Genomic DNA, 141,402 nt, shown 5'->3' with positions numbered 1-141,402 from the left:
CTTGTTCAGATTTTGCACTGTAGAAGATATGGTCATCCTCACCGATTCTGCGTTTTTGGTTTTATCGTATCTTTAATAACGTTGATGCCACAGATTTGCGTCCTTTGTGGGGGCGGAAGTGGGCGGGGCGAAGTTTTGAAATATTTTTGTAGCAGTGACATATCACAGAAGTCTGGATCCAAAACATCGTTGCTCTAGCTCTTATAGTCTTTGAGCACTAGGCGCTGAAGGGGACGGACGGACGGACGGACGGACGGACAGACGGACAGACAGACAGGGCTCAATCGACTCGGCTATTGATGCTGATCAGTCTCTGAGATTTTTGAATATCCCCAGATTTTCGTCCTTTGCGGGGGCGGAAGGGGGTGTGGCGAAATTTTGAAACAAACTTGTCTCGGTCCGATATATTAGGAGTGTGGATACCAAATTTGGTTGCTCTGGCTCTTATAGGTTCTGAGATCCTTGAACTCATATTTTGCAATTGGCTAAACCGACCATGAAACCTGTGTGTTAGAGAGAGACAGAGCGAGAAAGAATGAAATTGTTTTCTTGATTCTGGCTATAATAATTACACGATCTGGTTGAGATTTTACACTCTAGAAGATATGGTCATCTTCTACGATTCTGCGTTTTTGGTTTTATCGTATCTTTAAAAATGTGGATGCCACAGATTTTCGTTTTGAAATATTTTTGTAGCAGTGACATATCACAGAAGTCTGGATCCAAAACATCGTTGCTCTAGCTCTTATAGTCTTTGAGCACTAGGCGCTGAAGGGGACGGACAGACGGACGGACGGACAGACGGACAGACGGACAGACAGACAGACAGACAGGGCTCAATCGACTCGGCTATTGATGCTGATCCAGAATATATATACTTTATGGGGTCGGAAACGATTCCTTCTGGACGTTACACACATCCACTTTTACCACAAATCTAATATACCCCAATACTCATTTTGAGTATCGGGTATAACAACATGGTCCCAGCAAGAACGGACTATCAAGTTCCAATGGAGCACACGGAGACTCCATTCAGCATAATCATCCCTCATAGAGACGATTGGCTCGAGGGACTCCCTGGCCCAGATGGGACCATAAGCATTTTCACGGATGGCTCAAAACTGGACGGCAGGGTTGGAGGAGGAATCTACTCTGAACAACTTAACATAAGGCAATCTTTCAGGCTTCCGGATCACTGTAGCGTCTTCCAAGCGGAAGTTATAGCAATCAGGGAGGCTCTGTACTGCCTTCACACGGTTACCACCACGGCAACCAATCTAAACATCTACAGCGACAGCCAAGCTGCGATCAGATCACTTAACGCGATCTCCTCGAACTAGGCTACTGTGGCGAAGTGCCGAAGATCTCTTCACGAGATGGCTCAGCAATTTGCTATCAGCCTTATATGGGTCCCGGGCCACCGAGATATCGAGGGCAACTGCATAGCGGACGAGCTGGCCAGATCTGGCACTACAACCCCCCTTCTCCAAGATAAGGAGGATATTTGTATGCCTATGGCCACCTGCAATCTCATCATAAAGGAGCAGTACACGCGACTGATAGACAACAAGTGGCAAATAGGGCCACGTTGTCGCACAGCTCGGCAAACATGGCCGACCATAGATAAGAAGCGCACCTCAGAGCTCTGCAAACTAGGCAGGGAAAGGTGCAGCGCAGTCATACGTTCCCTCACAGGACACTGGCTAGTAGGCACCCACGCAAACAGGCTGGGTGCCCCATACATTGATTTCTGCCGCAGCTGCAGAGACGAGGACGAGGAGGAAACAGTGGAACACCTGTTCTGTTCCTGTCCAGCTCTCAGCAGAAGGAGACTGCATCACTTGGGCTCTGCCTTTCTGAACGACATCTCGGAGATGTCCACGCTATGTCCCAGAAAGATCGTCAACTTTATAAGGGCATCTGAATGGGACAACTGTTGACATGAAGTCTCATCTGCAGGGAGGGAATGATCCCAAGCGGTATCACAACGGGCCGAAACCGGCCTAAGTGTGCTGGGCGAGCGAGCTTGGCGGCCGTCTCTACCTAACCTAACCTATTATCACATTATTACTATTATTATCACACTTATTACAAGAGCTGTGAATGCAGCTTCTGCTTCATCGGACCAAATGAACTGGCGTTTCTGCTTCAGGGCGTCCGTCCGAGGCGCCGCAATAGCCGCAAAATTCTTTATAAATTTGTGGTACCATCCCGTCATACCCAAGAATCGACGCAACAGTTTCACCGACTTCGGAGCAGGATATTCCTTAATGGCCTCTATTTTGTCCAAGTCCATGCCTATAATACCGTGAGCCACTACATGCCCCAGATAGCGGACCTCAGGCACACAGAACTTGCTCTTCTGTATATTAATTGTAAGCCCCGCTTCAGACAGCTTCTCTGCTAATACTTTTAACACACTCAGATGCCTTTCAAAGGTGTCTGACACTATGAGCAGGTCATTCAAGTATATAAACACTTCGTTTCGAAGATTGGCTGGAATAATGCGGTCCATAAGTTTGGACATAGTAGACGGCGCATTGGTAAGCCCAAAAGGCATAACTTTGAACTGGTAAAGCGGCCGTCCAGGCACTGTGAATGCTGTTTTATCCCTAGAACCTTCTTCTAGCGGTATTTGCCAGTAGGCATCTTTCAGGTCGAGGCTAGTTATGTATTCTGCCTTTGGTAACCGGCTTAAGATCCCATCTATGAGCGGCATGGGATACGCGTCCTTCTGAGTCACCTCGTTCACCTTGCGGCTGTCTATACAAAGACGAACCTTCTCCGGCTTCCGGACGAGTACTACCGGACAAGACCACGCACTGTTGGATTCTTCGATGACCCCTAGCGCTAACATGCGATCCAACTCCTCATACATTAAATTCTCGATAGCTGGGGACACTGCATAGTGTCGTTGTTTTGTGGGCTTTGCCTCACCTACATCTATTACATGGGACAACAACGTGGTTTTTCCTAAACCATTATCCGCGAAAGACGGAAGACACTGAATGGTTCTATTCAGTTGTTCTCGTTGCACCTCCGATAAAGGACGTTGGTTTTCTGTCTTCCACACCTCATCGCAATGGTTCACCGTGTCATTAGCACTTCCTTGTGGATACAAATCGGCTGGCAATAGGCCAAATTCGGTCCAAAAGTTAATGCCCAGATACAGAGGCTGCGTTAGGGTTGGAACGATGTATAGGGTAACAGACCTGGTAACACCTTTATAGCCCACTTCCGCTTTAAGCTTCCCAACCACTCTCTGAGACTGCCCACCCGCTGTCCGAACTGTGGATGCCATGGGCTTAAATTGAAATTGGCTTTCAAGCAGCTCGCTGGCCAAATCTCCACCAATGCAACTAATAGATGCCCCTGTATCCATTAATCCAACAAGCTTTCTGTCTTTTTGGCACGACGGCTTGTAAGTGTCAGGCTGGCTACACCCATAGCAAAAAACGAGGGGGAACGTTGTGAGTTGCTGCGGACATCGCAACTCTACAGTTATACCCGATACTAAGTCAATATGGCTCTCCTCCGGCAGACGCCGCTAATATTAAACGACACGACAAAGAATGCGTGCGAGAGAGACAGAAAATCAGTCTGAGCGTGACGTCGGGCGCTGCGTAGCCACTGCAAATTGATTTCTTGCTTTTGGCTACAAAAATTATCCTATCTGATCCTGATTCAGCAATTTGATAGATATGGTCATTATCTATGATTCTGCGTTTTTAGTTTTCTCGAATGTGCAAAATTGTGGATGCAACAGATTTTCGTCCTTTGTGGGGGCGGAAGGGTGTGGGGCGAAATTCTGAGATATACGTTTTATAGTGAGATCTAACAGAAGTGTGGATACAAAATTTGGTTACTCTAGCCATAATAGTCTCTGAGATTTGTGGATGCCCCAGATTTTCGTCCTTTGCGGGGGCGGAAGGGGTGTGGCGAAATTTGGACACGAAACGGTCAAGGTCCGATATCACAGGAGTGTGGATACCAAATTTGGTTGCTCTAGCTTTTGTAGTCTCTGAGATCTAGGCGCTAATGTTTTACTCTAAGCAAAGCCGCCTACGGACAGACGGACAGAGTTGCGGTGTCCGCAGCAACTCACAACGTTCCCCCTCGTTTTTATACCCGATACTCAAAATGAGTATTGGGGTATATTAGATTTGTGGTAAAAGTGGATGTGTGTAACGTCCAGAAGGAATCAGCATCAATAGCCGAGTCGATTGAGCCATGTCTGTCTGTCCGTCTGTCCGTCCGTCCGTCTGTCCGTCTGTCCGTCCCCTTCAGCGCCTAGTGCTCAAAGACTATAAGAGCTAGAGCAACGATGTTTTGTATCCAGACTTCTGTGATATGTCACTGCTACAAAAATATTTCAAAACTTCGCCCCGCCCACTTCCGCCCCCACAAAGGACGAAAATCTGTGGCATCCACATTTTTAAAGATACGATAAAGCCAAAAACGCAGAATCGTAGAGGATGACTATATGTTCTAGAGTGTAAAATCTCAACCAGGTCGTATAATTATTATAGCCAGAATGAAGAAAACCATTTCATTCTTTCTCGCTCTGTCTCTCTCTAACACACAGGTTTCATGGTCGGCTTTGCCAATTGCAAAATATGAGTTCAAGGATCTCAGAACCTATAAGAGCCAGAGCAACCAAATTTGGTATCCACACTCCTGTGATATCGGACCTTGACCGTTTCGTGTCCAAATTTCGCCACACCCCCTTCCGCCCCCGCAAAGGACGAAAATCTGGGGCATCCACAAATCTCAGAGACTATTAAGGCTAGAGTAACCAAATTTGGTATCCGCACTTCTGTTAGATCTCACTATAAAACGTGTATCTCAGAATTTCGCCCCACCCATTTCCGCCCCCACAAAGGACGAAAATCTGTTGCATCCACAATATTGCAGATTCGAGAAAACTAAAAACGCAGAATCATAGATAATGACCATATCTATCAGACTGCTGAATCTGGATCAGATCGGAACATTTGTATACCCAAAAGGAACAAATCAATTTGCACTGGCTACGCAGCGCCCGACGTCACGCTCAGACGGATTTTCTGTCTCTCTCGCACGCACTCTTTGTCGTGTCGTTTAATATTAGCGGCGTCTGCCGGAGGAGAGCCATACTGACTAAGTATCGGGTATAACTGTAGAGTTGCGGTGTCCGCAGCAAATCACAACGTTCCCCCTCGTTTTCTTTATACTTGGACTGGACAAAAATAGCACGTCTGTCTTCGCCAACAGTTTTCCTTCCAAGAGACCGAGGCTAGATCTGCACAGTCTGAGACCCCCAGTACAGCGTTAAAATTGAGAATCCTCCATTTTCGAATTGACGCCGTATTTATTTTACAAGTTTCAACCCAAAAAACAGAAAAAAACCCCTCTCCTTCGTTTAACTTTTGAATTGAATTGAGGCAAAGTTGAGTAACATAGGGAGACCAATATCCCTTCTTGGTACTTTTCTAAATGTTCCCTTTTGTGGATACCAGTATTTATACCTTTTTTTATACGTTACTCTTTCAAACCACTTCAATGTGTCATGTTCATTCAAAAAAGTCTGCTTAATGTTTATGTGTGGCTGAGTCTGTCTTATCATCGATTCATTGAGTCCTCTGGCCTGACTCCGCTCTGCCCAAACTTCCGTAGATATGTTTTATAAAGAAGGCTTATCTCAAGCTGTGTACTGTTAAAGCATTTGTGTGTTCTCGATCTCATTGTAACCCGCCTTCATGTATTTGCACGTTACCAAATCAAGAGCGAGGCAAACCCCAGGGACTAATAGCACCGACTGCACCTTCTATGTCTCGTTTCAGACCATGCCCAATGGTTTGGATGACCAGGAGAAGCTGCTCCCCGAGGCCGTCGGGGCAGCCCGCAAGCAGGCCTTCCAGATGAACCACTTCCTGGACAAGGAGCGCATGCTGGATTCGCTCAAGTGTGCGAGCACCATGCTGAGTGAGCTACGCACCTCCCTGCTGTCCCCGAAAAGCTATTACGAGCTATGTGAGTACTCAATATCATGACGTATGAAAGTTTCTTTATTGTAATGCTTGTTTCCTTCCCAGACATGGCCGTCACCAATGAGCTGAACCATCTGGAATTGTACCTGAGCGAAAAGAGCGACAAAAAGACGGATCTGTACGAGCTGGTGCAGTACTCGCACACCATAGTGCCCCGACTGTATTTGCTGATCACAGTGGGCATTGTGGGCAAAAAACGACTCGACGCTCAAGCGCAGCATACTCAAGGATCTGGTGGAGATGTGTCGCGGAGTGCAGCATCCCTTGAGGGGGATTTTCCTTCGCAACTATTTGCTGCAGTGCACCCGCAACATTCTGCCCGATGTGATGGTCGCAGAAAACGAGCACGAGGTCAATGTCTACGATGCCATTGACTTTGTGCTGACAAACTTTGCAGAGATGAACAAGCTGTGGGTGCGCATGCAGCACCAGGGACACTCCAGCGAGAAGACTAGGCGGGAGAAAGAGCGCGAGGAGCTCAAAATACTGGTGGGCACAAACCTAGTGCGCCTCTCGCAGCTGGAGTCGGCCACCCTGGAGACGTACCAGCGGCTCGTTCTACCCGGAATCTTGGAGCAGGTTGTTAGCTGTCGGGATGCCATTGCCCAGGAGTATCTCATGGAGTGCATCATCCAAGTGTTTCCCGATGAGTTCCATCTGCAGACACTGGACCCATTTCTAAAGTCCTGCGCCCAGCTGGAAACGGGTGTGAACGTAAAGAATATTATTATATCGTTGATTGAGCGTCTACATTGCCTACAACCAGAGGAGTGGCAAGGTAATATCCTATATCGATGCTATGCCCCAAAATCTATCATTTACTAACATTTATTATGCTGTAGACCAGCGGCAATGGCATCGATGCCATCATTCCCGCTGAAGTGGAACTCTTTGAGGTCTTTAGCATTCAGGTGGCCAACATTGTGCAGATGCGCCATGACATGCCACTGGAGGACACCATTTCGCTGCAGGTGGCTCTGCTGAGTTTGGCCCAGAAAGTGTATCTGGATCGCATCGACTACGTGGACAAGGTGCTGGGCACAACCGCACAAATACTGCAACGAATGAACATGAACAAGTAAGGGATCCTCGAGCTGATAAGAAATGTAAAGACCCTGAACTAAACTTGTACACTTTTGCAGCATTTCGCACCTTTTGTCCGTGAACCAGGAACTGTCTCGCCTGCTACGCCTCTGCATTGACTTCTACAATAATGCCCTGACCATCATCCAGTTGCACAACTTTTGTCCACTGCTCGAAAAGTTCGACTACACTTCACGCAAATCGCTGGCGCCGTATCTGGTAATGAACATTCTAGAGAACGAGACTCAGGTGCCGACGGCCGATCAGGCGGACAGCCTCTTGACCATTATCACGCCGCTGTTCAAAGATGATGATGCGCATAAGGACATTTTGGCGGTAGCTGGAGCCAGCAGCACAGATGCCGAAGAGTTTGCGGAAAAGCAAGGAGTCGTAGCGCGGAAAGTAGATCTCGCTATGCGTTGTAATTTCACCTTTAATTAATGGTCCGTTCTTGCTTCAGCTTCATTCACCTGATGCGCTCTGATGAGCCGGACATGCAATACAAAATGCTGCAAACAGCTCGAAAGCATCTGGGGAATGGGGGCGGCCAGCGGCTGAAGCATGTTCTGCCTCCGCTCGTATTTGCTGCCTACCAGCTGGCCTTCAAATACAAGGCGATCGCCGAACAGGATGAGAACTGGGACAAAAAGTGCCAGAAGATCGTGCAGTACTGCCTCAGCACAATCAGCGCCCTGGCCAAGGCCGATCTGGCCGATCTGGCGCTCTGGCTCTCTGCAAGGGGCTCTGGTCATTGGAGAGATCCGCTACACGAACCACGAGACTGTAGCCTACGAGTTCATGACGCAGGCATTCTCCCTCTACGAAGATGAAATATCCGATTCGAAGGCTCAGCTGGCTGCCATAACACTCATCATGTCCACGTTCGAGCAGATGTCCTGCTTCGGTGAGGAGAACGCCGAACCCCTCCGTACGAATTGTGCTCTGGCGGCGTCCAAGCTGCTGAAAAAGCCGGATCAGTGCCGCGGTGTGGTGGCCTGTGCAGCACTCTTCTGGAGCGGAAAGTATGATACTTTTTGATGTCCCTTTAGTTGGTATTATAGCTAAACTGTCATGTTGCATCGGTAAGCAAAACGGCGAGGAGATGCGGGACGAGAAGCGCACTCTGGACTGCCTGAAGAAGGGCGCTCGCATTGCCTCGCAGTGCCTGGACACGGGAGTGCAGGTGCAGCTGTATGTAGAACTGCTGAATCACTATCTCTTCTACTTTGAGCGCGGCAATTCACTCATCACCGTAGCCATGCTGAATCAGGTGATTAGTGCGCACTCGGAAAAGCAAAACCCCAGGGGTCTAATGTAAATGTTTCCTTGCAGTAAATTGCAAAGGTGAATGAGGAGCTGCCCAACCTGGAGCCCAGCGAGGAAACCAAGCAGATCGAGAGCCACTACAAGAACACGCTGGCGCACGTGCGCAGTCGCATGGAGTCCAGCGATGCTGCTCTCGAGGTCTCCTTCGCAGGCATCACCCTAAACTAGCCCACCCGACCCGCATGCATCAAGGAGCAGGGAGCAAGCAGAAGAGCGTTCGAGCAGGCCTTTTTTTGTACCAGATGCAAATAGAATACTATCTCCGGAAGCGTATCCAAATTGAAAGTGTGAGAAATTAATTGAATTATTCCATGGCTAGGAAAGTTGTGGGCCTTCGACTTTTGTTTGAGTCAATTTAATTTCTGTTTTAATCGTATGTGCAAAGTGAAAACATTCTTGATTATTCTCCCGATTTATTCAGTGCGTTAGCATTAGTAAATAACCCCCCAGAGATTTTTGTTCTATTCTATTCAACCCCGAACAAAAATGTGAAAATATTGTTAAACAAAGCAGAAAGAAAGTGAAAAGGTTATACAAGACACATACGATGACCGAATTGGTCCATGATACGTATAAATATGTATTACAAAATAAAGATAAGATCAAAATGTTCTCGGCGGGAGTGTAGATTTGTGGATCTGTGCAGATGTGAAATCGTCGAGATGGAATCAAAACTCCGCGGCGGTAAACATGTAAAGTAATTCGTTTATTAAAAATATATAAGCTGAACGAACATGTTCCATCGGGTCCTCGATCAGTTAACTTAGTTTCCATTTACAATACATGATGGGCGTGCTCGAATTCTACAGACTCTCTCTCGCTGATGCAATTCGTCCGTCAATCACATGCGCTGCTTTGGGGCAGGGGTACGTTCTTGTTGTTGTGGCAGTATCAGGGGATGGAGCGGTGGTGTTGACTGGTTAATGTGGCAGTTTCGTGTTGCATATGGATGCCCCTTACCTATCTTCGAGTCCTGTTTAGTGGGTGAGGGAACAAGTGGTTAGGGCTGGGGCTAGGTCTTGGGCGGTGGCTGGGCAGTTAACTTGTGCGTTCGCGCATCTTAAAGCTAATCATTTTAGTAACTAGGTTCTAGCATAAACTTTACAAATACAGAAGCGCCTAATTCACTTTGGGTGCCATAGCAATGGGAAATTTTTGAAGCATGAGATAAATTTGTTTTCGTTTCTGCATAGCTCGAGATTACTCGGGGTACATGTGTGCGTGCTCGACCAGAGGGTCCAGTCCGGACTCCGGAGGTGGCGTCTATGCCGACTTCACGTTGTAGTAGTTGTAGACGTAAGGCCAGGAGGCCAACACGTAGTCCTCGATGCCGCACTCGTTCGAGCCGCGCAGGATACGGAAGTATCCCCGCTCCCCCCACCAGGGACCCCAGGAGTTGGCAGCGATCTGGTCAACGAAATTAAGTCAGTCGTAAAGAAGCTGTGTAGATGGACACTCACCCAATACTTGTCGCCGTTGTGCTCCTCACCCCAACCGACCAGCTTGACCGAGTGGAATCCGGTGGGAGCGCCTCGGTTGGCCGCCGTCTGGCGATAGACTCCGCTCGAGTATGAGAAGAAGTCCCTGTACACGCGCATGGTGGCCTGTACGGGGCCAGAGTGGTAGATCTCCGCCATGATGTCAGACTCTTTGTTCAGGGTGTAGGCGGAGCACACCGTGTAGAAGCTGTCCCGATCCACGTTAGACGAGGGCCGGCAGCCGTTGGCCTTTAGAGAGCGACTGTTGTGGCGGATCTTGCAGGTGTCGCGGTGCTGGGTGTACGGATAGCAGCTCTCGTCAACGACTCCTTTCTTGTGCAGATAGCGCCAGGCGGCGTCCAGGTGACCGCCCTCGCAGCCTTGCTGACGGCACGTGCAGGAGATGATGTTCTGTGCCGACAGTTGGACAGCTTCCTTGCCCTTACTTTGAATGGCGAAGCGATCGCTGGCCACCGAGGTGGTGGACAGAACCCACGAGGAGCCGCACCAGCCCTGGTCGGGTACCTCCGAGATGTAGCTGGACCACTTTTCCACTGCATTGAAAGCGGCGGGCAGGCCCGCGGTGGGATTGGTCAGCCTGCTCATGGCCTTGACGCGGTATGTGGGCTCCTTGGTGCCCAGGCGCAGGCGCAGACCCTCGCTGTACTTGTGGCCCCACCACTCGTCGTACTTGCGGGCGGACCAGCCCAGGTGGTAGATCGTGTTAATGCTGTGGATGATCGACTCGTCGGTCAGGCAGAGCTCCTGGTCGCAGTGCACCCGACCGCCGTCAAGGCAACGGCACTCGTTGCAGTTGTCCCACGTGCTGTTGTATTTGCTGAAATAGGCGCCGTTGTGCAGGCAGGTGACCAAGGGATCCGCCTCGCCAAAGCAGAAGGAGCGGTAGTCAGGGCAGCAGTCAACGGCGTCGTCCCGGTCGCAGAACTCATCACAGTAGCACAGGGTGGCTGTGAAAAGGGGAACATTCAGCTGGATGGCTAGGAGATGGAAGGGAAGGGATCAGATGAGCCACTTACTCGAGATGGGCAGCGAGCAGCCGTCGGCCCGATCCTTGCAGCAAGTATTGCGCACGCCGCAGTAGGGACCCGGATAGTCCAGCTTTAGTGTGTGGTCAAAGGCGTGGGCCAGGTCCAGCAGCAGGGGCAGCAGGGCCAGCAGGCCCACCACCTGGGCGCACTTGACAGTCATGTCTGAGTCCTGCACGGGAAGACGTGGGGCAGTCGACTTTCGCAGCTGAAATGGAGCGAATGGCACAGGGAACACCGTCAGTATATCTTATCGGGCAATTTGCATATTTACAATCTACATATGCATGTATGTAAGAAGGAGTGGGCCAGCTGGTCTATTGAGGGGCAGCGGGGATAAGCAACAGCAGTAATAACAGCAGCAGAGGAACAGCTGATTAGCAGCAACAGCAGTAGTAACAGCAGTAGTAACAGCAGCAGATCAACAGCGGACAGAGAAGAAGAGGAATCGAGCGAAGCAGTGAAAAGGAGAGAACAGCAGCATACGGACGCGACTCAAGCAGCAGCAGAAAATCAGCAGAAATAAGCCGTAACATTAAGAACTTTTGTAAGCACACATACCAGGCCACCGCGATAATAATACGAATAAACAATACTCTAAATAATATCTTACATTTGGGGGCTCAACCAGTCGCGTACTGCCTGTGTAAAGTGGAAAAAATCAAAAATTGTGTGTCCCATGTCTCAGAAGCCGGCAGCAGCGCACTCTGGACTGCCTGAAGAAGGGCGCTCGCATTGCCTCGCAGAGCCTGGACACGGGAGTGCAGGTGCAGCTGTATGTAGAACTGCTGAATCACTATCTCTTCTACTTTGAGCGCGGCAATTCACTCATCTCCGTAGCCATGCTGAATCAGGTGATTAGTGCGCATGTTTCCTTGCAGTTAATTGCAAAGGTGAATGAGGAGCTGCCCAACCTGGAGCCCAGCGAGGAAACCAAGCAGATCGAGAGCCACTACAAGAACACGCTGGCGCACGTGCGCAGTCGCATGGAGTCCAGCGATGCTGCTCTCGAGGTCTCCTTCGCAGGCATCACCCTAAACTAGCCCACCCGACCCGCATGCATCAAGGAGCAGGGAGCAAGCAGAAGAGCGTTCGAGCAGGCCTTTTTTTTGTACCAGATGCAAATAGAATACTATCTCCGGAAGCGTATCCAAATTGAAAGTGTGAGAAATTAATTGAATTATTCCATGGCTAGGAAAGTTGTGGGCCTTCGACTTTTGTTTGTGGCAATTTAATTTCTGTTTTAATCGTAAGTGCAAATTGAAAACATTCTTGATTATTCTCCTGATTTATTCAGTGCGTTAGCATTACTAAATAACCCCACAGAGATTTTTGTTCTATTCTATTCAACCCCGAACAAAAATGTGAAAATATTGTTAAACAAAGCAGAAAGAAAGTGAAAAGGTTATACAAGACACATACGATGACCGAATTGGTCCATGATACGTATAAATATGTATTACAAAATAAAGATAAGATCAAAATGTTCTCGGCGGGAGTGTAGATTTGTGGATCTGTGCAGATGTGAAATCGTCGAGATGGAATCAAAACTCCGCGGCGGTAAATATGTAAAGTAATTCGTTTATTAAAAATATATAAGCTGAACGAACATGTTCCATCGGGTCCTCGATCAGTTAACTTAGTTTCCATTTACAATACATGATGGGCGTGCTCGAATTCTACAGACTCTCTCTCGCTGATGCAATTCGTCCGTCAATCACATGCGCTGCTTTGGGGCAGGGGTACGTTCTTGTTGTTGTGGCAGTATCAGGGGATGGAGCGGTGGTGTTGACTGGTTAATGTGGCAGTTTCGTGTTGCATATGGATGCCCCTTACCTATCTTCGAGTCCTGTTTAGTGGGTGAGGGAACAAGTGGTTAGGGCTGGGGCTAGGTCTTGGGCGGTGGCTGGGCAGTTAACTTGTGCGTTCGCGCATCTTAAAGCTAATCATTTTAGTAACTAGGTTCTAGCATCAACTTTACAAATACAGAAGCGCCTAATTCACTTTGAGTGCCATAGCAATGGAAAATTTTTGTAGCATGAGATAAATTTGTTTTCGTTTCTGCATAGCTCGAGATTACTCGGGGTACATGTGTGCGTGCTCGACCAGAGGGTCCGGTCCGGACTCCGGAGGTGGCGTCTATGCCGACTTCACGTTGTAGTAGTTGTAGACGTAAGGCCAGGAGGCCAACACGTAGTCCTCGATGCCGCACTCGTTCGAGCCGCGCAGGATGCGGAAGTATCCCTGCTCACCCCACCAGGGACCCCAGGAGTTGGCAGCGATCTGGTCAACGAAATTATGTCAGTCGTAAAGAAGCTGTGAAGGATCATGTGTAGATGGACACTCACCCAATACTTGTCGCCGTTGTGCTCCTCACCCCAACCGACCAGCTTGACCGAGTGGAATCCGGTGGGAGCGCCTCGGTTGGCCGCCGTCTGGCGATAGACTCCGCTCGAGTATGAGAAGAAGTCCCTGTACACGCGCATGGTGGCCTGTACGGGGCCAGAGTGGTAGATCTCCGCCATGATGTCAGACTCTTTGTTCAGGGTGTAGGCGGAGCCCACCGTGTAGAAGCTGTCCCGATCCACGTTAGACGAGGGCCGGCAGCCGTTGGCCTTTAGAGAGCGACTGTTGTGGCGGATCTTGCAGGTGTCGCGGTGCTGGGTGTACGGATAGCAGCTCTCGTCAACGACTCCTTTCTTGTGCAGATAGCGCCAGGCGGCGTCCAGGTGACCGCCCTCGCAGCCTTGCTGACGGCACGTGCAGGAGATGATGTTCTGTGCCGACAGTTGGACAGCTTCCTTGCCCTTACTTTGAATGGCGAAGCGATGGCTGGCCACCGAGGTGGTGGACAGAACCCACGAGGAGCCGCACCAGCCCTGGTCGGGTACCTCCGAGATGTAGCTGGACCACTTTTCCACTGCATTGAAAGCGGCGGGCAGGCCCGCGGTGGGATTGGTCAGCCTGCTCATGGCCTTGACGCGGTATGTGGGCTCCTTGGTGCCCAGGCGCAGGCGCAGACCCTCGCTGTACTTGTGGCCCCACCACTCGTCGTACTTGCGGGCGGACCGGCCCAGGTGGTAGATCGTGTTAATGCTGTGGATGATCGACTCGTCGGTCAGGCAGAGCTCCTGGTCGCAGTGCACCCGACCGCCGTCAAGGCAACGGCACTCGTTGCAGTTGTCCCACGTGCTGTTGTATTTGCTGAAATAGGCGCCGTTGTGCAGGCAGGTGACCAAGGGATCCGCCTCGCCAAAGCAGAAGGAGCGGTAGTCAGGGCAGCAGTCAACGGCGTCGTCCCGGTCGCAGAACTCATCACAGTAGCACAGGGTGGCTGTGAAAAGGGGAACATTCAGCTGGATGGCTAGGAGATGGAAGGGAAGGGATCAGATGAGCCACTTACTCGAGATGGGCAGCGAGCAGCCGTCGGCCCGATCCTTGCAGCAAGTATTGCGCACGCCGCAGTAGGGACCCGGATAGTCCAGCTTTAGTGTGTGGTCAAAGGCGTGGGCCAGGTCCAGCAGCAGGGGCAGCAGGGCCAGCAGGCCCACCACCTGGGCGCACTTGACAGTCATGTCTGAGTCCTGCACGGGAAGACGTGGGGCAGTCGACTTTCGCAGCTGAAATGGAGCGAATGGCACAGGGAACACCGTCAGTATATCTTATCGGGCAATTTGCATATTTACAATCTACATATGCATGTATGTAAGAAGGAGTGGGCCAGCTGGTCTATTGAGGGGGCAGCGGGGATAAGCAACAGCAGTAATAACAGCAGCAGAGGAACAGCTGATTAGCAGCAACAGCAGTAGTAACAGCAGTAGTAACAGCAGCAGATCAACAGCGGACAGAGAAGAAGAGGAATCGAGCGAAGCAGTGAAAAGGAGAGAACAGCAGCATACGGACGCGACTCAAGCAGCAGCAGAAAATCAGCAGAAATAAGCCGTAACATTAAGAACTTTTGTAAGCACACATACCAGGCCACCGCGATAATAATACGAATAAACAATACTCTAAATAATATCTTACATTTGGGGGCTCAACCAGTCGCGTACTGCCTGTGTAAAGTGGAACAAATCAAAAATTGTGTGTCCCATGTCTCAGAAGCCGGCAGCAGACGAAGCGAGAAGGAAAAGCAAAAATTCGGTGCAAGAAAAATATGTCGGTACAGCAGTGGTTTATTAACTTCGAGCTAAACGCTGAAGCATACGGACTAAATGACAAACAAAAATACGTGCAAGCCCGAGCAAAAATGACAGGTACAGCCGCTCTTTTTCTCGAGTCCACAGCAGTGTATGAGTACGGCCAATTGCGTCACCAACTTTTACAGGAGGTCGAGTGTGAGCGTTTATGCAGTGCGCAAATTCACAATCAATTGTCTATGCGAATGAAGATTGCCGGCGAAAGTTTTCACGAATATATACTACAGATGAAACGCATTGCTGCACGTGGGACAACAGACACGGAGTCGGTGATTCGATATATCGTCGACGGACTGAATTTAAAAAAGGATTATAAGTACACCTTGTATGGATGAAGAAGTACGAAATCTACGAAAGAGCGCTCGCGGTTGATGGGGGTTTGGCCCCGAAACAAAAAGACTCACAGCCGTTCGGAAAGAAGTCCAATTTCACCAAATATGAAAGGAAGCAACACTGCTACAATTGTGGATCCCAGGAGCAACTACGCAAGGATTGCCGAGCTGCATTAAAGTGTTTCCGCTGCAATCAGACTGGACACATGTCTAAGGATTGCCCGAGTGCTGCTGCCGTAAACGTTGCATACGAGGAAAAACGCCTGAAGTCTCAAAAAATTAACGACGTGCAAGTCAAGGGGCTCATAGACACCGGTGCAGATGTTTCCCTATTAAAGATGTCAGTGTTCGGCAAAATGAGTGGTGTCCATCTGCAAGCCAGTTCGTCGGAATGCGACTGGCACACAAATTCCTTGTGGTGGCCGATCATGCCGTCGGATGCGAATTGTTGCTTGGACACGACTTTAAATCCAAGTTCACAGTGACATCAACGCCAGGAGGATATAAGTTTTCTCCCCTGCCGGGGGAAGAAACTGAGGACACCAAACAGATAAGTATTTACAACGTGGTCGAAGAAAATACTGACATAAACCTTCCATCGCAGTTCAGAGATGCCGTCCAATCAATGATTCAGGACTTTACTGAAAAGAAGCAGACTGCAGTGTGCCCGATCATGCTGAAGATCGTACCGGACGAGAAAATAGCGCCGTTTCGACATTTGCCAAGTCGAGTGGCCATCAGCGAAGCCGACGTTGTCAAGCAGTAGATCGATGAATGGGCCAACGCTGGGATAATACGACGCTCATCATCAAATTTCGCCAGTCGGACTGTAATTGTCAAGAAAAAGGATGGGAGCAGCCGGGTCTGCGTGCACTATCGTCAGTTGAACAAGATGGTCTTGAAAGATTGCTTTCCCGTTCCAATCGTTGAAGAGGTGCTGGAAAAACTGGAAAATGCTAAGGTGTTCACCATCATGGACTTAGAAAATGGGTTTTTCCACGTTCCTGTGGAAGAAGCTCTTGCCCGGATTCTTGGTGATCAACTGCGTGGCGATATCCGTACAGGTGGCCGGATCGTTCAAGCCCTCGCCATAGGTAATGATGTCCGTGTCGGCTTCGAAGAAGCGATTTGTGCTGTGGGCATAGGCGCCCGAGGGACTGGCATGGGTCAGGGTGGTGGTGGTCACAATGCCGCTGCCCTTTCCGGTGCCTGGGCCCAGGCGGCAATGGAGCTAATCTGATTGGCTGGATCCTCGCTGCCGCTGCAGTTGTTAAAGTTAACGGCTGAGGTGATGCCCAAAGCCACGATATTGGTCTTGACTCCGCATAAGTAAGCGGTGGCCGTGCAGGCGGAGTCCGGAACCTGTGCTTTGGAGCAGTACGTCTACGAGAAGGAAGATTACCTCAGTAAGAAAATTCCACCTCACTAAGTTTCCAAGTTCTCACCCTGCTTAAGCCGGAGTGGGGGAACTTCTCAAAGCTGAGGGAGTCCTCCTCGCCGGGATTACCCTTGAGTTGACCCTTGTGAATACGAGCAGCAGCCATGCCGTCGCCCAGGAACATGATCACATTCTTGGCCTTGCGTTTGTCTACCTGCGGCAGCTCCAGACGTTTGGCAATCTCTTCGTGGGCGAGGTCGTACCAGAACTGAGCGTTCTTCTCATCCTCCGGTCCGGTCTTGCCCTTGGCCAGGCCATTTGGATCCATGAAGGACTCTCGGGTTTTCCCAGCGTTTGATGCACTGCCCAACAGCTGCTCCTGGTTGTGGATCTCGGGTACTGCAACGGAGATTCGTCTTCAGCTCTTGCCCCACTCTGACACCTCCTTTACTTACTGTCTATGAAGAGTGCCCAGGACGTGGCCACTAGGCCACTCAGCACCAGCAGGACTTTGATGAATCTTTTCATTCTAGGCAGGTGATGGCTATCGCTTCGACAAAGTAATTGGACTATACATGTTGTGTGCCAGCAGACCTATATATTCGGGCAGACAGCCAGGTCTCTTCCTTATCGGGTCTGCCATATCTTCATCACATAATCCAAAAATCTGCAGATCTCAAGCAAATTTCCCTTTTATGAGACGGTCTTTTCTTAATTCTTGTAGACTTGTAGATAAATGAGCTAAATTCGGGTCGTGTCGCTCGGCATTCAAATATTAATAAGGGGGGCCCGTACCACAGAACACAAGGTGAGTTACCACAGGTGGTAAAGAAATTTTCACGCATACATTACTATGACAATTATACCCATCTCAAGTCTAATCAAAGAGCTATGTATGAGAAACAACGATGTACTCGTTCATCTCGAAGGATCCCTCATCTTTAGAACGAAAAATTTGATCCTTAGCTATCCATGCAGTATGTATCTATTAACACCCAAATGAAAAAAAAGCGAAGAATCATAGATCGGACCATTCTTATAGTCAGAATGAAATTCAACTGTAGTGGCTTTGTTACTCCCAGCCACGCTCTTAATCATTCGTTCTCTCTCTCTCACACGCACTCTTCATTGTGCAGCGTGCGCGCGTTGGCGGAGGGGAGCGAGATATCAATACAAGATATAACACAAACTGACTGAGTATCGGTTGATTTTGTAGAGCCACGACACTTGACGCAACGTTCCCGCTCGTTTTCTAAACTTTTTAAAATCCGAAAAAAAAACGAAGTCCAAGCCATCAGTGTTATGCCTGTGTTACTCTGCACCACTGGCTGTTATTTAATATTATTTAATGACTTATATCGGGCTGGAACACTCGACATGCTGAATCTAGGTTTTTTCCTTTCAACTATCGAAGCTTCCCATCCTCACCGTTTGAATAAAAAGTGTAATATTTGCTTATTGAATGCTCATTTTTTTGTAAGTATTTATTTTTAAGTGTTTGATTCCTTATGTAGTCTTGTCGCAGAGCTTCTGTCCATTGCCAATGCAGGATGCATATGTCATGAGATGTGGAATTGTGCTCTGTTGCATCACACCGGTAAAGAGATGGCTCTGAGGACCGGAGGCCCAGATACCGACATCCTCGCCAGAGTGAACGCCCTGATCCTTAGGAATGTAGCTGGGGGTTATCGAGTCAACGTCTCCCAAATACCGTCTAGAGGTATACGCTGACCGTTCTCATCCAGATATTGGTTGGGACCAGCGGCATAGTTCAGCACAGCACTCCATTGATATCTGTGTCATGTCGGTTGATACTGGGCATGTCGTTGCCGCGTCCTGGATAGCCGGCAATGATCACCGCGAGTCGATGATCAGAGGTTACCACAATAAGGGTATATTCTATGTAGGTGAAGTCGCGGACCAGCTGAATTGCCTTTTCGAACTCCAGGGCCTCGTCTAGCGCATAGCCTGCCTGGGTATAGTGATTGCCGTAGTCAATGAGTCTGCCTGCAAGAAAGAAGAATATGAGTCTCTCCTCTCGGTTACTAGAGGTACTGTCTCGATCTCTCACCTTCGATAAAGGCAAAGTAGCCATTCTCATTCTGGCTCAACTTCTTGATAGTCACTTCGGTGAGCTCGGACAAAGTGGGTTGATATGTCTCATCGGCGTCGATACGGAACTTCATCAGCTCGGACTGGAACAGGCCGATGATATCTCCTACCGCCGAGACGTTGACACTCAACAGCTGCTTGCGATTGCTCACCAGGACACCACCCTTGTGCTGACTCTGCCACTTGGAGAGGAGATTCACGCCATCCGAGCGTTCGCCGGCCTTGCCGTGGCTATCCTGAATGGTTTTGGGCAGGAACTTGCCCATGCCGCCGCCGAACATGATGTCGAAGTTCTTGCCGGGAGTCTGGGTTACCAGTTGGGTGACCATGTCGATGCAGGAGCTGGCATCCACTCCATAGCTGGTCACGTCCGTATCGCACTCCCACATGCGGTTAGCGGTCTTGGCGTAGGCGCCCGAGGGACTGGCATGCGTCAGGGTGGTGGTGGTAACAATGCCTGTGGCCTTGCTAGCGTTCTGAGCCCACTCCGCAATGGAGGTGAGGCGGTTAGCTGGATGCTGACTCGCTGTGCAGTTGTTAAAGTTTACGACGGCGCTGACTCCGATGTTGATGATATTGGTCTGATATTGGTTGATATTGGAATCGGGCACTTGGGCATTGGAGCAGTAGGTCTAAAGTGTGTTCTGTTAAAGCTGTGAGCGATGTGGACAGAACCTGGTACTCACCCGACTGAGCCCCGTATGTGGGAACTTCTCGAAGCTCAGCGACGACTCTTCGCCGGTCTTGCCCTGGCGCTGACCCTTCAGGATCCTTGCCGTCTCCCAGGAACATGATCACATTCTTGGCCATTTTCGTGTCGACTTTCGGCAGCGCAAGGCGCTTGTTGATCTCCTCATTGGCCAGGTCGTACCAGAACTGCAGATTCATCTCCTCCGGGGGCGTGTACTTGTCTTCGGCCACGTCTGTGGAGAATCTGGCCTTGTGCGCGATCTGCCCTGAGAGTTCATACACTTTGTGGACTTCTTGGACCTCACCTTGGACTTGGACTGCCCCAGACAGGGCCAGAACAGCAAGGACCATCTGTATTCGCTGGATGCGCATCTTCCAAGTGTGATTTGGATCGTGAAATGTGGACAACTAACGTGATAGCTAGCTAATGGCACGATTTTATATAGTCTTCCTGGCTCGTAAGGGAGAGATTACCTATGTACTCTACTGGGGACAATGCAAGCCTAAATTTAAATTTTATTTCCATCTTTATGAGTGCAATATTATCTCTGTTGGCCAGCTCTATCTTTATGTACATCACCCGTTTCTCTCATGATGTCTTCCAAGTTGGGGAAGGGCGGATTATTGCTTGTCCCTACGGAAGAACTTGTATTCTTACAGGGGAGTGGTTTCAGTTCACCCCAAAGGGTCTTCAAATTCTTGTAGCCCTCTTGTGTACCCCAAAGTGTGCAAAATGTGACCTATAACGAATTGCAGATGACCACTATCATTCACTCCCCAAAATGCTGATTTCATATGTGCAAACACCTCCGAGTCAGTGTTATCTTCTGAATCGCGTCTGTCACGTTTGGAGTCATAAAAGCTAATGCTGGCTGGACTGCCGCCTCGGAGAACGCATGCTCCGGATATGTAGGGAACGTGTGGTGACTTATCAGTGGAATTTTTGCATTTTCATGAATAGCACAAGCAATTTGCAAAATGCGATCTCGTGGTGTTGTAGTTTAGATAAGTCTATCGAAAAAGTTTTTATTTAATCACGTCTGAACTATCACCAATCTCAGCAAAGTACACTCAGAGCAGAATAAGGTGAAAAGCCTACCTACTCGTATTATCAAAATTAGTAAATCAATGGCAGATATCCTCCTATGCTTAGTTACAATAAAGTGAACAAATTTTGAAGTGAAAACAACATCGAAAACATTGAATCTAGTATTCTCAACTATTCCTATTGTAGTTTTCTAATTATATCCATATGCTATACTGAGAAGATATTTTCTGCTCTGTTTACTTTTGACATTGTTTTTTTAGTATAGTGGCAAATTTTTTGTTCAAGACCCTCTAAATTACTGATCCCAGAGCAATGTTTAAGCGAAGCTGCACCCTCCTAGCCGAAATACCAAAGCAGCAGGTGCTCCAGTGGCTGGGCTCCATTGAGACCGTACTCTTTGGGACAGACGGAGTACTGTGGAACTTTGGCGACCCCATTCAAGGATCTGAGGAAACCTTCAATGCCACTAGGAACAAGGGGAAGCGCTGCTTCGCAGAAGGCCATGTGTCTCGGTCTCAAAGTGGGGGAACAGGAAATTCTCAGCTCAGCGGCGTGCATATCCAACTATCTGGTGGTCAAAAAGTTCAAAAAGAAAGTTCTAGTCGTGGGCGAGACAGGAATCCAAGAAGAGCTCCAGAAGGCTGGCATCCAATCCGTTACCATGGATCAGCAGGCAGAAGAACGTAAGATGGGGCAGTTTGCCCGGAATTTAGTAGTCGATCCGGATGTGGGAGCTGTGGTGGACGGCAGAGACAAGAGCTTCAACGTGTCCAAGATCGTGGTGGCCTGCACCTATCTGCTCAACCCCAAGGTTATGTTTCTGGGGACTTGCATGGATACCATCTACCCGGTGTGCGAAAAGCGTGTGACTGTGGGTGCCGCGGCTATGGTGGCTGTCATTGAAAAGTGCAGCAACCGGAAGCCCCTGATCATGGGCAAGCCCAATCCTCAAATGGTGTATAAGCTGAGGCAGTCCGGAGCCCTCAAGCCGGAGAAGACCCTCGTCATTGGGGATCGGTAAGTGATGCAATTTGAGTGATTGATTGATTTTAATAATTCTGTTATTTTCTCTGTAAGATTAAGTTCGGATATCATCTTTGCCAATAACTGCGGGTTCAAATCACTTTTAGTGGGCTCGGGAGCGGGCTCTCTCGAGGAAGCGCAGGAACTGAAAATGGAAGGCAATGAGAAAAAACTGATGATGGTTCCCGACACGTTTTTGCCCAGCTTGGGTCATTTAATGGAGTATCTGTGTGAAGATGAGAAAATTAAAGAAACTGATGAGGGTAAAGCGGAAAAGAAGCGTGTCGACAATAAAGGGAACGAAGCTTAAGTCGCATAATGCGATTCCCCAAATTTTAAATTTTCCCGGGTAAATCAAACAGCTGTTTGGTCGCAGCCAACCTTTTACAACACTTGCTAAAGTAAATATCGATGTATCGATAGATAGAAATAATATAAATATACTGTCGTCAGCCACGCAGCCCTTGGGTTTATTTTCAATAAAATTCTACGAAATTAAGCAGATGAGCACGATTTAACTTCTATCCGTTAATTTGAATATTAAAGTGTGGATCAGCTGTTCGCGAGAGGTTCTTATTGCCTCAAAATCCAGCAGGCGATAACAGGTATACTTAGTCGATAGCTGCAGTGGCAGTGCTGCAAAACGCTTGGATCGAATCGAAAGAAGAAGGAAACAAAGAAACAAAAAATGTTCTCCGAAAAAGCTGTGTTTTAATCGAAAAACAAAAACAACGCTGTCGCTCCGTTTATGCCTGTGTGTGTGCGACGTGTGTTCTATTAATATAAAAATGAATTTAAACTGCAACTAAGACACCTTGAATGCAACGGTGCAGCGAGCACTGCATATGCGAGAGTGTGTCAGTGAGGGCCAGTGTGTCTGCGCGTGTGTGTGTATACATGTGGATAAACGAAAATAAAACTTCCCGTGCCGTGCCTTGTATTGCTCTTCTCTACGTTCTGGTTGCCACCCCGCAAAGCTTGGTCCGAGAATTGCATCGTAACACCAAATCTTCCACTTCCACCACCGCCTATAGCGGTGGCAGCGGCAGCACCAATAACTACCCTCTAGTACCAGGCCACTAGTTCCGCACTGGTGCCGCACTAGCTACCATTCTCACCTCCCTGGTTCCAGATCGATTACCCGCAATGTATTTCAGCGGAGAATTTAACACATGCATGTCCTAGGGCGGAACCACTCCCGCTCGATTACCCTTCGATTACCCGTAGCTAGTTGCTCAGGAGTTACCGAACTAGTTACCAGTAGAAAGCCAGCAACTAGTTCCCCACTCGACTACCCTTCGATTACTTGTAGCTAGCTCTGACCTAGTTACCAGTAACTAGTTCCGAACTGACTATTGGTAGTAGTCAATCTGGCAGTCTGGAATAATACAAAAATAAAAACACAATGTCTTTCATTATAACGAATAATTTTTAATTATATGATGTTTAGCCTACTCCTGGTTTTTGGCAAGACACTTCTTCTTAAACACCCTTTTCTTCATCCTTTGCATTGCCTTCCGCACAGTGTTTTCGGGGGGCTCATCGCCAGGCGGAATACATTCTGTAATTAATATTTGTTTTAATTTATATGAAAAATTTTTAAATTTCTAGAAGTGTAAATGGTATTTTACCTAGCAAAGCTGCAAAAAATTCTTTGTGGGTCCTAAGGGCCTTCTTCCCTTGGACCCCATCGACGTTATAGGCTAGAACAATTTCCTCACTCAAAATAAAGTTTAAGCCGCTCAAAACGCCAGCTGGCTGGAGAATCGATTTCATTGCTGTTATCTGTTATCTTTCCTGCACAACGCTAACTTTGCAATGTTAGCTTCCCTTTCACTCTTACGGAGTCTACGCAAATGCCTTTTGCTCATCATTTTATTTGAAATATATAATATATATTTGCACGTACCTGTTTATATTAATTTAATTTATTTATTAATTCTTTTCCACTTTTTTAATAAATGTTTACACAAAAGACTCTTCCAGCGATTAGATGTTGTACAGAAGTGAACAAAATCAACGCATAAAGCAAACGAGGAAAACAAATGCATTTTGTTTGTGTAAATTCTTGTCTCTTTCATTCCACGAGCGCAACTACAGTAAAATATCACGATTAACTTACCATTTCGGTGCTTATTGCATGTCGTGGCTCTGTAAAAACTAGCTGAGTGGGCACTGTAACTCCACGGAATTGCGGTTATTTGCCGCCTTCAAAAACAAACCGAAGGCGGCTTCGTTTTTCGGTTCTTTTTCGACTGGTCCGCGTTCGCTTCCCGCGTAACTAGTTGCAGAACTAGTACATTGTAACGCTCGTAGACCTGGTCCGCGTTCGCTTCCCGCGTAACTAGTTGCGTAGCTAGTTGCGCGGTAAACAGCGCAGAACTAGTTCGAGAGGGGTCAATTGACCCCTTTGGTTCTACAGGGTACTAACACCACCCTTTACAACTGTTACAAAAGAAACCCCGCAACCCCCGTTAAAAACAGCCTTGTAATCTCTCGCATACAGGCAGAACGTAAGTCACACACACAGACGCAATTCCATCTAGCCCCTGGGATGGACATGGACTCGGACATGGAAATGGAATTGGAATCGGACAACGATGGCGAGTACGAAGATGACTATGATTATTACAATACAGGTGAGTCGCACGTCCTTCACTCCTCGTCTAAACCCTCCTCCCTTCATGACAATAATCTGCAATCGATTTAACTGAAGCTGAATCAATGTACAATATATGCGTATAATGTATCTGCAGATACACATGTGTTCAAAAATCGGTGTGTGTGTGTGTCTGTGTGTGTGTGTGTGTGTATGTGCTGTTGTGCGGCTAAGTGGCTATGCGGGTTGGTTATTCACCTTTTTGGGAAGGCCTAGGCCTAAGAATTTGCATTTAACCTTCTCAGTGCTGGTGGGCCAGCACTTGACATTCGCCTTCGCCAGGTCCGCACCCAGCCCCATAGCCACCACTGCACAACCACTATCCTAATGTTCGTTTCGTTACGTTCCGCTTGGCTCTGCGGCCATGAAGTCGAAATTATGAAATTGAACTTGAAACGAATACTCGTACACACTGGCGAACGTACAAACGGTCGTACGTAAGTAGTTCGATTGCCCTTGCCCCCCTCTGAGGTTTGTTGTTGGCTTCATTATTGCCCAGTCTTCCTCTTGCGCTCTTCTTGTAGGCGCCAGGTTTAGACTCTCTTTCTCTCTCTCTGCCTAAGTCTGTCTCACACACACACTCGCAGCAAGCACTCGAACTCTCAGGTGCGTGCTCAAGTACATTGTTGCATTCTGCTTTGTGCCTCCCTTCCGGCGACTCCGGTCTCTTCTATGCTTTTTGACCTGTCTCCTGCGGCAGTGGCTTGCGTCGTGGTTACGATCTGGCAAAATTTGATAAGCCTCACCGGCATTCGTAGTTTTTCAAGTTTTATTTTAAATAAACTAAGATCATACTCCAAATGAAGACAATTGGTCAAATTGCCAGTTGAATCGTCCCACCGTAGAATGTAGGGTGTTCTCAGGGCAATGTCATCTGTTATTCCATTCACATCCCTGTACATTTTTGTACATTTAAGGGTTGATATCACTAGATACCCCAGGGGGAAGGTTAGGTTAGGTTAAGGCGGTAGCCGGGAGGGGGGGGCTAAGAGCCTCCCGCCCCCAAGCTCACTTGGACCTATAAAAGGTCCGTTGTGTTGCCGCATGGGCATGTGCCCCTTCGCGTTGCCCGAACCGTGAGAGCATACTACTGCAGGTTAAGGGCAGTCCCATCCGGTGGCTTGGATGTATTTGGACAAGGTCCCTGGTTTGATTACGGACAGGTCCGAAATGTCCGTGAGGAAAGCGGCCCCGAGAATTCGAAGACGACGATTTCCAAGGGCTGGGCAGTGGCAGAAGAAGTGGGGGACCGATTCCTCCTCCTCCTCGTCGCGACAACTCCTGCAGAAGTCGTTATGAGGGATTGACGACTGTCAATCTAGAGGCGTGAGTGCCGATCTGCCAGTGTCCCGTAATGGCTCTAGTAACTGCAGAGCACTGTGCTCTGCTGAGTTTATACAGCTCTGCTGAGCGCTTCTTCGATCGATATGGCCATATCAATCTTGAGACTTTACAGGAAACGGTTTGCTGCCATCTCCTATTGGCATTTTGCTCGAACAATTCGTGCGTTAGGAGCCTGCACGTAGCCAAGGGCATCGCTACTTGCTCCCTCTCCGGTAGGAGAGGAATCGTAGTACCCTGCCTGGCTAGCTCGTCGGCGGCGTCATTCCCCTCGATGTCCCTGTGGCCGGGGACCCATATAAGGAAGAGATCTAACTGCTCTGCGATCTCGTGCAGAGACCTGCGGCAGTCATTTACAGTCGCTGAGTTCGACGATATTGAGCCTAGAGCTTTGATAGCTGCTTGGCTGTCCGAGAAGACGCACACTAAGTGCGTATCTAGAAGTAATTTGGAGACGATCGAAATGGCCTCCTTGATGGCTTCAACCTCCGCTTGGAACACACTACAGTGATCCGGGAGCCTGAAGCAATGACTGATGTTAAGCTCGCTGCAGTAGACTCCGCCTCCCACGCGGCCGTCTAGCTTTGAGCCATCAGTGTAGAAGTGGACCGCATTTGCAGGTCCTGGTTCGCCCATCTCCCAGTCCTCCCTAGATGGGATTGATACCTGGAAGGGCGTCGAGAGGTGATCACTGGGGATACAGTAATCTGTCCTCTCTAGTAATAGCGGGAGTCTCATCAGGATTCCCGAGTGCCCAACCGCGGATGCTTTCCACAGTCTGGCTTCTCTCATTCTGAGGGCGGAAAGTGTTGCCACCTTCTTTCCCATGAGATCCACAGGGAGGAGGTCCAGCACAGTATCCAGGGCTTCCCCTGGAGTAGTGCGTAGCCCGCCAGTTATGCATAGCTCTGCCATGCGTTGAACTCTGCTGAGTTTATTGAGGCATGTCCTTCTGTCCAAGGCTGGCCACCATACCACCACTCCATAGAGCATGATTGGTCGTATGATGGCGGTGTAGAGCCACCGAACTATATAAGGGGTTATTCCCCATTTTAGTCCGATGGCTTTCCTGCAAGTATAGAGGGCCACTGTGGCCTTCTTTACTCTATCCTCTATGCTCAATTTCCAATCGAGCTTTCTATCGAGGATTAGGCCAAGATACTTGGCGTTGTTGCTGAAGACTAGCGTTTCCCCACATAGTCTTGGGGGAATCAGTACCGGAACTTTGTACTTCCTAGTGAAAAGCACCAGTTCCGTTTTAGACGGGTTGACGCCTAACCCGCATTTGTCTGCCCATTTCGACATTTTCGTGAGAGTACTTGTCATGCACTCACACAATGTCTGCGGAAATTTTCCGGAGAATGCTATGGCAACATCGTCCGCGTACGCCACCACACGGCAGCCACCCCCCTCTATCTCCCGCAGCAGTGTGTTCACTGCCACGTTCCATAGGAGGGGCGAGAGGACTCCGCCCTGCGGTGTGCCTCTGCTGACAAATCTGGTACACGTTGACGTCCCCAGTGATGCCTCAACCGTCCTGCATTGTGTACAACGCCCAGATCCGTCAGTGCGCCCGTGATGGCGGTCGGAAGGATGTTGTTAAAGGCGCCTTCTATGTCGAGGAAGGCTACTAGGGTGTACTCCTTAAAATTAAGGGATGCTTCGATGATCGATGTGATCGAGTGTAGGGCCGTTTCGGTGGATCTTCCCTTCCGATAGGCATGCTGGGAGTCTGAGATCAGACTGGACGGAATGCACGCCGTTAGATGCAGCCCCAGGAGCCGCTCCATCGCCTTTAGAAGAAAAGACGATAGACTTATGGGTCTGAAATCCTTTGGGGCAGTGTGCGAGGGCTTGCCTGCCTTGGGTATGAATACGACTTTGGTCTGAAGCCAGGTGTCAGGAATGCACCCGTGGAGAAGATTCCCTCGTAAATTATTTTGAGCCAGTTAATGGCTTTATGTCCCGCGTGAATCAGTTGGGCAGGGAAAATGCCGTCTGGCCCCGCGGACTTGTAGGGTTTAAAGCTTCTGATCGCCCAGGAAATGTTCTCCTGGCTTAGCAGTCCCAAGATGGCATTTGAGGCGACAGAAGGAGGCGCGAGGTAGTTGGGTCTGTTTTCATCGCAGCCAGGGAAGTGGGTATTTAGGAGAAGATTTAGCGACTCCTCGCTGGACGTAGTCCACGACTGGTCGGTGTTCTTCAAGTAGCCCAGGGTGGGTGTTGTCTTCGAGAGAACTCTGCGCAAGCGTGAGGCTTCTGAGTTACTCTCGATTTCGCTGCAGAACTTACGCCAGGAGGTGCGTTTGGCTTTTCTAAGTTCTTTGTTGTAGGTTGACAGACTGGCCTTGTATTCGGCCCAGTTTTGCTCAACGTTTTCAGCCTTAGCTTTATTGAAGAGTCTCCGGGAGGCTTTCCGGAGTTCACCCAGTTTCGGATTCCACCATTCAGGGTTCTTCCGGCCTCTGTTCTTGCCAGAGGGGCATGCTTTGTCGAGCGCCTTATTGCAGGCGTCGGTAAAGATCTTAAGAAGACGAGTCGTGGCCTCCGTGGAGAACTCCTCCTCAGATGGGGGCTCAGGGAGAACACGACAGAGGTAATCAGAGTACCGAGTCCAGTTTGTCCGCCTGATGTTTCGGAATCGGACTGGCTTCGGTACTGAGAAGGAGAAGACAGTTTCCACGTACCTGTGGTCCGAGAAGGAGTGCTCTTCCAGGACCCTCCAGGATACAATGTTACGCTGTATCTCATGAGAGGCAAGCGTGAGGTCCAGGACCTCCTTGCGGTTTTTAATGATAAAGGTGGGATCACTACCCCGGTTTAGTAAGACCATCTGAGTGGTCAGTAAGTAACTGAAAAGGTACTCACCCCTTTCGTTTGTGTCAGTGCTTCCCCACTGACAGTGATGTGCATTGGCATCGCACCCCACAATTAGGCCGATGTCCTTGGCCGAGCAGTCTGCGATTAGAGCCCGGAGAGGCGCGTGTGGAGAGGGGTCTGGTTGTTCATGCCCCATGTATGCGGAGCAGATCCTCAGTGAGCGCTCCTGGCCTTCGAGGCTCACTGCGGTGTGGTCTTCATTGCTGAAATTTGGAAGCAAAAATAGGTGCAACTCTCTTTTTGCAAGAATGCAGGTACGAATTTTACCTGCGGTTTCAGCTACATATAGCTTGTAGTCAGAAGTCCTCAGACCGGAGACCCTGTTTCCGAGGATCCAGGGCTCCTGAATGAGGACTATGTCGGCTCCACCCTTGGCCAGGTGGAGCAGTAGAGCAGCGCATGCTGCCTTACAATGGTGGAGGTTTATCTGCAGGAGCGTCAACGACATTCCTGAGGCTCGCCTCCACCATTGTTACTTCTAGATCGCTGTCAGGGGACTCCGGCTCCTCCCCGACAACGATGTGGCTGAGACCTCTGGCTAGGTCGCTCTCGTCGAACGCGTAGTCGTCCAAGATATCGTCCGACATCATGGACGCCGCATCCGACGCCGGGTTGTCTTCCTCGCACGAGGCCCCCTCTTTTGGGATCTCCGGCAGCTCCGGGTCTGGCTCGACCTCCGCTTGCCTGCCCTTGCGATCGGACTTGTAAGTGGATATGGTGACCTTCTTGTAGCCATAATCCACTACACCGTCCGACTTTGCGAGGAGATCAATGGATTCCTCATTTAGGACGAGGATAATCTGGCGCCTCTGCCCTTGGATATCCTCCACCTTTGCCACCTTCCAATCGGCTGTAGGAAGGTGGGGGTTGCAGACCTGCAGTAACCTGAGGATCTTCTCAGGCTCTGCAGGCTTAGCCGAGACCCACGCTCTGGCTCTCGGGCGACTAGGGACATCTTCCCACTTCACGGCCTCCAGTTTCGCCCCTGGATAGACCTCTTTTAGGGCCGCCACCGCCTTCATGTAAAGAGCCGCAGAGCGAGCGTCTTGGCAGGCGATGGCTTTCACCTTGCCTTGATGCCACCCTGCGTCCTCACACTTTGGCGGTGGTCCGCCGTTCTCCTCCAGTTCCAGTAGGAACCGGTCCTGGAGCTCGTTCTCCACCAGGTGCCACTTATCGCGAGGGACATGGCCGTCCTCGGCGCCCCTGTCCAGGACACCGATCAGGGTCCTGCCCCTCGCCACCTCAGCGAACGACCGGTTCGTGAGGTGGGTCTTCACCCGCTTGGCTTGCTGGGCTTGGCCTGGCTGATTTGCGGGGTCCTCCGCTGAGCGTTGCCGCTTGTTGGCGGCCTTGGCTGCGCCCTTTCCGGCTTTGGCTGGCTGGAACAGTGGAAGGATTGAGCAGGCCCACAGCCTCTGCTCCTTTCCTTCGGCTGACGCCTTGAAGTTCGGGTCTTCGTTGGACAGGATGAAAGCCGCTCGTCTCCTGTCCTGGTACGACGGCTTTCCACCCCGTGGTGCAGAGACGCTGCCCGCCGGGGCTCCCATGGGTTCTTCGGTCCCGGTGCGCTTACCAGCCGCGATTACGCTCTGCTTGGCAGCCGCCCCGGTATCCGCTTCGCCCTTGGAGCCACCCGACTTGGAAGGACCCGATTGGCTTTTCGGGCCCCCCTCGCTGCGGCTGCTGCCTGAAGACGGTGGACCGACTCAGTCTCCTTCCCCGTCTTCTTTGGACCCGGGTTCCCAGGCGCTGGTGCAGAGGGATTGGCTTGTCCCTCCGGTACTTTAAGAGGAGTACCGAGCTCCTTTGCGGTGTTTTTATTTGGTATTTTTGATATGTTTGGCATTTTTGTTCCCACGAGTAGGCGGGAAGAGGTTGGTCACCCGAGGCATAGCCCGCTTGCCCCGGGAAGCCTGATTTAAACTGGAGGTCGGCAGGTATCCAGAGTGCGCATATTAGCGACCGGGCACCCCCCCGGCCATGCATCCCTCGGCATATAACAGTGTCACCTTGGATTGGGGTAATTTCACTGAGAGTTTTCTTCTCTCCGCCCGACTACCATTCGCCAGCATCCTAGCAGAGACATGACCGTGCTAGGACCTGTTTCCAGCCGCCCTCACGGGGAGAGTATAGTCGCACTTCCACCGGTGTGCACAGGTACGGCGGGTGACGGTTCGCTCGCAACCCTCTGTGTCCTAGGGGGGGTGTGAGACGCAGACCGCACCGGGTATTACTAACCGGAGCGGCTGCGCCTCAGTTCCGAGTTCACAGTTGTGCGAGCCGACCCGTCATCCGTTTGTCCCCCTGTAGCACCCGATGGCTGACGGCTGACCCCAGGGGGAAAACAAAAACTGATTTACTAACCAATCTCCCTCCCCTTTGCAGGCGAAGACTGTGATGTGGAGCGCTTGGACCCGAATCGAGCCGATCCCGAGTATTTTGAGTACGAGTGCCTGACCGTGGAGGATATTGAGAAGCTGCTCAACGAGCGGGTGGAGAAGCTGAACACGATACTGCAGATAACGCCCTCGCTGGCCAAGGTGCTGCTGCTGGAGCACCAGTGGGACAATCTGGTGGTGGTGGAGAAGTACCGACAAGATGCGAACGCCCTGCTGGTGACGGCGCGCATCAAGCCGCCCACTGTGGTGACTGATGCCGCCTCAACCAGTGCGGCGGCGGCTGAGGCCAGTGCCCAGCTTGTGAAGCTGGGCAGCAGCGGGTACAAGACGTCCTCGTCGGTGGTCAGTATTGCCAACTCGAATGTCCCCCAATACCGGAGTCAGATGTGTCTCGTATGCGCCAGCTCGCAGTTGGGTGACAAGTTCTACAGCCTGGCATGTGACCACTCTTTCTGTAAGGACTGCTGGACCACTTTTTCGAGACGCAGATATTCCAGGGCATTTCCACGCAAATTGGCTGCATGGCCCAGAAGTGTAATGTGCGGGTGCCAGAGGACCTGGTCCTGACCTTGGTTAATCGGCCCGTCATGAGGGACAAGTATCAGCAGTTCGCGTTCAAGGACTATGTCAAATCTCTTCCAGAGTTCAGGTTTTGCCCGGGACCCAACAGCCAGATCATTGTGCAATCATCGGAGATCTCCGCCAAACGTGCCATCTGCAAGGAGTGCCACACGGGCTTCTGCTTCAAGTGTGGGATGGACTATCATGCGCCAACAGACTGCCAGGTCATCAAGAAGTGGCTGACCAAGTGCGCTGACGACAGCGAGACGGCCAACTACATTAGTGCCCACACCAAAGACTGCCCCAAGTGTCACATCTGCATCGAGAAGAACGGCGGCTGCAATCACATGCAGTGCTTCAACTGCAAGCACGACTTCTGCTGGATGTGCCTGGGGGATTGGAAGTCGCACGGATCCGAGTACTACGAGTGTTCGCGCTACAAGGACAACCCCAATATTGCCAACGAATCGGTGCACGTGCAGGCCCGGGAGGCCCTCAAGAAGTACCTCCACTATTACGAGCGCTGGGAGAACCACTCCAAGTCGATGAAGCTCGAGCAGCAGACGATCGACCGGCTGCGCCAGCGCATCAACTCCAAGGTGATGAACGGCAGCGGCACCTGGATCGACTGGCAGTATCTGTTCAATGCAGCGGCACTGCTGGCCAAGTGCCGATACACACTACAGTACACTTACCCGTATGCATACTATATGGAGGGCAGCTCCCGGAAGAATCTCTTCGAATACCAGCAGGTAAGTGTTTGCAAGCCATTTCCAGAAGCTTAAAATTCTACTACTGATTTGATTTGTGTTTCAGGCGCAACTGGAGGCTGAAATCGAGAACCTGTCCTGGAAAATAGAGCGCGCTGAGACAACGGACCTGGGTGATCTCGAGAACCAAATGGATATTGCTGAGAAGCGTCGCACCACCCTACTCAAAGACTTCTTTCCCGTGGATGCAAAAACGGCATAGGCGGAACCAAACGCTTCCAAAACCACCAGAAGCTTGTCCAGTTTAGCACAACCCGAACTACATTTGATCCACTTGGCAAGCCACACGACAGTATAAGAGACGCTTATTTAATTATAATAATACACAAATACATTATATACATACATCCATATATTCATATAGCGGTAGCAAAACGATGTGTAGCAAATTTTTTAACTAATTGAATATTCACGTGCATATAGACTAAAGGACTTAGCATAGAACATAGTCGACTACTTGAAGTATAAATATTATTGTTGTGACATTCGAAATCACTCAAAACGATCGATCGGTGTAACTGCAATACGATAGTAGCCATAGCTATTTCAGTAAATATAACTAAAACAATAGAAAGAAAAAAGAAACGAAAAACAAAACCAGGCTCATTTTTGTGGCCGTGTTCCAACAGTTTTCCAAAAACTATCCCAAGCGACCCTATAATATGCATAAACAATTCTAAATATGTAGCATAACAAGTCAAGCAATTCTCTCTCAGACACGACACGCATAGAGAAAAGACCTCAACTCAATCGGTTAGATTTCTAAGTTTTAAATATCGTATTAACAAATTGGCCGAACGGCATCAACAATATCAAAGTATTTGTAATCGGTAACTCGTAAATCTTAACTAGCCACAGCACATCCATCGAATCGAATGCAAAAAGTCTTCAAACTAAAAAAGATGTATGCAAAACGAAAGTTTGATACTCGAACAAATGAGGTACTTTCACGTTCGTTTCTTTTATATTCTGTGCTCGATTAACGTATTAAGCTCAATTATAAATTAAAGTCTAGGATTACGCTATGTATTTATGCTTGTGCGACTGAATTTGAATTAAATTTACACTAGATATATCATATATCATATCATATAAATCGATTTAGTACAAGTGCTATACGGTTCTGCTTGTAGCAAGAGCTTTGCACTAAAAGCTGATAGACAGCTTTTATTAGCGAGTCTTTTGTCCGAAAAAGCTTTATCTCAAAAGACATCTCAGCTTTTATTTGCATTCTCATTCAAGCTTTAATTATTTTCACTTGACTTTCACTCAAGAGTTTGGTTATTTCGCTCAAGTTTATTTCAGTTAAACGAATTCATTAGCTTCATTCCATTCAATTTTTTTTGTGCCACATGTAATATTCCGTGCTAGCCCCCAAAATTAAGTTAATGTTGTACACCTTGTTGACCGCCAGTCGTTTTAACGTTCGGACCATGTCTTTAAAAGACCGCTCTCCCAGTTGAGATTCCACCCAGGTGCCGGCCTTTATACGCCTGGCTCTGGCACTGGGCATCTCCTTGGGAAACATGCCGACAAAGAACGCTGAGATCAAGAGGATTGCGGTCAGTAGAATCCATCCCAACCACCATGCCCCTAGCCAGCGAGGATCCTTATTGGTAATCAGCGGCTCCTTGAAAGGATCAATGTATAGGCGAAGACACACCGGGGCTAAAGAGTATCCGATGGCCGGTCCTAGCATTCGCAGGAAAGCCGACCAACCTGTCAAAAGCAGCAGCAGATTTATAATTGCGTATTGGCTTCCATTGGTTCACCTTCTGAGCACTTACTTATCATAGCTGGGGTCTTCGACTTCTTAGAGTTGTCATCCATGTAGGACAGGCCCAAAGTATAGAACAAGGTGCATCCAATGCCACAGACAAACTGCGCCAAAAAGAACAGAATGAATCTGATCTCTCAGCTTTATTTTACGTGGCGGTTCCTCAGGGAGGGATTTCAACCACGGCGTCTAATGTTTATTTGCAGCTTAGCCTCGATTAGTGCGATATATATACATATATCACGCCATCACGCACCACCGCTACATACGCAGGAACCTGGTACTATGCGCCAGTTAGCGCCCGTAAAGAGAAGCTATAGCTATGTACATAGCGACTCTTCCGGTACCAATTGAAAGTATCCTGGTCGGGCATACAATCCCCCTTGGTGTGGGGCGAGGTGTATCTAACACGTCTTCCGATCTATGGGTCTCGGCACCCGGTTGAGAGCGCAACTCCACGAGGAGCCTAGCGGCTCTCCCCGCGTAACGTTTGGGTATCAACCACAGCCACCACGATACTCCCACTAGGGGGCCGACCTCAATGTGCAGCCTTGGAACTGCACAACCCGTGGTACCGATCTTAAGGACTCAGCTCGATCCTCCCTTTTAGCCCCGACCGGCCTGGATAGGGAATCCACCCAGCCCGTGCGCCGCTTGCGCGTTCAGCAGCTGCTGTCGCCTGGAGAACGCCAGTCCGGCGAACCCGTCGAGAGTCCGCATTCTCTCCTGAGAAGCCGTCACATCGGAGAAGGTCCAGTCGCCATCCGTGTACTGCACTCCAAGTCCATCGAGGTCTCGCAAGTCTGCATAAAGGGGACAAGCACATAGGAAGTGCTGCCAATCCTCGCGTTCTGCGCCGCATAGACATGCTGGCGTGTCGCTAAGGCTTCTTCCATGCAAAAATGCATTGAGCGATCCGTTGCCCGTCAGCAGGAACCCAGCGCGCAGCGTGAAGCCAAACCTTCGTTCGCTGTAAACGAAGCCTGCGTTCGGGATGAAGCGGTGCGTCACCCGACCTGGGGAGTCACCATCATCCCATCTGCGTTGCCACTCGCACAACAGGCCTTCGTCTAGTCGCGCCATCTTCTGCTTCCAGCTAAGATTTGCCAAATCTTCGCCGTACAGCCAATCGCTCTCCTCCAGCGGGTAGTCACGCTTTAGTTTGAAGCTGATTGCCAGGCGTCTGGCAACCAGATCAAACGGGGGGGCTCCAGCTAGTACTTGCAGCGCCATGGTGGACACTGTTCGGCATACCGGTAGGCATCCAATCAGGATGATCCTTTGGCACGCAAGCAGATGCCTCCTGGCAACCACTTGCGTCGTCGTCACGACAGACCAAACCGAGGCACCAAATAGTGCGCAGGGCACCATGAGTCCGGCATATATTGTTCGCTTTGCGCGGGGACTGAGTCCCCAGTCAACCCGCAGTACGCGCGACAATGCCCCTACGACTCCGGTCAGCTTATCACGCAAGCCCGTGATGTGCGGGAGAAAACTCAACCGCTCGCCGACCGTGATGCCCAGGTACCGATACTTGCGCTTATATGGCAGGCTTGCTCCAGCAAACCGTACCACTGGCGGCCGTCTAAGTATGCCTTTGAGCAGCATGATCGCCGTCTTGCTAGTTGAAACGGCAACGCCGACTTCAACTCCCCAAGCGCCTACGATGGACATTAACTCACCTCCTTTTTGTTCGAGCTCTGATCGGGCATTCCCTTCGATGAGGAGGAGCAAGTCGTCAGCATACGCGCTGAGCGCACCAAGGGGCTCTAAGCGCTGGAGCAACACGTCCATTAAGATGTTCCATATAAATGGACCACTTATGGACCCCTGCGGGCAACCTCGTGTCACCGGAACAGTGGCTACTCCATGCCTACTGACGATGCTCGCACTCCGGCCGGAGAAGAAACTTCGCCACAAGCTTGCTTCTCGGCATCCCAGCTCAAGGAGGCGGCGTAGTGCAGCATTCCACTCGACGTTGTCGAAGGCTCCCTTGAAGTCCACGAAGACTCCGAGCACGTATTTCGACCGGCTGGCCGAAACAGTACTCACGACGTGTTTCCAAGCATCCTCCACACAACGTCCTTGGCGAAAGCCAAATTGCCATCTGCAGCCATCCGGAATGGTGTCCTTCAGACGATTCACCATGATGCCCTCAAGCACTTTGCCCAGCACTGGCAACAGACAGATACCCCGATATGAGGTTGGATCGGTCCGGTCCTTATCGGGTCCCTTCAAAAGTGGAACCACCCTAGGATGCTTCCATTCCGTTGGGAAATACCCTGTCTCCAGGCAGCGGGAATACATCGCTGTCATGTGCTGAGGGATGGCACGCCACAATGCCTTGCAAATGGCACCTGTGATGCCGTCCATGCCGGGAGAGCGTCTGCTCTTCAACCTGGCGACGCATGCATCAACCTCGAAAGCTTCGAGGGCCGGTGGAGCCTCGATCGGGATGGCAATGTGTGCATTCGACTCCGCAACAGGAAAGAAGTTGCGAAGGAGCACACCCGCACAGTCGTGCCATGTTGCGACCAGCCTACCATCCGTTCGAAGGCATCCAATCTCCGTGCTCTTTTTGCGGCCTCGGCAAATCCTGTAGACGTGCCCCCATGGATCATCTCTGTTCTCTCCCACGAAGCGTCGCCAGTTGTCTTCCTTCGATCTCAGGATGAGCTTCTTGTACTGCGCTGAGGAGATCCTCAACGCGAGCACAAGTTCCTCTGCTGCGTCGGTCTCGTGCCGACGAGCGTCCTGGAGCCTTCGCCTCAGTCTCCTGACCTCTCGGCGTTTGGAGTGTAGTTCGGCAGTCCACCAAACTACTTTTCTCGCGGCTCTCGGTGTGCTGCGTCCCAGCACTCTGTCGCACACACTGTGCACTACAGAGCGCAGTGCAGACACTTGGTTGTCCAACGGCGATTCGGCGGTGTCTTCCGGTAATTCGGCTGTCTCCCTTACCACTTCCTCCTCGAACAATCGCCAGCGCGCATTGGAAAGCTTCCAGGACGGCACAGGAGCAATGGGCTCAACTGCGTCGTTCGGGTCAGTCGTCACCACAACATGGATCATGTTGTGATCGCTGGTGTCCCATTCCTTCACTTCCCAATCGTATGTGGCCCACATAGTCGCAGCTTGGTTGACGATTGTCACATCGATGTCGCTTTGGCCTCTACGGTTATCGAATGTAAATACCCGACTGGCTTCATTGAGCACGCCGGCTCTCATCTCGGTTATCCACTCAGACAGCAGCTCACCCCGTGCATAGTTAGCTTGCCCCCGGTTGTGTCCGGAGAGCTTGCTAAACCACGCTGGGGATACTGCGTTCGCGTCGAGCCCAAAGATGACAGGAGTGCGGCTGCCCAGCAGCAGCACCGCATCTAAGTACCTGAGGTACGGCGCCAAGTCGGTGTCGAATTGGCAGTACACGGAGCATAGGAAGATTGAGCCGAATCTTCCCGTAACTCTGACGCATACTCCAAAATCCGTGGTAAGGGTCTCCATTGGCATGCAGATGGCGTCCGGTTCGTCGACGATGATAGCAGCTTTTCCTCGGCGGTCCTGGAATACTCGCATTCCAGAAGGAAGGCCGGTAATCCGCCCTGCTCCATCGACGTACGGCTCCTGGACCAGTGCGAACTGACGGCCAGAGCTGCGCATGATGGCTCCGAGTTCCATCACAGCCGCTCGGCCACGGCCACAATTAGCTTGGATGAAGCTAAACATTAATGTCTAGCTTGCACCCTCGCCAGTACCGCTGCGTAGATCGGGCACGCCGCTGACAGCATGGAATGTGCTGCAGGGTACCCCTTGAAGCGGCAGTTGCGGCAGTCCACGGGGTTGGGACACCGTGCAACGTTGTGGCCGTTCTGTCCACACCGGTGGCACACGTTCTCCTTAAGGCGACATTGCGACACCTTGTGGTCAAAGCCTGCACATCTGTGGCAGGCGTATGTTCGGACCAAGGAGCGGCAGCGGCATCTGAACCACTTTATGTACACGCATTCGTGCAACGCCTCCTGTGCCTTCGTGTCGACCTCTAGCGTCACGTTGATCGTGGCGCCGTCGGTGACCGACCAGGGTTTACTGCCCAGGTGAACCGACTTTTTAAATTCCGCGGCGGTCATGGTCTCCTCCAGGTTCTTCGCGAAGAGCTCCTCCATGAACTCTTCAGGTGTGATCGACGTGTCCACGTCATACACCACGACCTGAGGCTTGGTCTCCGGCCTCTTCTTGACCACCAGTCCTGCTTCGGCGAATTTGCTGCTGGCCACTACCTTCCTCAGTTCGCTCACTGAAGGGGTGCGAATAATCGCTCCTCCGCTCTTCAGCTCGCGAACCTCGTGAACGCGGACTCCAAGTGCCGGTACCACGGTCTTCTTTACACGCTCCACAAGCTCCTTGCTGGTCTCCTCCGGGTTCTTGCTCCTTATTAGAGCAGACCAGGTATCCCTAGGCCTTGGGATCGGTGCAGCGACGGCGCTCGGTGCGGGCAGGCCTGGGAAGGCTGTCGCATACGCAGCGGTTGTGACGGCGGTGGTGCCCGTGTGGGCAGCAGCAGCGGGTCTCGGTGGAGGCGGCATCCTTGCCCTCTCCTCCAGGCGCACCTTTTCTCCAGCCAGGGCCATGACCAACTCGTCGTACCGGTTGGTAGCGACGAGGATTCCTATGGAAGCCTCTGTCGGCATCAGCCCCTTCAGCACAGCCTCGTTCACCGCCATCCTGATCGCAGACATTTCCGCAATGATGGCCGAGTAGCCTGCCGCGACAATGCCAGTTGCCGGGCATGTGGCAGCGGCAGCGGTGGTGGCAGCGGTGGCAGCAGCGGTGGTGGCAGCGATGGTAGCAGCGGCGGCAGAGGTACTGGCAGCGGTGGTGGCAGCGGCAGCGGCGGCGCCAGAGGTGCCTGGAGCCTCCTCAAAGGGGAGCGATGGTGGCGGCGATCTCTCGGCAGGGATCGGCAGCTCTCCGGCTATCCCAATCCCAAGCCCGATCTTTTTGGCTCCCTTTTTGGCGGCTGAGGACTTCGGCCGACCCCGCCTGCGGGCGGGAACGCTCGACGACGAGCTCGCCCCTACACTAGCCAGGCTAGTGTCGCTGGCGCCAAAAAGAACAGCATAATAGGCATGAAGTCGCTGGGTTCCTGGTCCTCCTCACAACTGGGCTTCTCCTTCTGGCAAAGGGCTTCATCTCGCTTAGTGCCATTAAGAGTATGATCGATGGATTCCCCATACTCTCGTGTCAGCTTCAGGGCATCCTCGCCTGGTCCATAGATAAGCTGCGGGCAGAGCATGAGAAGGCAGAAAATCGCCAAAATAATAAGACCTGCATCCCATATCCGAAATCTTTGGTTAATAAAACTCTTTCCATTAAAGGATAAGGAATCATTTACCAAAACCAATCCAACGCGGTCGATGTCCTCGGCCGGCGTAGTAGGCCAGGAAGGCCGAGCAAAAAACTGTGCTTATATCATTTCCCTCCGAAATGATTCCGGTTATCTTAGTGGGTATTTTGTAACGCTTTTCCAGAGTGGTGAGTGTTCCGTTAAAGTACGAGAAGGCTATTGCTAGAAAGCAGCCAGCAATCCCGTAGAAAACCATGTATAGATTCTCACTAGCAAATCTGGTTCAGAGAATTAGTCGTAAGTGGGCCAAAACATTAGACATTTTAAGAGTGGAGGAGCACGAGTACCTTTGCAGGGTGGGACCTTTGAACCTCCAGAAACCACACGTAGTATCCGAATTTTCTTCCTGCTTCTCAGGCCCCCTTCTGTCTTTTAGGAACTCTGAGGTTTCGGTCTCTTCGCTGGCCATTTTGATCGCTCTCGTCGAACTAATCTTTTTCACTGAACCACAATTCAGACGCAGAGTGCCTGTGCGATTAAAAGATTCCAGATAGCAAAATTATAGTAGACAGCTTAAGTGGTAATAAAATTTTTGTTGGTCAGAATTTTACAATATACAATACGCTTGTCAACAACAAGTTTTTCCTCTCCTCAAACAGACTATAACAGACTATCAGTTGGCAGCTCTCATTCTAGCTAAAGACTGTAAAATTACTTAGATGTAACAAGGCGCAGACAAAAACGGTTCTGTGGTGGGTATCAACATAGAACGCCAAGATTGATATTGTTTGACTTCTGTCATACTCTTTTCAATTTTTACCGTATCATGACAAGAGTTTATATTCTTTGTTCTAGCCCGGTCGCGCTCTCTTTATTTTTATTGTTGTCTTAGCCAAAACTTACGGCGCTAACCTTATCGTACGGCTTATCGTACACCTGTTTGGATTCGAAAGCATCGGACCTTCCTCAAGTTAACATAGCTCCGTCTGCTGGAACAGTCGCTGCTGCAAATATTGAGGCTACTACAAATGTTGATAATTTTATCATTTATACAAAAGCAGGGCATCCGACAATAAGTAGTAAATGGAATTCGTGAATGTGTTCCACTGGGATGTTACATCCGACAATAACTAGTAAATGTAAACTTTTCGTTTAATTGGAGATGCAGAAGATTGTTCTTTCGCTGGCATATCTGTACATGTACATATGTGGGATTCTTATGGGAATTCTTTGACATCGTGTATACCCTTCTCACCATGTGAACTATTTGATTATAATTATACCCGATACTCAAAATGAGTATTGGGGTATATTAGATTTGTGGTAAAAGTGGATGTGTGTAACGTCCAGAAGGAATCGGTTCCGACCCCATAAAGTATATATATTCTTGATCAGCATCAATAGCCGAGTCGATTGAGCCCTGTCTGTCTGTCCGTCTGTCCGTCCGTCCGTCCGTCCGTCCGTCCCCTTCAGCACCTAGTTCTCAAAGACTATAAGAGCTAGAGCAACGATGTTTTGGATCCAGACTTCTGTGATATGTCACTGCTACAAAAATATTTTAAAACTTCGCCCCGCCCACTTCCGCCCCCGCAAAGGACGAAAATCTGGGGCATCCACAAATCTCAGAGACTATTAAGGCTAGAGTAACCAAATTTGGTATCCGCACTTCTGTTAGATCTCACTATAAAACGTATATCTCAGAATTTCGCCCCACCCCCTTCCGCCCCCACAAAAGACGAAAATCTGTTGCATCCACAATATTGCACATTCGAGAAAACTAAAAACGCAGAATCATAGATAATGACCATATCTATCAGATTGCTGAATCTGGATCAGATCGGATCATTTTTGTAGCCAAAAGCAAGAAATCAATTTTCAGTGGCTACGCAGCGCCCGACGTCACGCTCAGACTGATTTTCTGTCTCTCTCGCACGCACTCTTTGTCGTGTGGTTCAATATTAGCGGCGTCTGCCGCACGAGAGCCATACTGACTTAGTATCGGGTATAACTGTAGAGTTGCGGTGTCCGCAGCAACTCACAACGTTCCACCTCGTTTTAAAATAGGGACATTAGGGGAAATTGCAACATTTGGAAAGCAACTTTATTCCGTATATCACATGATATCACAGGACTCCTATAGTCTTTTGAGTTCCGGTTGTAATAAATAAACGTTAGAGGATATTAATTCCTACTTACATAGTTTCAGTTATTCTCATACTCACCATTAATTGAGTTGAATTTTAAAGAAATCATGGATCACCAGTTAAAATACGCTTTATTATTATTATACAGGGCTCTTTGGAGAAATCACACATTGATATAGACACCAAAAATATTCACTCATACAGCTTTTTCTTAAGAGTATTGTAAACTTAAACCTAGATCTCTGTATTCTTCTCGTTGTTGGCCTCCTCCTCGTGCTGGACAATCTGCATTTCGACCTCCTTGACCTCCTCGTCAAAGATTTTCAGGTCCTTGGCATAATACCAGACTCCCAGATCAAACACAGAACCGATGCCAATGAACACAGCAGCGGTAAAGTTCAGTGTGTACATGTAAAGACCATAGAATATTAGCCAGTTCAAGGGATTCCATTGCTTGAATGGAGGCTGAGTATCCTCATCTCATGGACAGCGGATCGTAAAGCCAGCAGTTGCCCTTGTTTGTGCAGGTCTTGCCCCAAACCAAGCACACGCGATCGAAGACCCAGCCAAAAAAGATGGGGCTGGGAATGAAGGCCAGCATCGAGCACATGGTCATACCGAGGCCCATGGCAGCCGTCTTATCCTTCTCGGGCACACAGCGCACGGATACCAGGAAATTTGATGCTCTGCCACTGGCTGCAATGAATTTTAGGCAACACATCACCGCCAGGAACGACACGAATTGCGTCCAGCAGTTGACGGGACAGGATCCGGGCATAGCTTGTCCGCTTGCCAGACTCTGAATGGGAGAGAACATTATTTAAACGCGCTTTTGAGACATCCATAAAAAGGTAGCTACCTCCAAATGGGAGAGACTCGAGGTGTCCAGTGTGGCATTCTCAAGGCTAAGGTCGAGGCTTGTAATCCGATTGAACTGAGCGGTGGAGTTGCCCCATTCATCACCAGGAATGCAGGAGCTATCGTAAAATATCTGTAAGGGTTGAACAGGTCTAATTTAGCTCGGTGCAAGAATGCATCCTCCACTTACCTTTCTGCCATCAGAGTTGATGTGTTGACCCTTGCAGCCTGCGTGACAGGCGGAGATGTATGTCATGTTATTCTCCCCGCAAACGGGCGAGTACTGAAAGTAGTCGCAGGAACAGGCCGAGTTCCAGGTGGATGCGTTGCCGCTAAGCGCACTGTCGTGGATGTTGAAAATCACTGAGCTCTCATTGCCGGGACATCCGATGAAGGCGTAGGCCAGGATGCCTGCCATCGTGAGAAAGCCACATATCACGTTCCAGGCAGCCATATAGCGGGCCCTGGGCTTATAGCGGGAGATGATAAAGCCAGAGAGCAGAACCCCAACGGCTGAGAATGCCAGGACCACGGTGCCAGTAACCATTGAGGATGTGGCCGCCGACTGCCTGTACTGAACCTCGATGTACTTCGGGGTGAAAATCCAGTACGGGGTGTAACCGACCAAGTAGAAGATGGTCGACAGTGTGTTGCACATGTACGTCTTCTTGGTGGTCAGGCGCCTGAAGGTCTTCAGCATGTCCTTGAACGAGGCTTTCGGCTCGACGGCGGACATCTGGTCTAATTCGGCGGTCAGTCTCTCCTTCTCCGAGGAATCCTTATTCTTCAGCGACAGTCTCTCCTTCTCGCGCCTCCGATTCTCCTCAACCTTGCGACGGGCCAACGCTCGCGGCATCTCCTGGGGAAACATCGACAGAAAAACTCCAGAGAAGGCAAGCAAGCCGCCCATGACCAGCCAGCCCAGCCACCAGGCTCCCTGCCAGCGAGGATCCTTGTTGTTGATCACCGGATGCAACTGGGGGGCGATGTACAGCCGCAGACAGAAGGAGGCCAGGGCATAGCCGATGGCGGGACCCAGCATGCGCAGGAAATACGAGAGACCTTGGGAGGAATTGAAAAATATTAATGATAGCCGAGAATTCATAAATGGTAAGGAGAAATATCCACAAATCAACATATATTTTATAAAAAATCTCATCGATCTACTTAGGATTGAGATTCTCTAGTTAATTATATAGACAGAAAGTCTTCCCAGTTGATCCCGAAAATTTAAGAAACAGATTTTTATTCAGCAGTCTAACGGTCATCCAGAACTACCAAGTAATTCGCACCACACCCCCGCGAAGTATTTTCCCCACTTATCTGAGAGCACACAATATATTATGGCAGGTGAGATACTGAGATACTGAGCTGATTACCGACTTGGCCTGCCTGAGGTTTTTATGGACTGGTGTCGACTCGGCTTAAACCGGTTTTTTGCTGTACTTACTCAGCAGCGCCGGAGTTTTGGACTTCTTCGTGTTGTCGTCCATGTAGGAGACACCGAGGGTATAGTACAGGGAACCGCCGATACCGGATATGAACTGGGCCACAAAGAGCAGCAGTTGGGGGGCAAAGTTTCCCTCGCCACCCTCGCACTCGGGGCCGCCGCCATTCAGGCGACAGAGCGTCTTCGAGCGCTGCTCCTCGATGGCCTCCATAGTTGCGTTCTCATCGGGCATGCCTCCGAACTCCGATGTAAGGGCCAGGGCGTCCTCGCCGGGGCCGTACAGGAAGTGTGGTGTGGTGGTCAGCACGCAGAACAGGACAATGGTGAGGAGACCTGGGGGAGTAGCCGATTGCTGTAATGGAATCGATAGAAATCGGAATGCTGCTCTTACCGAATCCTATCCAGCGAGGCCGATGTCCCTTGCCCGCATAGTATGCTAGGACGGATACCAGGGTCTGGCTGATGTCATTGCCCACCGAAATGATGCCGGTGTTCTTCGAGGGGATCTTGAAGCGCTTTTCGATGGTGGTGATCGTGCCATTGAAGTAGGCGTACGTCATTGAGAAGACGCACCCTACGATGCCGTAGAGGAGCACATACGCTGTCTGATTGGCAAATCTGATAAAAAAAGAGTATGAGCAGGGAATACCCCAAGGTGTGTACATAGATCCACCCACCGCTGATAGAACTGTCCCTTGAATATCCAGAAACCGCAGGTCACACTCTTCTCCAGCGGCGTCTCGTTCAGCAGTCGGTTGATCTCCTCGGTCATGACGCGGTCCTGCTCCGATTTCTGTTTCTTCTTCTTGGTTTTGGACGGCTTAGGAGTCGTCCTGGCCTCTTCGTCCTCGCCAACAGGCACTTTGACCTTGCTGTGATTCGTGCCGTTGTCCAGGAGCCTGGCCTCCACATCAGCCTCATCGTTCGCCCGGTCGCGTGGTGAATCTGTCGAGTTGCTCTCCAGCTCTTGCTCCTCCTCCTCCGGCTCGGCACTGTGGGGATTCTCGCCCTGCACCATCGTAATTAAATGGCTTTCGCTCGGCTGAGTCTTCACTGGGTCTCGATCTCGATTCCGATCTTGCTTGGCACATGGGCCGCTTCCGGTACTGCTTCTGGATACTGACACACACACTCATGCACACGTGCGCGCTGATCTTAACTGGATCTTCAGGCGGCTGGATCCGTGCGAATCCCACTCTCTGCTCAAAAAGCTGACGTCGTTTATCTCTTCTCCCGTAGCTGTCTATCACCAGATCTCGGAAGATGCCGCCGCTATGCCGCGTACAATATTGTCGAATAAAATATTATCTCAAACCGAGCTATCACTGCTCCATGGCTCTAGTCTTGGATAATTTTCGAGACATGAGCGCATCCACCGTCCTCCCCTTTCATTGCTGCTGCTCTGCTGGTGCTGGTGCTGGTGCTGCGGCTGCTGCGCCTGCTTCTGTTGATGCCTGAAAAATTTACAATTTGTTTGCGAGTTTCGTATTAAAAGTATAAAATAGATTGCCAAAGTCTGGAATAAGATCCGGATGAGACGGCGGGATTTTCAGTCACAGCGGGCGGGCGGCTGTGTACCCACTCCGTAGGAGAGCGCATTGATGAACACGTCAATCCTCTGCGCCACGCCTCTGGGGGAAAAGCCCAACCCCTGGAAGAGAGCTGGACAAACATTAGAGGTCGTTGATACTATTTTCGTATAATCATTGCTTAAAACTGCCTATGCTATCAATGGTAATGGCTTGTTATACCCGATACTCAAAATGAGTATTGGGGTATATTAGATTTGTGGTAAAAGTGGATGTGTGTAACGTCCAGAAGGAATCGTTTCCGACCCCATAAAGTATATATATTCTTGATCAGCATCAATAGCCGAGTCGATTGAGCCCTGTCTGTCTGTCCGTCTGTCCGTCCGTCCGTCCGTCCGTCCATCCGTCCGTCCGTCCGTCCGTCCCCTTCAGCGCCTAGTGCTCAAAGACTATAAGAGCTAGAGCAACGATGTTTTGGATCCAGACTTCTGTGATATGTCACTGCTAAAAAAATATTTCAAAACTTCGCCCCGCCCACTTCCGCCCCCACAAAGGACGAAAATCTGTGGCATCCACATTTTTAAAGATACGATAAAACCAAAAACGCAGAATCGGTGAGGATGACCATATCTTCTACAGTGCAAAATCTGAACCAGATCGTATAATGATTATAGCCAGAATCAAGAAAACAATTTCATTCTTTCTCGCTCTGTCTCTCTCTAACACACAGGTTTCATGGTCGGTTTTGTCAATTGCAAAATATGAGTTCAAGGATCTCAGAACCTATAAGAGCCAGAGCAACCAAATTTGGTATCCACACTCCTGTGATATCGGACCTTGACCGTTTTGTGTCCAAATTTCGCCACACCCCCTTCCGCCCCCGCAAAGGACGAAAATCTGGGGCATCCACAAATCTCAGAGACTATTAAGGCTAGAGTAACCAAATTTGGTATCCGCACTTCTGTTAGATCTCACTATAAAACGTATATCTCAGAATTTTGCCCCACCCCCTTCCGCCCCCACAAAAGACGAAAATCTGTTGCATCCACAATATTGCACATTCGAGAAAACTAAAAACGCAGAATCATAGATAATGACCATATCTATCAGATTGCTGAATCTGGATCAGATCGGATCATTTTTGTAGCCAAAAGCAAGAAATCAATTTTCAGTGGCTTTTTTTTTTTTTTTTTTTTCATGTGGAAAATTTGTATTTTATTGTAAACAAGTTTACTGCTACCTTTCGTGGCAACTTAATCTAGTTTTACATTTAAGGGGAAAAACAATTGATCACAGGAGATACATACTTAAACTTAATGTTACATATATGGAGTAGGTACATACATTATTTAGAATATTTACAAAAAGTTAATGAGATGTTATAGGAGGGATCTAGTAGGGAGATCCAGTGGATGACTCCTTTTGAGTCTTCTTTTCCTTGGCGGGTTAATTAGACGTCTGGCTAGCGCATTAGGGTGACCACCAAGTCGTTGCAAGTACCTTGCTGCATGTAATTGTATAACATCGCCCACTTTGGGAACCTTTAGGTCCCTCTCGATGTCGCTGTTTCGTATGTACCATGGAGCATTGCATATTCGTCGTAGAATTTTTGACTGAGCAACTCTAATTTTATTTAAGTTGGTTTTTGACGCGATGCCGTAAACTTGAAGTGCGTATTTCCATATGGGGCTGAGGATGGACTTGTATATCGTGACTTTGCTGTACAGCGATAGCTTATTTCTTGGTGCAAGTAGCCACGCCATCTTTCCCGCTTTCGCCATCACAGACTGTCGAACCATGGTAGTATGGGTTTTGAAATTTAGTGACCTGTCGAGTACAACACCCAGGTATTTGTACGAGCTCTTGTGCGTAAGTGTGGAGCCCAGCATATTAATGCCTCCGCAAGAAAGTGTTCTCGTAGCAAAAGTAACATTAGCACATTTGCTGCTGTTGATGCCTATGTTCCATTTCTGAGCCCAGACCTCAAAGCTGCTCACATATTGTTGCAGAGCTTCCGTAGCTAGATTTATGCTTGGACTTCTGGTCAGCACTGCAGTGTCATCCGCGTAGGTTGCTATCAACACATCGTCCTCGTCCAACCCAGTTATTACCCTTGAGGAAGGCATATCGGCTGTATATAGGGTATATAACGTTGGTCCAAGAACGCTGCCTTGTGGGACGCCTGCACAGATTGGGCGCTTCGATGATTTTGATCCATTTACAACAACTCTAAAACTTCTGTCCATTAGAAAGCTACTCACCAGCTGGAATAGCTGCGGCGGCAATATGTTTCTCAGCTTAAAGAGGAGGCCATCATGCCACACCCTGTCAAACGCTTGTTGAATGTCCATAAACACAGCTACCGAATACATTTTTTGCTCCATTGCATCAAGCGCGAAGTTGACCACTCGATGAAGTTGTTCTGGCGTGCCGTGACCTTGTCTAAATCCAAACTGCCACTTTGGAATTTTCAGTGGCTACGCAGCGCCCGACGTCACGCTCAGACTGATTTTCTGTCTCTCTCGCACGCACTCTTTGTCGTGTGGTTCAATATTAGCGGCGTCTGCCGCAGGAGAGCCACACTGACTTAGTATCGGGTATAACTGTAGAGTTGCGGTGTCCGCAGCAACTCACAACGTTCCACCTCGTTATCACTCTGGCAATGACAAAATAGTTAGTTTATATACATACATGTATATGTATATGTATACGAGTTGTTAATCCAGTTCGCAGAAGTAAATCCCGCCTTATTTTGTTCATTATTTTCGTTCTATTCTCGTCTTGGGTTTTCTTCATGCCATTCGATGGAATGAGAATGCGTAGAGAGAATGGGTCGCAGCCCCCGACTCAATCTCAACATGAGTTCTATTATTTAATATGTGGCGACTCTGAGCGATAGTGTGTGTGTGTGTGTGTGTATGTGGTGTGTGAGGCTTATGTGCCGCCACAATTCACTTAGCATATTTAAATTTATGCGCAGCTTATCACTTGAACTTTATCTTGATTGTGCCGTTCTTGATAAATATTTAAATGGGTATCTTGTTCGATTCTTTACACGGGCTTTAGCTACGGTTTTTCCGCCATTTCCTCGAAATATTTTCGGCAAAGCTTGGGATTAATTTTCACTTGAATCACTTACTATAGTAATATATATGTATTTATATACTTTTGATTGGTTTTATTTTACTCGTGGTTTCGGATCACACGTACGACTGTTCCAGAGACGAACCCAACGCAAACAAGATCGTAAACGAACTAAACTAATCTAAATGTGGCACGTTGTGAGTGCTCGGCCAGTTACTCACTCATCTCAGGAAGATGATCACTCTCATTCTCATTGCCATCCCCATCCGCATCCCCTGCCTATTCCTATTCCCATACCCATGCTCATTCTCATCTGTATTTCCCTCTAGACTCTCGTCTTGGCTTCGAGCGGCTTCTGGGAGCCGAACCTTCACTCAGAAAACTCGGCTCTGGCTCGGGCTTCTGCTTTTCTCTCTTTGTGTTTGTGACTGTGTCACTGACACCAATTCCCAGTCCGAGTAGCTAAGGTAGTTAGTATATATCAATGAGCTAATGAGATGCTCTATTAAATTGGGTACTCACGAAGCGCCAGATGAATGAACGTGAATCTCTAGAAGAGCATGTTCTACAGTAGTCACAGAGGACTCTTTGATTCATTCGGCTTAAAGACAGAATTTTTCAGAGAAAAGTGTTTGTGGTGTTCCATTGAAACCCCCTAATCAATGAGGAAGCTTTCACTGAACAGTTTCCAATTTGTGGCTAGAATATGTCGAATGGGTATTATAGATTCACTCCCAAGGGTGCTCTGCCTCCCTTTGGGGCCTGCGGTTATCAATCAGCCCCCTCTGTCTGTCGTATCAGTTTTCGTAAAAAAGCTTTGCTCTCACCCCGAGATCGTAAACGATAAGCTCTCCAGCACCACATATGTATGTATTATGATTGCGCCAAAGCTGTCTCTTCTCTACCAAATTGAATTCAAATTGCAATTATAAGCGACCACATATGTACTGCCAGCAGGGAGCAGAGAGTACGAGTACAAATACAAGCACTAGTACGCACAGTCGAGCCATTGAGCTAACAAATAATCCCGAGACATCTCCGCGGAATATGCATATGGACGAGTTCTCGTGTGACATCATATGTTCTGTCAGGGCAATAAAAATCAAAGACCTCATTTCATGATATCAATTGAGCGGCAATAAAATGGAAGCCCAAGCATGTTTATTATTATTATTTTTTATTATTATTTTCCATTTTCCCAACACCAGCTGCAAAAAGGAATACCAGGGGCAAATGTGACCGCGGCACTTGGAGAGATTTCCATATACCATACAGCATGCAGCATGATACACCACAAGGGCTCAGTATAAATAACAGCAAATAAGAGCCGGAGACCCAGAGACACAATGTGGCATCTTCATCTTTGGTTTTCTTGTTGTTGTTGTTGTGGCCATGGCCGTGGCCTGCGCCTGCACACCCTCGTCCGTAAGTATGCTGCGGGGAAAAGCACTTGGAAAATCGCACACTCTGTGCTGCTCCTTCTTTATGTCGGTGGCACGCGTTCGTTATTTCGGTTTGCGATTTTATTTCCGGTCAAAACGTATGCAAATGATGCGCGTTCGTTCTTCTCCATTTCCTTCCCCTTATCGCTGTGGTACACCAGTCCACAAGTGGAAAATGAGGAAGCCGCAAGCGTTGACAATAAATAATAACTTCGCTCTTGTTCTTGTTCTTTGGGCAAATCAAGTGAGTCGCCATGAATTATAGACGATTGCAAAACTTGCTTATCGGCTGAACAGGCAACAGGATATGAAATGAAGGAGTCTCTATCTGAATCGGAGTCGTAGTCGTAGTCTGCAACTCTGCAACTCTGCTGGCTCTTAACTAAACTGAAAGATGAATGCTGAGACGGCTTACCAACGCCACAGCGAGCACATTCACAGGCAGAGTCGCGTCGAAGTTGTAACTTCCGCCGCACAGAGTGTCGAAGGGGGCAGGAGAGACGTGCCAACTAAACCGCTTAAGCACTCAATTTGCGCGTGAAAAGGAACTTGAACACAACCCACAGATGCACACAGACAATAGCACAGAGAGAAACAGATTCAGGGCTACACATGCGTTTGTGGGCAACCGCATAGGCCCAAGGCCTCAGCTTTGCCCTCCTCTGCCCTGCCATGCCAGTAACCGCGGCACATGTCAGCACTTTGTTGTGATTTCCGTTTCCGCAGTCGATACATCCTCGGCACCCCATCCACCCCATTCACCCCATCTACCCTTTTACCCCCTTCATGTGATTGTGAATGTTTGCGAGTGCGTGAGTGTTTATTGATATTGTTGTCTTCCTTGCATTCACACATAGCATAACGGCATTTAACATACGTTTCAGTATCGCTACCGTCCATACCCTTACAGAGAGAAAGGATTGGTGTATTTGGGATTTGGTGTTTTCTTCCCATTTCAATATAACCTTTGCTCCAATTTCGCCATGAAAATTCCTGAAAATCACAACTTCCCTCACAATAACTGCAGGGGTTCGAAAAGTCTGATAATATTTGAATATCTCGCCACTTTTATGGAACAATTATTTATAATTTTTCTATATTTTATCGAAGCCTATATTCAATTTCGAGTAACAAACATATGATCTACAATTTCGTAAATCTATAAATGAATTCTATAAGGTAGAGATAAGGGCGTCTGGACTTCGTTGAACTGCCCGTAAGAGAATCCTTTGTTGTGTTCGTTTTAACCCTTGATAGCAGTAAATGTATTTATTTGCGACTTGCCCTTTGACACCGCAATCCCCTCACACATAACCCCTGCGCTGGCAAGGTTGCGTGTGTGTCAAATTAGGGTTAAATGATTCTGCCTCCCTTCCCCATCAAATCACATCTCGGCTCACACCCCTCGCAGCCTGTGTTCTTAGCTAATTTTTCGTTTTTCCTGAACATTTTTTGTGTCTTGATTTTGTTGCGGAACACTTTTTGGCAGCTTAGGAGTTTTGAATGCTATGCCCGAGTGCTTCTGGCCTTAAGTAGGTCTTAAGTCTTCATTTGTCTACTCCGGCTTCTGCTCCCCTGCCACTCTGCTCCCTCCTGCTCCTCCTCCCCCTCCCTTTTGGCTGTCCTAAGAGTAAGCGCTTAATATGCCGACCGCATGAAAAACCCACAATTTTCCAGTCCAATTTTTGCTGTCAATTTAAGTTGTAATTAACAGACCGACGACTCGCCGAACATCGTCCTTCCCTGCAAATATTGGGTGAAAAGATCCAAAAAAAAAAACAAAGGACGAAAAGAATATGGAGAGTCCTGTGGAGCACAGCACATGGCATGCAGCTCACGTGCGCTCATTACGCATTTGATAAATTTAGCATGAACCGAAGGGAGGGTAGGCTGTGGGTGGACACAAGGTGTACTCTCGTTGTGGCCCGCACCCACCCCCACAAGGAAAAACTCTCCAGCAAATGTCAAAATAGACAATGCACAGATTACCTGAATTACTCCGGTAACGGCAGGCAGGATGAAGCTCAGATGGAGGAATCCATTCACTTTCGGCACATAATTAATCAAAAAACGAGGTGGAACGTTGTGAGTTGCTGCGGACACCGCAACTCTACAGTTATACCCGATACTAAGTCAGTGTGGCTCTCCTGCGGCAGACGCCGCTAATATTGAACCACACGACAAAGAGTGCGTGCGAGAGAGACAGAAAATCAGTCTGAGCGTGACGTCGGGCGCTGCGTAGCCACTGAAAATTGATTTCTTGCTTTTGGCTACAAAAATGATCCGATCTGATCCAGATTCAGCAATCTGATAGATATGGTCATTATCTATGATTCTGCGTTTTTAGTTTTCTCGAATGTGCAATATTGTGGATGCAACAGATTTTCGTCTTTTGTGGGGGCGGAAGGGGGTGGGGCGAAATTCTGAGATATACGTTTTATAGTGAGATCTAACAGAAGTGCGGATACCAAATTTGGTTACTCTAGCCTTAATAGTCTCTGAGATTTGTGGATGCCCCAGATTTTCGTCCTTTGCGGGGGCGGAAGGGGGTGTGGCGAAATTTGGACACGAAACGGTCAAGGTCCGATATCACAGGAGTGTGGATACCAAATTTGGTTGCTCTGGCTCTTATAGGTTCTGAGATCCTTGAACTCATATTTTGAAATTGACAAAACCGACCATGAAACCTGTGTGTTAGAGAGAGACAGAGCGAGAAAGAATGAAATTGTTTTCTTGATTCTGGCTATAATCATTATACGATCTGGTTCAGATTTTGCACTGTAGAAGATATGGTCATCCTCACCGATTTTTAGTTTTATCGTATCTTTAAAACTGTGGATGCCACAGATTTTCGTCCTTTGTGGGGGCGGAAGTGGGCGGGGCGAAGTTTTTTTAGCAGTGACATATCACAGAAGTCTGGATCCAAAACATCGTTGCTCTAGCTCTTATAGTCTTTGAGCACTAGGCGCTGAATGGGACGGACGGACGGACGGACAGACGGACAGACAGACAGGGCTCAATCGACTCGGCTATTGATGCTGATCAAGAATATATATACTTTATGGGGTCGGAAACGATTCCTTCTGGACGTTACACACATCCACTTTTACCACAAATCTAATATACCCCAATACTCATTTTGAGTATCGGGTATAATAAAAGGCCCGAAGGCTGTTCGGGCACTGGCAGCTCCGGATTTGGGCCATTAAATGGGCCGGGCGGCCACTGGGCGTGCATAATGAGCTCGACTGGCAAAAGGATTAAGGGCCGAGGACGAGGACTGGTGGACGATTGGCCCAACATTTTTAATGTTCTCCTTATGCGCTGCGGGTCGCCGCTCTTGGCTGTCCATTTGCCGTTCGCTTTGTTCCCTCAGCCTCAGTCTCGTCCTCTGTCCTACTCCTTCGGAGGCTTTCCACTCTCTCCCATCAACCATTCAAAATTTTTAATTCCTCTGCTTTTTATATTTTGATTCCTTTTTTCCGCCGTGGTTGCTGTTGCATCTTACGGCACTTCACCGAAGCCGCTCTGAAAAATAAGCTTAGAAATGGAAAACAAACCACTGCTCCTTCCAAACCACTTCATTTCTTTGTCCATACCCACATTCATACTAAACGTGCATATTCTCTCTGTCTCTATATTTTTTCCGACTTTAATTCTTGCCTTTTTCCACTTGCTCAATTAGAGAGTAGACCCTTCGTTCCCTTCCGTCGCTTCGTAGTTCCGTCGCAGTGGATGTGAAATCGCCGTTTCCCTTCTCAGGATACCGGGCTTAACCAAGTAAAAATACCCATTTTTCTGCTTTTTCCGAGCCAAGACCCGTGACTTCTTAAGTATGCTAAGCCCTCAGCTTAATCTGGCTCTGGGGTTAGACCTCTTTCGATCACGTTTTGTCCTCCTTTTTAATTGTGTTTACTATAATATATCTGACGTTTTCACCTCTTTTTTTTGGCGGAGAATTGTTTCCAAGGAAATAACAAATCTTGAGATATATCTCTTGAAATTGCTGCTAAGAAAAAGTCTGTTGAATATGTTGTTTTTTCATAGAAATCTCTTTATTTTCGGCACTTAATTTCCCACAGTACAATACTAATATTCTAAAATAACAAGCAACAAAAAAAACAATTTCAGGAATTTCATTTTTCAGCGATTATTTTTGTAAACATTTCCCAACCCAACCAAAACACCCCACTGAAAATATCCTGAATTCCACAATCTGTGTCCAATGACGAAACCCAAGGACGGGCGAGGTCGCTATCATCAACAAACATATCAGCTTCCATGAGCTTCCAGTCACAACCAACCCCTCGCTGGTCTCAAATATGAATTTATTTTCCATGCTTTTCATCCCATTTCTCTTGTGTTGTTTCTGGGCTCTTTTCTTCGTATTTTAAGTCCTTGTAAAGTGACCCTTTTAATTTTTCTTTCGCTTCGTCGCATTGTTGCCACTTAATGTATCTGTATCCCTGCACCCACTCCCACTCACACTCCCGCCGCGTTTTTCCGGCATTTCCCTCGCTTCTCCGCCCTTTGTCATAATGTTAATATATTCATGGGTCGCATTTTTTGCGGTTTGACACGCTTGTTCTGTTCCGATTCCACGATATGATCTGCGGCTTTTGGAGTGGTCGGTTGGTCTTTGTCTGATTGAATGGCTTAATGTGTCTCCAGGAAAGTTCAGTTTTCCATTTCCCATTTGACGTTTGCCGCTCTGCATCCAACTTTCTTAATTGCATTCATTTGTGCAGAAAATATCTTTGGCATCGAGTATCCTTTGCTGCTAGCTTCTTTTATTTTGCATCGATGAAACTTGTGAGAACTTTGCTTCTTAATTTCATTAAAATGTTGCTACCAAATGATGATTGGAGCCTGGAACCGACTCAAGGAGGGTTGAGAGAATTGCCAGCCACGGGGATATATAGAAGACATTTGTTCAGGCCAGCAGCAGATGAGTGCCGCGCACTGTGCCAACTTCGTGCGCTACGGTCCCAACTCGCTCTCGCGCGCTCGGAGGGGCGCTCGGGAGATTTTACGACCCACGATCCACCCGGCGCTCAAGCCATCATGGAGCATAGATCGTAAGGCCTAGTTTAGTGACGTTTCAACCCCCGTTTCAAACGCACGATCTACCGCGCGACCCCCAAAATAAATACTACACATTTACCACAAAGCACCACGGCATTTTCTTTTCTTGCGACGGCTACAGGAGGTTTCACTTCATCATCCATATCGTCGTTGGAGACTTGAGCTTCGTCCGCCCCCTACAAACACATTAAACGTTTTTTAATTAAGTGGTCCACGGTCCCGCTGTCCTTCCACTGTTATTATTGTTTTGGGCCAGGATAATGATTGTTTCTTGGACGAGGACGAGGACCAAGAGCAGTGGCAGTGGCAGTGGCAGTGGAAAGACCAACGATGCGTTTCTTTTTCGATTTGTAATTCCCGCAGAAAAAGGGTAAAAATTGTAAATGGAAATGCCGACTCCGCGGACGGGTGTCAGTGGCGGGGCTTATTGGATTAGAGGAATACTCCGGCGGCTGTCTCTGTTTCTGAGGATGGTCCATTGGCGCCCAAAAGTCTGGGGCATCAGCCGAAGGAAACCGAATAATTTTAATGACGGGATTTTACACAACTTGGGATTCATTCTCCATCCCTTGCCAGCTTAGGTGATTCCCAATTTCGTTTTATTAAAGAAGCAACAAAAAATAACAAAAATTTCAAAAATTTCAAAGACGCGATTATCGTTGTTCGTGCTTTCCACAAATTTCATGGTCTCTCCTCCCCGACTCCTCTCAGGCGACCCAAAGTTATTGAATATTCCGTTTTGTGTTTGTTTAATTACGAACTTTTTTCCGTTGACAAATGCATTTCAATGTCTCCTTTGTGTTTGCCTGTTTTTTTTTTTCTTTTTTTCATTTTTTAATCTGTTTATTTAATTTTTGTGCAAGTTTCGCTTTGATGTTTAAACTTTTCTTTATAATTTCCACGCAGTCCGCGTTTTTTTCTTACTATTTATCCAAGAATTCTTATCGTGTGACAAGAAAAATAAGCCTGCTTTCTGTTTAATTAGCATTTCCCTGGCGAGTGCTTCTAATTCTCTGCTGATTGATGGGAAAAATGGCACTTATTGGTCCTAATGAAGACAGAAAGGAATCAGTGGCACGTTTTAGTTAATTTATTTGCCCCAAAAAAATGCGCACATCATATCCTTTGCTTTTGCAGGACTTCTGTCTAATTTCAATTAAGATCAAATGTAACCGAGTGTGAAATAAACAAGAAATCACTTAATACCAACAATTACATAAACAATTGAGTCAGACTACGTCTTAACCAAAACTTTAAGCCGGGAGAAGGGTCGATTCCGCTGGTGGCACAAACAAAACGAGTATCAAAAGGGGGCAGCTTCTTTCATGAGGTCAAACAGGAAAGGATGACTCAGGAGGCTTCTTCCGGGGGTCGAAAAAAGGAAAACAGTTGCAGAGCTCACAAGCGGTACTGATAAGCTACTTGAATTCTGCAGATTTCCCCTCCTCGAGTGCTTAAAATATTTATAAAAATATGAAAAAAGCTTCCATAAGGAAGCGTCTGCCCTGCCCTGACCGTCTGGCTGTCTGTCCCGCCGCTCTCCGCAATAAGCTGATATGCCGCAGCCCAACTAGGCGTATGCGTGATATGTGTATTGTCGTCCACAACTATAAGTGGAGTGCTTACTTGCTCTGCCTCCTTCCCGCCCCCTTTTTTGTGTGCCTCGCCCGATAAAGTCAACACAATGATAAATCGTTGCAAGGGACCGGTCCGTCCAGTGTCATATGTATGTGTGTGTGCATAATCGAATTTTTATTGATACAAGCAGCTTACGTTGAAAGGATGTCATGCCCCTTCCTCTTTCCGACTCGAATACAAAAATAAGTCGATACTTGGTCAAATAAAAAATATATACTAATACGCATTTGTATCAATTGATGTCCGGGGACGGTGCCCTTATCAAATTACCTTATGAATATGTTTAAAAGAAGAAAACCTCCATAATTGCCCATAGCTTGTGCTCCACAGAGCCTAAGCTGACTTCTCACAAAAAGGGTGGAGGGGGTTGCAAAAAGTGGGTTCGAATGGATCGCAAATTGCGTATGCTTCGATAGTGACTCACTTACTCGAACACTCCTTTTTCCACAACCCGGCTGTAACTCAATTAGAACAAAGGCAAGCGCCATCGACTTCAGGCTAAAGGCGACGGCAAAAATTGTTGATAATTCATTTTTCCCCACTGGTTCTCGGCAACCCTTTGATTGACTGCCCCTGCCCCGCCTCAGTGACAGTCAGAGCCTCAGTCTCTCAGTCTTAGTGCCAGAGCATCTTGATAAGATTAATCAAATTTTCATAAAGTTTCCCCACGTATCGGATGGCACGGCGCAAAGTAGCAATATGCTTGGCGCGTAAAAGGGATTTATGCGTAATTGTGTAAGAAAGGCGTAAGAAGAGCGCTCTTGCTAGGAAGAGATTCGAGGTGGAGGTGCGGTACCTTTCAGCGCGACAATCGAGTTGACAGGGCTAAGAAGTCTTTCATCCATCCCTCCCTCTTCAATGAAACTTCTTTTGTTGCATACTTTTAGGCAGCGCACTTAATTAGCCAAAGCAAACTGAATAAAAGACCGTGCTGTGTGAATGTTGGTGTGGAGTAGCGGAGAGCACGGATGGGGAGACCACAGAATAAATCTTTGCACAAAACCCCATGTATGCTTGTAGTTTTGCTTCTTTCCTTGAATGTTTTACATTTAAAATTCTAAGACGTCTGAAAGCTTCTTTACCGTGGAGCCCCCAAAGCAAATGGTGGCAAGCCACACGCAGGCAAGTACACACACACACACACGGGGAAACTTTCGTCGAATCCGGCACAGAACCCGGCGACCCACTGTGAGCAGCCAGCCAGGGATGAGGTGGAATCCCCGCAAAACAAATATAAAATGTAAAACTAAATTTTGCACGTTGCAGAAGAAGAACATGTGCCACAAAACTCCACCGCCCCCGTAAGCAGGTGAAACCCAAACAAAGTCGTACGTTGAGAAGGTTCAATGCAGGGAGCGGAAACAGTTTCCTTTACTTTACCTCAACCCGCTTATGGGGAGGGCATAAATACACACATGAAATGCGTTGCCAGGACCCCATACCCATTCCCCATCCCAGAACGAGCTATTAGCTGGCAGACTGTGAGAGAAATAAGGACTTAACAATCTTGACAACTACTTTCCGGTTGACATTCCATTTCCACGTAGATAAATGGAAGCAAACTGGAAATTCTCAAAAAATCATTGGCGGAAAGCAGGGAGCACCTGAAATGGGTTTGGCATCCAGCGACAATTATTTGATGCTTCTGGGTTCTGTTTTTATTTCAGATGCTGTTTCATCACTTTTCATTGTGTTTATAATTCAAGAGGGGGTTGGAACGAGGTTTCAGCACAGCTCGTATTCGTAAAGCCAAACACAATTGCCATCAACACGCGGGACACGAAGCGGAAGCCAAGTTGAAGCCGGCACCAAAATGCATTTCCCGGCCCCACGCCCACGCCCACAGCCACTGAAACGGCAGCCAAGAGATAGTTAACTCGATATCGGGTAGAGCCCACAGCAGAGGAGGAGCCCCAGCGGCATCAGCAGCAGTAGTGGCAGGAGCAGTTTCGTTTCCGTCCGAAAGCAGGAATTTACTTGACATTTTCATTAGTGCGGCACAGCCACAAAACAATTTGCCAGACTGCCAGCAATAGAGTGGAGAAAGAAAGAGAGCGACAGTGAGAAAAAGAGAGAAGCGAATTGGGGAGCTGGCAGCCTCACTCCCACTCTTGGCTGCTTCTTGGCTGTAGCTTGGGCCAGAAATAAAAATACGAATAGCTAACAAGCAGGCAAGGATTGGTGCCAGAGCTGCACTCATGAATGGAACAGTGGAAACAGGCTACAAGGAGTTCGAGAGCCCTCGACGCACAGTTTTACTTTGCCTTCAAGTTGTACCTTGAAGTCGTGCATAGTTTGTTCAACCATGTATGGATTGAGATAGTGATTTGAAAGAAACAGGAGACTGTAGTCTTACCTTTAAAAAACGAAAATCAGTGAAGATACTTCTTCCATTTTAATCAGAAGTTTCTTGTAATGTCTTCTTGTCATGATCTGGTTCCACTGTACCTATATGCTGCGGCCAAGCAATTGCTTGCCATTCGGTAGAGTCCCCACCCCCATCCGAGGTCTGACGAGGCCACGGCTCACACACATAAACCACATTTGGAATGGCTTAGTTCATGGGGTTTGGTAGCACAACGAAAACATTCCCGGCCCACGTCGACAGTTGTCACAGAGCTCTGGTGTGGGGGGCTGCTCTTATGGGGTGGTTCAGGGGCTGAGCGGACGGCACTGGATGGATGGTGAGTCCGATTTTGCACGGTTGCTCCTTCTTCTGCCGCCTGATGTTTGTCCTTTGCTGCTGTGTCGCTCTCCTTGTCGCTACCCTGTCCCTGTCGCTGTCCTAGTCTCTGTCTCTGTCTCCGGCTGTGCATGTGCCTAATGTTGTGGGAAATTGCATTAATTATTCTATTAGCAGCGTAATTCGTTCTTAATTGCATGATAAACTTTATTGCCTTTTAGGGGGATTGTGTGTATGCGCTATAAGGAGAGATATTTCTCTCATACTCAGAGGATTCCCATTCGATGAGATTTAAGGGGCGTAAGTGGACATTTATTTCACTCAAGTGGACATCTGAAATGGAAAGGATAAGAGTCTTCCTCTTAATTTCTAAGAGAGACAGAGCTTTAATTCCTATTCTGCTAAATATCTTAGGTGGAGTAGATCGAGGTACAGTCCGGAGCTGAGAGCCTTACAGTGGCGGCAAGAGAAAACAGCTGCGAAGGCGCTCTCGGGCTGGATGGTAGGTCTCTTTTGATTGAGATCTGTCCCACCGACTGCCCCTGAAAGTCATTGGGTGCCCCGCACCGCCTCTGATTAGCTGCGATTTTGAGCAGTAAACAGGCAAGCACTTGAGCTGAGGACAATCAGAAATCTGACTGAGAAATCTATCTTTGGGTTGTTCAGTCGAGTTATCTAAGCGAAATCCAATTAAGCTTTATCGCCTCAAATTACTCAGCGGGGAACAGCTGAACACAATAGCTGGGCAAACAGAATCGTTCCTAAGTCAATATTAATCAAATCGCAAAAGCCGAACAAAGCAAACGCAATGAACCTATCGATCTTGGACGGCTGGAGACGTAGGTGGACGTAGATGGCTAGGTGCCGTTGGGGATAGTTCCTCTAGTCCTACTTGAGGCACTGAGGTCGCTGTAAGCGATTTCTTGCGAGATAAGCCCATGGAAAAGTGCACTCGAATCGAAATCAAACGAACTGGGGGAGGAGAAATAAATTTGTTTGTCTGATTCTCGATTTTGTCGGGAGTTTTTTCTGCCCGAGTCCGAGCCCGTGTTTGTTTAGGCCCAAAGAAAACCCCGCCGCGGACACGAGCCAGCTCTCAGTTTTTAACCAGTATTTACCACCCACAGCCCGCACAAAATGTTGAGCGCTGCTTTCATCTCTTCATAGACACTCCTCCTTCTACTCCTTCCACTATTGGTACTGGAACGCTCTCTGGATGCAATTAATTTAATTATGTGGTCATATGACCACAAGCGGGACACCCCCTCTTCGGTCAAGCGACCCCGTGTGCATCATCATAGAGTTGCTTTTAGTGGGAAATGCTGAAAATGTGATAATTGAGTTGTCCACTCTAAACTTTAACCACATTTTCTGCTGGTCCACTGATGGAACTGATCAATCTAGAAAATTGCGGCCAACTCTTAAGCCCCAAACTGTTGTTGTGGGGCTGGGGTTGGGGTTTGGGCAACGCTCTAGTATAACACATAGAAAACGAGGGGGAACGTTGTGAGTTGCAGCGGACACCGCAACTCTACAGTTATACCCGATACTTAGTCAGTATGGCTCTCCTTCGGCAGACGCCGCTAATATTAAACGACACGACAAGGAGTGCGTGCGAGAGAGACAGAAAATCAGTCTGAGCGTGACGTCGGGCGCTGCGTAACAACTGCAAATTGATTTGTTCCTATTGGCTATAAAAATGATCTGATCTGATCCAGATTCAGCAATCTGATAGATATGGTCATTATCTATGATTCTGCGTTTTTAGTTTTCTCGAATGTGCAATATTGTGGATGCAACAGATTTTCGTGTTTTGTGTGGGCGGAAGGGGGTGAGGCGAAATTTTGAGATATACGTTTTATAGTGAGATCTAACAGCAGTGCGGATACCAAATTTGGTTACTCTAGCGTTAATAGTCTCTGAGATTTGTGAATATTCCCAGATTTTCGTCCATTGCGTGGGTGGAAAGGGGTGTGGAGATAATGTTTTTTATCCCCAATCGGCCGACTAATTATTTCGAATTAAATAAAACTCGGCGCAGAAATAAAATTACGATATGTTCTTTAATGCGTGACATCCAAATTGCAAGTGTGGCTTGCCTGCCCTTTACATTGCCGCTCCGATCGCTAAGCGCAGCTTCGCTCGGCCGACGTCGGTAGGCAGACGCAAAGCGTAGATGGCGAAGAGCGAGCTGGCAGAGAGCGTTTAGCAGGGCAAGCAAGCGCAAAGCTTTAACAAAAAAATGAGTGACATAGACATAAGTAACAAACAAAATAAGCGGCTGAGGGCCAAGAATTAGGTGCTATTTGGCAAGCAGCTAATCGGCTGGGTTCTGCTCCGAACATTCACCCCCCGTTGGAAGGCAAAGGCTTTCAACAGATCCATCCTGAAGGGGCAAAACCGCTATTTTTCCAACGGCCCTCTTGAAGATGCTTGCTTGGGCGCAGCTGGCGGCTACGCTGGGATGATCCTCGAACGCAGCAATCGGCGCTTCTTTACGAAGGCGGCTTGTCGTGATTACGTCTTGATCATCGGGAACGTCTGTAATTGCATAGAATGGCAGGAAATTTGGCAATGTAGAAATTGTTGAAAGTTGAATTTCATTTAGCGTGGATATGTGGTTTTTAATATATGGAAAAGTTCGCGCTGCAGTTCCTGATTCTCCGATCGCAGTTTTTCCACTTGCACCTGGCACTCGAGCAGCTGCTTCCTGCATTGCTGCTCTAAGTTTTGGTACTCCAGCGTTGTGGGTCGAAAATCGTCAATAGAGATGCACGAGGAATTTTCAAAAGCGGCTAAAGCTGCACGCTTATTCTCCGAGCTATCAATGCTTCCTGATACTATCCAACCAAGTTTTGTCTCCTGCAATGTTGGCAATTGGGCTGATGTCGAATCTGTCCGACGCACATTAAATCGAAGAACAAACCAGAACCTATCAACAGATCGATACGTTGGGGCTTGGAGAAATTAGGATCAGCTAGTTTTAGATTATTCGGCATTGGCCAATCCTTTGCGTCTACGCCGAAGTTAGGCTGCATTTCCGTAATTGAGTTGGTGACAATTGCAGCGAAGGAAGCTCGATAGCTTGTGTCCTGGGATTGTACAACTATATGTACAGACTTGCTCGAAGGTAGAATGGAATCTCCGATTCCAGAGATGTGAACATAAGACGAGCGATGATCCAACTGCAACTGATCAGCAAGTCTAGATGTTACAAAGTTTGCCTGTGATGCAGAATCCAAAATGGCACGACATGGGATAAGTGCTCCATAACGATCTGTTACATCGACGAGGGCAGTAGGTAGCAACACGTTCTGGCTAGGCTGAGATTTCTGGATCGAGGGGGGAGGGCTAGAACACCCGCTTGCTAGAAGCACAGTCGCGGCCTCTTGCTGGATCGATTCCTCGGCCGGTGAAGAGGAAGATGAAGCACCAGTTCCCGATGGAATGTGGAGTAGCGTGTGATGTTTGGCCTGGCAATGCCTGCAAAGTCCTGACCTGCACCTCTGCAATTCATGGCCTTTGTTGAGGCAGTTCAAACACAAGCGGCTCTTCTTTGCTTCTTTGTATCCTTCAAACGCAGAGAGATTCAGGAATTCCTGACATCTAGATATGTAATGCTCGGAGGAATTGCAATGGTTACATATGGGGTTAGGATGGTCGTTACTGGAGGTGATAAGGGTGACAGGTTTGTCTTCTCCCACCTGTTGACTAGGACTTGTTGCCATGGCTGATCCCAAATTCTCCAGCATCCGACATCTCGCTTCCAAAAATGAGGCCATGCTTGACCACCGAGGCAATCCTAACGTCGGCAAGTTCTCTTCCCATTTCTCCTTTGTTTTGTGGTCCAGTTTCGTGCCTATGATGAAGATCAGCAACCCATCCGAAATCTCCTGCGAGGTCGCCAAGGTCTGAAGTGCACGCAAGTGCGAATTGATTTTGTCGCTAAGCGCGCGCAAGCCGATAGCTGAGCCCTTCTCCACCCCTTGCAGCCCGAAAATAGCCTTGACCTGTGCCCGAAAATGTAACAGTTTATTATCGAATCGCAACATTAGCAAATTCAACGCCTTGTCGTAATTCTCCTCAGAAAGTTCCAAGGAACGAATCGTATCCAGCGCAGCACCATCTAGACATCCACGAAGATATTGGAATTTTTCGATGATTGGTATAAGATGGTCTTTGTGCACCATTGTCGAGAACATCGAGTGGAATTCTGGCCAATCCATGTTCCCCACGAATCGCGGAAGCTGCAACTCGGGCATTCGAGAACGGCCTATACTATTATAGGTGAACAACGACGAATTCCCCTCGAGAGTATGCCGAGCCGTTGAATTGGCAACATTTACCGTGCGAGCAGCCATCAACTCCCGCGACAGCCTGGACCTAACCTTCACATAAACATTCGAAAAGTCCAGTCGGGCATCATGGGCTAACTGCAGGAAATCCAGCCTTTCAAGGCTCGTTTGAGCGGCATCGAAAGCCGCATTCATTCGCTCGATTTGCTCTAAGCGAGCTTGAAGTTCTGCCTCATCTAACTCGGCAAGCTCTTCCTTGGTGAGAAAGCGATCCATGGCCTTTAGTTGGCGCGCGATGGACTCGGCCTTGTGCTTGTAGAAATCTACATCACTCGACATTGCTGCGTTCGCGACATTGGTAGGCTCAGGTGCTGCCATGTTGAGGTTTTAAAAGAGTCACTCAGCACGACCAAAAAAGACACCCTGTATACGTATAAAAGTGGGAACCGCAAGCAAAGGGATTACAGCTAATGCCTTTAGCTGTGCGGCTGTGCGAGCTGTCCGATTCCGCTTTGTACTCCGCTTGTGTGTATTAGTGAGTTCGCTGCACTGCCTACCGCACTGCACTGACCGAATTGTAGCGACAGAGAAATTAATAGCCAGCAATGCGTGTATGTAGGTGTATGTAAGTGTGTTTTAGCACCGAATTGTGCTTAACCGCCGAAAATTTGCTAGGGCTAACGAATGTCGATCGCGAATGATTATTAATTGACACTGCAACTTAGAGATCACGTCGGGGTCACCAAATTTTATGTGGAGATAATGTTTTTTATCCCCAATCGGCCGACTAATTATTTCGAATTAAATAAAACTCGGCGTAGAAATAAAATTACGAAATGTTCTTTAATGCGTGACATCCAAATTGCAAGTGTGGCTTGCCTGCCCTTTACATTGACGCACCGATCGCTAAGCGCAGCTTCGCTCGGCCGACGTCGGTAGGCAGACGCAAAGCGGAGATGGCGAAGAGCGAGCTGGCAGAGAGCGTTTAGCAGGGCAAGCAAGCGCAAAGCTTTAACTAACAAATGAGTGACATAGACATAAGTAACAAACAAAATAAGCGGCTGAGGGCCAAGAATTAGGTGCTATTTGGCAAGCAGCTAATCGGCTGGGTTCTGCTCCGAACAGGGGGTGTGGCGAAATTTTGAAATAAAATCGTCTCGGTTTGATATATTAGGAGTATGGATAACAAATTTGGTTGCTCTACCTTTAATAGTCTCTGAGATCTAGGCGCTAATGTTTTACTCTAAGCAAAGCCGGCTGTACTAGGTGTGTGTTGGAGAGAGACAGGGCGAGAAAAAATGAAATTGTTGTCTTGATGCTGGCTCTAATAATAATACGATCCAATTCAGATTTTGCACTCTAGAAGATATAGTCATCTTCTACGATTCTGCGTTTTTAGTTTTCTCGTATCGTCGAAATTGTGGATGCCACAGATTTTCGCCCTTTGTGGGGGCGGAAGTGGGCTGGGCAAAGTTTTGAAATATTCTTGTAGCAGTGACATATCACAGAAGTCTGGATCCAAAACATCGTTGCTCTCGCTCTTATAGTCTTTGAGCACTAGGCGCTGAAGGGGACGGACAGACGGACGGACGGACAGACGGACAAACGGACAGACAGACATGGCTCAATCGACTCGGCTATTAATGCTGATCAAGAATATATATACTTTATGGGGTCGGAAACGATTCCTTTTGGACGTTACACACATCCACTTTTACCACAAATCTAATATACCCCAATACTCATTTTGAGTATCGGGTCTAACAAACCATTACTGAAATGAGCAAATATAGAAAACAAATCGCGCAAGGTCCCCAGTGGGAGTGGGAGTTGGAGTTGTAGGTGGAGTGGGTTTGGCATTCTGTACTGTACTGTACAGACAAACCGACCGACAAGCTCGAGACTTCAATGGCAGGGCAAACAAAGTCAAGTGCTGCCCGTGGCAACTGAAGTGCGGTCCGTCAGGGGAGAGGATTGGTGTGGAGGGGAGGAGAGGCAAAGTAGAGGTCAGGTAGTCTGCAGATGCATTTGTTTGGTCAACAGAGAGTCGACATCTCGACTGACTTTTGGCTAAGTCGAAAGGCCAATATTTGTGCTGGAGATAAGCGGTGGCAGCTATCAAGTATCTAAGTATCTTTTTAATTAGGGATTTGTCCGAGTGGTGTGGTGGGGTGCGGGGCGTGACAATGTCAACCATCGAATGACAATCGGCAAACAACAGCGGCCGATCCCGATTGCGCATCGATCTATCGATCGCGATAAGCACACACACACATACACGACACGTCGTCAAACATTGTTCAGCGGCATCCACAAAGGAGCGGAGCCGCAATCTGGTTCCGCCGTGTCGTGAGGACACTCCGAAGACTCCATTTTGGTCTGTGATCTCGAATTCATTGTCAAGCGCTAGACGAGAAGCCACCAAAGTCGAGCTCCTTATCGCCAAGCGAAATTTACAAATAGATATCGTGTTTTATGGGAACTTTGAAGATGCCGATCCAACGGTAACCGCAATCAGTTGCACATCCGATTCACCCATCGAATTTATCTATTGATTCGACTCGACTTGATTTCTATTGAGAGGGGTTGGATGTCTGTCTCACTCTCACTGCTGGCATCTCTTCTGGCTCTGTCTTTGGCTCTGCCTCTGGCTCTAGCTCTGGTTTGTGTTGTGTTCTGTCTTACTATCTTGGTATCAGTTAAATCAATTAAGGCTTTCAAGTGGAAGTTTCGCCGATCGCAGCACGCTTACCCGTGTCAGTTGTCACCACCGTCACCACCCACTAACTTGTCCCTCTCCCATTCCCTGTCCATCCCCCCCCCCCATGCTTTCAATTATTTCGAGTGCTTAATGTGGTTATTCCATTTAATCATGAGGTGCGACTGGGACTGGGCTGGGACCCAAACCGGAACATTGTTTAGCTAATGTCTCATATTTTCTATTTCTCCAAGTAATTGGAGTGGGTTCCTTGGCGGTCATGTCGGAGATCGGGGTGGGATGATAACGAAATTGATTCGATTTTTGTACTAGCCTGATGACTGATGTCATCTTAATCGGAAATTTGCCTGTTTTTATACCCGATACTCAAAATGAGTATTGGGGTATATTAGATTTGTGGTAAAAGTGGATGTGTGTAACGTCCAGAAGGAATCGTTTCCGACCCCATAAAGTATATATATTCTTGATCAGCATCAATAGCCGAGTCGATTGAGCCCTGTCTGTCTGTCCGTCTGTCCGTCCGTTCGTCCGTCCGTCCGTCCGTCCGTCTGTCCGTCCGTCCGTCCGTCCGTCCGTCCGTCCCCTTCAGCGCCTAGTGCTCAAAGACTATAAGATCTAGAGCAACGATGTTTTGGATCCCGACTTCTGTGATATGTCACTGCTACAAAAATATTTCAAAACTTCGCCCCGCCCACTTCCGCCCCCACAAAGGACGAAAATCTGTGGCATCCACATTTTTAAAGATACGATAAAACCAAAAACGCAGAATCGGTGAGGATGACCATATCTTCTACAGTGCAAAATCTGAACCAGATCTTATAATGATTATAGCCAGAATCAAGAAAACAATTTCATTCTTTCTCGCTCTGTCTCTCTCTAACACACAGGTTTCATGGTCGGTTTTGTCCATTGCAAAATATGAGTTCAAGGATCTCAGAACCTATAAGAGCCAGAGCAACCAAATTTGGTATCCACACTCCTGTGATATCGGACCTTGACCGTTTCGTGTCCAAATTTCGCCACACCCCCTTCCGCCCCCGCAAAGGACGAAAATCTGGGGCATCCACAAATCTCAGAGACTATTAAAGCTAGAGTAACCAAATTTGGTATCCGCACTTCTGTTAGATCTCACTATAAAACGTATATCTCAGAATTTCCACAAAAGACGAAAATCTGTTGCATCCACACTATTGCACATTCGAGAAAACTAAAAATCCAGAATCATAGATAATGACCATATCTATCAGATTGCTGAATCTGGATCAGATCGGATAATTTTTGTAGCCAAAAGGAACAAATCAATTTGCACTGGCTACGCAGCGCCCGACGTCACGCTCAGACTGATTTTCTGTCTCTCTCGCACGCACTCTTTGTCGTGTGGTTCAATATTAGCGGCGTCTGCCGCAGGAGAGCCATACTGACTTAGTATCGGGTATAACTGTAGAGTTGCTGTGTCCGTAGCAACGTACACTTAATTTTCTACTCCGCTATTAAATCCTCCTTTGCGGTTCAGTCGAGTAAATAAAAGTCTCGAGACTCGAGCACATAATCGGGTATATAGAGAGCACATATCTGCACATAGATATATAGTATGAAGGTATATGAATTTTTATGTAGAGGGAAAAAATAAAGGAAAACCCTAAATTGACGCAAGCGCACTTGCAGCTGGCTCTGACTGAGCTCCAATGGCACCGCCAGGCAGTGGTTATCCCTCCCGCACTCCGGCGTCTTTCGGCCCCACCCAGACACACCCGGAGAACGCCGACACTTGAGCCTGGGCGAATGGCAGCACTTGAGAGCTCCATGTAAAGACACGCACACACGTCCTGGCCAGGATAATACCCAAGCTTCCCTAAGCAGACAATCGAATTGGTTGGCCAACAGCGCCAGGCTCCGGCTCTATATACAGGCGCTACTGTCGGAGTCCTCTGCCCCCCGCTCTCTTTTGAGTGTATCCTTGATTGGGTTGATAAGCCAGCAGCGGAACAACGACCACCCTCCCTGCAGGGATGGACCATCACCCGAAAAGAAAGAAAGAAAGAACGAAAACCGAACCAGAGCGGAAATGTCAAGTTGATGCTCTTGCCGGAAGTGCTCAGTGCTCAGTGCTGGGAGATAGAGAAGACAATGCCAACGCCAGCGAGACAGGGACGGTGTATCCTTCTCGGCATTACTCGACATTACACGGGCAGGACATGGCTGCGTTATGCGTTTAATCAACAATAAAATCAGAAATCAAAAACTTAATGAATGTCCTTTTGTCATTATGCCGACAATGATACCAAAAGGGGGTTGGGCCATGCGAGGACTCGGGACCCCGTCTGATGCTGATGCTGATGATGATGATGCTTCGCCCTGAGATGATGGCTCGACCATTATGGCATCCGTGTCCGTGTCCGTGTCGTGTCCGCGTCAGTGTCCGCGTCAGTGTCCGGGATGATGACGACGATGATGGTGATGGGGCAATGACAGCAACGAGCGCTCTTAGCGCTGCTGATGGCCGCCACATTCAGTAATAACTGTAATAGGGGACCCACGCCAACTCTGCCCCTATTTTCACCAGACCCAGACCCTCCCCAGACTCCCCAGGAGCTTCCATAGGGTTCGTCCGTCCAACGGTTCATGTTGAAACACTTTCCCAACAGTGCGTCCTCGTAAAAATGAAAAATTTTAACTTTTCATGGCGCCCGACAAGCGCTAAAGTGGAGCATTATAATAATTATTGATTTTTAGGAACGGGAGGCGACTGCCCCTACCCAGCCATCAGTGTCTCTCCCTCGACACACACAAATACACACGCACGCCCAGACCCATACATACACACAAGCAGACCATGTAGAATACGTCTTTTTTGGCTGGATGATGTCGCGTTTTCTCTTATATAAATATTTTGCCGCAGCATGCCCACAGGATCTGTTGAGGGGGGGATGCGGGGTGTGAGTTGATGAGAAGTTGGCTAACAGTAAATATAACTTTTATATGTGTCTAAAATGGAAAAATAGGAAAGATGGTAGAGTGGAGCTGCTCAGCACACAATTTGAAATGATGCATTCGGTTACCAAAAAAAGATGTCACCGAACCGGAAATTCGAAAACCTTTTGGGAACAGTAAAAAACCAAGGTAGTCGGGGAAATGGTAGTGTTCCACATGCTGACTAATATTTGAAGGTACTGGAACAGGATCCATCTACATCCACAGGATCTCATAAGTTCTTGGAATAAGAGAGATCTCTTTAAACGAGTTATAATTCCCTGATAATTATCAATTATAATTTTATATTGTTCTAGTCAATTCGAGATGAGTATTGTGTGATGTTGACATTAACCTGACGAAAATTAGCTATCATAATCGATCTACGACTACGTCACAAGAGCCTGTCCCCCAAGAAAATGTCTTGTTTCCTAATCAGAATTCAAAATTAATTCTTCTGTATTCTTATATGAATTGTTGTGTTTTAAAAAGAATTTGACAGGCAACTTCTTTGTTCGGATTTGTAACGATAATTCGCTAGGTGTTTTCGAAATCTCAAAGGAATAAGACAGGTATGTATTCCCAATCCTTCGTGGTATTCATTATTCTTTATTTAATGTGCTCCTATAATTTGGACTATCAACCTGACTTATGTATGCCCTGTCCTGGAATTAATTGTGTTTCTCTATGTGGCACATAAAAGGATACTTCATCTGCCCCTGTTCTTTTGTGTGTGTGTGTGTGTGTATATGTGTGTTTCTATCTAAAATGCTAAGAGCAGCAAAAGATTTTGAGAACCGAATTTTGCCAAAGCCCCACAAATAACGTCCACGTCGACTGCCCGCCTTGCTTTGAGTGGGAAGGATGGATGAGTAGGTGTGTGCGGGGGAAAAGTCCCACCAGTGGGTGGGAGGGGGTGACGGTAAAACCGCAAGCAGAGCAAACGGGCGAAAAGAATACAAGAAAAAGATGAAGTCTCGGGCGAAGGCGAAGTCTGAAGCAAAGGGAAAGGCAAAGCGCTTCACCAATCAGCGAGCGCCGGGGGCGGAGTCTCGCCCGAACTGGTTTGGCGGCGCTTTTTATGTTGATTTCGTGTTTTTCCTCTTTTTTCGTATTATTTGGTTTGGTTTGGCGCTTTTCGTTTGCGTTTACACTTGCTCATCTCTCTTTGCTCTAATTTTTATACCCGATACTCAAAATGAGTATTGGGGTATATTAGATTTGTGGTAAAAGTGGATGTGTGTAACGTCCAGAAGGAATCGTTTCCGACCCCATAAAGTATATATATCCTTGATCAGCATCAATAGCCGAGTCGATTGAGCCCCGTCTGTCTGTCTGTCTGTCCGTCTGTCCGTCCGTCCGTCTGTCCGTCTGTCCGTCCCTATTAGCGCCTAGTGCTCAAAGACTATAAGAGCTATTGCAACGATGTTTCGGATCCAGACTTCTGTGATATGTCACTGCTACAAAAATATTTCAAAACTTCGCCCCGCCCATTTCCGCCCCCACAAAGGACGAAAATCTGTGGCATCCACAATTTGAAAGATACGAGAAAACCAAGAAACGCAGAATCGTAGAGAATGACCATATCTTTTAGACTGCAGAATTTGAATAAGATCGTATTATTATTATAGCCAGCATCAAGAAAACAATTTCATTTTTTCTCGCCCTGTCTCTCTCTAACACACACGTAGCATAGCTGGCTTTGCTTAGAGTAAAACATTAGCGCCAGATCTCAGAGACTATAAAAGCTAGAGCAACCAAATTTGGTATCCACACTCCTTATATATCGGACCGAGACGAGTTTGTTTCAAAATTTCGCCACACCCCCTTCCGCCCCCGCAAAGAATGAAAATCTGGGGATATTCACAAATCTCAGAGACTATTAAGGCTAGAGTAACCAAATTTGGTATCCGCACTCCTGTTAGATCTCACTATAAAACGTATATCTCAAAATTTCGCCCCACCCTCTTCCGCTCCCACAAAGGACGAAAATCTGTTGCATCCACAATATTGAGGATACGAGAAAACTAAAAACCCAGAATCATAGATAAGGATCATATCTATCAGATTGCTGAATCTGATTGTGAGTTGCTGCGGACACCGCAACTCTACGGTTATACCCGATACTAAGTCAGTAAGGCTCTTCTCCGGCAGACGCCGCTAACATTAAACGACACGACAAAGAGTGCGTGCGAGAGAGACAGAAAATCAGTCTGAGCGTGACGTCGGGCGCTGCGTAGCCACTGCAAATTGATTTGTTCCTATTGGCTATAAAAATGATCTGATCTGATCCAGATTCAGCAATCTGATAGATATGGTCATTATCTATGATTCTGCGTTTTTAGTTTTCTCGAATGTGCAATATTGTGGATGCAACAGATTTTCGTCTTTTGTGGGGGCGGGAGGGGGGGGGGGGAAATTTTTAGATACACGTTTTATAGTAAAATCTAACAGAAGTGCGGATACCAAATTTGGTTACTCTAGCCTTAATAGTCTCTGAGATTTGTGAATATCCCCAGATTTTCATTCTTTGCGGGGGCGGAAGGGGGTGTGGCGAAATTTTGAAACAAACTCGTCTCGGTCCGATATATAAGGAGTGTGGATACCAAATTTGGTTGCTCTAGCTTTTATAGTCTCTGAGATCTGGCGCTAATGTTTTACTCTAAGCAAAGCCAGCTATGCTACGTGTGTGTTAGAGAGAGACAGGGCGAGAAAAAATGAAATTGTTTTCTTGATGCTGGCTCTAATAATAATACGATCTTATTCAAATTCTGCAGTCTAAAAGATATGGTCATTCTCTACGATTCTGCGTTTCTTGGTTTTCTCGTATCTTTCAAATTGTGGATGCCACAGATTTTCGTTCTTTGTGGGGGCGGAAGTGGGCGGGGCGAAGTTTTGAAATATTTTTGTAGTAGTGACATATCACAGAAGTCTGGATCCAAAACATCGCTGCTCTAGCTCTTATAGTCTTTGAGCACTAGGCGCTAATAGGGACGGACAGACGGACAGACGGACGGACGGACAGACGGACAGACGGACAGACAGACATGGCTCAATCGACTCGGCTATTGATGCTGATCAAGAATATATATACTTTATGGGGTCGGAAACGATTCCTTCTGGACGTTACACACATCCACTTTTACCACAAATCTAATATACCCCAATACTCATTTTGAGTATCGGGTATAAAAATATCGTTCTCCTTCTCGAGCGATAATCTGAACCAATATCGGGATATTGCAGAACATTCACATTTATGCCTCTTTATTTCCCCATTTAGGAATACATACAGATGGAATAGCGCTACGAGAATGCTTATGATGTACTCCATAGCACCATGTAACGAGTATATACTCGTTGGGTCCTCCAGAACCTAATTACATCTAGCTGAAACTCCACCCTGAAGAGGGAGAGGGAAATAGGAAGGGAATAGTCCTGTGGACCCGTCCGGTCCTATGTACCATTTACTCGTGTCCTTCCTAAGACGCGGTTGGCTAAATCCTGGCGCCTGTCGGCTGTCGCACACCTAATCACATGTAATGCGCGCGCATTATCTGCGCTCTTATCTCCGGCCTTCCGGGGGTCCATACGGGTCTGGGGGACACTGGTTCCGTTCCGGGCTGCACTTCGTGCACGAGCCGAAAACGAAGGCTGTCGTCGCCATTCACGGAGGTGCTAAATGCCGAGTGGGTGTTGCTACTGTCGGCCCCTTTTCTACCCCCACCGCACACCATTCATCTGCCCAGAAGCAACCGATTTACTCTTTCATCCCGTCGAAGGCTGCGGAGACCCGAACGTATTGCCGCTCTGCTCGCACCTGCTTAGCTCACGCCCACGCCCACTCTACACAGTGTATCCCTTCCTATGCTTGATGCTTGTTGATGCTTCTGTGAGTGTGTGTGTGCGCGCGTTTATGTGTGTGCTACGAGTAATTCCACCCGAATTTGCAGCAAATCCATTGCGTTTCGCCACAGCACAGCGCACAAAAAATAAAAGAAAACGCGCAGCCGAACGATGCTTCTGCTGGATTGGGAGTGGGAGGGGGTGTGGCTGAGGTGTGTATGGGGCTGCCTTGGGGGGTTGGGCGAAGGCTCTCCAATTGGTGCAAAAACATGTTACATCTTTGCTAATGCTTCCCCAGATTCTACTACTATTTCTCACTTGAAATTAACTAGCGATACACGCAGGCACACAGATACTCGTACAACGGAGAGAGCGTGGCTTCCAGCCAAGAGCAACGCTCTCACCTTTGTAACTGTGTGTGTGTCGGCGTTGTATCGTTCGTGACTCACACACACGAAGGCGGGCGGCATTGAAATTGGGGATGAGAACGTACTGTATGGGGAGCCGAAGGCAGCCGGCGCCGCTGCCAACTGCAAATGCGAAAGAATGCCGTCAGTTGCCCGCCAACTTGAGCTGTGAGAGGACGAGCCGCTCAGATACAAAAGTACAACGATACACAGACACGCCTGCAGAGTCGATGGTCGATCGGCCAGGGATTGAGAGCCATTATCCCACAACGAACTCGAGAACTGTTATCGATTCGCGGGAGCCGGCATTTGACACGCTGCGCTGCCTATCCTGACAGTAGGCCCATCTAGGCTCAGTTCCCGATTTTATGGCTACGGATATAATACGGCTGCACTAATGATGTCGCGTCAAGAGCCACTGCAACAACAACAGCAACACCCAGAGCCAGAACTACAGCTAACAAGAACTGCATCAGTGGAAGCCGCGCAGCCTTGTGGAAGTCGTCATCGAATCCGTTCCAGCCAAGTTGCAAGTTCGAGGCGCGCGTTTACCTGACCGCCCGTGTTTCAGTGTGTGTGTGTGTGTGTGTGTGTGTGTGTTTTTTTTTTTTTTTTTTCCATGGATACGCCACGGCGGTTGAGAATCTCTAAGAGACGCGACCGGCCCGTACCAGTCAACGAACTGGACTACCCCTTCGGGGCTTCCCAGCTAAACTCACCACCACGCACAGCTGCACACCTCATTCCCCGCGGGATCACCGCAAAGTATTACTTCGCGGGGATGGGTTGCCTACGTTAGGCACTCTCCTCTACGCGTCGCTCCCTTTCGCATCTTCTCAGATCGCTCTGGATGGCTATTAGGGTGTTGCTAACGCGCTGCCAGTTCTCGTCGGACTCCGTCATGAACGCCATTAGCTCCTCTGGTCGTGGGAAATACTCTGCACTTGAGCGGTACCTCGTGCAGTGGTAGATCACATGCTCCGGATCCTCGCTCTCATTCGAACACTCAGGACACTCGGGAGTATCCTCGTGTTTGAACCTATGTAGATACTTCCTGTATCCTCCGTGACCCGTCAGGAATTGGGTGAGGTGGTAGTCCATCTCTCCGCTTCTCCGCCCTATCCATGACTCAATGTCCGGGATTAGTCTATGGGTCCACCGTCCATTTGTGGCCGTGTCCCATCTTGCCTGCCATTTTTCTATCGACGCCCGCCTTTCCGACGCACGGATGGTCTCTAGCGATGCATTAGTTCGCATCCCTGCGCGCGCTTCATATACATGCGTCATCTCGAGCGCTAGTATATCCACCGGTATCATGGCCGCGAGGACCAGGGCTGCGTTATCCGACACCGTCCTATATCCAGACACTACTCGAAGAGCGCAGAGCCGAAATGGCACTGACATCTTTCTTCTTAGACTCATGTTGCCGGATAGGGTTGAAGACCACACCGGCGCAGCGTACAGTAGGATCGAGGCCACTACTCTCGCCAGGAGTATCCGACGACCTGCCTGTACTCCACCTTCTTCCGACTCGTGATGAGTACAGCCTCCGTTTTGTGGCCAGCCAGGTCAAATCCCGCGTTTTCCATCCAGTTGGATACGATCCGGATTGCCTCGTTGGCCGTCTTCTCGACATCTCGGAGCTCTTTGGCTACCACGACCAGGGCGAGATCGTCAGCGAAACCGACAAGCGTGCATCCCTGCGGGAGCTGGAGTCTCAGGACGTCGTCGTACATTATGTTCCACAGTAGAGGTCCTAAGACTGATCCCTGTGGAACTCCGGCTGTCACCCTGTAGAGCTTTGGTCCCTCCTCCGTCTCGTACCGCAGTACCCTACCCGACAGGTAGCTGGCTATTATCCGAAGCAGGTAGGTGGGAATTCCAATTCTCCCGAGCGCCTCGTTTATCCGAGACCAGTTCGCTGAGTTAAACGCGTTACGGATATCCAGGGTCACCACCGCGCAGTACTCCTTTGTGCCAAATCTCCATCTTATTCCCTCGATCGCTCTGGATGCAATGTCGGTGACTGCCTTGATGGCGTCGACCGTTGATTTGGCCTTCCGGAATGTGTGTGTGTGTGTGTGTGTGTGTGCCTGTGTCTAATTTGCCTCTCCGCCAACGCCAACGCCAGCGTCACCGTCACCCCGCTGAAAAAATCTCCGGGCAGTAATCGAATTTGGAATCGGTATTAAAATCGGACCATACCTTTACCTTAGCTCGTTATCGCGCTTCAATTTAAAATTTACAATTTACAATTACAATCAACCACTAACGAATCGCAATAGAATCAGAGTTCCCCATTCGAACCGTTCAATTAATGCCAAAGCGAGCCTGCTGCATCTGGCAATAAAAGAGAGAAAAGAAAACCCCACGAGCCAATTAGAACTTTGAACCGCCCGTACGATGGACTTCCAGAGCGCCATGGAGACTTTTGCCGAGGCCTGGGTGGCAGCCAATGCCGGACAGCAGGTGAGTTTGTGTTCCATCCCGATGCAACACTATCTGATCTGATCTGAACGAAGGGAAATGTCCGTTCAGGAGACGGGGATTACTAATAGTAATCGCTATCGTAAATAGATTTTGTCATCGTCATCTTCTTCGCATTGCCGTCGGCACTTCACGCCTATTAGGAGGCACTTAGTCAGCCATAGAGTCGGTCCGATCTTGCGCCCGACTGCCTTCGGAAAGGGGTTCCGCTCTGGCTGAATCAGTTCAAAGCAAACATATGGCCAAATGGTAGTGATAACGTCTGTAGATATGTGCTCGTTTTGCTATTTCTGCAGATTAAGATAATCCTTATCGGCTGAGATTTTCGAGATCGGTGCTGCTTATCATGCAACACGCAACACTTTCGCTATGCCGTTGCTCTTCTTGGTTTACTCCATTATATTTATATTTTCCGTTCTGTTCTGTTCTGTTCGTGTCCGCTCTGTTCTGTTCTGTTCTGTTCTGTTTTGGTTTGTTTGTCGACTAATTGCATTGTAAAGCCGATCCCCCAGTAAAACGGAACTGCTCATCCGACTCCCTTTGGCTCCCAGCTCCAGCTACGAAAGTGGGTTGAGTTCTCAGGTAGGGGGGCTTTTGCCAAGCAGATAAGATAATCCCGACGGTAACTTTGACAAATGCTGGTAATTTCGGCATAAGACGATGACGCCGCAATACCAAACTTAGATATCGATGGGGATGAGTTAGGGGTAGTACACCGAGTGAGTACACCGAGTTTTATCGTGGCTCGGGTCTCGAGCGCCCCGTCACCAAGTCGCTGTCAGTGATATCGCAATTAATCCAAATAAGTGCGATAAAATTGATTATGAACATGCTGGCGTGATTAGTCCCACCCTCAGTGCAGGGGTTGTGGGGGATCACTCATACACATGTCACACACTCGCACACACACCAGATATCTTTGAATCTGTGTATCTCTGTGCTCCGGACTCCGTTTATTAGCAGACATAATTGATTATGTTGTGTGAGTGTAATTATTATATTTATCTGGGGCTCTGTGTTCCGATTCTGACTTCTGCCTTGGTCTCAGCCCAGCACAGCACAGAACAGCACAGCCGCTGTCAAACTCGTTGATATGTATCTGTACAATATCGGATGAAAACAGGGTGACTAATCCATGAATTTGTGTTCTTTATTTCTATCTGATTTCCAAATGAGATTTGCCCCCTCAGTGTTGTAAATTAAACAAATCCCAATCGCCAGAGTCATCCAGTGGCGCGGGGCTGGACGGGACCTATCGTCATTGTCTTCTTGCCCGAATCATGACACAAAAATTATTGTACTGCCCAAATCGAAGAGCTTTCAGAAATAAACAGCACAAAGCCGCAGTCACTCCTATATGGGGCCGTATACCCTAGCCAAAACGTAATACCCGGTCCGGCCTCTAATCAGAACGCTGCCATTTACACAGGAGGATAAAGATTAAAAATATAACCTCGATACGCCTTCAGCTAAATTCGGAAAAGCACATTCGGGAGCAATATACGGGTCCCTTAGGGGTGATCGCTGATTAAAGGGCTTTTATTTCCAGAAAAAGAGGAACTAAACTATCAATAATCGTTTTGGGGAACCGAGAGAAATATTTTGCGTTCTCTAAGACTTAAGATTTAGTTGGAAAGTTGGTTGAAATTGGTTCGGAATCCATTGGGCATATGCTCGGGAATTCGCGTCTTTGACTCACTCCGATTCTCCTCATCTTCTGCTTGGCTTTTGGCTGGTTCCTTTTTTTGACAGTTTTATGTGTCGACGCATATGCTTAGTGAATGGGATTAAGATAAGATCCTCCTCCGGACGGGCCAGATAGTAAACCAGTATGGCCAGAATGGGTATAAATAAATGGGAATTCTTTCTTAAAGTATAACAAATCATTTTCAATACCAAATCCGCACGAGTTTAAGTATGTGTGTGTGTGTGTGTGTGTGTGTGTGAGTGCGAGTGTGTGTCACATTTTGGTGATTTCTTTTGCTTTGCAAACTAATTATTAAACATTTAGTTTTATTGTTGTGATAATTTTTTTTGGGTTTTTTGTTTTGAGGGGAAAATATTGAAGCCCACGAATAGATAATGCCGTGCGGGGTCGCTGTCGCTTTCTCTTCATACACGGTTAGATCACCCCGCAGCTGCTTCCTCTTCCATTCCCGCCAGATAGGAAGTCTTATAAATTATAAATGGTTCGACTTTGTCTAATCTGTGAGTGCTGGAAGGCTGAAACTCAGATAATGGAATATTTATTAATTGAAATCTTATTTGGTTTGTGCTTTCTGCTCAATGGGCCCGATCATCTAATAGTCATTTCCTCCACTCCCCCTTCCCTTCGCATCCCAGCCATTCACTTCATCTGTCTCGTCTCGTCTCCAGCCAAGACTAATGATAATCGGTTTTAATCTGGCCGTGCAACGAATTCGGATTCTTATTCCGATTCCCGAAGCCCAATGCATTCTACTCTTCTACTCCGCACTCCTGCGGCTCTCTTCCCACGTTTTCGGTTTCGTTAAATTCCGGTAGTCAAATGTCCATTAAATGCTGCTCATAAATGTCCAAGCTGTTTGTCATCTTTGTTGTTGCTGGAGCACGGGCACGCCTTCTGTTGGTTCTCCCTCTCTCTCTACCCTATGCGACGTTGATCTCTTTAGCGTTTCTTCCTCTTGATTGTAACACATTTTTAGCATTTCATTCTACTCTTTCTCAACTCATCTCTTCCCCCCTTTAACAACCGCTAACCACCTCTAACCCCGATCTCACCATTCGACAGTTGAGCGGCTTTTTACCGACCGATTATGCGCCTTCGCGGAGTTTGCATACAAACGATATATGTATATATATAAAGGGGGTTTATTAATTATTCAAAGCCGATTGGATTATAACAATTTATAATGATTATTAACATAAGAAGCTGAAGCTGAAGCTGGACCTGGCCCCTGATTCCGATTCCGATTCTGATCCCCATTCAGATTCTGCGTCAGCTTCTGTTGCGGATTCTGAGCTCCAATCAAACTGAGAGCGTTCGCCGGAACGGGAAATAAGCGTATGAAAAGCATCCCCAGCCCAGATACTCGTATCAGAGACAACGAAAACGCTTTAAGCTAATTACAAGCTGTCAGGTTGTCGGTTGAAGTTCTCTATTTCTGTTTCTATTGCTATTTCTTCATTACTTTTTGGCACTTGCAGCGGCCTTAAATCAATTCTCTCTAATTTTCCGTGTTCGGTTTTCGGTTCATGTTCATGTTTCGGGTTCTCTATTCCCCAATTTCAAAGGGGCCGCTCTCCGGCTCTCCTGCTGCCCAGATAATCAACAAAACGTGTTCGACTTGTTGAGTTTTTCTTTCTGCACTTATCATAAAACACCTTTCGGGCTGTCTTGATGTTGTGGTTCTTGTTTTTGTAGTGGTTCCCTGGCTAATGACACCTTGATAAAACGATTTGTAAGACATTGCGATAAAAGCGGTTCAGGCTTTGTAGCTTAAGGCGAGCCAAACGCTGATAAAGCGTACACCGCAACTCTACAGTTATACCCGATACTAAGTCAGTATGGCTATCCTGCGGCAGACGCCGCTAATCTTAAACGACACGACAAAGAGTGCGTGCGAGAGAGACAGAAAATCAGTCTGAGCGTGACGTCGGGCGCTGCGTAGCCACTGCAAATTGATTTGTTCCTATTGGCTATAAAAATGATCTGATCTGATCCAGATTCAGCAATCTGATAGATATAGTCATTATCTATGATTCTGCGTTTTTAGTTTTCTCGAATGTGCAATATTGTGGATGCAACAGATTTTCGTCCTTTGTGGAGGCGGAAGGGGGTGGGGCGAAATTCTGAGATATACGTTTTATAGTGAGATCTAACAGAAGTGCGGATACCAAATTTGGTTACTCTAGCCTTAATAGTCTCTGAGATTTGTGGATGCCCCAGATTTTCGTCCTTTGCGGGGGCGGAAGGGGGTGTGGCGAAATTTGGACACAAAACGGTCAAGGTCCGATATCACAGGAGGGTGGATACCAAATTTGGTTGCTCTGGATCTTATAGGTTCTGAGATCCTTGAACTCATATTTTGCAATTGGCAAAACCGACCATGAAACCTGTGTGTTAGAGAGAGACAGAGCGAGAAAGAATGAAATTGTTTTCTTGATTCTGGCTATAATAATTATACTATCTAATTGAGATTTTACACTCTAGAACATATAGTCATCCTCTACGATTCTGCGTTTTTGGTTTTATCGTATCTTTAAAAATGTGGATGGCACAGATTTTCGTCCTTTGTGGGCGGAAGTGGGCGGGGCAAAAATTTGAAATATTTTTGTAGCAGTGACATAACGCAGATGTCTGGATCCATAACATCGTTGCTCTAGCTCTTATAGTCTTTGAGCACTAGTCGCTGAAGTGGACGGACGGACGGACGGACGGACGGACGGACGGACGGACGGACAGACGGACAGACAGGGCTCAATCGACTCGGCTATTGATGCTGATCAAGAATATGTATACTTTATGGGGTCGGAAACGATTCCTTCTGGACGTTACACACATCCACTTTTACCACAAATCTAATATACCCCAATACTCATTTTGAGTATCGGGTATAAAAAAAACAGAAAGAGTACAGCACGACATAGCCAAAATGGAAAAGTTCGAGGGAGTGATAATAGCCAGTTTGGGAAATTAACTTGTAGGAGAAAATGGAGTGAATATAGAGTCTGAAATTCCCTTCCATGTCTCCAGATATTTGTTTGGCAATTTATCATTCAGCTTAATCCGAATGCGCAGACCCTGACAAAACACGGAAAAACCATCGAATTTTATACAATTTACGCATCTCCGAGAGCACCTCCCAGCGCTTCCACCCCCATTGTCACCTTTCTCATTCTTAATTAGTGGATTTAGCTTGTTCCATATAGACACTGGACGAGTTTCTTTCCCCTCTGCAACTATTTATACATGTGGCAGGCAGGCGGCAAATCTTGATTCACATAAATATCCGAATGTTTTGAAAATTATGACAAGTGGAAATGAAATGAATATCATGCGGGATATACAAATGTTATACATATACAGCTGCGCCGAAAAAAATAGCACCAGTGGAATAATGTGTCTATATTGACAGATTTTGCTTAAGCAATGGTTCTAATGAACGTTATTAAGACTAATATATAAACTTTAAGGTATAATTTATCGTATCCCAGAGCACTGGTATGATTTGCAAACTCCAATTAAGAATACTTGAAAAGAAAAGGATTATATCAGAAATTTGGGCACCAACAAAAATAGCACCAATTTACAAAGAAATCAAAAAACTATAAAATACAAAGAAACTTTTCACATTTTTTTGTAAAATATGTTACTTTAGTTGTATTTAAAGGTTGGCATTTTGTTTTTAAACCTTTGGTAGCAACAACAGCAGCTCAACATATTGGCATTAAAGCTCACCTAATTTTCGCATCTTTTCCTTGGGATATTGATCCACGAACCATGCAGGATACTCCAAAGATCATTATTGTTCTTTGGTTCCGCATTAGCAATATATATTTTAACTTGACCCAAAATATTAGCAATGGGGCTTAGGTCTGTAGACTGAACAGGCCGATCTATTGTACTAAGTGAATTGTGCTCGAACCACTTTCGAGCTTTCTTTCTAGTTCGTTTTGGGTAATTTTCCTGCTGGAAGACACAAAACAACTCTATTTCGTATTCTGCATAAAGCAGAATCCCTGTTTCTTTGATATTGACACAGACATGTTGATCCATAATTGGGTTGTGCCATGTATTGGATCGCCTACTTAGTACGAAAATCATGCCCATACGATCTTGCTTGCTTTTCAATGTCTAATGAATTTACATGTGAGTCAGGGGGTTGTATTCTGCATTCAGTAGTCGTTTCACACAAGAACAGGACCCTTTTACACCAAAAAATAAATTTTGTCTTTAGTCGGACCACAGGATGTTTCTCCATTTTCTTTGGCCCAACTTTAGTGCTATTTTGCATACCAAACTTTTTTTGCCCTATGCCTTCCCGTGAGAAGTGGAATTTTCCTCGGACTACGAGTACCCATTTTACGTTTTTGTAAACAAGATCTAACTTTCCTGGTACTTGACGATTTTTTAGGATCCTTGCTTTAGCTCTGTGGCCGACTGAAATGGGTCCTCCTTGCTCTCACGAACCAGTAGTTTTAGCAGAAATGTGGATATCGCGGCCTTTCTTCCACGTGTTTCTTGTTGGAAACATATTTCAAAGCATTGCTAATCATTTCTTTTGAACAACCGACAATTTGCCACACCTTAGCATAGTTCCTGCCTTCTGAAATGAAAGTTTTGATCCTTTGGCTTTTTCCTTCACTTTAGTGTATCACAATCACCTAAAGCCACCGATTTTTAATTCAGTCAAGAACTTAAAATATGAAGAAGCTCAGAAAAGTAGAAGCTCTTACATAAAACAGTTACTGGCTATTTTTGTTGGTGCTCCATTTCGCTCCTCTTTCGCAAAATTGCCTAAAGTTATAAGAATCGTTAGAATTGAGAGAGTAAGCACACTTTTCTTAGAGAGGAGACATATAAAGCTACATTATATTACAGTAAAGTCCAGCAAATGTTGGACAGTGGTCTTGTTTTGAAGAAATAAAGACGATCGTCCCTACTGGTGCTATTTTTTTCGGCGCCACTGTATATACTTATGTACATATATGTACGTTTTTATGCCATATGAACGCATGTATATATAGTATAGATGTGAGTTTTGGCTGCTTATAAACTTTGGTTCTGATTGCCGCGCCGATCACGATGACATTGTGGGGCTTACACGAAGGTATTTTTGGTGTTGAAGATTTATTATTTATCACTAATACGCCCCGTTGAAAATCATAAGCTGCAGAAGCAGAGGCTGAAGCAGAAAAGCAGCAGCAAAGACCAAGTAGCCAACAGACAAGCCAGAGGCAACGATTTCTACAAGTCACAGCCACAATCGGCTCAGACAAGCAAGTCCCAGCATACATATTTATTTCAAGCCGAGTCAGAGCCAGCAAAATGTCGGTAACCTCGTCTTATTTAAAGTATTAACTGCTAACTAATGTGCGACACATTATAAAAGAGACCCACGGTGGTAGAGTGGCAGAGAGGGAGCCGGGCGGAGAGATGGAGCATATCAATATCGCTGGCAAGCCAAACAGGTGATCGCTATCACAGCACAGTGAGTAAGCGGCGATCAGGCCGGTCATCGACAAAAGGGATTATATTTCCTAAGCAGGCCCAACGAAATGTGACCAGAGCTGGACCTGGTGCTGGAGGTGGAGCTGGTGAAGCCTCTGGAAGCGTACTCAATGCGGCGATCGTTGCTTGCTGCTCGCTGCTCGCCCGACGATCGCTGAGCTGCTTAACTAAATCCGGCTTAAGATCCAACACACGAAATTAATGTCGCTGGAAAACACAGAAAAAGTCACACATTAACAGCGGACGACGACGACGACGACGCCGATCGCCGCTGATCTGATGCCCAGGAAGTGGCGATCACCCAGCAGCGATCTCTCTCTCTTTCTTTCTTACCCTCTCGTTCTGCTACTAATGGGGAGAGGAAATGCTCAGCACTTCTTCTCCGTCTTCGTATCGGTGTGTGTGTGTTTGTGTGTGTGTGGACATCTTACAGAGGATTAGTTTGAATTTGCAGCAGAAAGTGGAATACGGGAAAATAAGCTACTTGCACATTCCCCCCTCTAAGCCACTCAGACGATCAGCTACTACGATCACTCCCCGCTCCACTGTCAATAACTAAATTGCTTCAAATTACCGACGATTTATTGGCGATCGACGGTCCACCGCTTTTCGCTACTGTGAATCAGCTAATCCACTTATCTGTCCCGTCTCTAGACTAGCCCTCTCTCTCAGACCCGTTCTGACTCTGGCTCTCCATTCCTCTCTCTCTCTCTCTCTGAAATCGCACCTCTGGTTCCATGAGGCTTCAATATGAGTATATTCATAATTTTAATCAGAACCGTAAACGAGGCACACAATTAAGTCGCCAGAAAGACGATAAATCGATCATTAACCAATTTTAATCTATACAAGGGGTGACCAGCCGCCTTTTATCCAAATCTGTTCAATAGCCGACCCCCATCACCATACCTTCTCCGTGTACATATGCACATGTGTGTACATGTACGTACATACATATATCTAAATGTGTAAATTACTGTTTGCCTTTTTATCAGAAACCTTTCGACATGATTATGGACTGGACAGACTGGAAACCCAAAGAATTACTATCCATTTAGGTTCCTAAGTTTATATCAAATGCCCCGACACTGTCGGCGGGTTAATCTAATCGCATGGGTCTCTGGGAATTATGCGCCAGTTTCGGTATCGATTTGACCGCTCCGCTCCGAAGATAACCACCAGCGGCAGGTCCAAGAACGAAATGTGCCAGAAATCGAGCCGTGGCATTCGATAAATTTACAGTGCTATCTTAATGAAGCGCCCCCGATTCAGGGACTGGGAGTGCGTCTCCGAGCAAACAGAACCTGATTGATTGGACACACAATTAACACAATCATATTATATTCTGATTTCGATTCTGAATCCCAATCCAAGTCCTATGTCCGTACGATTTCAGAAGAAGAACTTCGCATAGGGGTAGGGTAAATATCCCTCGTCCCCCAGAGATTTGTGTGGCTGACAAAGTGTTGACCAAACGTCAAATCCCCGTAGCTCATCAGCGACATTCGTGGATATGTGGGTTGAGTGCTTGACAATAACCCTAGTTACTAACACTGAAAAGGCAAATCAATTCCTGTACAAATGGAAAGCTTTACCAGGTGACCCTCACTCCTACACCGATGCCACCTATGCCTGGGTCATCGGTTGCATGTCAGACGACGATAGCCGCTTATCGGTGTCATCGTATTTTGTTCGTGGTGGTGGTCCCCACACGGCAAATGTAACCTGGCTTGGCTAAACTTTGCGTGTTAGCTAAACCTAATCCAATGCTGTCCAAAACTGCAGAGGGGCTGCTGGGGGCTTTGGCGGGTGCCAACGGTTTAGTTATGACACGCCATGTGGGCGGGGTAATGTGATGTGAATGTTAGCTAATCTGCATGTGGAGCAATCACAGAAAACACTAATTGGAAAGAGTCGGCGGGAGTCGATAGTCCCCTTCCCCCAGCAGGAAGTTGTCAACGGTCTCGGTCTCCCAGTCATTCCATCATTCACTCAATCGTTCATTCATTTATGCCCCAACCATTCAATTATTCGTTCATTCTGTCACCTTACCCGAAGAGACTCGTACAGATCATGGAAATACGCTTATGTCGGATTATCCCATAATTTATGTTTTCTGCTCCCCTGTAGAACCAAAGGGGTCAATGGACCCCTCTCGAACTAGTTCTGCGCTGTTTACCGCGCAACTAGCTACGCAACTAGTTACGCGGGAAGCGAACGCGGACCAGGTCTGCGTCGACTACAATGTACTAGTTCTGCAACTAGTTACGCGGGAAGCGAACGCGGACCAGTCGAAAAAGAACCGAAAAACGAAGCCGCCTTCGGTTTGTTTTTGAAGGCGGCAAATAACCGCAATTCCGTGGAGTTACAGTGCCCACTCTGCTAGTTTTTACCGAGCCACGACATGCAATAAGCACCGAAATGGTAAGTTAATCGTGATATTTTACTGTAGTTGCGCTCGTGGAATGAAAGAGACAAGAATTTACACAAACAAAATGCATTTGTTTTCCTCGTTTGCTTTATGCGTTGATTTTGTTCACTTCTGTACAACATCTAATCGCTGAAAGAGTCTTTTGTGTAAACATTTATTAAAAAAGTGGAAAAGAATTAATAAATAAATTAAATTAATATAAACAGGTACGTGCAAATATATATTATATATTTCAAATAAAATGATGAGCAAAAGGCATTTGCGTAGACTCCGTAAGAGTGAAAGGGAAGCTAACATTGCAAAGTTAGCGTTGTGCAGGAAAGATAACAGATAACAGCAATGAAATCGATTCTCCAGCCAGCTGGCGTTTTGAGCGGCTTAAACTTTATTTTGAGTGAGGAAATTGTTCTAGCCTATAACGTCGATGGGGTCCAAGGGAAGAAGGCCCTTAGGACCCACAAAGAATTTTTTGCAGCTTTGCTAGGTAAAATACCATTTACACTTCTAGAAATTTAAAAATTTTTCATATAAATTAAAACAAATATTAATTACAGAATGCATTCCGCCTGGCGATGAGCCCCCCGAAAACACTGTGCGGAAGGCAATGCAAAGGATGAAGAAAAGGGTGTTTAAGAAGAAGTGTCTTGCCAAAAACCAGGAGTAGGCTAAACATCATATAATTAAAAATTATTCGTTATAATGAAAGACATTGTGTTTTTATTTTTGTATTATTCCAGACTGCCGGATTGACTACTACCAATAGTCAGTTCGGAACTAGTTACTGGTAACTAGGTCAGAGCTAGCTACAGGTAATCGAAGGGTAGTCGAGTGGGGAACTAGTTGCTGGCTTTCTACTGGTAACTAGTTCGGTAGCTCCTGAGTAACTAGCTACGGGTAATCGAAGGGTAATCGAGCGGGAGTGGTTCCGCCCTAGGACATGCATGTGTTAAATTCTCCGCTGAAATACATTGCGGGTAATCGATCTGGAACCAGGGAGGGGAGAATGGTAGCTAGTGCGGCACCAGTGCGGATCTAGTTGCCTGGTACTAGAGGGTCATTACACATACATACACATACATACACATACATACAAAGACAGAGAGAGAGAGAGATCGATATGAAGAGAAAAGGAGGCCAATGACAATGAGAGAAGAGGAAGCGCTCACGGCAGGGAATAGGGAACAGGGACCAGTGAACAGGGAACCGGGAACAGGGGCAGATGACAAAACAGAAATTGTGTCATTCGATTGCAGGATCGGGAGGCACAAGAAGAATGATGAAGAAAAAGGAAGATACATGTGGAGGGGCGAAAGAGGCAGGGCAGCAGCAACCGGAAGCGTAATCGAGCTAAACGAACGCCGTCGGGGAAGTGATCAAATGTGCGTGTGTCCGTTTGGGTGTTTGTGTGTGGGTTAACCCATTGTGCCAAAGAAGAAAACAGAAAAAAAATGAGCGGGAAGCGCTAAGGAAAAACGCTATGAGGAAACTCACCCAGAGACGGACCCCGAGACAGGGCCAGGGCCAGAAAGAGTAAAAAAACCTTTCTGGCCCTGGCCAAATGGCCAAAGGCCAGGAATGAGGGGAGAACTGGAACCGGAAAAAAACGGCTAGAAGACACAGAGACAACCACCAAAGGTCCCCCCACGTGCAATTAATAAAATACGTTAAGGGAGAGGGGAGCTGTTAGAGAAAGAGAGATAGCCAGATATGGCCAGAGAGATAGAGGGAGATACGAGTACGTGTACATGTACACATGTCCTAGACAAGCCAGCAGGTCTACGTCGAAGTCGGAACAGCTGAAATGCTGATAAGAGATGCAAAAGATATGTATCTATGGGATGGGTGTACCCATTACTCGAAGAAACATAAAGTAATTTTAAAGATCTTTGAAGTTGAACAGATGGCTAAGATAGTTTTCACCCGCTTACCACCATCAGGGATGGGAATATTGAAACGACGGCCACTTTTGCTGCTTACTTAATTTCCCCGAAACACTCAAATGGCTCTCCTACCGAGCATTTCCTGTTCGAGCGGTGATTTTTTGGGGCTGCAAAAACGGTTTCTGCTTAAAAATAAAGACATATTCCGATGTTTAGAGAAGAAACCGAATCCGAGTGTCGCCAAAAATGTTCTACCGTGAGTCGCGAGAATTAGGGCTTCGGGCGTGGGGCGTGGGGCGCGTGGTGGGATTTGGTGGTGTGTGCGGGCCTGTTGAGGCGTGGTCCTCGAGAGCAAAGCCCATAAACTTACATAGTTGGGCCTGTTTAAAATGCGCTTAAAAGTTGCAACATGTGTCGCGGAGAGACAATTAGGCAATAAAATTAATTCACACCAAAAAAAGCATTAAATGCGACGCCAGACACGGTGCAGCAAGGTGCCATTTTCCACTTTCCACTTGCCGCCTGCCACTTGCTACTTGCTACTTGCCACATGCCATGTGGAGTGGTGCCACTCGGCCTGGTCATGCAACATATTCGCACGCGTAACTAGGAAATTGCAACTCCAAGCTCCAAGCAATAGGCCAACCCCTATTCCTCCTGTCCCCTCCCGTGCTAGCACATTTGGCGCGTGTTCACTGACAGTGCCCCATAGCCCATCCCCATACCCGCCCTCTCTCTTTAATTGCCTCTTTTTCGTTCGTATGTTCTATGAATCGGAGTTGGGTGGCACACGGATAGGGGACACTGGCATTTGTCTACAAATAATTAAGCCAATCAAATGGGACAAAAGTGTTGGCCTCGCCTGAAAACTGTCAGCAAATGCATAAAACCATTATTCGCAATTCCAAGAGCGAACGGCGAAAAGAAAACAGCAGGGAAATAAACAGGGAAATCCACTTCCCATGCGCCCTTCCAGAGGCGAGGCTGTGCGTTTACGAGTTCAGGAAGTTTGACGCCAGCCGCAAAAAACGATGGAAAGAATACACTGGAGAAACTCTTAGAGAACCGCACCTGAATGGGACACTAGCTCTGGCTCCACTTTCCTTTACACCTACTGTCCTTCGGAGAGCCCCGTAACAATAACCGATTAATAGGACCATTCATCCATTGGACAGAACGACTGACGGGGTTGCAGCTTCGATGGGGCCCAGGGCCACAGCACGTGCTGGATGTAAGGGCCAGAACACAGTTGGAACACGTCGAAAACGGCTTCCTGGCTTCCTGTCAGACCTCGGGTTTCACTTTCAGTAGGAGCAAGACTGCGACTGCCTGTAAGAAGTAGGCCAGGACACTGCTGTCCTCCTGCTGTTTGCAGCACGAACGAGGGTGCTGCGAGGCCACATCCGATGTGTATGCTCTGATATGATAATCTCGAAATCGAGAGCTCGCACCTCATTTGTGCCACAGAAGCAGCAGCCGCAGCCGCAGCCGTACCGGAGAGGTCTTGCTCTTAGGCTCTTCCCCCATTGAATGCCAGAGTGCTTCCTGTCGCTCGGGCAATAAAAACGGGAATACTCGTCTCGTACTTCCAAGGTGAAGCTTGGCATGTGTGTGTCCTGTCCCTGTTTCTGCCCCTGTCTAATCGTTCTCCGTGAGCCATAGAGGGGGATGTACGTCATTTGGTCTCTTATCATTAACGACTTTTGTTTTTTTATTCCCTTGTCTTTTTCTTGCGATCTGTCTGGTCGCCGCCTCATGCTCTTCTGTCTGGCACATTCAGCCCCTCATGCCATGGCCAAAAGCGAAAACAATGGAACGGCTTGTTCGGGGGAGTGGAGTGGGAGCTGGCGGAGGAAGCGACCTATCACAACTAGAGCAAACATTTTAATTGGTCCCTCATTTGGGGTGCGGGATGAGAGAGAGATGGGATCCATGTTCTTTGTGCAGGTACATCCCTGATCTAATCAAGCTTCGTTAAGGCTAACGGTGAAAGCTCATTGCCTCCCTCTCTCTCTCCTCCCACACTAGTCACTTTTAATCTCCACCTCTCCTCCATTAGACCTTTGAAGTTGTCGTCGTGTTCACATGTCCTGTTCGTTCCTCTCTATCTCTCATTTCACATCCTGTTTAGAAAACATTTTGTTTTGTCTGATGTATACTTTTTCTGTTTTTTTCCCTGTTTCTTTTTTTCTGTCTGTTTTGGTCAAAGCCACACAAATTAAGTTAACTTCCTGTCTGTCTATGGCAAATAGCAAATTAATAAGAGCGTCCGGTCAATTTGGCTTGCGGTTTTCTCCCGCTTTTCCCTTTCGCTCGTTCGCTTTCGTTTTGTTTTATGGCCGATTGTCCTGCTGTGGGTGTGACCCTGACTCTGACTCCTGCTTCGACTCGGACTCTGACTCCTTACTGCCGACTCCTGTCTCCTGACTCCTGACTCCTGTCTCGACTCTGAATCGGAATCGGACTCGCCGTCAGCTGGCTGCCTCCTTAGCCAGAGCTCTACGCTCCTTGGCGCCTGCCCTTGACACACATACTTGGCCCAGGAAGGAACCGCATCTCATCCTCTTCTTTTCCACTTGAATACTCCTCTGTGGCGGCCTCAGCTGTCCCGGCTGCTCCTCCACCCCCGATGCAGTTACATTGGGAATGCAGTTTCGCACTGCTCTCCTCTGCAATTTTTATCTAAGTAGGGCTCTCGGCTATCTCCTTTGCCGTTACCCAGACACAGTCGCAGGCCCAGTTGCAGACCGCTTCCTGTTCTTCCTTCCTTCTCTTACAATACCCCTCGGGCTGGGCTAAGGTGAGTTCTGGGTCCCTAGTTCCGTGGTTCCCTCGTTCCCGAGTCCTGTTTTCTACTGCACTTGCGCTCAGCTAAATGTCAAAGCAAACTCCTCCGACTCCGACGCAACTGCACTTACAGAAAGGACTCGCGGGTTCGGGTTTAGGTTCAGGTCCTGCTCGGCTGCCTATCCCGCACAGCTGTTCAAATGTTGTGCAATTGAAAATAAAATCTATAGGATGGAGGGATCCTTTTCCTGTGTTTTTTAAGCTTTGTTTCGCAGGATTAGAGCATCTGACGCGGCGGATCAGTCGAAGGAGTCAAGTCATTTGGAATGGCTTTCGTGTGTGGGTTACAAACGGAAATCTTGCGTCCAACTCGTTTCACTTTGTGATCTTTAAATCCATTTCCATTCTTAGGTGTCTAACGAATCATCTTCTATCCCATCTGTTTTCCTTTAAAGCATGTCCTACCATAAAAATGTATTGTATTTAATTTCGTTATATCTCTTTGCATCGCATCCAACTGTAATCGATTTAATCTGCAGACTATTGTCAGTATGCTTTCCATTCCATATCATTTTCGTCTTCCTTATATCCCAATGCTGTTTCCCTGATAATCCCAATTAAAACTCAATATCATACATATGTATGTATATAGTCCCTACCCATAGCATTTGTGGTACACATATTCTCTGGGAATCTAAAACCCGTAGAACTTTTATCAATTTAAAGCAAAGCAGACATCATTTACATATTTATTTAACGCCGTAGCCATTCCATGGCCCCGGATAAGGCTGCAGGGATGTGCATATCCACTCCCGCAGTTGCCCCTTCCCCAGTTACGCTGCGGGGATATTTCTCACATTTTTAGCTTAATTGCATTTGGCTGGCCGCACGTTTCGTCCAATGTTGCTGCGGTCGGAGAGGCAATTGTTTATCTTACGCTCGTCTGCGTCTCACGTGCAACACAACATGGAAACAACGGCAGCAAGTGGCAACAGCAACTGGTATTTTCATAGCTGTCTTTGCTAATAGACACATGCACAGACAGACGCAGACCCACAGACAGAGACAGAGAGAGAGCCCGAGAATCGCCGACGGACGTGAAGTGCATTTTGCAGCTTGCAACATTGCTGGAAAGTCAAACAAGTCAATTATGATTGCTGGCGTGTCTTATTAATTACGTCTATCAAGCGATAGGTAGCATTTAGTTCGGCATTTAGCCGGGGCATGGACAGGGAAAGGGGCAGGGAAAGGGGCAGGTGTAGGCAGGGGCAGGGATAAAAAGCTACGGGAAGGAGCTGTTCAATGTTTAATTGTGCAGTCTATGGAAGAGCTGGGCTAGGGAGCTGTAGGGAGAAGGAAACCATCGATGACATTGGCTTAAGATCCATGCATCTATATATCTGTATATCTGTGTGTAAGCCGAGAGATCGCCACTGAACAATCTAACTGATTGCTTACAAATGAATCTCAATTAGAATTAATTCAAAACATGAACCGGGTATTATTTACCCATTTGACACTCACGCATACACCCAATCGTCACACAGTGAGTGTTAGAAGTACACAGATATGAGTGCCAGCACACCACATATTGACACACATCAGAGAAAGATGTGGTGGAGGCGGCGGAGGAGGTGGAGCTGGAGTGTAGTGGAGTGGAGGCGGGATGGAATGGATCATCAAAGAGAGAGTTTCTTGAAGCAGATGGTTGGAACTCGGGATGCTTGGTAGCTGTGGCTGCTGCTCCATATCAACGGCATTAATTAATTTGGTATTCGTGATTCTACTTAACATCGATTCACCCCGACAGATTAGTGAGCGAAGCGAACGAAATGTTGAACTTTGCTTTCGAGAAATTCCTCCGATCCGAGCGATGGAGGAGCTGGAGCTGGAGCCCCTCCCTGTAGGGGTTGTGACGCAAATTGTCCAGTGGCTGTGCGATTATTTACATCTATGTATGATACAGATACGAGTATTTCAGTTAATTGAGCGCATAACTCGCACATCTCTAGAGCGGGGCCCAGTAGGAGCTCTTCTTTCGGACTCGGTTTCGGTTTTGGGGGCGCCTACGGGCTTAATTGGTGCGATTGAATTAAAATCGTTTGCTGTCACTTGATGGGATGGCAGGCCAGGAGCCGCACAAAGGATCATGTGAAACAGTTAGCAGGCAGCCAGAGGCAGGTCACACATGGACGAGTTTTCCAGCCGGGCCAGAGTAGTGGTTCTGCTGCAATCGAGGAAATTATACCGCACCGACATGTTGAACTTATAATTTTAATTTGGCATTCGGTATTCGGCACTCGGCACTCAGCACTTGAGGCTTGACGTTCGACGTTCGATGCTTGGCATTGGCAAGGGCACCTACATATGCCAGGATGTCGTTGACAAACGGCAGGGAAGTCCCATGCGGGGTTGTCACTGCAGTCACCGCTTTCCTCTACCTATCCCTCGGGGTTGCCAACTCGGAAGAATGCCCGCTGTCAGCTGTGACTCTCCCAGAGGTAAACGGTGAAATAATCAATGGTCAAGGGCTGGGGTACAAGACACACAAGACTTCACAAGACACGACTGTCAGCGCAGGTGCTTAAGTCACATATACACTATTTTTTCGGGTATTTGAATACAAAACTTGAAGAATTATAGAATAAAGATATATATCTCCTATCCCCTCCTAACTTTCCTAACATTTTTCTACTATATCTCCATACCACATCCACCTCCCACTCTCCTTGGCCTGCCCTCCTGGCCCGTGATGGATCGCTTTAAGTGGACATCAAGTGTTAAGTTAATAATTTGCCAGGTTTTCTCATCGGGGGGAAAATACTTCTTCATGCTGGTAATTGAAAGAATGGAAAATGTCAACACACTTGGCGGCCACGAGAGAGCTTTATTAATTTTTGTATTTAAAACATTTCAAGCACTCGACACCTTATCGTCTCCTCTGGCTCCGTTCTGTAGTCCGCAGACTCGCAGCCGTAGCACCAGTAGCAATGATCTCAAATTGATGACGAACGAGTAGAAATAATGAGGACGTTGCAGGGGGCCCGGAATGGGAGTGCAGGGACGAGCGATGAGCAAGGAACGCGCGCATAATCAAGGCTCGGCGACAAGACATGGCCGACCTGGTCCTCGACATCGACATCGACAACGCCATCGACAGGGACATGGACATGGGCATGGGCATGCCATTGCCAATTGGCGATTTGCCTGCTTTTGCGACGACCGCTGCTGGTTCTCCCCTTTATGATTATTGTTATTATTGAGTGTATGCCTCTGCAATTCAGGGCAAAGTCATCATTAATGCGTTGAGGCGATGCGATGCGACGGGATGCGAGGCGACTCAACTGGAGTCGAGTCGAGTGCAGCAGGCATTACCGAAAAAACCATCCACCACCACCACCATCAGAAGCTGGAGCAGTCAAATAAAATGAAATGAAATATAATTAAATGTCGCTGATGCTCATGAGCATGCCCCCAGTCCAAGTCCATTTCGCCCCACCCTTTTCCGCCCCCACAAAGGACGAAAATCTGTTGCATCCTCAATATTGCACATTCGAGAAAACTAAAAACGCAGAATCATAGATAATGACCATATCTATCAGATTGCTGAATCTGGATCAGATCAGATCATTTTTATAGCCAAAAGGAACAAATCAATTTGCACTGGCTACGCAGCCCCCGACGTCACGCTCAGACTGATTTTCTGTCTCTCTCGCACGCACTCCTTGTCGTGTCGTTTAATATTAGCGGCGTCTGCCGGAGGAGAGCCATACTGACTTAGTATCGAGTATAACTGTAGAGTTGCGGTGTACGCAGCAACTCACAACGTTCCCCCTCGTTTTTAATTATTTTGCACGTTGCAGCGATGTTCGCCATCGTTTGAGTTTCAGTCGGAGTTGGAGTTTGAGATGTAGTTGGCCATGTCTCTGTCTCTTTCCGAGACCAGTCCTTGTTGGCTTGTCAGGTTTTGCCTTTCGTCACTTCGATATTGAAACACTTAATCACAATTTCGTTAAGGATACAAGGCATGCATGGCACAGGCACAGGAGACAGGAGACAGAAGACAGTAATGGCAAAAGTCAAGAATATTCCAAAAATCTCATACAAATTACGAAGAGCAAATGCGAAGCAGACATATACAGAGACAGACACAAAGAAACACGAAAATGATATTTCTACGCGCCGAATTCCAAATGATCGCAAACCCCTCTCCATACGGCGGGGTACGATACACCAGTGCCCAGTGACATCACTGGGGAATTTGACGAACACGGAGACTAGAGACCAGAGACCGGAGACGATGTGATGACGATGACGCTGACGATGATCGCCTCCCGCTGACGATGATAATTAATTACAGGGGCCGGGTCCAGCCCTGTTGAAAGACCATAAAAACGCTGCCAAACACCAATCATACGTTAAGAAAAAAAAACCCCAGCATTGGCCAATGGAAATGGTAATGTCTTTGCGGGAGCTGCGACCAGGTCGAGGCTGGCTTCTCCCGATAAGCAAAAAAGAAGAAAAATCTCGAACAAGACAGAGACAACTCGGAAATAATCCCAGACAGAGTGGAATGTCAATGCCGGTCTGGTCTGCTGTGCTCTGGTCTGGTCGGGGCTCTTGGTTACTCTGCTCTCTGTCCGTGAAGCGATTAAGATCGCATGCCAAAGATCGCTGCTCAACTGATCAACACTTAAAGAATGTTTTAGGGCACACAAACTGACAGAGAACATGACAGAGAACAAGGCCTGTCTGTGACAGGCGACTGTAGGAGATCACATTGTGGAACCAAGAGAAGACGCGATTAGCTTATCCTTTGCTGTGCCATGCCCCAAGACAAGCCTCAGGATCTGGGCTAACACTGATTTGATTCTCACCGATCCAATCCGTTCGACGATCCGTCTGGCAGTTGATCAGTCATTCCCATCACGCAGCACTCGCGAGGCAAAAACAATTAATGCCTGCGACTGGAATCAAATGATATTTTACCAAGGACAAGACAGCGCCATGGTGCCAGGCGCAAGAACGATTTATAGCCCAAATGGAATGTGCCATACATCAGCCTCAGCAAAAGCCAAAGGATCACAGATACTCCGTCGCACAAAAACAATTTGAGCAGGCAGGAGGACAGGAGGAGCACAGAAGGAGCACTAACAGAGGCAGTAGCTGCTGTCGATCATTAAAACACATTAAAAATCCAGTAGCCCCGAAAGTCCCGAAAGAAACTGCCAGTTTTTGGTCGGCCAGTCGCTTTTGGGGCCCAAACTAATTTCATATTTTTCATGCAATTGATGAAATTCCATCGAGCCCCCAAAAAGAGCCTTTCTGGGCTCTGCAGCGGCTGTGGCAGTGGCAGTGGCAGTGGCTGCTGTGTGCATCTGTATCTGTGTCGCAATCAGAATCTCAGTCTGTCCGTCCATTCAGAACAGCAGTCCGTCTGTCCATTGGTCTGTCCTCTCGCTTGATGTTCGGGGACTACCTGTTGCGACTTGTTATTAGGCGACGTATTGACGACAAGCAAACTTCAACCCGAAACGTCAGCTCATCATATCATCGATTGATGCGCATCGCAACTGCCCCGACTCCTCTGCCTTGCTTTTTTGGGAGGCCTGTGCATATTTCGGGACTGACTTTTGGAAACAGAAGCTCTTGTTCTGGAATTTCGAACTGAAAAAATACTGAGCAGAGAAGGGAAACACCGAAGGATGTGCTCCAATGCAGGGCCGCCTGGCCTCTAATTTCGCTCCCAGATTCGAGAGGGGCTTCGGGAGACCATCTTCTGCAGGGTCCGCTCCACACCCTTCTCTTCTCTTGTGTGAGGTGGTAATATTTGTGAGTGATTTATTTTATTGAACCATAAAAATGTAAATTTTCCGCGAGACAAAAGACAAAGTTAATCGTTGTCAATTATGGCCTTTGACAGGTTAATATTAAAATCTACGAGTCTATGGGGAGGGGACCTTGATTGGCAGCATTCAGGGAGGATGATCGGATGCGCTGGCGGGTCTGAGAGCGATCCGACTTGATTAATGTACTGATCGATATTAAAATTCAGCCGGGGAATGGTAAAATGTGATTGGGGATGGATTAATTGAAGGTTATTTTGCTCGCGAGATATCGGAAGTTCTGCCACGACAGAGAAAGATCAGTCAACGAGAGATCTCTAGTGGAGAGGTTCTAAAACGAGGGGGAACGTTGTGAGTTGCTGCGGACACCGCAACTCTACGGTTATACCCGATACTAAGTCAGTATGGCTCTCCTTCGGCAGACGCCGCTAATATTAAACGACACGACAAAGAGTGCGTGCGAGAGAGACAGAAAATCAGTCTGAGGGTGACGGGGAGGAAGGGGGTGGGGCGAAATTTTGAGATACACGTTTTATAGTAAGATCTAACAGAAGTGCGGATACCAAATTTGGTTACTCTAGCCTTAATAGTCTCTGAGATTTGTGAATATCCCCAGATTTTCGTCCTTTGCGGGGGCGGAAGGGGGTGTGGCGAAATTTTGAAACAAACTCGTCTCGGTCTGATATATTAGGAGTGTGGATACCAAATTTGGTTGCTCTAGCTTTTATAGTCTCTGAGATCTAGGCGCTAAGGTTTATTTTAAGCAGAGCCGCTTATGCTACGTGTGTGTTAGAGAGAGACAGGGCGAGAAAAAATGAAATTGTTTTCTTGATGCTGGCTATAATAATAATACGATCCAATTCAGATTCCGCAGTCTTAAAGATATGGTCATTCTCTACAATTCTACGTTTTTGGTTTTCTCATATCTTTAAAATTGTGGATGCCACAGATTTTCGTCCTTTGTGGGGGCGGAAGTGGGTGGGGCGAAGTTTTGAAATATTTTTGTAGCAGTGACATTTTGCAGAAGTCTGGATCCAAAACATCGTTGCTCTAGCTCTTATAGTCTTTGAGCACTAGGCGCTGAAGGGGACGGACAGACGGACGGACGGACAGACGGACAGACGGACAGACAGACAGACAGACAGGGCTCAATCGACTCGGCTATTGATGCTGATCAAGAATATATATACTTTATGGGGTCGGAAACGATTCCTTCTGGACGTTACACACATCCACTTTTACCACAAATCTAATATACCCCAATACTCATTTTGAGTATCGGGTATAAAAACTTGAAAGAAGACCCACTTCTGTTTCCTCTCTCTCTCTCTGGATGATGACTCATTCAGGAGAGAAGACTTCGCAGCATGATTGCTGGAACTCAGGTTCTATAGAGGATCATCTTCTCCTGCCATTAATGCCAGTCATTTTGTGTCAGAATCTGATATGTTTGATTGTTTCAGAATTCGCGGCCGCCGGCCATTCAGTTTCCGGCCGAAGTGAGCGCCGTCCTCCCCCTAGGGCGGAATGCGGAAACGGGCAGGGTGCCCCCTGGATGGGGGCTGTGGTGAGCAGAGGGGAGTACCTCTATTAACATAATCACAACACGAGTCGCTCGTTCGCCGATCGTTCTATTCGTGCAGCAACCAAAAATTACGGCAAGTACGCGCGCGACGAAAGGGTGGAGAAGGGGGGACGGGGCTAAAGAGGCACAGGGGCAGATCATTTTTTCGGAATGGGCGATCAATTAAAATTTTGATCGAATTTTCGTCAATTTTTTGACATGTGGCCGGGAACAGAAGCCGGCCCGGACCAGCCTGGTCCAGCCCGATCTGGTCCCGTCCGTCGCTGTAGAGAGACAGGGAGAAGGCGAGATCAATGTAAGCTGAAATTGTCGGACGGCGGCCTTAGGCGATGCTTGGCTCTGTCTGCGGGTCCATCTCCATCGTGTCTCTCCTCTGTTCGTTTCGCCTTCGTCAGCGACAGTGGCTGTGGTGAATGAAATTGATTAAAGCGTAAATGAATTTTTGCAGGCCTAAATCGTTGCTGATAGTCGCCAGAGGTTGGTGGAGGGGGCTGGTCCCGGCCTGGCGATGATTATAACATAAGATCGATTGCTGCTTGTCGCTGATCGCTAACTCGATGCGGCTCCTGTGGAAAGCAGAGAGACGCCGCTGCCACATCTACCCCATCCGAAACGACTTCTTGCCCCGCCACTGCCACCGAGTGTAGGCAGCCTTTATTTTCTGAACATGTTTTCGGGCTCAGGATCTTTCTTCCCTCTGGTTTTTGTCCATGGTTTGCCCTCATTTGACAAACTAGCCAGCGGCGCAGCTCTCGATCTTAGGCTCTACCTTCGGCACCGATTTAAGTCTATCCGCACGATCAGCGCCAAAACCAAAAAGCAAAACCAAAGCAAATGCCAATGCCATAATTTTTTGTGTCCAACAACAGGAAAAAGTCTTGAGAGGGAATAAAGATTCCTTTGGATTCGGCTGGAATTCCATGCGTGCTCAGCCAGCATAAACGGTAAAAACGGTAGCCCCAGCGAGACGCTATAATTATTGGGGCCAATCGGATGATGTATGGATGAGATGGATGCGGATGAAGGGAGCAGCACCCGAAAGGTAGATCTCTTCAGGCAGGAGCTGCTTCAAAGGTGTCTGATCGAAAATATCCTTCCAAGGTTTCGATATCCAGTTCCACTAAAAGTAAAAATAGAATAAGAGTTCTGGTTGATAGTGTCCTATACTCGTATTTTGTGTGTTTAAAGTGCTAAGATTAGCATCTATCAGACGATGGATTGCCAGATTTCACAATTAACTTACTATATAATTATTCAAAATGTAAACATCTAGGGAGCTGCCAGTTCGTAGCGCATGCGAGTATGTACCATTGGAGTCGATCCAATCTTATTGGAAATGCCATCGCCAATTTCGCTTCGGGTCGCCTTTGGGTCTTCTGTGGCGGGGGTCCATCAATTGCTGCTTGGCATTGGCAGGCGGAGTGGGAATGTGTATTGTTAAAGATTTTTCAGCTGGACTGGAGAAGAGAGCCACATTAATTTAGTTACGCTTCGACAACGATCTCGAGTCGGAGTCGGAGATCTCCGTCCGCATCATTAAAGACAATTTCGTGATTCGCCACGATTTGTGCAGCAAATTACTTGCTAAATTATAGAAAGCAAACACACACAGCAGACCTCCACACGCACATCTGGGACTGGGTCCCCTTTTGGCTCACAAATCAATAGAAATCAACGCCTGTCAGGGCTCGGACTGCGACTGAAACTGAATCCGAGACTGAATCTTAGATTTTGTCCGATTCAGAGTCCGAGTCCGAGGCCTTGGCCCTTGGCCATTGGCCATTGTTGACTTAATCAATAAAGCGAATTTGGGTTGTTTTCTATTTCGAGACCGAAGAATGGAGGGATTGACGAATGGAGACCGAAGTGGAGATTTCACTCGAGCATTTAGCTAAGTAAACAAGCGACAAATACGAGTACTCGCATCACTCCCCTATTCTCTTCTCTTTCAGAGTCAGGCCTTGGCTTTGACGCGGGCAGCCAATGCGGTCGCCGTTGTGGCCGCCGCCAATGCCAAGTCCCCTTCGGCCTCTGTCTCCGCCGCCGCCAGTCTCGTGGACATGGCCGTTAAGAAGGAGTACTCGCTCTCGCCTCCTCACAGCGTGGTGGGCGTGCCCGGCGAGGAGGTGACTGTCATGCAGCATAGACGCAGCTCGTTGCAGGGCGTACAGGAGAAGCTCACTCAGCTGCAGATGCAACACCACCAGCAGCAACAGCAGCAGCAGCAGCAACATCATCATCACCAGCTCCAGCAGCAACAGCTCCAACAGCAGCAGCATCAGCAGGGCGGAGGCGTGACAGGGGAAGGGGGTGGCCGTCGCTCCGCCGAGGGCAGTCCCTCTACCATCCATCCCGCCCAGCAGCAGCAACTGCAGCACCAGCAGCACGTGCACAATTCCGATGGCAATGCCCTGTCCTCGTCCACGGCATCATCTAGTCAGAATGCCACCCCAAAGAGTGAGAGGAGGGATCGCAAGAGGGAGCAGCGCGTGGAGCGGGGCAGCATCTCGTGTCTGCCTCCAGCCGCCCTGGGCATGACCGTGGGCGTACAACAGGCCCAGCAGCAAGCGGAGAAGCTACTCAGCCATCCGCGACGGGACTTTGACATCAGCAAAGTAAATCGTGAGTAAAGGAGCTTTCCAATTACTTCAATTTAATCAATAAATCACTCACTGGCCCAGGGGGCGTCCAGTCATCCCGGAGTCCATAGGGAGCAGAAGGGGGAGGCAGCAGCATAAATGCAGGAATTTACTTTACTTCTCCTCATAATCCGGAGCGTTGCCTGATTATTTGCATAGAAATTAGTCAAAGGCTGGGTCCCAAGCAGAGGGAAACTTTAATCACGTCAGCAGCAGATGGAAATTGTAAATAGAGATAGAAATGAAATTCATTTCGCATCCACGTAGCCTGCCTAATCCATGGCAAGTTCATTTGACTTGCTCGGCGGGCATTTAGCACGTATCCTTCAGATATCGCACACACACTATCACACACATGGCAGACACGAACGGACGTTTGAAGCCCATACACATGGCCGCTCTCCTTTGAGCTATGGCAATGGTAATCTTGTTTGGTTCATCAATAGTTTAACCAGGGACAAAAGTAAACCTGTGTCCATATCGATGTGTCCCATGCAGTTGTCGCTATGCAGATGCTTATGCAAGGCAAGTATCTCCCAGATAGAAATAGCAATAGCAACTATGAAGCCTTCTGTATACCAACACAGCATGCGAGTGCCCACACGAACGAACCACTCTTACTCCCCACTTCCCCATTAAATCGACGATGCTCAATCCCATTAAACAGAAGACACACAACACTCCTATATGCATCGAAATCCCCTGGATTAAGCATATGAAGCATTCATAACGTTTATATTCTCTCTCTATCTCTCTCCCTCTGTGTGTGGGTAAGTGAGCGAGTGTGTGTGCGTGTCTATCTCTCTCTCTCTGTTTGTATCTCTGTCTATGGCTATGGATACGTATACGAGCATGTGTGCATGCAAACATTTCCTACTGTCCTGGAGAGGTGTGGGTCGGAGGTCTCTCTGCTGGGGCATTAAATGAATCGCACACACACTTGTGGAGCTTTTGTGGGTGAGGTGGTGTGTGCGATCTGGAGGAAGTTCTTTTCCATGGCTCAGTTCTTTGGTTCTGTTTGCCGTGGCTCCGTATATTTATAGTTCCAACTCGGGCACTCGTGACGTATACATAACGTGCGGCTGTCCTCTGCTCCTTTTGTGCAACTATGAGGAGCAGTGTGCGAGGGTTTGTGTGGGAGTACACGTGCACCGTATGCGTTCAACAGGTGGCACTCAACTTGGTTGATGTTTGGGTCAATTTATGGCTTCTGCCTCACTTAATTTTAAAAGAAACACAACAATTGATGGTTTGCATTCCGCAGAAAAAGGGTGGAAAGGGGGTGACGTGACACAGGCGATAAATGTCAGTAAAAACGCTGCTCCAATCGATTGTTGTCATTATTACAGCTCTCTGCTGCGCTTAAATGTTAATATTTTAAGCCAAAGCCTCCCTGCCTGACATCATTTTCTATGCCACTTCCACATCCACATGGCGCACAGCTAAAATTCAGACTTAAGCTTAACCCTCTCACCGCCCACCCACTGCAAAAGGGGAGTCGAGCATGCCCCGTTCAGTTAGTTCGGTGCGTTGGATTTTATTTTTGTTGTGAATTTGTGAATGTCTCCCTCTCGTTGTGAGTGGGTTCGTGTGTGTGTGCGTGTGTGTTTGTGCGTATCTATGTAATGTGCTTTGTAGCATATTTTGAGGATTTGCACAACAAAACGCTGCAGTGCGTGGGGTGGGGTGGGATGGGAAGGCGGTATACAATGAGATGGAGATTGAATGGCTGCAGAATTGGGTTTATGGATTGGGCGGTGGGTCCTCGGTTTGGGGTTTGGGTTGGGGGAATGGTTTCTGCCATCATTTGCTATTGTCGTTGCTGTTATTATTGTCATTTAACATGGCCATTTGCAACAGATGCACAATGGCATGCATGTGTATCTGTGTGTTTGTGTGTATTAGTTCATATGTAAATCTGCTGTGTCGCTCGCTGCACTGTGTTTGGTTTATACTACGATTGTGTCTGTATTTCTATCTGTATCTGCATCTGCATCTATATCTGTGGGTCTTTTTTATCTGAGTGTGTGTGCGTGTTCATGGCGCCTAAGCTGCTCAGCGACGCAACACGATATTTATCTAGCCTCACCTCCCCACCTCCGCCATTCTGTCCACCATTTTTGTTGGCAATTTTTATGTTCCTGCATTTGATTCCGGTTCCAATTCTGATTCCGATTCTGAAGCTGTTGCTATTTCGGTCTCGCTTCGATTTATGCAGAGTTTAGTATGCAAAATTTTCATACGTTAGCCTTAATAAATCCCCAAGCGGCTGCACTTGTCAATATGCAGGCTGCCCCCATATCCCCCTATACCCCTCTCTAGCCACCGCCTGTATTCCCTCCTCTGGCAGTTTCCAGTTGGCACCTATTAGCTTATGCACACTGACACACACACGTATCGGCCCTGTCTCTGGGCCTGTTTTTGCGTCTGTGTCAGACTCTGTCGCGCTCTGCAATTGAAAATCACTTCGCCTTAGTTAACGACACGTTTGTGGATCAACGCGTTCGAATGAGGCCTGTATGCCTGTACTGCTGCCATACAGCCGCGGCTGCAGCCTCTGCCTCAGCCACAGCCTCAGCCTCTCAGGGCCCATCGGCTTCTGTCCCTGGCTATTGAATCATTGTTGTTTGGTCAAAGCTTTCGTTTTGGTCACTGAAAGTAGAGCAGAGCAGTAGCCAGTGCATGTGCCATAAGCCATTGGCCATGGCACCCATTCGGACATAAGCACACGCTCAAGGATTCAAAAAATGTGCATCCCCTGCGATCCGACATTATGCAGATGTCAATGGGGACAGTGCTAGAGGGCGCCGCGCCAACCGAGCTGAAGGATTGTATAATAAGAGGATAGGGGCACGGGCAAGGGCAGGGGCAAGGGCAGGGGCAGGAGCTTGCCACCCAAAGTATCTCTGATAAGCCGTGATGGACGCAGTAACTTTTCAAGGCTCCACTCACTCAACACTTTGCCACAGCAAGAGAAGGGGGTAGAGTTTTTGGTAATCAAGCGACACAAAAGCATTGCACTGCTCCTGCTGAAGGATAAGAGATAGAGAGACAGAGAGGCAGCGGAGAGTATAGCTCGGCTTAACAGGTGCACTCGTACTCGTACTCGAACTCTGAGTCCTCTGGGGACTGGCTTACTCTTGGACTGATAGATATCGCCAAGCGGCCCCCTGTCTGGATGAGGTTGGTTGTGTGGGCTGCGAGGTGGCAGCTTAAGTGTTAAGCGTTATGCAGAGTGTCCAGTCCAGTCCTACACTCACTCTGCGACACTCATTGAATACTGGATTAAGCCCAGTCCAGTCCATCTGCAACTGCATACACATGCTGCCCACCCAACCCCAGTCCCAGTCCCAGCCTAAGCTCAGGTCCAACATATGGGTGGCACAGACACCATGGTGCCGGACTCAGATATGGATACAGACGGGATACAAATTCGAATAAATGACAAGAGCAAGAAGATACAACAGTTTCGAAAATTTGGCATTATAAGAAGAGGCAGCAGCAGCAGCAAGAGAAAAGGAGAGTTCCGTTCCCGCCACATTTCACAAACAAGAGCGGCACCAGGCCAGGACATCCCCAGGAGCTAAAGCAGATGCTGCAGATGATGCTGATTGAGTTAAGCCAAAATCAAGTGCACTGAAAGAAAATGCACCTAAATTATAAAAATTCGTTCTATTCAACCATTTTTACTATTGTTCCGCTATTAAGTGTTTCAAAAAGTGTATCATTAGTCAGGAAAACTGTCAAAGAATTTACAACGTTTCTTAGCGGCTTTTAAGTTTCGGAACTACTGGGTATATTCTCGGAGTGAATGAGAAATTGGCGGCTGGCTGGTCACCAGGTTGTATGGTCCACTCCATTTCCATTTCGAACATTTTATTCCATTGATGCTACGCACTGAATCCGGGTCCTGGAGATGGGGAGTGTGAAGCGTGGGGACCTACAAATTTGATGGATTTACGTGTTTGCAATACGGACAATTCGAACATGAATCTGCCACAACTGGAGATGATATATGGTATGCGTATCCTCCTTCTGCCCCTACCGTTATGGATAACTGCTTGCGGCCACGTCCTTTGGGCACCTTCTGCGTAAGTAGCACCAACAGATTGGACTCGACTCGACTAGATTTGACTCTCCTGTGAGGAGCTTAGGGCCTCTGGGATGTGGTCTGTTTTGTTGGGCATCGACTGAAGTACATATAATCAAATAAATACTACTTCCGCCAGACACATTCCGTATCCTTGTGCTGTGCCCGAGTGATTATTAACACAGAAACTACATCAACAATAAATCAGTTACGTGAACTATCCAAAATGCAGTAGCATTATGTAGATACAGCCACACTCCTTCAATCCGATAATGCATATTATAGGTTCAAGCACTTTCCACTTTCAGAAGCTGCAGCTGATGCGAAGAGGCTGATTGGTATAGTTCGGTAGAACACGGAAAGACGCTTCTAAGGGATGGGTTAGCTGGGACTTTTTAATAGAACAATACAATAGTAGCTCCTAGTTTACCTAGTATTACTCTGGCCTTTAATCTCTCCATATTCCCAGAATATTCAATGTTTTCCTTCAAGTCTTTTTCCACATTACTCTCACACCGAAACCTTTTCAACGTAGAATGGGCATTGGGGGATAAAAGTGGAATCTCAAAGCTCGCTGCGAAGTCGAATACGAATGCAACTGGGCTTCGGCCTGGTCCTGGACTTGGGTCTGGGTCTGGGCACAGGAGCGTTTATAATCCACAACTTATCCCCGACCTAAGCCTCAGCCCGGTGAACATTTTGCCGACAACCGACAACCGAGACCGGCTCAACCCAAAAGGGGTAGAGAATAGAGCCCTCTCCTTCTTGCTTTCTACCTCTCTGTCTCTCTCTGCCTCTGCTTCACCCCCTTGATGGTGGCTGTCTGACTCTGCTGCCTGCTTTGCATGCGAATTTGGCGCCAAAAACTTTCGAGTCTGGTCCCGAGTTCAAGTTCAGGTTCGGGTTCGTATTGCTTGAGCAGCGGCACAGAGGGCACGACATTATTTGGGAATCCTTTATCCCTTTATCTGGCTTTAGCCCTAATCCCATCAGACACAAATGAAGAGAAGTTTCACGTTTCGAGTTGCTCTCCTACTCCTGCTCAACCCACTTCTCCTGCCGCTGCTGCTGCTGCTGCTGCTCCTGCTGGCTGTGCTCCTTCTGCGTTGGCTGTTTCCTTAAGCTTTTGTTTTTGTTCCTGTTTTCGCTGCTGCTTTTGAAGTGCTTTGGCAATGCCAGAGACGTTGGGATTAGGCCGCCAGCTAATGCCTCTGTATGCGTGCGTATCTGTGTTTGTGTGCTTCTGTCTATGTGTGTGTGTGCCAATGAAGCATAAAACATATGCCCGAGAATGCAACGCAGTCCAGAGGCTGTGTGCCCTGAGGGTGTGTTGCGCATTCAGAACGGTATCCCAAGACGCCGCACTTGTGGTCGCAGGAATGATTCCCATCCATCTGCTGGCAAGAGAAGCCGCAGGAATCAGGGCACAGCGAACCCTGGGGACTACGGACCAGGACACCAGAGGTGCCTTAAGGCAGCGCACAATCCTGCAATGGCAAGATTCGTGGGATAACAGCAGCAAAGGGCGATGGACCCATAGGCTAATCCCAGACCTGAAGAGTTGGCTGAACCGTAGCCATGGACAAGTGTAGTATCACCTGACACAACTGCTGACAGGACACGGTTGCTTTAAAGCCTACCTGCATAGGTTTAAGCACGAGGACGACCCCTTCTGCGTGGTCTGCGCAGGGGTCATCGAAGACGCAGAGCACTGCTTCTTCGAATGTCCAAGATTTCGGCAAGAACGAGAGGAACTAAGCAACAAGCTTGGAAGAATGCCAGCGGTGTCAAACCTGGCAGAATGCCTGCTGGAGTCGGAATGAAACTGGGCCTCGATTAGATTCATGGCCGTAACTATGGCTACCAAACTGCGTCGCGAAGAAAGAGCACGCAATGCAAGGAGAAAAAGGATAAAGGAGATTATTAAGAGAAGAGCCCTACGGGCATCTCCCCCCGGCGAAGTAATATCTCGCGACAGTACCGCCGGGATCCGGGATAGGTGTGGTTGGTTTTAGAGCGGTTAGAGTCCCTCACTTCGGCTTCGGCTGAGTCGGCATGAAGCTTTCCTGTAGTCACACAACAAAAAAAAAAAAAAAAAAAAAAAAAAAAAAAAAAACACGTACACACGCACACATGGATACGCCCCACACATAGATGTACGCCCATAGGCACTGTCCAATGCCAAATCATATTCCCCTCAATGGGGTCTCTGCTTTTCCCAAAAATGATCCCCTCCCCTCACATCGGCATCTCTATCTTGCTGGCCAGCAAACGGGTCGGGTCGGTTCGAGTCGAGCATATTTTCGCAATAAAGTAGATCCCGCATTAATCCCAACGATTTTGTGCTCCGGGCATTGCGTGTGCTTTATGTGTCACTACGTTCGTGTCGCTCTCTCTGTGTGTGTGTGCCAACTGTGCTTGTGTCTGTGTTAATCCTTAAACCGGCAGAGCTAAAGCTGCCCGCGTCGACGTCAGCGACTCTGCCAACTGCAGCCGAAACGAGGTGGAACGTTGTGAGTTGCTGCGGACACCGCAACTCTACAGTTATCCCCGATACTAAGTCAGTATGGCTCTCTCCGGCAGACGCCGCTAATATTGAACGACACGACAAAGAGTGCGTGCGAGAGAGACAGAAAATCAGTCTGAGCGTGACGTCGGGGGCTGCGTAGCCACTGCAAATTGATTTGTTCCTTTTGGCTACAAAAATGATCCGATCTGATCCAGATTCAGCAATCTGATAGATATGGTCATTATCTATGATTCTGCGTTTTTAGTTTTCTCGAATCTGCAATATTGTGGATGCAACAGATTTTCGTTCTTTGTGGGGGCGGAAGGGGGTGGGGCGAAATTCTGAGATATACGTTTTATAGTGAGATCTAACAGAAGTGCGGATACCAAATTTGGTTACTCTAGCCTTAATAGTCTCTGAGATTTGTGGATGCCCCAGATTTTCGTCCTTTGCGGGGGCGGAAGGGGGTGTGGCGAAATTTGGACACAAAACGGTCAAGGTCCGATATCACAGGAGTGTGGATACCAAATTTGGTTGCTCTGGCTCTTATAGGTTCTGAGATCCTTGAACTCATATTTTGCAATTGGCAAAACCGACCATGAAACCTGTGTGTTAGAGAGAGACAGAGCGAGAAAGAATGAAATTGTTTTCTTGATTCTGGCTATAATAATTATACGATCTGGTTGAGATTTTACACTCTAGAACATATAGTCCATCCTCTACGATTCTGCGTTTTTGGTTTTATCGTATCTTTAAAAATGTAGATGCCACAGATTTTTGTTCTTTGTGGGGGCGGAAGTGGGCGGGGCGAAGTTTTGAAATATTTTTGTAGCAGTGACATATCACAGAAGTCTGGATCCAAAACATCGTTGCTCTAGCTCTTATAGTCTTTGAGCACTAGGCGATGAAGGGGACGGACAGACGGACGGACGGACAGACGGACAGACGGACAGACAGACAGACAGACAGGGCTCAATCGACTCGGCTATTGATGCTGATCAAGAATATATATACTTTATGGGGTCGGAAACGATTCCTTCTGGACGTTACACACATCCACTTTTACCACAAATCTAATATACCCCAATACTCATTTTGAGTATCGGGTATAAAAAGCCCAAAACGGCCCAAAACCATGCCATGGCATGAGTTGGAGTTTTCTCCTGAAGGCCAAGCTTGTTGGCGAAGGCGAGGGGGTGGTGCAGGAGCTGGGGAACAGCGCCACACACAGCGCCAGCCACGCACAGTGACAGGCCCTGGCCCTACCCCTTGCCCTGTAACGCAGCCACTGGCACTGCCTTCCGCCTCTCGCTTCGTGGAAGAGTCGATGGCGACGGCTGCCGCTGCTGCTGCTGTTGGGAGATTAACTTTTTTCCATGCAAACACTGAAGGGGCAGGAAGAGAGGGGTGTGTGGGGTGTGTGGGGTGTGGCGGGGGTTGTGGGGGAGTGGTTGGCGGTGGGGGCACTTCGTTTTATGGATCGCTTGGTATTATAATGAACAGAGGTGTCGCTGGCTGTCTGGCTTGCTGGCCGTCCATGGTTGTGGCCAATGGGGGTAATCGAACAGATTCTAAATCTCAAATATCATCATTTATGGAGATCTCTATTTAAATATTCACATTACAACAATCATTACCCATCCAGTTCTGTTCCTTTTCCATATAGTAGTTGTGGAGATAATGTTTTTTATCCCCAATCGGCCGACTAATTATTTCGAATTAAATAAAACTCTGCGCAGAAATAAAATTACGATATGTTCTTTAATGCGTGACATCCAAATTGCAAGTGTGGCTTGCCTGCCCTTTACATTGCCGCTCCGATCGCTAAGCGCAGCTTCGCTCGGCCGACGTCGGTAGGCAGACGCAAAGCGTAGATGGCGAAGAGCGAGCTGGCAGAGAGCGTTTAGCAGGGCAAGCAAGCGCAAAGCTTTAACAAAAAAATGAGTGACATAGACATAAGTAACAAACAAAATAAGCGGCTGAGGGCCAAGAATGAGGTGCTATTTGGCAAGCAGCTAATCGGCTGGGTTCTGCTCCGAACATTCACCCCCCGTTGGAAGGCAAAGGCTTTCAACAGATCCATCCTGAAGGGGCAAAACCGCTATTTTTCCAACGGCCCTCTTGAAGATGCTTGCTTGGGCGCAGCTGGCGGCTACGCTGGGATGATCCTCGAACGCAGCAATCGGCGCTTCTTTACGAAGGCGGCTTGTCGTGATTACGTCTTGATCATCGGGAACGTCTGTAATTGCATAGAATGGCAGGAAATTTGGCAATGTAGAAATTGTTGAAAGTTGAATTTCATTTAGCGTGGATATGTGGTTTTTAATATATGGAAAAGTTCGCGCTGCAGTTCCTGATTCTCCGATCGCAGTTTTTCCACTTGCACCTGGCACTCGAGCAGCTGCTTCCTGCATTGCTGCTCTAAGTTTTGGTACTCCAGCGTTGTGGGTCGAAAATCGTCAATAGAGATGCACGAGGAATTTTCAAAAGCGGCTAAAGCTGCACGCTTATTCTCCGAGCTATCAATGCTTCCTGATACTATCCAACCAAGTTTTGTCTCCTGCAATGTTGGCAATTGGGCTGATGTCGAATCTGTCCGACGCACATTAAATCGAAGAACAAACCAGAACCTATCAACAGATCGATACGTTGGGGCTTGGAGAAATTAGGATCAGCTAGTTTTAGATTATTCGGCATTGGCCAATCCTTTGCGTCTACGCCGAAGTTAGGCTGCATTTCCGTAATTGAGTTGGTGACAATTGCAGCGAAGGAAGCTCGATAGCTTGTGTCCTGGGATTGTACAACTATATGTACAGACTTGCTCGAAGGTAGAATGGAATCTCCGATTCCAGAGATGTGAACATAAGACGAGCGATGATCCAACTGCAACTGATCAGCAAGTCTAGATGTTACAAAGTTTGCCTGTGATGCAGAATCCAAAATGGCACGACATGGGATAAGTGCTCCATAACGATCTGTTACATCGACGAGGGCAGTAGGTAGCAACACGTTCTGGCTAGGCTGAGATTTCTGGATCGAGGGGGGAGGGCTAGAACACCCGCTTGCTAGAAGCACAGTCGCGGCCTCTTGCTGGATCGATTCCTCGGCCGGTGAAGAGGAAGATGAAGCACCAGTTCCCGATGGAATGTGGAGTAGCGTGTGATGTTTGGCCTGGCAATGCCTGCAAAGTCCTGACCTGCACCTCTGCAATTCATGGCCTTTGTTGAGGCAGTTCAAACACAAGCGGCTCTTCTTTGCTTCTTTGTATCCTTCAAACGCAGAGAGATTCAGGAATGCCTGACATCTAGATATGTAATGCTCGGAGGAATTGCAATGGTTACATATGGGGTTAGGATGGTCGTTACTGGAGGTGATAAGGGTGACAGGTTTGTCTTCTCCCACCTGTTGACTAGGACTTGTTGCCATGGCTGATCCCAAATTCTCCAGCATCCGACATCTCGCTTCCAAAAATGAGGCCATGCTTGACCACCGAGGCAATCCTAACGTCGGCAAGTTCTCTTCCCATTTCTCCTTTGTTTTGTGGTCCAGTTTCGTGCCTATGATGAAGATCAGCAACCCATCCGAAATCTCCTGCGAGGTCGCCAAGGTCTGAAGTGCACGCAAGTGCGAATTGATTTTGTCGCTAAGCGCGCGCAAGCCGATAGCTGAGCCCTTCTCCACCCCTTGCAGCCCGAAAATAGCCTTGACCTGTGCCCGAAAATGTAACAGTTTATTATCGAATCGCAACATTAGTAAATTCAACGCCTTGTCGTAATTCTCCTCAGAAAGTTCCAAGGAACGAATCGTATCCAGCGCAGCACCATCTAGACATCCACGAAGATATTGGAATTTTTCGATGATTGGTATACGATGGTCTTTGTGCACCATTGTCGAGAACATCGAGTGGAATTCTGGCCAATCCATGTAGTTCCCACCGAATCGCGGAAGCTGCAACTCGGGCATTCGAGAACGGCCTATACTATTATAGGCGAACAACGACGAATTCCCCTCTAAAGTATGCCGAGCCGTTGAATTGGCAACATTTACCGTGCGAGCAGCCATCAACTCCCGCGACAGCCTGGACCTAACCTTGACATAAACATTCGAAAAGTCCAGCCGGGCATCATGGGCTAACTGCAGGAAATCCAGCCTTTCAAGGCTCGTTTGAGCGGCATCGAAATCCGCATTCATTCGCTCGATTTGCTCTAAGCGAGCTTGAAGTTCTGCCTCATCTAACTCGGCAAGCTCTTCCTTGGTAAGAAAGCGATCCATGGCCTTTAGTTGGCGCGCGATTGACTCGGCCTTGTGCTTGTATAAATCTACATCACTGGGCATTGCTGCGTTCGCGACATTGGTAGGCTCAGGTGCTGCCATGTTGAGGTTTTAAAAGAGTCTCTCAGCACGACCGAAAAAGACACCCTGTATACGTATAAACGTGGGAACCGAAAGCAACGGGATTACAGCTAATGCCTTTAGCTGTGCGGCTGTGCGAGCTGTCCGATTCCGCTTTGTACTCCGCTTGTGTGTATTAGTGAGTTCGCTGCACTGCCTACCGCACTGCACTGACCGAATTGTCGCGACAGAGAAATTAATAGCCAGCAATGCGTGTATGTAGGTGTATGTAAGTGTGTTTTAGCACCGAATTGTGCTTAACCGCCGAAAATTTGCTAGGGCTAACGAATGTCGATCGCGAATGATTATTAATTGACACTGCAACTCAGAGATCACGTCGGGGTCACCAAATTTTATGTGGAGCTAATGTTTTTTATCCCCAATCGGCCGACTAATTATTTCGAATTAAATAAAACTCGGCGCAGAAATAAAATTACGATATGTTCTTTAATGCGTGACATCCAAATTGCAAGTGTGGCTTGCCTGCCCTTTACATTGCCGCTCCGATCGCTAAGCGCAGCTTCGCTCGGCCGACGTCGGTAGGCAGACGCAAAGCGGAGATAGCGAAGAGCGAGCTGGCAGAGAGCGTTTAGCAGGGCAAGCAAGCGCAAAGCTTTAACAAACAAATGAGTGACATAGACATAAGTAACAAACAAAATAGGTGCTATTTGGCAAGCAGCTAATCGGCTGGGTTCTGCTCCGAACAAACTCAAAACATACGAACCTCTCAAACTAAAGGGTTGTGAAAATTTCTGCCACCTTCAATCTACTTCAATTGGTATTTTCTGGAATATAAAGACAACACTTTGGAAAAGAATTCGATAAATAACTATTACGCCCTCTAATTTTCATAAAAAGTTTTAAAAAGGTCAAAATGTCTGACAAAATATTTAATTCCACTAAACTGACCAAAAAGCGTCATAAAACTTTGTGGAATATTTTTGCCGAAATGCTATTAAATGCATTTTCATGAACTTAGCTCGATTTTTATGAATTTTCAAGGAATTAACTTTTTGTTGTTGATTTGCATACACTTTTTCTGAGGTTTTCCTGTGATTCCGTTTTTCCTGCTTGTTCTCTCAAGTTAGTAGGTGGTTTTTCTGTCTCCCATTTTGTTTTGGGAAACAGTAATTTTTATAGGATTTTTTTCTGCTACCGAAAAACTTGAAAGGGTCATACTTTGGACGTTCTCGGATGCAGGGTATATATAATTTCGTTATTTTTCTTTCTCCCTTGTCTCTTTCTATCAAAATCTCACACACACACACACAGAAGAACAGCCCACCAGCCCATCGGAGAGATGTCCTAAAAACTAAGAGATGTGACTGCCACATGAGGGTGCACAATTTTTTCCCTGTTGTCGAGATGACAACACTTTGCTATTGTGTGTTGGGCTGTCACTTTATATTCGCCCATTTTGCTGCCCCTAAGTCCTTTTTTCCGCATTCCCCGCCATGGCATGGTTTTGGGCCGTTTTGGGCTTTTTATACCCGATACTCAAAATGAGTATTGGGGTATATTAGATTTGTGGTAAAAGTGGATGTGTGTAACGTCCAGAAGGAATCGTTTCCGACCCCATAAAGTATATATATTCTTGATCAGCATCAATAGCCGAGTCGATTGAGCCCTGTCTGTCTGTCTGTCTGTCCGTCTGTCCGTCTGTCCGTCTGTCCGTCTGTCCGTCCCCTTCAGCGCCTAGTGCTCAAAGACTATAAGAGCTAGAGCAACGATGTTTTGGATCCAGACTTCTGTGATATGTCACTGCTACCAAAATATTTCAAAACTTCGCCCCGCCCACTTCCGCCCCCACAAAGGACGAAAATCTGTGGCATCCACATTTTTAAAGATACGATGACTATATGTTCTAGAATGTAAAATCTCAACCAGATCGTATAATTATTATAGCCAGAATCAAGAAATCAATTTCATTCTTTCTCGCTCTGTCTCTCTAACACACAGGTTTCATGGTCGGTTTTGCCAATTGCAAAATATGAGTTCAAGGATCTCAGAACCTATAAGAGCCAGAGCAACCAAATTTGGTATCCACACTCCTGTGATATCGGACCTTGACCGTTTCGTGTCCAAATTTCGCCACACCCCCTTCCGCCCCCGCAAAGGACGAAAATCTGGGGCATCCACAAATCTCAGAGACTATTAAGGCTAGAGTAACCAAATTTGGTATCCGCACTTCTGTTAGATCTCACTATAAAACGTATATCACAGAATTTCGCCCCACCCCCTTCCGCCCCCACAAAGGACGAAAATCTGTTCCATCCACAATATTGCGCATTCGAGAAAACTAAAAACGCAGAATCATAGATAATGACCATATCTATCAGATTGCTGACTCTGGATCAGATCGGATCATTTTTGTAGCCAAAAGGATTAAATCAACACGCTCAGACTAATTATCTGTCTCTCTCGCACGCACTCTTTGTCGTGTCGTTTAATATTAGCGGCGTCAGCCGGGGGAGAGCCATACTGACTTAGTATCGGGTATAACTGTAGAGTTGCGGTGTCCGCTGCAACTCACTACGTTCCCCCTCGTTATAACTAAAACCTTTGTATTGCCTGCGACAGCTACAGCCAGAGCTACATCCGCAACCCCAGCCCCAGTCCCATCCCCATCCTCAGCGACGGGAAACTGTGAACCCGAATCCATAATAGCTTAAGCTGTTGCCAACACCAACACCCGAGACACACACAGACACACCAACACACAAATGTATTTGTATCTGTGTGCAGGGAGAGAGAGCATTATCCCAAAACGAATTGACATCCCTTGGAAATTAATCCTTAATTCCATTCATTTCGTATAATCCCAGAGATATACTTTGATAAGCGTAATGCGAGGCCAGGACAGGGCTCAACGGCAGCGCGAACGGAACGGAGAGAGAGATGGAAAGACACGGAGGGGGGTGGTGGCGAGGCGGCAAGAGAGAGCGCACAGTGTGTGTGTGTATGTGAGTGCTGAAAGAGAGAAAGCGCCCAGAGCCACATGTTGCTATCCATTTGTGTGCGTGCCTCGGTGGCCGTATCTATATCTGCATCTGTGTGTCGGCGAGAATGTTTATGTGTGTATCCGTGTGTCATGCTTTGCATGGGGGCTCTCGCAGCTGAGTTTCGGTTTCGGTTTCAGTATCTTTCCAAACATGCTCGAAGAAGGTTTGTTACTCTGCTCTCTCTTGCGTCTCGAGTTTTCGCGTTCTCGGCTTCTTGTGTTTTGTGTGTTCCGCGCCGGATTCCGTTCTAGTATCTGTGTGTGTTTCTGTTTGGCCGTATTTATGCTTGATGGCCAGCAATCGGATTATGTTTGAGGATATGGATTATGTGTAGCATTGTGCATGAGTGGTGGAACAAGGGGGAGAGGGAGTGGGAAGCGGACAGTGCCTCTGAGTGAAGTGAATCCTTAAGCAACCATAACTCAAAGCAGTGCGTGTTGAATGGTGAATGATTATGAAGTAGAATTAGAAGGAGGAGGAGGAGTAGGAGGAGGAGAAGGAGCTGGGCTCCCTGAGTGACCTACACCAAAGTGGGAGGAAGTGGCAGGGACATGTTGCAGCACTCATACAGCAAATAATGCAACGAGTTGTGGCAGACGACCCCCCGAGTTCACTCCTCTTAACGCTCCGACAGCTGTCTCTGTGTGCGGCGTCTTGTTGAGTGTGGATGGGTCTGGTCTGGTCTGGGTGTGTTGTTGCAGACGGGATTTGCCACACCACGGTCAAGTGGCATTTGTCAACAAAGGCAGTAGCACACAAGCACATACACAGAAACAGATGCAAACTCACACTGTGGCAGCCACAGCCACACTCAAATGAACTTAAAAAGCAGAGCGAAAGCTTTTAAATCTGTTGCTTTCGTGCAGGCTAATCCCTATGAAGTTCACTAGATTCTGTTTTGTTGTTGCCCCAGTGGAGCAGCAGTGGCAGACACCAGCTCAGCACACACACACACACACACATACAGTAAGATATGGAGAGAGGGATTTCGAGGGAATGAGAGCCAAACTAAAGCTGGCAAGGGAGATGGCAGCAACAACAATGCATGGGGCGCTTTGGCACTTAAACCGAACTGAGCCGTCGGGGGGGTGGGCTCATCCTCGCGCGCCGAGTCTGCACCTCCCACACACCCACCCACCCACTGTCCCCGGTGTTATCTTAAGCCGCGCTCAAACACCACCTGCCCCCGCCGCCACCAACGACGGCAGCAGCAGCAGCAGGAGCAAGGACGAAGCTCTGAAAATAAAATAATGGCTGGGAAAGGATAAGTAAAAAACAGAGAAAGGACCCTTGACTATGGACTATGGACATGAGAGGATCATCTGCTTGAGTATGGCAATACCAATAGGAGGGTGCAGCGGAAGATTTGCATGAGTGCCTCACAATATGAATCCGCATGGATTGGGACTTTCCAGTTTTAATCTTTCAAAATCTTTTTCATTCGTCATCTAATAGAGGACTTGCCTCGAGCCTCAACTAATGATTGAAATTCTCCGATTAAATCGAGAGATTAAAATTCACCATCCTTTCAGGCATATTAGTGGCCGCTCTGCCTGCTGCTCTGAAATATCCAATTATTTAACCCTTAATGCTCTTTAAGCATTCTCGTTAACAATTTGATAATCTGTTTTGACTCAACAAAGAAAAACCTTAGTTCTGTCTGGGATTAAAGTTCGAAAACACACCAGTTTTCCATCCTTCTGGGAAAGTACGGAACTATCGATGGTGCCCGTACGATGCACATGGGTGGTTAGCAGCCGTTTCCCCCTTAGAGATTATACAAACTTTGGCTAATTTAATTATGTCATGTACTGTACGTTCATGGGCATTCCATCAATCCATTCCGATTCCCTTTGATGCATGCTAGCTGCAACATTTTTTCATTGACTCCACAGGCGGTTGTGTCTGTGTGTGTGTGGGCTGCAATCCTCGTAGATTTAACAGTAAAAGCCCCCACCGTCCTTTTATGATACATGCTTCACCAATACTCATGCAAATGTGCTGGACACACACAGATACAGGAAAGCACAGCAGCAGCAGAAAAAATGAACTCGCATTCCGCTGGCATTGGGCGAAATCGGAAAAAATTAGCAGTTAATCCCCTTAAATTGAATGCCGCAGATGGTGTTGCCTCTCCTCGTTGCTTTTGGATTTGTTGTAGTTGTAACTTCTGCGGATGGTGTTGGGTGCTGTGGGCTCGGTGCTGGTTGTTGGCGTTGGCTAGTGCGCTGATGTTGATGGCTGGGAGAGGCCGAAGAGTCGGTGGGGCAACCGGAAAGCAACAGGAACTGAGAATCGCTGTGAAGCGGATTGGGAAAAGCTAACGCTAACCCCACCAATGTTGGGGTATACAAAAAATAAATGTGTCTGTGTGTGTGAGTGAGTAAGTGTGTGTTTGTGTGTGTGGCAATTAGCCCAGAGTTGCCACATAATACGCGGGGATAAATGTTTAAGATTTTAAGTTGACTCTCAACAATTCCAACTAATCCCGGCCAGAGTTCAGAAATCTTCGGAGAGCGAGAACGAGAACGATAAAAGGCTTAAAAATAAGAGAGAAGAGGCATGGGCAGAGGCAGGGTTAGCGGCAGGGTAGGAGAATTATAATGGCACGAAGCAAATCCCCCTTCAAATTAAGCTCCTTGCCCTTCCATCCATTCCGCTCCCTGCCATGCCCTGCTCTGCCCTGACACTCCGTTCCTTTCCCTGCGAGCTGAGGCTGCGCTTAATGCAAATACAATGCTACGCGCTCACCGCAGCCGGATCAAATTTCATCCTCCTCCGGCATTGGCATCAGCATCGGCATCGGCTTCGGAACCGAATGAAACCCCCACATCCCTCCCAGGCATTCAGTGCCAGGCAGTCGCAGACAAAGCCCAAATGCCAAAATACCAATGCGATGTGCCGCAGCATCGTCGACATCCTTTCCGCCTCCTGAGTAGGACATCGTCGTCGTCACTGTCGTCGTCTGTGGGCCACTAATAAACCAAGGAGTTCACCCGGCACCCTGCCACCTTCTACCACTGAAAAGCCGTTTATCTGGCAGCTCCTTCAGCTCCGTCTCCCCAACCATCTCGAGGTCCAGGTTTATAGTCCCCCCCCCCCCCCCCCCCCCACTTCAACAGTTCATTGGCAGCGGATTAAGCCGCTGCGCACTCGCAGAGGCAGCAGCAGACACAAAAGACTGATTGGAGAGGAGAAGAGAACCCTTGCAGTTGGATCGATTTAAAATGATACGGGGCGAGAGGAATAATAAAACAAGTGAGGAGCGAGAGACGAGCGGCGAGGAGAAAAATCAGTTCAGGGTATTAATAAGGCCACGGAACGGAATGGTTGCTGCTGAAGGTGACTGTTTGGGTGAGGGTGGTCCGGGGTTGAAGGGTAATATGCATAAGCACCATTAACTTGTACTTTAAACTGTGGCAGGTGGTTGAGCTGGTGGCGGGGTTGTGTTGAATCGAAGGAGAAGGTACACAACACACTCTGTCGTGTGCATGAAACTTAATTCACTGCGAGCTTCTTCAAGCGGATTATATTAATCAATGCCGTGATATATACTCTTACATATACTGATATGTATATATAGATACATACATATATGTTCACCATTCCGCGCCTGTCTTCCGCTGCTTCCTCTTCCTCGTTCGCCTTCAATTCGGGTTTAAGCTGGCGACCACCAGGCGTATACGTATTGGGTTTCCTCTACAAAATAACCATCTTGAAATGGCTTACAGAACTAAGCCAAGAGAAAACGGGTGCATTTCTAATGAACAGAACAGTTGGGTGGGTTCAGGAAAGGCACAAAAAAATCGTTTGTTCAAAAAAAATTCATAGATTACATCAGAATATCAGATTGTATTATTTGTTGACAACTGTGGACAAGTGGGTGTGGCACGATATTGACCTGCCATTAGTGCGAATATCCCGCTTAGAGCATCTCAGACTCTGATCACCACTATCTCTATCTCAACTTCATTGAGTTTAATTGCGACAGTTCAAACGGATGCAAAGATTCTAATGAGAAACACATTAAAGTCACATTTAAATTCAAGTTTTGGAGTTGAGCCATTAATATTGTCATACTTATACACATGTATATGATGATATATGTTGATTTGCTATGAAAACATTCAGTTTAATATTTTTACTATAGATCAAATATTTGCATATTAATGGTACAATTTTCAGAAGTGAAAACACTTTCCTTTTACAATTTCCACTCTCGGTGCAACTCTATTGGTTTTTAATTCTAAGTGTAAATATTCGATTCTAAGCGCTTTATTCTCTGGTGTTATCTTGGAAAAACGAGGGTATCTGCAGTGCCCAACCTGCAGTCGTACGCTCTGTTTAAACTTTAAACCTTGTTCGAGTTCGTTTTTGCCTGCTTTAATTGAATCAATGGCAAAGATCGCATGTTGTGCTCCTTTTGCGTCAGCCAGAGTCAGAGCCAGATCCAGGCCAGAGAGACTTTGTTTGGCTTTAAGCAGGAAGATTTAAACGTAATGCTAGCCGACGCCGACCGAGCCTCTCGTCTGCATATTTATGTACGAGTATGAGTGTATGCCTATAATTCAGTCACACAGTCAAAGCGTCTTAAGCGCTAAGTAGAAGCAACGTAAATAAGTAATATTGATAACTAAAGTGATTAAGGTTGCCTTTGCCTTTGCTTTTGTCTGCCTCTGCATCGGCCTCTGTGTGTGGCAAAGTCTGCTGGAACCTGGAACCTGAGTAAGGCTCGAGCACACACCCCTCATGGGGCAGTGGGTGGCCCGACTGGCCAACATGCCGACATACCGACTCTTGGCCAATTCAAAATGATTGAAACAAATGCAGCCGATTCTGGTTCTCGCATGCTTTTTCAACATTTTCTTTGGGGGAGGGGCAGTCAATGACATTTTCTTATTATTTTCCACAATGCGGCTGTGATTAGGTTTGGTTCCAAGGTTTTCAGCTTGATTTTTGGCCAGAGCCAATGCCAGAGCCAATGCCAGAGCCAATGCCAGAGCCAATGACAGAGCCAGGGGAACGCTCGCCCCAAGTCTATCTCGTCTGGGGTTGTGTTTGCAGACATTATCGACATTTAAATCCCTTATTTGTGTCTGCTTCTTCGGCGTGTCCGTCCCTGCTCCTTCGCCCCTGTCAGAGCACTTGATAGAATTTGACAAATTGAAAATCCCTTTTGCGGCGAGTGTGCACACATGGCTGCCTTATCCTGCAGCTCATAATTTTAATCCTTTTTCACAAACATTTTTGTTTATTTGCATTCCTGGCATATTAGAGTGCTGCTCCGTGAAATTCATGCGGTTCTTTCCATCTCCGTTCAAAACAGCTTTCATTACATTCTTTACGCCTTAATTATTCACTTCTTTAACTCTATTTAATCCACGTTCGAAAGCTTCTTCAATGGCAATGGAAATGGCATTCCCACTTCAATAGCATAACTTTGCATTGGTTTGCCGCCCCCCAACCCCATCCCCAAACGTCCACCACTCGCCAGAGAGTCATTTGGCCGAAAAATACACATCATAATCCTTTTGTGAGGATTTGTCCCGGACCCTCTATCGACGTCTCCTGTGCATTAAATTATCGTTTGCCTCGCAGTTGTCGATTGTCTCAGGGTCTCGGATCTCTGTCCTGTCCGCCTGTCCGCAAGTTGGCAAAACTAATGAAGTGCTGCATCTCCTTGAGCAGCCTGCTAATGCCACTAGAGTCCTTTCCTTGACTATCTCCTGCTCCTACTTTTCCTTTGCTCTCTGCCCTCTGCCTGTTCCTTGGACTCCATGGACTCATGGACTCTTGAACTGTCTTCAGCCACTTGGCCGCATGTATAAGCATGTTTTCTGGTTTCGTTCACAGACAAAGCTTAGAACCACTTAAGAAAATCCATTCACAACCTGAAACTAACTAGGACTCTAGTCCTATATCCTCCTCTCCTCTCTTTTCCTCTCCGGATGTGTACATGCATGTGTCTGTGTGTCCTGCAAAGATTTTCGAATTCCGTGTCCCTCCGTCTGAGGTTTCGTTTTTCGTGCTGGCAAAAGAAAACTCACCTGATGATGGTCCCAAATCAACTTATGAAGCCAGCAACGAAAGGGATTAAGTCTAAGACATGCATGCCCACCTGTGCACGAAGGACATCACACACACACAGATGCCCCAGCCCCAGCTCCTGCTCTCACTCCTGTTCTTGCATAGTTTTACATGTCTAAGGACAAAAAATGAATTTATTACGCAACAAAAACCAAACTTGAGACAATTCCAAAGCCTAACCCAAGAGGCCGATGCGATGCCAACTTAGCAGCTGAGCAGGCCGAAGGGGAAGTAAAGGGAGACAGTGTGGAGAAAGGGCAAGGGTTGGGTTTGGTAAAGGATTCAAATAAATTACCGCTACGGGCCATACTTATTTCATTAGGATTATTTTTGACTAACATTTACGGCCCTCCCACACTTACACCCATTCACATTACCATTTCCCCAGTCGCAGGTCCCTTTGGGGCAGGTGTAGACGAGTTGGATAGTTAAAGAATTCCCTGATTTCCGGCCATATCCGACTGCACCGATTCCGAATGTGCGTCTTCTAATGCCGCTAATGTGGCTGAGGGATAAGAAATTAGACTGGGGGTTCGGATAGGAACGGTGGGAGGTCGCTAAACGCGAACAGCAGACGATAAAATGAAAGAAAATGCCTCGCGGCATTAATTATAATCCGCTTAAAAGTTTCAACATGTTTTTGCAGCCCCGAAAGCCCCCCTGCAGTACGCGTCATTAATGACTCAGCTGCTGACACGTCGATGACCGCGTCACTACCCCCGATGACATAGTCGATGACCGGCCATACGCTGAGCTGATGACATTAACATTGTCATCGAGCATTGCCGAAAAATCATGCACTTAATAAGCGATGATTTTTCACGAAAAATAATGCATTTTATAAGTGATGATTTTTTGGCTTAAATCATCGCATGCATTTTTACCTAAAAATCATGCATTTAATATAAAAAGAATAACATTGTAATTGTTTATTTTTCCAATTATTTTTATTTATTATTATTCATTATTGTCTGCTTTGTATTTTTTTTCTCTTGAGGTATTCTGAAAATGACTATTCTTAATGTTGTGAATAGCCTTCCGTATCACTTTTTCTGCTGGCTCGTCGGGTATTTTCATCTTCACCGCCGCTGAAATAATTATTTAAAAACTGCACTTACCTGATAATAATAATAATCACAGATTACTTATTTTCACTTATTAAAACTCCGTGTGACGATTGCAAATAGCAAAGAACAAAGCAAATGAGTTCTGTCGACGCAGGCGCAAAGAAGACCATGATGCAATTATACAAGGTGGTCTCGTCGGGAGCCGAAGTTCCTTCGTGTTGTCCCTTATCGTCAGTGCCATGATGCAATTATACAAGGTGGTCTCGTCGGGAGCTGAAGTTCCTTCGTGTTGTCCCTTGTCGTCAGTGCATACTTGCTTGTTGATGATGAAGGTTGTTCACGGACGAATTTTTATACCCGATACTCAAAATGAGTATTGGGGTATATTAGATTTGTGGTAAAAGTGGATGTGTGTAACGTCCAGAAGGAATCGTTTCCGACCCCATAAAGTATATATATTCTTGATCAGCATCAATAGCCGAGTCGATTGAGCCCTGTCTGTCTGTCCGTCCGTCTGTCCGTCCGTCCGTCCGTCCGTCCGTCCCCTTCAGCGCCTAGTGCTCAAAGACTATAAAAGTTAGAGCAACGATGTTTTGGATCCAGATATCTGTGATATGTCACTGCTACAAAAATATTTCAAAACTTTGCCCCGCCCACTTACGCCCCCACAAAGGACGAACATCTGTGGCATCCACATTTTTAAAGATACGATAAAACCAAAAACGCAGTATCGTAGAGGATGACTATATGTTCTAGAATGTAAAATCTCAACCAGATCGTATAATTATTATAGCCAGAATCAAGAAATCAATTTCATTCTTTCTCGCTCTGTCTCTCTAACACACAGGTTTCATGGTCGGTTTTGCCAATTGCAAAATATGAGTTCAAGGATCTCAGAACCTATAAGAGCCAGAGCAACCAAATTTGGTATCCACACTCCTGTGATATCGGACCTTGACCGTTTCGTGTCCAAATTTAGCCACACCCCCTTCCGCCCCCGCAAAGGACGAAAATCTGGGGCATCCACAAATCTCAGAGACAATTAAGGCTAGAGTAACCAAATTTAATATCCGCACTTCTGTTAGATCTCACTACAAAACGTATATCTCAGAATTTCGCCCCACCCCCTTCCGCCTACACAAAAGACGAAAATCTGTTGCATCCACAATATTGTACATTCGAGAAAACTAAAAACGCAGAATCATAGATAATGACCATATCTATCAGATTGCTGAATCTGGATCAGATCGGATCATTTTTAGCCGAAAGGAACAAATCAATTTGCAGTGGCTACGCAGCCCCCGACGTCACGCTCAGACTGATTTTCTGTCTCTCTCGCACGCACTCTTTGTCGTGTCGTTCAATATTAGCGGCGTCTGCCGGAGAGAGCCATACTGACTTAGTATCGGGTATAACTGTAGAGTTGCGGTGTCCGCAGCAACTCACAACGTTCCACCTCGTTTGATATATTCTTAACCCTTATGTCCCGACAAAAACAAAATTATAAAAAGCATATAAAAAAAATACCACGTATTAGAAGTAATATTTATATATTATGTAAAAGAACATTTTAATATAACTAAAAATGTTGAAGAAAAATTATTAATGGCTGCATAAAATTTAAATATTAATATATCAGTAAAATCATTTTATTTTAAAATTTTAAAACCCACGGGCCTGTTAAGGGTTAATCAACATCAACATATACCGTCTCACTCACACTCACTATACTAAGTGCCCTTCACTCGCACTTATTGCTAGCATACGTTAAGGGACTAACTTTTGCCGACGAGACCACCTTGTATAATTGCATCATGAAGAAGACGAAAAGATAAAACAAAGTTAGTCCCTTAACGTATGCTAGCAATAAGTGCGAGTGAAGGGCACATAGTATAGTGAGTGTAGCAGAGGCTACTGCGCACGGTCGGCGGAACCGAATTACGTTCGGCACGCGCGGAAAAGAAAGAAACAAAAGAAAAAACAAAGGGTTCGATTTGGCTGGCGTCAACGCCTCTATGACATTGTAGATGACATTCGTCATCGCTCACTGCTGGTACTGCAGGGCCTATTGAAAAACCCAAATACAAATGCAAATACGACAGAAAAAACGAGGGGGAACGTTGTGAGTTGCTGCGGACACCGCAACTCTACAGTTATACCCGATACTAAGTCAGTATGGCTCTCCTCCGGCAGACGCCGCTAATATTAAACGACACGACAAAGAGTGCGTGCGAGAGAGACAGAATATCAGTCTGAGCGTGACGTCGGGCGCTGCGTAGCCACTGCAAATTGATTTGTTCCTATTGGCTATAAAAATCTATTATCTATGATTCTGCGTTTTTAGTTTTCTCGAATGTGCAATATTGTGGATGCAACAGATTTTCGCCCTTTGTGTGGGCGGAAGGGGGTGGGGCGAAATTTTGAGATACACGTTTTATAGTAAGATCTAACAGGAGTGCGGATACCAAATTTGGTTACTCTAGCCTTAATAGTCTCTGAGATTTTTGAATATCCCCAGATTTTCGTCCTTTGCGGGGGCGGAAGGGGGTGTGGCGAAATTTTGAAACAAACTCGTCTCGGTCCGATATATTAGGAGTGTGGATACCAAATTTGGTTGCTCTAGCTTTTATAGTCTCTGAGATCTAGGCGCTAATGTTTTACTCTAAGCCAAGCCGCCTATGCTACGTGTGTTCTAGAGAGACAGGGCGAGAAAAAATGAAATTGTTTTCTTGATGCTGGCTATAATAATAATACGATCCAATTCAGATTCCGCAGTCTTAAAGATATGGTCATTTTCTACAATTCTACGTTTTTGGTTTTCTCATATCTTTAAAATTGTGGATGCCACAGATTTGCGTCTTTTGTGGGGGCGGAAGTGGGCGGGGCGAAGTTTTGAAATATTTTTGTAGCAGTGACATATCACAGAAGTCTGGATCCAAAACATCGTTGCTCTAGCTCTTATAGTCTTTGAGCACTAGGGGCTGAAGGGGACAGACAGACGGACAGACGGACAGACAGACAGACAGACAGACAGACAGACAGACAGACAGACAGACAGACAGACAGACAGACAGGGCCCAATCGACTCGGCTATTGATGCTGATCAAGAATATATATACTTTATGGGGTCGGAAACGATTCCTTCTGGACGTTACACACATCCACTTTTACCACAAATCATACTCATTTTGAGTATCGGGTATAAAAAGAGAACAAATCTCTGACTCAGAAGCCCCTACCATCGACTGAACTGCAGAGTGCAGAATATTCGCATATGCACAAGTGGAACTCAAAGTGCTGAAGAGCATTGACTTTGATTCGGAACAGAAGTGAGCAGCTTGCACTTTAGGGTGAAAGATCATTCAAAGGAACTCAATACAACTGAAGTTTGTGTGGAAGCAATGTATAATCCATCGCACTGGAAGAGTGGGACTCTTTGTTGCTTCGTAAAAGGAGAACAGAGGCTTGACTCATTAACGGCTGGAGATGGATGGAGTAGCTTAAGAACTAAAGAAACGCGATAGCAGGCTGTTTCAGCTAAAGTGTGTAATATTATTTATAGGGATTGCAATACTACATTGAAGGATTAAAAAAATAGAATTAACGAACACTTCGCTAATGGTTTCGAAGAACTTATTTAGTTTTCCTGGGTATTCCTTTGTGCCATAATCGAAAACTCAGTGTTATTCGCTTCTTTTTATTTTTATTTTTATTCGCCGCTTTTTGTTGTTTATTTCTACGACAAGGAATATACAAGGAAGGACCTCTGGCAGGAGACAACTCGATTTTCATTTTATTGTCCTGCTTAATATGTTTTTCTTTTGTAAATGCCAGGCCCCAGTGCGGCAAAGAGTACAGGGGCAAGGACTAAGACAAGGATATGCTGGGTGCAAAGGTGTATGATGAGGCTCCTTCGTGTTCTTTGTGAGTATCTGTGTGTGTGCGTGTGTGCGTGTCCGGGAAAGTTCTTAAGTCGCCCCAAATGCGGCTGAAGCTGCAAACAGAAAAAACAGAGAGACATAAGGTTGAAGGAAGCTGAAGGAAGCATTATAAATTAAAATGCACACATTAAAAATTCTACTAAAAAGAGTTTGCAATTAAGTAGGACTTAAGTTAAAGTGTAAATGAAAATGTTAACACACAGACACCCACTGACACCCACAGACACACACTTACGGGTTGGTTTCTTTGGGGAGCTGAGGGAAAAGGCTATGGAAATTTGTTTGCCGGCGCAGAGCGAATGGGAAAACTTGTGTCAATTTCCTTAATACTATTGCTTAATTTCCGGTCACTCTTCCTTCCACAAACATACTCGGACATAGGCCCACTCCACCCCTCGCACACATGAGCAGAAGCCTACTTAAGACCCTTGAAATCCTTGTGATTTTTTGCACTGGTCAAGCAATGATAAGCAAATTTCCCAACAGTTCAATTGGCTTAAGACGAACCCTTCTACTCCTTCCTTTCCTGGGGACGCAACCCTTTCTTCCAGCCAGTGGTCACGTGTCCTTTCTGGTTGTTAAAACTTTTGCTCTGTTGAAATTGTAGTTTTCCTAAATACCCAAATCACTCAAAACTGATTTTAATAACTAAATTATGAACATGCCGCCTATAAATAAACAATCACACAATTTATTCCATCGAAAAAGTTCGACTCGAAAACGACTATAAATATTTGCTACGCTCCAATAATCCTTTGCAGTCACCTAAATACCTAGGAATTCTCCATTGTCCATCTGTGTGCGTGTGTGTGTGTGCTTCGAAGGATTAAATCGTTTTGATGTCCTTGCTCGGGCAATTTATAATTATTTGTTTGCCACGGCCTCTGTGGTTAGCCAATTGGTCAATTTCTTAGAAGAAAGTCGAGTGGATGGAAACTTGTCCATCCTCCCCGCAAGCCCAATAAATCTGAAGCCGCGTGCCGGCAAGAGGGAGGGGAGGGACTTAAAGGCGGCGAGGAATGGTGGGGCGAGGCGGGATATCATCTTAGCCCTGGAAAGTAGAGTTCATTTGCAAATCGTTCGCCAGCTTAGCGTGGGGCGGTAGTCACAGAGCGATGGCAGGCTGTCTGATGCCGCAAGATTTAATGTTCTCAAACGGTTCTTATTTTTTCATTCCACATTTAATTCAATTTGTTTTGGCCCTGACTGTCTCGATTACTTTTTTGTGTTCGATCGCTGCTGCCATTGATAATGCTAATAAGGATAAGCCCTGTCTGCCATCGTTGGCCCGGGTGAGTTAAAGCTTCCCTGCCCCTGGCCCCGGCCCCGGATCCTGTCCCGCTCGTGCATGCAGGTGCTTCATGGAATCCGCTTTTGTTTCGGCCCCATCAAATCATGGCTCCATGGATAATGGATTTAATGAGTTTATTATTCGGTTGTCGGCCAGCACGCAGCGCTTCCACGTTCCGCATTCACTGCCCTAGCCAGGATACGCCCTGGATAGGCCTAGACTGCTGCCACTAATGACCATTCTGGTCAGGGGACTGCATAATTCCAAAGCCAATAGGAGGTGGAAATGAGAGAGAGGGGACTGCATTTGTTAGAGCCAAAAATTGAACGAGCATTTTGAGAAAATACGAAATTTATGCGAATTTGCAGCGCACCTAGATTGATTGATAGATGAGCGAGAAAGTACTTTTCAGTTTCTGGACGTAAAAGACCTCTCAATCGTACATCCATGGTAAATCCTTGGCTAAGGGAAATGAGCAGAATGGAGATATCCTAATCCAATTCGAAAATATTTTTGTTAATACTCGGTAATAGCTTTAAGCTTTGAATGGGCACCGACTGGCATGGACATGGACATGGATGCATTATAGTTGAATTCTTTATTCCTTTTCAACTCGCCTGTAAGCACTCGCACAGACACAGGCATACTGGCACACACACAAACACGCTGGAGCACACACACAATTGATGTATTTATTTTTAATGCCAATGGCCCCCAATGAGGTTTTCATGGCAATTAAAAGATTTGCATGGCCGACACTCACACTCTCACCCCGCCCAGCGTATGCGGCATGAAAATTGCACGTAATTGGGCTGAACTTTCGGTTGGTGGGTCTGAGGCCGGACCATGTCCCTCACTGGCCCACTGCCGCCCCCAGGGGCTACCGGGAAACGCTGTGAGCTGTCGGTCCCCAGCAAATGCCAATCGTTCGCCAATCTCTGGCTGCTTACAATTTTTATACCCGATACTCAAAATGAGTATTGGGGTATATTAGATTTGTGATAAAAGTGGATGTGTGTAACGTCCAGAAGGAATCGTTTCCGACCCCATAAAGTATATATATTCTTGATCAGCATCAATAGCCGAGTCGATTGAGCCCTGTCTGTCTGTCCGTCTGTCCGTCCGTCCATCCGTCCGTCCGTCTGTCCGTCTGTCCGTCCCCTTCAGCGCCTAGTGCTCAAAGACTATAAGAGCTAGAGCAACGATGTTTTGGATCCAGACTTCTGTGATATGTCACTGCTACAAAAATATTTTAAAACTTTGCTCCGCCCACTTCCGCCCCCACAAAGGACGAAAATCTGTGGCATCCACATTTTTAAAGATACGATAAAACCAAAAACGCAGAATCGTAGAGGATGACTATATGTTCTAGAATGTAAAATCTCAACCAGATCGTATAATTATTATAGCCAGAATCAAGAAATCAATTTCATTCTTTCTCGCTCTGTCTCTCTAACACACAGGTTTCATGGTCGGTTTTGCCAATTGCAAAATATGAGTTCAAGGATCTCAGAACCTATAAGAGCCAGAGCAACCAAATTTGGTATCCACACTCCTGTGATATCGGACCTTGACCGTTTCGTGTCCAAATTTCGCCACACCCCCTTCCGCCCCCGCAAAGGACGAAAATCTGGGGCATCCACAAATCTCAGAGACTATTAAGGCTAGAGTAACCAAATTTGGTATCCGCACTTCTGTTAGATCTCACTATAAAACGTATATCACAGAATTTCGCGCCACCCCCTTCCGCCCCCACAAAGGACGAAAATCTGTTCCATCCACAATATTGCGCATTCGAGAAAACTAAAAACGCAGAATCATAGATAATGACCATATCTATCAGATTGCTGACTCTGGATCAGATCGGAACATTTTTGTAGCCAAAAGCAAGAAATCAATTTGCAGTGGCCACGCAGCGCCCGACGTCACGTTCAGACTGATTTTCTGTCTCTCTCGCACGCACTCTTTGTCGTGTCGTTTAATATTAGCGGCGTCTGCCGGAGGAGAGCCGTTCTGACTTAGTATCGGGTATAACTGTAGAGTTGCGGTGTCCGCAGCAACTCACAACGTTCCCCCTCGTTATAATTGGAATAATTAATAATAGCATTATGTTTGTCGGACCTGGGGTGTTAAGCCTATTTAGTGTGTTCTCTACCCTTTCCGCCCACCATTCAACCCCTGGGAGTCGCCACCATTAGTAGTGGCATTGCAAACATTTCGTAAGTTCTATTTGCTGAATTTTGATCAAAAAAAGAACTGGTAAGCTTTTCATAATTGTTTGACGTGAGAAGGAGCGGAGCGGTGCTTTTATTTTCAATTGAAAAACAAATGATGAATGAATTTATAAAGTTTTTGAAAGGGTGAGGGGAATGCATTTTGAAGTCATCGTTCAGTAATGATGATATGTTTTGCATTATTGCATAAACAGCCCCTACCGCTGCACCTTAAGCGGCTGAAATCATTTGCGGCTAACCGAAACATGCAATAATTTATGTAAATACTTGTGCGGCCAATCTGCAAATATAATGCACATATTGAATTTGTATTAATAGCTTTGTTTGAGATGCCAAGCTTTTTTGGCACCTATGTGTTTCAAAATGAAAAGAGAGTTTGGGTTAAACTTTATAATTCGTATTTAATCTTGGTAGCTTAGCGGAAGCCGATTGCTTGCTATGGCCATATAAAATTTATGCGAGATCGATATGCAACCAATGCGCAGAGGGGTTAACATAGAAGTAAACTATAGAAGACGGCGTTAGATCAAAGTGATTCCCGAAGTGGCGGCAGCAGATCAAAGTGATTGCCGAAGTGGCGGCGGCAGAGAGCTGTAATCAAAAGTATAATTCTTTGTAATCTTTCTCTGATCTTACGGGAGTTAACCCTCCGATCTATTTTATTGGTTCGTGTTTTCTGCTTTTAACAATTGTGTTTGGGCTTTCATAAGCCAAAAGCCGCGGAGCTGCGCTGCCAGTGACGCCGGCAGCGAAGCGGCAGAACTATGTGTTCTTATCTCTTATATGTTAGTATGTATATGTGTGAATATGCTCAGCGCTGTTGGCAGCGAGAGCGCGAGGGAAGATATATGTTTGTATGCATGTATATTAGTGCCGTCAAGTCATGGGAACATGCTGACGCTGCACTTGGGTCGCTCGAGGCATTCTTGAGTGAATCGTTATACGATCACCCAGAATGTCTGGGACTTTATTGTTACGTAAACACTGAAACAAAGTGTTACAGTGTTTATTCTTTAAGTACCGTCGGTACAGTGGGTATTCGAAATAATGAATAATTTATGTGAATGTGTATATTATATTTAATTTAATATGAGCATACTACAGAGCCCCTTTAGCGGGAGAGCGCAGCAGCTCTGCAGAAAGTCACCGTTTTACAACATAGGCGGCTCTCTCTGCTCATACAATAATAATGCTTAAAGTTACTCTTATTCTTCAGCGGCTGGCCCGAACATACTCCCCCCGTTGGGAGCTAGTCTCTGAACAGATTCCTTAAGGGGCAGCAAACATAGCCGAGTGACGGCCCTCCTGATTTTTCCTGAGGATGTCTTCAGGTCAGCGACGCGACACACTCCGTCCTTGCCCATAACGACATCGACCACTCTAGCCAGTGGCCAACGCATTGGAGGAAGATTTTCGTCCTTCACCAGAACGAGATCGTTCTTGCAGAGGTTTTGCGCGGAGGTACGCCACTTCGCGCGCTCTTGCAAAAGAGTGAGATACTCTTATTGTAGTTGGGTGACCCGCTGCCAGCCATCCTGACGATTGTAGTTCAGCTTCGTTAGGTCAGGCTCGAGGATTTGCTCATGGGGGCCGCCTAAAAGCAGATGAGCAGGAGTCAAAACGTCTAAATCATCAGGATTTTCTAAAAGCGAGAGCAAAGGGCGAGAGTTAACAATTGCAGTGATCTGACAGATCAGAGTGCGCAGCTCGCCGAAGCTAAGCACAGATGGTCCAACTGAGCGGTACAGGTGATATTTTGCGGTCTTCACGGCCGCTTCCCACAACCCGCCAAGATGCTAAGAGCGAGGTGGGATGAAACGCCAGTCGATCGAGTCAGCCAAGCAGGATTCGTGGACCTCCTTCATATGCGGTTCGCTCAGACAAAGCTTCTTTAGCTCCAGAAGCTCGTTCTTGGCCCCAACGAAGTTTGTCGCATTGTCCGACCAAATTTGATTTGGCCTTCCTCGAGTGGAAGTAAAACCGCTTTAGTGCGCCTAGAACCGATGCGGAGGTCAAATCCTTTACGAGCTCCATGTGTATAGCCTTAGAAGTGAAGCAGATGAATACGCTAATGTAGCACTTGATCGGAGGCCTCGTGCGGATTTCTGATCGGTAGAAAAAAGGTCCACAGTAATCTACTCCAGTGACTTCAAAAGCTCGAGATCCTTCCAAACGTTCCTTAGGTAGGTCTCCCATGATGTGTTCAACCATGCGCGGCCTAGTCCTGAAGCATCTCACACACTTGCTGACGACCCTTGACACTGCTTTAATACCTCCAATGGGCCAATATGCCAGCCGAATTTTGGATAGCAAGGCGCGAGGTCCGGCATGGAGGTTTCTTTCCTTTGGCAGAATGAGCGGGTGCTGAGCGTCAAATCATAGCGATGAGTTTCCAAGACGACCTCCAACTCTAAGTAGTCCAGAATGATCGATGAGCGGGTTGAGCGAACTAATAGAACTGGATTTCATGACTTGACCATTGCGCCGAATCTCCTTTATGTCCATCCACAAATTTGCCAGCTGAATGTGTCGAATTAGAAGATGCGTTCTTTGCCGAATATCAGAAACGGTGAGTCCTGGATGCCTAAGACGATGTATAAATTTATGCATGTAGGCGAATGTGCGCTGCATGCTAAAGAATGAACTCGCAAATTTGCATCCGGACGTGAGATCGGCATGTGGAGACGTGATTAGCAATACTCTCTTGCGAAGCTCCAAAGTTGCTATGTTGTTAGCAGGAGGTACAGGCCACTTATCCTTGGAGCCTAGCAAAAAGGATGGGCCGTAAAACCATAGCTCTGACTGGATAAGATGGCTGGGAAGCGAGCCTCTCGAGAGAATATCAGCAGGATTTAAAGATGTGGGAACATAGCGCCATTTCATGGCTGTCGTCAACTCCTGAATTGATGCCACTCGATTTGACACGAAAACTTGAAATTTAGCTGGCTCGTCCCTAATCCAAGATAATGCTGTTGACGAATCCGACCAGCAATAGAACCGACCTGTAAAGATTCCCATGTCCTTTACACTCTGCATGATTTTCGCAAGCAAATGGGCTCCACTTAATTCCAGCTTAGGAATCGATATAGTCTTTAGCGGCGCCACTCGCGACTTTGAGCACAAAACGTGGCTCGAAGACTGGGCTTCCCTGGACACGACATACAGGCAAGCGCCATATGCTTCTAAGCTGGCAGAATCCGTGAACTGCTGTAGCCACACTAGAACGAAGAACCAAGCGAGGAAATGAGATCCGAGAAATGCTTGCCAAACTATTTTTCAAGTCCATCCAAGTTAATGCAACGCTGAGGGTAGGCTTTCATCTCAATCCAAATTTTCTCTCCAAAGCTGCTGAAGGAAGATTTTGCATCTGACAATGACTGGATTTATCAATCCAAGAGGGTCGTAGAACCGCGCAATCGTAGATAAAACCGACCGCTTTGATGGGTTTGAGTTTGTCTTCAGTGCGGACAAGGCAAAAAGCAGCTGATCCGAAGCAGGGTCCCACGCTAAGCCGAGAGTTTTGGCAATGTCGCTTCCATCATTAAACTTTAGGAACTTCTCTATGTCATCTTCAGGGGTTCCCTCAAGTACTTCCTGGTGACTGGAGCACCATTTCCTAAGTCTAAAATTACCACGGCACAGTAAAGCTGATGTTTGGTGCATCTTGTCCATGACCTGTGCGACCGAATTACCGCCCGAAATAAGGTCATCCACGTAAAACTCCTGCCGCAGAGCAGCTGAGCCAAGAGGCTGGGACTCACCCTCGTCGATGGCCAGCTGGTGCATTGCGCGGACCGCTAAAAATGATGCAGCCCTCGTCCCGTATGTGACGGTGTCTAATGTGTAGACTTGAACCTCGGACTCGATGGAATCTCGCCATAGGATGCACTGATACAAATTGTCGGGTGGAGACACTCGTACGCAGCGGTACATTTTACAAATGTCCCCAGTGAGAGCGACTGGATATGTTCGAAAGCGAATCAATATGTTAAACAATGCAGGCTGAATAACAGGGCCTGTCATCATCACATCATTTAGAGAATATCCAGTTGATGTAGCTGCGGATCCGTCGAAAACGACACGGAGTTTTATCGTCGTACTGTCCTCCTTTAGGACACAGTGATGAGGCAAGAAATATTTGCAGAGACTACGGGAATCAAAGTTGACTTGGTGCATATGATGCAAATCAATGTACTCCCTCATAAAGGCGGACTACCAACTTTGAGTGTAGGATTACGCTCCAGTTTTCGCTCCAGACTGATGAACCGTCGATAAGCCTGAGCATAAGATTCTCCTAAACGATCAGTATTGTTATTTAGCGGCAGACGAACTGCATACTCCCCGGATGGCAACCGTGAAAGGTTGTCTTCTTCTTTGGTATTCAACCCAGCCTCCACACAATTCTCGACTTCCCAAAACATACGAAGAGTTTTATCCAACCTTGCCTCCATCTCAGCTATCGAATCTGGACAATTGTGCGTAGCCAAAAACGCCGAGCTTGATACCTTCTGTCCACCGCCAGATACGATCCACCCAAGCCGGGTCTTCTGCAGAAGAGGCAGTCCATCGGTGAGTTTGATTTGCCCTACGCAGAGGAGATCATAAAAAACGCTCGCACCAATGAGAAGATCAACCCGTTGAGGATTGAAAAATGCAGGATCAGCGAGCTGAATGTTAGATGGAATACGCCAATCGGATACATTTACTGTCATACTTGGTTGAGAATCGGTAATCGTGGGGGCGATGAGAGCAGTAAGTGTAGTTGTGTAAGCAGAGGTGCGAGAATGCATACAAATGCTTATGGTGGATCCCTCAGTAGAAACGCTGGTATCGCCCAGCCCAGACACAAGTGCAGACGATTGAGTTCTCCTAAGCTGAAGCTGCTGGGCGAACCTGGATGTGACGAGATGCAGCTGCGATCCTGAATCTAAGATGGCACGACAAGGAACTAAAACGCCAGACCGATTCTTTACGAGAACCACGGCTGTAGCCAGAAGCACGACATCAGAGTGAAGACCTTGGGCAGCAAGAGAGGTAGACGAAGGTAGAGACGAGCTGCTAGCAGAATTTTGAGCAACGGAAAGAGTGTCCGGTTGAACGGCCAGATCGGGAGGAGTAATACCTGGGCAGCTTTGTGTTGTGGGCTGTATACTATCGAAGTGCAACAAACTATGATGCCTACCGCCGCATACTCGACATTTTCCACTATTGCATGCGCGGGTCCGGTGCCCCGGTTTTAGGCAATTGAAGCATAGGGAAAGCTTCTTCACTTCTTTGTGGCGCAGCAACGGTGAGAGATTTCCGAATATCTTGCACGAGTATATTCCATGGCCCGCTGAGTGGCAAAAGACGCATACAGACGGGTCGGCGGAAGAGTTGGAAGCTACAAACGTTTTCTTAACCTGCGTATAGGAATGGTTTTTTCCCACCTGATCGCTACTAGCGTGTGTCGCTGTAGCATATTCCAATCGCTCCATTTTCTGGCAGCGTTGCTGCAAGAATTCGAAGAATTCCTCTGCGGTAGGTATAGCATCCGACGATGTGTGCTCCTCCCATTTGGTTTGCGTCTTCGAATCCAACTTCTGCAGCAGCAAGTTGATGACCATGAATCCTGAAATCTCCTCAGCAGTTCCCAATGTCTGCAACGCTCGCATGTGTAAATTGACTGCATCCGAAAACTCCCAAAGCCTTTTACCAGAAGGCGAGTCTACCCTCTTTAGCCCAAGAATCTTCTTGATGTGTGCCTGGAAAACAAGTCTTTTCTTATTAAAGCGTTTATTTAGTATATCCAGAGCCGCACGATAATTGGCACTGGAGAGCTCCAACGATCGAACCGAATCCAAAGCCGCATCAGCGAGGCAAGAGCGAAGGTGCTGTAATTTCTCGATGTCACTGAGATCCGCATCCGCTTCAATCACCGATTTGAACATTGCCATAAAATCCGAAAACTCGACGTATCTACCAGAAAACTAAGGCACCTTCAGCTCAGGAAGTCGCTGCTTGTGAGCCATGATGATGGTACTATGTCCGGAATGGCTTGGCAGAGTCGTAGAATGGGCAGCGGCGTGTGACTGGCTTACTTCAACAGCAGCCAGCAACTCAGCTTTCAACGATATGAAAAGAGTATCGAAGATTTCGCGCAGCTCACTCCCAATCTCGTTTTGATCGAGAGCCTCCAATTCATTATGGGCCTTATTGAATTCCTCTCGAATTTCTGCCAACATATCAAGGCGCACCTCGACTTCCGCGGCGGTCAACTTATCGATTTTATTCCCCGCGAAGGATTCGCAATCGATCATATAATGACTGACTTTTACGCTTATACAGACTCAGTCTGGAATCAGCCACCACAATATTTCCGCACGCGCCTGTATTCGGATCGTTGTCCATGTTAACCGTTGTGCAATTCGACACAACAACGGAAAATGAAATACCGCTTAAGCGACGATGTATAGACGCGAGAGCTAGAATGCAAGACACGAAAAGTCAAGAACCGCGGCTGCAGCTGCGCAGAGAATGAGAGATTCGACGCTTAAAGTACCGGAATTTGTATATAAATGTTCCAGCCGCACTCTCACTGAATTTGTACTTTAAACTGTTTTTCAACGTGCACCCAAATGTATTTGTTGGTAGTTAAACTACCCAACAACAAAAATATTGTATAATTAATAAGTGTTTTAACGGAACGCGATTAAGCAATGGTTTTATATCACGTCGGAGTCACCAAGCTTATTTAATTTTAATTTGTCTATGGGTGCCCCTCGGAACTAGACTGAACTAAACCGATTATAAGCACTTCTAACGCGACCTCTCTCTCGCTCTCTCTTGCAGCCAAATCACTTCCACTCCATTGTGTGGTGGAGTCGGTGCACTTACTGCACGCCTCCCTCACCATCGACAGCCGGCAGCCCTGGAAACGTCTGCCCAACATCGAGACAGACAGCTACGTGATCATAGCAGCTGCCACGCCCTGGAGCGAGATTGTCCAGACCGCCCTGCAGCGGCTGGGCTACTCACAGGAGGTGGCCAACACAGCCAGAGGTGAGTGCTGCAAATGCTCCTTTCCTGAACAGTTCCCTTAATCAATTCTCTCTCTTTTTGTACTCCTTTGCAGGCTCCTTGATCATCAAGCACTGGAAGCCCATACGTCTCGAGCAGATATCGGACAATCCGGCGGTGCCGGTGAGCGCCATTGTGGGGGAGCTGACATCCGTGATCACCCTGCGCATCGTGATCCTGCGGCCCAAGACCTCTCCCTTCGGCGAGATCAAGGACAAGCTGCTTAAGCTGCTCGTGTTGCAGTCGCACGCAGTGCTCCGTTCCACAGGCTGTCCTCTGGATGAGGTAAGTTCTATGGCAGTCTACTGCTGAGAGCCGCCGCCCATCCCCGGTAACCAATTAGACATTCACTTTGAACTTTCACTGAAAATTTTGAACTAAGATGAGAAAATTCTATAATGATTCATGATTCTCCACACCTCTCTGATCCCTTCTTGGAGTTGCTACAACTTGTAGCTAAATATGTCTCTGGATGAGAGAACGGCTCCGTGGGGGAACTGTCGCTAATTTGCGTGATGTGAGCCTTGAACACACACACACACATATACACAGCAGAAAGTTTTGCATGTCCTGGAATATTAAACTCGTTGAAAATTTTTTGATAATGACTACAAAGAAATTTTGTTAAGCCGAGTTCATTTATTTGGTTCACTTAACTAATCCTTTTTCGAAATAGTTTTCGTTTTAATCAGCTTTGCGAACATCTTTAGGCATGTGTGCATGTGCGTATTCGTGTGTGTTTATCTGTGTGTATCTGTGTGTATCCCTATTGAAATCGGCTTAGAAGGCTTACTTGAAATTCCTGCCCTGGGATTGGGACTGGGACTGGGACTGGGCAGCCCTCCCACATTGCTGCACTCACATGACCCACATTCATAGATAGAATAGATATCGGTGCATGGTGCTGCCATAAATCATCCGCTCGTTCAGTTAACAGCGCACTATCATCGCTCGCCGAACAACAGGAAATCACGGCCAGAAATACCCTTCAATTGATATTGCGACTGACTGCTTTTATTGGCCTACCTGATTAATATTAGCAAAGCAAAGCAAAGCAAAGCAGGCCGAAGGCAGTTGTCGCCCCTCCTAATCACATGATAAGCATTTACCATAATTTCTACCCATTCGGTGTGTTGTCTGATAGCTCTTCCTAGCCCTGCTGCTCTGAAATCAAATGAAAATCAATTCAATAATACCCCCCCACATAACGTAAGAAGCGTCAACCCATTTTATTTACAATTAGGTGTCTGCCTCACCCAACCGCCAACCGCCTACCGCCCCAGCCCCTCCTGCTGACCCGGGTGTTCGTGTGTTTTGAGCAGCTTAAGTGATTTGGGGCGCCTCCTTAGCTGATAGCAGACCCAGAAGCAGAAGCACAACTAGAACCAGAACCACAAAAAAAGAACCACGACAGAGACGAAGACAGAGACATTATCTATTACCGTTGGCGCAACAGACAGCAGACAAGAGACAAAGCAATATCTATGAGCATTTAATACGCGATACCCTAGAGGAGAAGCTATCCCCACCATTTGGCAAGTGAGTTTCGATTATATTTCTGTTTGTTAAATTCAGTTTTAATCGCCATAAGCTGATGTGTCTATTTATCGCCTTCGTTGCCATGAGGATGAGGAGGAATGAGGCGAGTAATGTGCAAGGGGGAGGGGCACAGTACGCAACAGTCAGTTAATATCGCCATGGGTCGGTCGGGCGGTATCAGACCCGGGCTCTATATCGTAATAGGCAATTTTGGAGTCGCATTCGCCTTCGCTCCTTTATGGCTAAGTAAATCCATGCACTTGAGGCAGTACCTCCTCCCTCCTCCTCTGTCTGTGATTTTTATGACAGCCGCTTACTGGTTGGGTGGTTGACTGGGTGGTGGGTCTTAGTGCAGCTACCGTTGACAGTTGCTCATGTACAGCCCTCGTTCCATGCTCCAAGGTTCCATCGACTAATCCCCTGCATTTCGCTTTGGTTTTTCCCTTTTTTTCGTTATCGACGACAGGTAACCCTCTCGCAGATCTGCCGCAGCTCGCACCAGAACACGTACGCCATGCCCGGCGGGGAGATGACCGAGGATCTGCGCCGCAAGTTCGACCAGTGGTGGTGCAACCAGCTCTCGCCACAGGCGGCCATGGCGCCCAAGATGCTGCCCTTCATGACGGCTCCGTCGGCGGTACCCGTTCCCGTGCCCGGGGATATGGACTTCCCCGTTGGCTCGGCCATGGCTGCAGCGGCGGCGGCAGCAGCTGCCCATGCGGCTGCCGCTGGCGGGGCAGCTGTGAACAATCCTCTAGGATCGATGGGCAGTCGGGAGAGTCTGCTACTGGCAAACGAAGCCGCTGTTCACCATGCCAACGGAGGTCAGGCGGCGGGCGCGGGTCACCATAGTAGCATGCTGGTGCATCCTATCCATGCCGCGTCCTTGCATCATCACCACCACCACGGAGCCACCCACGGCCACGGCCCACAGTATCCTAACCAGAAGACACGCATGCGAACCAGCTTCGACCCGGAGATGGAGCTGCCCAAGCTGCAGAAGTGGTTCCAGGAGAATCCCCATCCCACGCGCCAGCAGATCCAGACCTATGTGGTGCAGCTGAATACCTTGGAGTCGCGCCGCGGTCGCAAGCCGCTCGACGTCAACAACGTTGTGTACTGGTTCAAGAACGCACGGGCTGCACAGAAGCGGGCTGAGATGCGGGGCGGGAGTCTGGGCAATGCCATGAGCGCGCTGGGTCACGCCGCCATGAACGGCTATCTCAGCCAACACGCCCCTCTTGGCCAGAATTCGAGCAGCAGTGCCGGCAGCCAGCCGATGAGCATGGGGAATCTTTCCATGACGCACGATTATCTAAAGAGCCCCATGAGCCTGAAATCGGAGGACATCGACACCATGTCGCAGCACTCCGACGAGATTGAGGAGGAGCCAAGTCGCCCCAACACGCCCCAGTTGCCGCTCTCACTCACCACCCACGAGCGCAACCGCAGCTCGCCCCTGATAAACCAGGACGAGGAGGAGGAGGAGGATCAGGGGGATCAGCAGCAGCAGCCACAGCGTGTAAAGAGCGCCGGCAGCGATGTGATTAACGGCAATCTGAGAGAGACCGAGGAGGAGCGCCAGGAGAAGGCGAGTGACGTCCAAGACAACGAGAAGGAAAGCGCACACCACGTGGAGGAGGTGCCCCATTCAGAGGCCGAACCTCTGGTGGATGCCACCTCCAGCCTAAACAACAACAACAACAGCAGCAGCCACTCTCACATCGAGCACGAGCACGAGGTCGTGAGCTCCACGCCGAAGCGCACCATTCCTAAGGAGGAGGAGGACGACCTGGACATGGACGATGACGAGGAGGACAATGAGAATGACGTGAGTCACCTGGATGAGTTCCGCTCGCCCTCGCCAGACCTCTCTGGTGCCGTGGCGCCGCACACGGACCAGCTGCCCTTTCCCATGCTTCCCAATTCGATGTTCTCGCAATCCTTCATGTACATGAGCCCATACATCCCGGCCTTTGGACAGGCGGCCGCGGCCCATCCGCACCATCATGCCGCTGCTGCGTCCGCTGCGTCCGCTGCTGCCGGGATCCAGCCGAACGCCCTGATGGGGGGCGGCGGCGGACTCAACCTGTCGAGCATCTCGAACGAGGAGCGCCGGAAGCGGAATCGCACCTTCATCGACCCGGTTACGGAGGTGCCCAAGCTGGAGCAATGGTTCGCCATGAACACGCATCCCTCGCACAATCTGATCCTCAAGTATACGGAGGACCTGAACAAAATGCCCTATAGGTGAGCTCCCCCATCCGAAGTAATCCTGTAATCCCTGTCAGTATCTTCGGCTAACTCCTCTGTTTCTCTGGTTTGATCTGCTCCTTTCAGGCAAAAGTTCCCGCGTCTGGAGAGCAAAAATGTGCAGTTCTGGTTTAAGAACCGTCGGGCCAAGTGCAAGCGCCTCAAGATGTCCCTGTACGACAATAACCAGTGCGGACAGCTGGGAGGCCTGAGCTCCTTTGTGCCCAAGTACGAGGAGCGTGATTGAGTCAAATAAATCCAAAGTAGCCGAAGCATTTATACCTTGTAAATACTTGAGCGAGATACACACCACACACATACTATGCAGGCGCAGGAGTTATGAAAAAAACACTATACCATATATACTATATAAACTAATAAATAATCCCTAGTTTAGTCCACTCTAAGTATTATTAGACGGAAGGAACTAACCCAGTTACAAGTTACCAGTATGCGAAACAGATAGCGAAAATTAGAGCAAATAGATCATGTATAACTAATTTATAACCAGATAGACTTGAGCCCTATCAAATATATATAGCACTCTCCTCCACTTCTACTTCTATCTTTGTATCTATTTAGTTCTTAGAAATTCGATAGAGAGGGGCAGACAGAGCGGCAGCCCATTAAGAATAAGCAAACCAAAGAAAGCCAACTTTTTCGAGAGTCGTTGTCGTAGTCTACGATCTGCGATCTGTATAAAATGTATGTTATTCTAGGTACGTATTCTTTGAGCATTGTGAATTTTGTTTTGGCCTAGTTGCATTTGTGCGAGTATCTGTATCTGCAGTTTAAGTTTTAGCCTAAGTTTAGTTCTCCTCCGCCCTGCCTTATTTGAGAAGCCATCGCCCCTGTCCATACCTAGCACATATCCCCTCTTGGCATCCGCACATAGCATGTATAACATATGATCCGTTTCTTTCAATAACTTGGTATCTAATACCTAAGCCCTTCCACAAACCCCCTTTTAATTAACTAAAACTACACTCTGAAAATAGTGTTTGATGAATTGTTCCATTAGTTACTTAAGTCTTTAGATCAGTATACAACTATTATAGTAATATTGTAATTTATTGCAAGCATCCACATACCTGCACACACACAGACACACAATCTTACCAATAAATACACACGCACAAACACTCATAAACACAGACATCTTATATATATAGTAATATATAAAACTATATTCACCAGCAATTATTAAATGATTAAATAAATAAAATTTGTCAAATTTATATAAAAACGGTTTTTTTAATGGGGAATCGAGAATGGAGAACGGGAAAATGGATGGAATCGGATATGTTCCAATTTTGAGTAACGTCTAAAAAATCTCTTCGCCTTCTTGGTGGATGGCTTGGATTCGACTGCCAGACTCCCTGCAACTTCCGACGTAATCGTCAAGCGGATGACAACATTGACGTGATAACATGGCAGCATAC

General features: G+C 47.5%; 9 protein-coding genes, 1 long non-coding RNA gene and 2 pseudogenes across 10 annotated transcripts; 5 read left to right on the top strand and 7 right to left on the bottom strand.

Moving 5' to 3' along the window:
• Positions 1–6,081: 6,081 nt before the first annotated feature.
• On the top strand, positions 6,082–6,991 carry LOC117194099 (vacuolar protein sorting-associated protein 35-like). The gene is made up of 2 exons (XM_033398741.1): positions 6,082–6,810; positions 6,875–6,991. Exons 1-2 carry the CDS (start codon positions 6,273–6,275, stop codon positions 6,910–6,912), a joined length of 576 nt encoding a protein of 191 aa, XP_033254632.1. The 5' UTR covers positions 6,082–6,272; the 3' UTR covers positions 6,913–6,991.
• Positions 6,992–7,950: 959 nt separating this feature from the next.
• LOC117194100 (vacuolar protein sorting-associated protein 35-like) lies at positions 7,951–8,442 on the top strand. The gene is made up of 2 exons (XM_033398742.1): positions 7,951–8,137; positions 8,202–8,442. Exons 1-2 carry the CDS (start codon positions 7,989–7,991, stop codon positions 8,431–8,433), a joined length of 381 nt encoding a protein of 126 aa, XP_033254633.1. The 5' UTR covers positions 7,951–7,988; the 3' UTR covers positions 8,434–8,442.
• An 869-nt stretch (positions 8,443–9,311) lies between these two features.
• Positions 9,312–11,143, bottom strand: LOC117194096 (tubulointerstitial nephritis antigen-like). Its single transcript, XM_033398738.1, has 3 exons — positions 10,957–11,143; positions 9,902–10,887; positions 9,312–9,848 (listed from the first exon to the last, which is right to left on the bottom strand). The coding sequence occupies exons 1-3, from the start codon at positions 11,126–11,128 to the stop codon at positions 9,705–9,707; spliced, it is 1,302 nt and encodes a 433-aa protein (XP_033254629.1). The 5' UTR covers positions 11,129–11,143; the 3' UTR covers positions 9,312–9,704.
• Positions 11,144–12,711: 1,568 nt separating this feature from the next.
• LOC117194097 (tubulointerstitial nephritis antigen-like) lies at positions 12,712–14,555 on the bottom strand. The gene is made up of 3 exons (XM_033398739.1): positions 14,369–14,555; positions 13,314–14,299; positions 12,712–13,248 (listed from the first exon to the last, which is right to left on the bottom strand). Exons 1-3 carry the CDS (start codon positions 14,538–14,540, stop codon positions 13,105–13,107), a joined length of 1,302 nt encoding a protein of 433 aa, XP_033254630.1. The 5' UTR covers positions 14,541–14,555; the 3' UTR covers positions 12,712–13,104.
• Positions 14,556–16,678: 2,123 nt separating this feature from the next.
• LOC117192961 (membrane-bound alkaline phosphatase-like) lies at positions 16,679–17,402 on the bottom strand. The gene is made up of 3 exons (XM_033397683.1): positions 17,330–17,402; positions 16,942–17,273; positions 16,679–16,879 (listed from the first exon to the last, which is right to left on the bottom strand). The coding sequence occupies exons 1-3, from the start codon at positions 17,400–17,402 to the stop codon at positions 16,679–16,681; spliced, it is 606 nt and encodes a 201-aa protein (XP_033253574.1).
• A 932-nt stretch (positions 17,403–18,334) lies between these two features.
• On the bottom strand, positions 18,335–20,098 carry LOC117194095 (annotated as a pseudogene).
• A 795-nt stretch (positions 20,099–20,893) lies between these two features.
• Positions 20,894–22,228, top strand: LOC108160028 (pyridoxal phosphate phosphatase). The gene is made up of 2 exons (XM_017293767.2): positions 20,894–21,741; positions 21,802–22,228. Exons 1-2 carry the CDS (start codon positions 21,185–21,187, stop codon positions 22,055–22,057), a joined length of 813 nt encoding a protein of 270 aa, XP_017149256.2. The 5' UTR covers positions 20,894–21,184; the 3' UTR covers positions 22,058–22,228.
• A 167-nt stretch (positions 22,229–22,395) lies between these two features.
• On the top strand, positions 22,396–33,440 carry LOC117194094 (annotated as a pseudogene).
• Positions 22,672–24,046, bottom strand: LOC117194101. The gene is made up of 3 exons (XR_004474745.1): positions 23,870–24,046; positions 23,379–23,656; positions 22,672–23,308 (listed from the first exon to the last, which is right to left on the bottom strand). It is a non-coding gene; the product is annotated as an uncharacterized LOC117194101 (long non-coding RNA).
• Positions 33,441–33,609: 169 nt separating the features above from the next.
• LOC117193597 (solute carrier organic anion transporter family member 2B1-like) lies at positions 33,610–34,744 on the bottom strand. Its single transcript, XM_033398333.1, has 2 exons — positions 34,148–34,744; positions 33,610–34,079 (listed from the first exon to the last, which is right to left on the bottom strand). The coding sequence occupies exons 1-2, from the start codon at positions 34,188–34,190 to the stop codon at positions 33,694–33,696; spliced, it is 429 nt and encodes a 142-aa protein (XP_033254224.1). The 5' UTR covers positions 34,191–34,744; the 3' UTR covers positions 33,610–33,693.
• Positions 34,745–41,746: 7,002 nt separating this feature from the next.
• Positions 41,747–45,149, bottom strand: LOC117193670 (solute carrier organic anion transporter family member 74D-like). The gene is made up of 7 exons (XM_033398406.1): positions 44,608–45,149; positions 44,322–44,548; positions 43,931–44,263; positions 42,671–43,542; positions 42,482–42,613; positions 42,102–42,421; positions 41,747–42,031 (listed from the first exon to the last, which is right to left on the bottom strand). The coding sequence occupies exons 1-7, from the start codon at positions 44,946–44,948 to the stop codon at positions 41,857–41,859; spliced, it is 2,400 nt and encodes a 799-aa protein (XP_033254297.1). The 5' UTR covers positions 44,949–45,149; the 3' UTR covers positions 41,747–41,856.
• A 30,540-nt stretch (positions 45,150–75,689) lies between these two features.
• LOC108160355 lies at positions 75,690–141,145 on the top strand. The gene is made up of 6 exons (XM_017294322.2): positions 75,690–76,097; positions 99,810–100,479; positions 135,941–136,150; positions 136,224–136,453; positions 138,174–139,957; positions 140,048–141,145. Exons 1-6 carry the CDS (start codon positions 76,032–76,034, stop codon positions 140,205–140,207), a joined length of 3,120 nt encoding a protein of 1,039 aa, XP_017149811.2. The 5' UTR covers positions 75,690–76,031; the 3' UTR covers positions 140,208–141,145.
• Positions 141,146–141,402: the final 257 nt, after the last annotated feature.

The sequence above is a fragment of the Drosophila miranda genome (assembly GCF_003369915.1).
Source record: "Drosophila miranda strain MSH22 chromosome Y unlocalized genomic scaffold, D.miranda_PacBio2.1 Contig_Y2_pilon, whole genome shotgun sequence".
Classification (NCBI taxonomy): domain Eukaryota; kingdom Metazoa; phylum Arthropoda; class Insecta; order Diptera; family Drosophilidae; genus Drosophila; species Drosophila miranda.
The sequence above is the reverse complement of the archived record's forward strand: the minus strand, read 5'-3'. Positions and strand labels throughout refer to the sequence as shown.

Excerpts from the sequence above, each read along its gene's own strand:
- LOC117194099 (XM_033398741.1), top strand. The coding sequence starts at position 6,273 with ATGTGTCGCGGAGTGCAGCATCCCTTGAGGGGGATTTTCCTTCGCAAC. Across the intron at positions 6,811-6,874 it reads ACAACCAGAGGAGTGGCAAG|ACCAGCGGCAATGGCATCGA; the intron begins GTAATATCCTAT and ends ATTATGCTGTAG.
- LOC117194100 (XM_033398742.1), top strand. The coding sequence starts at position 7,989 with ATGTCCACGTTCGAGCAGATGTCCTGCTTCGGTGAGGAGAACGCCGAA. Across the intron at positions 8,138-8,201 it reads GCACTCTTCTGGAGCGGAAA|GCAAAACGGCGAGGAGATGC; the intron begins GTATGATACTTT and ends TTGCATCGGTAA.
- LOC117194096 (XM_033398738.1), bottom strand. The coding sequence starts at position 11,128 with ATGACTGTCAAGTGCGCCCAGGTGGTGGGCCTGCTGGCCCTGCTGCCC. Across the intron at positions 10,888-10,956 it reads CTGCTCGCTGCCCATCTCGA|CCACCCTGTGCTACTGTGAT; the intron begins GTAAGTGGCTCA and ends CCCTTTTCACAG. Across the intron at positions 9,849-9,901 it reads ACAACGGCGACAAGTATTGG|ATCGCTGCCAACTCCTGGGG; the intron begins GTGAGTGTCCAT and ends TTCGTTGACCAG.
- LOC117194097 (XM_033398739.1), bottom strand. The coding sequence starts at position 14,540 with ATGACTGTCAAGTGCGCCCAGGTGGTGGGCCTGCTGGCCCTGCTGCCC. Across the intron at positions 14,300-14,368 it reads CTGCTCGCTGCCCATCTCGA|CCACCCTGTGCTACTGTGAT; the intron begins GTAAGTGGCTCA and ends CCCTTTTCACAG. Across the intron at positions 13,249-13,313 it reads ACAACGGCGACAAGTATTGG|ATCGCTGCCAACTCCTGGGG; the intron begins GTGAGTGTCCAT and ends TTCGTTGACCAG.
- LOC117192961 (XM_033397683.1), bottom strand. The coding sequence starts at position 17,402 with ATGAAAAGATTCATCAAAGTCCTGCTGGTGCTGAGTGGCCTAGTGGCC. Across the intron at positions 17,274-17,329 it reads CTGGGCACTCTTCATAGACA|TACCCGAGATCCACAACCAG; the intron begins GTAAGTAAAGGA and ends TCTCCGTTGCAG. Across the intron at positions 16,880-16,941 it reads CCCACTCCGGCTTAAGCAGG|ACGTACTGCTCCAAAGCACA; the intron begins GTGAGAACTTGG and ends TCCTTCTCGTAG.
- LOC108160028 (XM_017293767.2), top strand. The coding sequence starts at position 21,185 with ATGCCACTAGGAACAAGGGGAAGCGCTGCTTCGCAGAAGGCCATGTGT. Across the intron at positions 21,742-21,801 it reads ACCCTCGTCATTGGGGATCG|ATTAAGTTCGGATATCATCT; the intron begins GTAAGTGATGCA and ends TTTCTCTGTAAG.
- LOC117193597 (XM_033398333.1), bottom strand. The coding sequence starts at position 34,190 with ATGGATGACAACTCTAAGAAGTCGAAGACCCCAGCTATGATAA. Across the intron at positions 34,080-34,147 it reads GAAGACCCCAGCTATGATAA|GTTGGTCGGCTTTCCTGCGA; the intron begins GTAAGTGCTCAG and ends TGCTTTTGACAG.
- LOC117193670 (XM_033398406.1), bottom strand. The coding sequence starts at position 44,948 with ATGGTGCAGGGCGAGAATCCCCACAGTGCCGAGCCGGAGGAGGAGGAG. Across the intron at positions 44,264-44,321 it reads GCCTCGCTGGATAGGATTCG|GTCTCCTCACCATTGTCCTG; the intron begins GTAAGAGCAGCA and ends CTACTCCCCCAG. Across the intron at positions 42,032-42,101 it reads TACGATCCGCTGTCCATGAG|GTACACACTGAACTTTACCG; the intron begins ATGAGGATACTC and ends TGGTCTTTACAT.
- LOC108160355 (XM_017294322.2), top strand. The coding sequence starts at position 76,032 with ATGGACTTCCAGAGCGCCATGGAGACTTTTGCCGAGGCCTGGGTGGCA. Across the intron at positions 136,454-138,173 it reads CAGGCTGTCCTCTGGATGAG|GTAACCCTCTCGCAGATCTG; the intron begins GTAAGTTCTATG and ends TATCGACGACAG. Across the intron at positions 139,958-140,047 it reads CTGAACAAAATGCCCTATAG|GCAAAAGTTCCCGCGTCTGG; the intron begins GTGAGCTCCCCC and ends TGCTCCTTTCAG.